This window comes from Diadema antillarum, unplaced genomic scaffold (assembly GCF_040938485.1).
Source record: "Diadema antillarum isolate AM-2024a unplaced genomic scaffold, OU_Dant_1.0 seq00000723_RagTag, whole genome shotgun sequence".
Lineage (NCBI taxonomy): Eukaryota > Metazoa > Echinodermata > Echinoidea > Diadematoida > Diadematidae > Diadema > Diadema antillarum.
Window position 1 is genome coordinate 542,492 of NW_027271626.1, and position 136,535 is coordinate 679,026.

General features: G+C 38.9%; 2 protein-coding genes and 1 pseudogene across 2 annotated transcripts; 1 reads left to right on the top strand and 2 right to left on the bottom strand.

Annotated features, from left to right (window-relative positions):
• Positions 1–6,111: 6,111 nt before the first annotated feature.
• LOC139738126 (uncharacterized) lies at positions 6,112–64,377 on the bottom strand (annotated as a pseudogene).
• A 205-nt stretch (positions 64,378–64,582) lies between these two features.
• Positions 64,583–72,790, top strand: LOC139738135 (vitamin K epoxide reductase complex subunit 1-like). The gene is made up of 3 exons (XM_071648795.1): positions 64,583–64,776; positions 68,603–68,712; positions 70,824–72,790. Exons 1-3 carry the CDS (start codon positions 64,601–64,603, stop codon positions 71,048–71,050), a joined length of 513 nt encoding a protein of 170 aa, XP_071504896.1. The 5' UTR covers positions 64,583–64,600; the 3' UTR covers positions 71,051–72,790.
• Positions 72,791–86,288: 13,498 nt separating this feature from the next.
• On the bottom strand, positions 86,289–95,142 carry LOC139738136 (cytospin-A-like). Its single transcript, XM_071648796.1, has 5 exons — positions 92,632–95,142; positions 91,957–92,068; positions 90,406–90,522; positions 88,202–88,261; positions 86,289–86,598 (listed from the first exon to the last, which is right to left on the bottom strand). The coding sequence occupies exons 1-5, from the start codon at positions 94,998–95,000 to the stop codon at positions 86,509–86,511; spliced, it is 2,748 nt and encodes a 915-aa protein (XP_071504897.1). The 5' UTR covers positions 95,001–95,142; the 3' UTR covers positions 86,289–86,508.
• Positions 95,143–136,535: the final 41,393 nt, after the last annotated feature.

A 136,535-nucleotide genomic window follows, 5' to 3' on the forward strand; every position in this document is an offset into this window, starting at 1 on the left:
CTGTAGAGACCACTGGAGAGGCAATAGAGGTCAGGGGTCAGAGTGGGGCCAGTCCTCCCTCCTCAAAAAGCAACAACAAACATAACTACTCACAGATTGCAGTGCAAAGTAGAGAAAAAGTAGATGATGGAAAAAAGACAATGTGAGTTATGTAGATAGAGTTAGAGAGATAGATATATCTGTTTGCTCTGGTGGCCTACTATGGGCACTGAAATCTTTGAATTTGAAACTTTGGTGGCCCATAAAAGGAATGCAGTTGCCCGAAATAAAATGAAATGTAAAGATTCATTCAATTATTTTAGCCGCTCAATCGGGCCACCAAAAGAAAGCCTTTTTGGAAGTTTGGTGGTCAAACATGAATTTTTAGTGGCCCTGGGCCACAGCTTATTTGGAGTCCTATATGGATGGATATATATATATATATATATATATATATATATATATATATAAAAGGAGAGAGAAAGAGAAAAGGAAAGATAGATAGATACATATGGAAAGAGACAAACATGACTGAGATATATACATATAGAGAGAGAAGAGATGAGAAAAGAGAGTAGACGAAGAGGAAACAGGATGTGGTTAGGTGAATTATCAGACCCAATGTGGAAATGGCTTTTTTATCACAATCATAAACAGCTGCCCAACTAAGGACAAGACTTAGCACTTTGTGGGAAAACATCATTCACACTCTGAAATTACACAGGTATATATGACAAGACTCCATCTTAGCTTCCCATGGAAGACGTACCGATTCCAACATGGTACCATATGACAAGCTAATATCAGTATCATGCATGAAAGAAAGAAACAAAGTTTGAAGCCAACATTTTTATTTTTATTTTTGTGGGGAAATCTGGCCTTTAAAGATATTACAATGCTTCACGATATTATGCAGTGATCGCTGCACAGACACCACACGGCTATGCACTGGATAGGCCTACTATAAGAAAAATTCTGGTTCATGTACAGATCATGTGCTGACATGTACAAATTGTTTCAAGACTCGAATCTACAGTGGATATTGTTAAAAAAACAACAACAACATAATCTAATCTGTAATACCAGTAAAATGTGTTGTACACATTTGCATATCTACATTAGCAGCTATCAGACAGCAATGTCTTCAACCACTTTGACAGAGTTAACTTGATGCTTTGTCAAGCCAATCCCACACCAAACGTGGCTCCACTTTTGCAGACAGACAGCTTATCTGCTTTCTCTTCAAAACACACTTTTGCGACCACATCTCCATGCTAGATCCAAATACGAACTCTCATGTCCACACAATGATTACATGTGCATGGCAAACTGATATTAATGGGTGAATTTATGGCCTATGATTGTTTGCTCACATAATGAATCCCCCGGTCATACACGACTACAGCAAATTAGATGTAGCTGAACAGTCTCAGCACTTGCGAGGTCCATGACATCGATGTTCCATTTGTAATATGGCACTCAGCATCACTGTTTGTTAATACAGATAATAAAACCCAGGTCAGCATTTCACATGAAAAACAGCGGGCTTCCCTTTTCTCCCATTTCAATTGTTTTCTCAACATTTTTGTGTTATTTCTGTTAAACATATTTTCCGGCCTGTTGCTATGATTGAAAACTTACACCAAATTACACAGAGTTTTGACTGATTGTGACTTTGCTAATGATGATAATCACCCACAGTGCTCTGTTTAACTCTGTTACTACCACTGACTGCCAACATTATACAAGGCATTCCCATTACAATGAACTGGGCTATGTCATTTGAATGAAGCAATAATTCAGGTTCAAAAATCATTATCATGAAAGTCTATGGTGCCCAATTCCTATTGATTTTAACAAAATTTTGTTATAACGAAAGAAGAAAGAACTGCCAGTCTTGAGGACATTGTTAAAATGGATGTCACATGTGTGCATACAATTACTATGGTTTTTCGATGAGATCATGCAGACCATTGAGTTAATACCAATTACACACAACGCTACAACTCAACATATCACTGGGCCCTAGCTGGTTTATCAATCACTATCACATTAAAACAAAAATGCCTGACCCCCCCCCCCCCACACACACACACACACATACACACACACAAAAAAAGACCATGTGATTAGTACTTTTAATTTCTATGATAGGGCCATCATATACTTTTAGTTCACATTGCAGGTATTAAAAGATCACTTTACAACCTTATTGCTTTTTTTATATGACATAGTATACTGGGTTATCATTACACTATTAAAGGGAAGTGAAACGACAAGATAACTGGGGAATCCCCAGCCCCTTTAGTGTACCAGTAATTATAAATCACCTCAGAAGGAAATGACCCCAAGTTGGAGAACTTGCTGGCCCTGTAAACCATATGCCATGGGCAAAGATGCAGAAAACATTCTGGGTGTCAAACACATGCTGCTGCATATTTCACACCAGCATTACCAAAGTTAACCCATTCCGCATGGGAACCTGGTGGCCTGCGTATTGAGTCTATGGGCATTTCAGAATTCAGTATGGAATGGATTAATTTTACTTCAAATCACTTTCATGGACATGATTCCCTTTCTTTTTCTGTTCAAAAGGGACAATGCAGAAAAATAAATAATAAAATGAATGGCTAGAGCAATGTCCAAGATATGTTACTTCATAAACAAATCCACATCACAGTCACAGGCAGAAATACAGGTCAACTTTTGGGTATAAACACAAAAAACTTATGGAAGAAAGCAATAAATCTTGAATACATACCCATTGTAACTATACACTCTAGCTATAATTTTTATAGTTTGGCATGATTAGACATTATTTCCATTAAATGTCACAGGATTTACCAAAATATAAAGATAAATCAAGTTAGATTTAGCGCACATGATAACAGTGCATATACAATATGGAATGTTAGCAGGATTGAAAATAAAGATGAAAAGTATGGGTCTAATGATGACACATACAACTAGTCTCAAATGCATCAGATATACGTCAAAAAACCCCAACAAAAACAGTCATAACATTCAAGAGCCAACCATGTATCACCTTTAATCATGTCTGTATCCTGATGTCATTAACACAGTCTGCAGTGAATGTGTTTGTAGACACTCCTATTGTGACTTGCCATTATTCCCACACCACCATCACGAAGTAGCAAAGCTACTACTACAACACTGCTTTCTAAAAGGAAATATTTAAGTGATAAATCATCGTTGCCATAGTATTGGCTTGCCCTACATTTGCAGATAGAGCTGGTGTTGAACACCTACACTCGCATGCTACTGTGTGCTCAAAATTCCATCACAATTGCTCAAAAAAACTATGGAAAGTACTACAGTGTAGTTCACTCTGTACAAAAATTCTATAGCCCCAAATCATAGTTGCCATGGAAACATGTCTTGTTAAGTGAACACAAATGTCTTGCACAACTACACCACACACCATTTGGCCACTATTTGAACCAAAAGTCATCTACAATGTACAGGCTCAAAAACTGTGGGAGAAGCTTGCAAGATTTTACAATACCAAATTGGCCTGACCAAACAATATTAAACTGACCATTTACTGCCTCCTATCAACATCCCATACAATCTTCGTACAGACGAGTATCATAAAAGCGCAACTTTAAAAATCATTTTCACCAAGTGTACACCAGGAGAGAAAAAATTCATTCGACAAAGTATAAATGAAATGTACACCATGGATTCAAAACTGGAATGTTTTCATTGAAACCCTGCTCCTTGAAAATAAAGAGAAGTACTGGTCAAAAAAGAAAAAAAAAATCAGTATGGACTAATTTCCCTTTGATACAAAGCAGACACATTTATTAGCTATCACCATCATGCCACTGCTTGTTATTACAATTTATCAATTGTTGATAGCTTTGAATGAAATTATTTCCTCCAAAGAGAAGAAAACTGTTTTTCAATGAAACAAAGATTAGATCACTGACTTCTCTGATTTATCTCACTTCTGCCACAGACTTTATGTGAAACAACTTTGAGGGTAACTTCTTTTTTTACTGTAGTACAAGTGTCAAATTACATGTCCAGTGTTTTCAATCACAGTCCTCTAGCGCAAGAAATTTTATACAGTTCACTTTTGATCTAAGTCTATCACTGTTTTAGTTCAAAGGGTACATTATAATGATATACTGGTGAAAGTATAAACTAGATGTAACTGTGCAGCAATAATCTGGTAATAATCCAATATACCTCTCACCTACGGCGTAGGAATTTAGTGGCTGCGCAATAGAAAAAAATGGCTGGCACAGCATTAAAAGCTTTCTGGTAGAGTACTCTCACACCGATGAATTTACAAGGGCTGCTAGACCACTCAAATAATTGACACGACAGTCAAGAAAATAAGACTAGCTATCAATCAGATGTGTCATAACCTGCGCTATCAGTGGAAATATCAAAATACTTGAGTATTTTACTATCTGCCAGTTTTAGAAAATGGAACATATTGCTTTTCATAGAGCAGTCTGGAGGACGTCTAAAAAGGAATCTCATATGCGTTTTCTGGTATTTTATAAAGGTTTGTAGAGGTAGTTCACGTATCAAAACTCATGGTCTGAGTTGTCATTTTAGCCTCACAATGGCAAGTCAATATAGAGCACTTGATTTGCACCCAGATTCATGTCATAGAAAGAGAGCACATGGGTGACGCTTTCCTACAATGTTATGACTGAAATCAAGTCTAAAAGAATAGAATCCAGAACAAAGCACACACTCGTCCATTATGGTTAATGAAACACAACACTGAAAACTGCCAGACACCAACCAACACATGGCATACATTTATCGATCGAACTAGATTTAACTTTGAGAACATGGATGACATTTTACAGCGACAGCGGCAAGACCCTAATCTTGCCGCACTTTCATGGACCAGGCTTAATGCACGTTGAGCACATTAAAGGTGTTTCGGCCAATCAGAGGCTGCGAAAGATATTCCTCGTGACATTTTTTTGGACGCATGGACATCTGACTGCGTCAATTGTCTCCAGGAAAACTGCTGGTGAGATTGCGTTCCATTGATCCCTGTTAGGAAGTGAGGTTATCCCGAGACATCTCTCTACTAGCATGCATGCGTTCACATCAATGACAAACTCCAGTTTCAAACAGTCAAGGCATTATAATCATCGCAATGTCGATCTACATTAAAGTGACAGGCACATAATAACAGATAAATATACTCCTTTAAAGCTTGGGTACTGTTTTGGGGAAATTATTAATACAATGTCTGCAACTTGTCACTCTTGACATACAGTGACCTTCAAGAAAACATCATTTCACACAATAATAGAAAGCTTCTGGCAAAAAGGTTTACAGATTAATGGTGACATATAGGAATATACCTTTTGATATACCTCATATATTATACCTTTTGATATACCTCATATATTATACCTTTTCTTTTCGAAGAAAGGAGAAATTTACTGGTGACAGATAGTGGCACGTACTGTTCTTTGTGTACAGCAGCATTGCCTTTCAGAGAGGATTTGTCTCCTACTTATCTACATACATTGCATTTGGTTCATCACATCCCTTGAGATATATGGAAATTAACATCCACTTAATGCCATTATTGAATTTGAACAGATGTTAGGGCATGCTCTCTCTCACTATAATTTTATGTAGCCATAACTTTTACAGGGCCTTAAATTTTATGATAGAACCACTCAATGTGCCACACAGCTTGTTCTGCCGCGGAATGATCGCTGGCATTAAAATCCGAGAAAGGTCAAATGCCATCTCACTGCCGTAAATGTCAGCTGCTCTTTCGGTCGCTATGACTACGTTTCCATACTGAGTCGGCGGATAATATTCTTGGATTAGGGGATTTATGGAGAATGAAAGTGAAGCCTAAAGGGAAGACATCTCCTCCCAAAGTGGTCTGTAATATCATCACAAGAGCAGCGGATAGCAATGATGATGTAATAAAGACCACTTTCCAGTCTATCTAACTTTCCTCTTATGATTCCAAACCCATCTCGTGGTACTAGAGACAGAAAACTTAAATATCCAGCACACTTGAAAATTCCTTGTCATTGCATATTAGTCATTAAAGATATATGCCCACATATGGCCATCTGCTACCAGTGACTTCTTAATTAATTTGCTACACAAGAAGAAGTATATCTTTGGAAATAGATCACCTCAAAAATACCCAACCTCAAGGTTAATGTTAGAAAGATATTGCAAAGGTCTGATTTTTCATCCAAAACTACGAAGACTTTTTGGGAGTTACATGTATAGGGATTAATGTTCATTTAATTCTTAATGAGGATTACACACCACACAGTCATTTTCACCTTTTGTAATGATGAAATGGACTAACAGCAGTGGTTACCTCTGCCATCCACTTTGCGACATCTTATTCAAGATGTAACATAGCAGGAAATCAAAATTTGCATATCTTGTCCAACACAGAGGGAGACATTTATATACAAACCTAATACAGATTTCCCAACAAACTTGAACAGAGAGCTGAAAAAGCCAGCAGCTCAACTCAGACACAACTGCACAGACCCGCTGAAGCAGTGGCGGAGATGTTGTACCAAATGAAAGACTATCTGGATTTCTTGACGTTCTCATTGCTGTCCTTTGCCCCAGGAGCAGGCGTGGTCTTGAGATACCCCAGGGAGCATATCGCCTGGTACTGGTCTGGTATCTCCATGAGGGCGTGTAGGGCGAATGCAGTCTCGGCGTACTTTGCCTTGCTACACACCTGATGAAAGTTAACGAACTGAAAGTTGTCGAACCGCCGGCGCGGGAGATTGTCATCGTAGTACTCCATGTCGTCCCACGGGCCGTCGCCGACACCGATGACGATGATGCTGATGGGATGGTTGGAGGCATCCACGATGGCCTGCGCCGTCCTCTCAGTGTCCTTGATCTGACCGTCTGTGACAATGAGGAGGAGGTGGTAAGACTGCTTGGCACTGGTGATCTCTATCGCTTTGCGTATGATGGGCTCGAAGCTGGTCGGCCCCCGAGGCGTACCGTCCTTGCGACCTTATGGTATTTCTCAAGCACGTCTATAAATCCTACACATGGGAGACCCGAGTCTTTGAATGGAAAAACGGCCTCGTCTTGTGTCAATTTGTCACCAAAACCATACACAGGGATCATGTGATCAGAGTCAAATTGCTCCAGGGTTGATCCCATGATGGACAGCACTCGCTGATAGGGATTAAAGGTCTTGCTATTTGAGACGTCATGCAGGCAGTGGCAGCCAAATATCTTCCTCCCTTGCCACTCGTTGCTAGCGCTGAAGTCCACGCCGATGATCATGTCACTCCGCGAGATCCCCGCCAGCTTGATCGCCCGGGCCACCTCCTCGTAGGACGAGAAGCGATCCAGGAATGCGCGGAAGGTGTTGCACTGGTCGAGCGAGAGCCCCAGCACGTCAAATAGTCGGGTCCTCTTGTAGCGGGAGTCTGCCCGCTTGATGGACCGGGGCTTGTCTTTCTTCTCCTCTTCCTTCTTGGGCTGGTAGACGACGTAGAGTACCATGTAGGCGAACACAGCCATCACAAATAGTACCAGCTCCATGTTACTGTGTTGATTCAACAGAGACTGTTCCTTCAGTATAACACTCTGGAGGTCATCGACCACCATCATATCCTCCTTTGGTCCCCACATGTCCCCTCAGGTCTCTAGAAGTTGTCAGTAGGTACCGGTGCACACAGTCCCACACCTTAGCATTCCTGTATAGGGTGACACAGAATGAAATATGACCACTATAAAGTTAGACTATCCCCATCACTTTCACATATAGATATGTAGATGCAAAGAACGAAAGCAAAAATGTGAACAATAGGTGTATGCGAAATAACGTAATATTTTGTGTAGTACTTTGCCATGATATGCATACAAAAACACTTGCGAAATACATCACAAAATATTGTGGTCTTTAGGGGGGTAATAAAAACTTCGCTCAAAATATGCATGCAAGATTAGAGTATGAATAGAGTAACAAATACCAATGTGGTACATTTCTCAAGTGACCTAGCTAGGACATGCTTTGTGTCTTTTTTTGTTGCAGATACAAGCTTGCACAATGCTTACCAGAAATACAGTATTCATCGCATAATCGGGCGTCTGATAATCGGGATCCTCGCTTAAATGATATACGCTTCCCAGAAACATTTCCAACGCACGTTATTTTCACTGGATAATCGGGCGGGGACCTCTGATAAACGGGACAATTTTTCTTCAAGCGATCTTTGATTTTGTTAATATTTTACACAAAAAATCTACCAAAATACCACAACAATATTTCAAAGATTCCGTATCAGTTGTCGTTTACAACAAACTTACAAAGCAAGCTTCGGATTGGTGTGTTTTGACCTCCGTCCATCCAGTACATGTACATGCATAGCCACGAAAGCGCCGTGTATAAGTATCCATGTCATTGCAAAGCACATGCCTTCGCAAACATTCTTCTCCCCTACATAAGCAAAGCCATGTGCTCGCTTGCAATTCATACTTGACTCGCATCCAATAAAAAACATGCCTCGCTCATACAGCCCCAGGCTGTGTGCGTTGTTTAATCTCAGTCATACATGTACACTCTGCGTGAGGGCAAAGTCCATTGTTATCGCGCGCCTTCGTATCTTGTTATCTACTGTCTTTGGTTTCAACTTTCAATACAGCTGTACACTGTGATCTGTGTGTACGTCACAATCTTCCTCAGTTGTGACTGGGCAAAAGTTACGTGATTGAAATGAGGGCTATGAACAGTTACGTATTCAGTGAAATGGGGTAGAGAGTGGGAGGGAGAGCGTGAAAGATGAGAAGGGTTCAATGTATGTGCGAATACGTAACGTTTTATGAATCTAGACTATGAGCTGACATTGATTACGTGTACACGCGTGTTTGACAGAAGAATCAAACCCGGTTGCGATTACTCTACATCATTGCGAGAATGCAGGGAGAGCTGGAGGGTCGCGCCGAGGGGTAGCGTGTTGTGTATTCATGTACATGTACAGTACGTCAGTATGCATGTGTGTGTGTGTGTGTGTGTGCGTGTGCACTACATGTACATGTCGTATGCCGTTAGTGTATGGTGAGTACTCATCGCGAAATCGGGCACCTCGCTTAAAGGGGCCGTGTTTGCTACTCCCAACCTGTCCCGATTATGCGATGAATACTGTACCACGATAATTCCTGAATGAGAACAGTAAGGACTGAATTACTGCAGTATCTATTACCATGGTAGTTTGTTGACGAGAACAGTTCCAACAAAATGTGAATGCAGCTAATTACAGTAATAAAAACTAAGAAAGAACCACATAGTGGGTGGTCATAGTCCCCATAAAATCAAAGTAAATGGCAGAGATGAAATTTCAACCTGAAACCATTACTCTCATATTGCATTAATACACAGAAACTGAGAACCAACTGCTATTGACTTAGGGCCCGAACATCAGTCGACCAACGAACACAGACTGCAAGAATTTCCTGCGAGACTCTTGTTAGTACAGCTGATGTGACAACCAACACTCTCAGAACTGAAACTGCAACCAGCGAACATAAAATTCTCTGAAAAAAAAAACTACACAAAAGACCTAAACAAACCAAGGATAAATTTTTGCCATCCGAGACTTATGCTATCAAAGCCTCATCACGCAACCAATCACAGGTGGCTTACTTCTAACACCTACATAAAAACATGTCGCTACATATTCTAGACATGTAACAGGAAGAAGGGGTGAGATAAGAAGGGACTACAAAAACAAAACAAAAAAAAAGAGCCTCGTCCTAGTCAAGTGGTATTCCACTTAATAACACACAGGAAACTCAGGAGTGCAGCTCACAGTTACAAATGATCCACAGAGCACACTTCCTGTAGATAAAGTTACATCCTTCTCTCCCACAAAAATCGCGTTGTACTGACCATTGCTGTGTTCATGTTTGTAAACATATTGTATGTTCTCTTGAGACCGGATTACTGTAGTGGGATTCCATGAGAAGAGAAAAATATCTTGGTATATACACGGACAAGTATGATGCAATAATTTCCTGAGAATATGGACACCGGTCTAAAATGACAGTTTTCAAGTCATGCTTATTGGTTGTGTGGACTTACTCCAAAATACTGCAAAGTCATATGACTTTTGTAACATAATGGTGAAGTAGATTGCTGTGTTGTAACTTCATTTACTGAACAAGAAGTGATGGGTGTATATTAACACTACACATTTATGCATACCAGTTAGTTAAAGCTTGCTTCTGTGACTTGGTACTTTATCTTGACACAATTTGTCTGTGTGTGTGTGTGTGTGTGTGTGTGTGTGTTTCATGAAGTAGAGTAAATACTTCTCTTTTTCATGTTGGGAGTTCCTTGTTGTTAATTTGTAATCATGTTCCAGGTGCAGAATATTCAAAAGCCTCCCAATCGCTAAATCAACAATGACACAACTGGTTCCTGAATTGGCAACAACTTTTGATTAAGAAATTTTAATTCTTGTTTCTCTCTCATTTTGCATTTTTCTATTTCCTGCTGATTCTTGTGCAAAGTAAAAAAAGAAACCAATTTTGTGTAATGATCATCTCCCTTCATTAAAGCTTTAATCTTTAAAATTCTAACAGAGGAGCCAATCTAATGACAAAAAGAATGTTTGTCTTTTTTTTTCTTTCTGCAGAATTGCACATTTTCCAAAAACTTAAAGAGATGATCAAACTAGAGATTAAAAGAAAAGGAAGAGTTTATTCATGCATTTGAGCAAAGTTCATTGCGTCACTGCCATAAACTGGCTTCAGCTCAGATGGTAGCACTGGAGCACAGTAACCAGTAGGTCATGGGTTCAAATCCCCGACTAGTTCCTTCTTCTCATATGGCTTATTATGATGAAGATCAAACGTGCGATCTTACTCGCAGAGATTGACAAAAAACAATAAAAAATAATATTATATCATCACAATTGTGCAACAGTGCAATATCATACCAAATGATCACATACAATGTTGTCCATCTCTTCCACAACCCAGATTAACTCACATTCACCCTGTGTTTTGTGTCACATATTGCCCCCCCCCCCCCCCACCTCGCACATCATCCACACACATACCCTCATACCACCTCCAGCATCACAAATCTTCCATATCTCAGAAGTAATCCGCATCCCGATCAAATAAGACGCCATCCCGGCTTCTGGCTTATCAACTCAGTGTGACTTCATGAAATGAAGTCAAATCCCACGCTGTGAAATCTAGAAGATGGCAAAGGTCTAGAGGACTGAAAAAAAAAAGGAAAGAGAGAAAAAAAAGGAGAAAAAGCAATATATATACACATCATCTAGTGGCACTTAAGCTGGATGCCCTCACATCTCCTCAATTTCGTTCTCTTTTTTTCTTCTCTACGTGCCATCAAATTACACCCAAATACGGAGTGCGTTTTTGATGAAGAGCTCACTTGCACAACGTTCTAGCAAGATGTGCCTTTATTTCATCTCGAGCGTATACTGAGCATATCAGAAAGACAAACAAACAGAAGTTACATCACTTTCCTATCACATTCTATTTTTTTTTTCATTATTACTATCATCATCATCATCATCATCACCATCATCATCATCATCATCATCATTTTTTATGGTAAATTTTTCCTTCAAAGAGAAATGGTTGTGTGTCAATTGGATTTAACTTTATTTCATCATTCTCCCTTGGAGATGCAAGAAATTCGTAAGAATACAGTCACAAAAGAAGGATGAATTAAAATCACATCATGTAGTGGGTAAAATGTTACGCACTAAACTATACATCCCGTTCATTCAATAGGTAATGTAATGAATGTTTCTACATGATTCTATGAACTTCAAATTACAGTTGCTTCAGGCCTTCAGCAATGGAGGATAATGCAAGCAAACAATACTAAATTGACATAAAATTTCGATTAACGGAGAGCATGTACATTTTGTTGTTGAACCAAAGACAGCTATTCATCCATCCTGCCCATCATACATCATACAAGCTCAGTTCAAGGAGAGATTAACAGTACATTGGCATTTTCACAGTTAAAGGGTACATTTCAGGAATGTCTCTTTATTTTCTGTGTCCAATGTGCATTACTCCTCAATACAATGCCATATTTCAGACAAAAATACAAACATTTTTGTCTGTCCATGTTGCAAACGTGACACACTAAGTCTAGAAATGGTATAAAACACAATGTTCAATAGAATTTTAGAGCTGTTATTATCTTTTCTAATTATTTGGCCATTCAGTTGAAAAAACAACAGAGTTTCAATGAGAATTCATTATTTGACCTTCATAAGTTAAAACGTGTCTGTCCTGCCTTGCATATGTTACCCCAAATTTTTTACTTCGGCAAAAATTCTAAAGCAAACTTCGGGCAAATTTATCTCTCACTGAAAAGTATTCTAAAAGATGGTATTGTATGGGGGAGGGGTAATGAATATTGGAAGTGACAACCCTGAGATGTATCTTTTTACTGTGGAAATGCCCACATATGATACGACAGCAGCATGGCTGCAAGGGCAAATACGCATGAGAAATTAGACATGACTGATACCCAACCCTTACAGGCTGGTATGGGCAGAAGTCCAAGAAAAGCCTTCTCCAGAGGTGTAGGTAACAGTTTATAACTGAAGGAAACACTATACGCTCTATTGAAAGTTACAAGCTGAGCCTTGCAAATTTGCATCTCCTGTCATTGAACTAATTTCGCCATCTCTGATCACCTCATCTAAGATGATCACCCTCTTCTATCCCATGGCTGTCCTTCTCTTTTCCTGAAGTTATTCGTAACTTCTGTCATTTTTTTTTTTCAAAGATAAGACCTCTGTGAAGAAAGGAACAAAAAAAAAAAAAGATAGAAGGAGAGAAAGATTCAAGAAAGAAAGAGAGAGGATGCCCGCATACTCCTGACCTTTGAGAGCCGTAACGCATTCAATCAGCGAGCGTCTGAATCCGTATTAGAGTGCAAATTGTATCCATGTGTCATCCCAACATCTTACTGGATTTGCCAAGAAATGCATCGTCGCACTGCGCGAAGCGAGGCGGATCGGGTCTAATTTCCCTTGATGGTGAAAGGTGAGTTGCACAATTGTGGCGCCCTCGTGCCTGAAAGCGAAAGCGCATCGCGGGAGAGCATCGTCAGGCCAGTAGAGCAGGCCAAGTAGAGCAAACCACACTGACACAATGAAACAAGAGAGATAGTTCCATTCACTATTCGCAGAATACATGTATATTGTGCAGTATGTACATCAGCATACAGATACTTCGGGGCAGAAACAGATTTTAAGCTAGCAAATACCGGGAGAAAAATTACAACAAGAACATTTTTATAAAATTTTCTTGCTGTTGTGTGTGTTAAACTTTTACAGTACTCTAACATCTACTGAATTTTTAATACACAGATTGCCAACCCTACACATTTGTACTTGCTGTTCCCTACTTAGTATGGTCATCCTAACATTGAGTGAGTGTGAAGTATATTTCTATACAATGATTTGCAGTGTACTTAACACCTAGATTTGACAGCCCAGAACTTCTACTGAACATCCTTACATGGATGAGACTTCAAAGAATTTATTTTGGAAATACAATCTGTAAGCAAATAAAAAATCATACATATAGATTACCAATGTACTAACAATTGAGTTATGAGCACACTCTTACAAAACCAACACACACACTTTCTTTCACAAATAAACACATATCATTTACTCTATCATGAAAAAAGGTTGGTTAACTTGCAGGTTAAAAGTATTTGCATTACTTTAATTTACTCAGCCATGCAAAGGCAGCCTCCTCACTTGGGAATATATTCAAACAGTCATTTTTTCCCCCAATATTGCCGATGTCAAGAAACTTAAGAATGAAAAATACAGATTTCTAGATTAGCATCCAAAATAAAGTAATTTTAGCATTGAATAAATGATAGCTGACTGCTGCAGGAAACAAATACTGTCAATTATTGACAATAAAAAGTGAAACATTGACCCATAAATTTCCAGCAAAGGAGATTATGCAAGTCTTCATTTTTATCAAAATCATCTGAAATAAGACGATTTGGCCAAATTCAAATATCCTACCTGATCATATTGACTGTTTAAACATCAATTTATCATCACTCCGGTTTAATTGACTGTTGTTTTTCATGCTAACCATGCTATATGGAATTGGGGAAAGTGAATGAGTAGTCATTTATATTTGATCCTTAATTTGTAGATTGCATGCTATTTGCATATACTACTGAAATTGTAGTACACAGCGCAGAATAAGTGATATGTTTCCTGAAGAGAATCAAGTCATTACGCACATGGGCAGGTGGCTGCGCCGTGTCCGATCCGCTTCAGTAAGGATTGTATGTGTGAGCTGACAGACTCCGACCAGCGAGCTTGTCACACACGTCTACACGCACTCACGGCACTCACATGCTGACTGATGCCTTTAAAGGGGCTCTTCAACCTTGTCATGTTATGTGGGCTTCAGTGAGACACACTGGCCCTGTGGAAGATGAACCTGGCCACAAGATGGCGTGGCAAGTGCATGGTTCTGACTGCCAGAGGAATTGTGGCATGTACCGTGCCAATTCATGCAGGGGGTGTGAGGATCATGCCTGCCACTCTGCAGAGAAGCAAAATACTTTCTTCACAAGATAAAGCGTTCAAGGTCTCACTTGTAGGAGAGCTATAACTCATGCTTGCTCTTTTTTTCTCATGTTTGCTTGAATTAATGAAATTTGAAATATATCACTACTTTCTTCATACTGTAAAACGAGGAAAGTTCGCGTGCATTCTAATTTCGTGAATTTCGCGAAATTAAAATGCATGTGAAAGTTCTTGTCTACACGATATGCATTGAATGTCAGAGGCAACTCGCGAAAATTACATGCTGCGATAAAGGCCATTGGCTCAAATTTGCGAAAATTTCATGCCGCGAAAATATTGTGTTTTACAGTATGTTTTCTGTGTCTATCAAGCAACCAGAATGACTCCTGTGTGATTGTTTTCCTGTCCATAGACAGCATTACCTTGTAATGATTAATTTTTCAACTGAAATTGTTATTATCATTTTTTAGCAGATACAATTGCATTTGATATTTGATTTGATATTTATTCATTTCTACAATTTCATGACAAATGTAATTTCATACAATCGTACAAATACATTTTTCTTTTGCATGAATTAGAGGATTTTGAAGAAGAATTGAAAAACTCAATGAAAACAAAATACTGACAATTGTTCTAACCAAATTACACTGTACATTAACGATAAAGAAATATATTTTAAGGTACAATCTACGGGCGGGGAGCAATTGCAGAAAAAGGCTGTATCCTATAAGCTTATGCTTGAGAGTGGAAACAGCCCAGTTGACAAATATAGATATGTACAAATGTACATACAGTGTAGATCAAGATTTTTTGTTTCTAGAGTGGAAGCACAAGTCAATGCTGTGAGTTGTGATGGTAGGAGTTTAAAGGACAAGTCCACCTGCATATACATGTGGATTGATTGAATGCAACATTATTAGAACACATCAGTGAAAGTTTCGGGAAAATCAGACAATCCGTTTAAAAGTTATGAATTTTTAAAGTATCTGCACAGTCACTGCTGGATCAGAAGACTACTACAGTGTATGATGTCATGTGCTTGCAACGACATAAAGAAAATTAAAAGAGAATTTCACAAAACTTCACTTTTTGAATAAAGTACGCATTTCTTCAACTTGTTACTGACATGTTAAGGGTAATATTATTCCCCCTGCCTTCTGAAAGAGAGAAGTTAAGTGTTCTTTTGTTATGCTAGAAAAGTGAAAATATGTTGAATTTTCTTTATTCTTTCTTTATATCGTTGTACGCATTGTGACATCACAAGCAATAGTAGACTTCTCATCCAGCCTTGAGTGAGCAGAAACTTCAAAAATGCATAACGTTTGAACAGATTGTCCGATTTTCCTCAAACTCTCACTGATGTGTTCTACTAATATTGCTGCATTCATTCAGCCCACATGTTTATGAAGGTGAACTTGTCCTTTAATTTATATTCTGAAATGCACATGATCACTGTAAAGCAAGATATTTTCGTGGTATGAAATTATCATGAATTGGAACCGAATGCCTTTTTTGCGGCAAGAAATTTTCGCAAATTGCCACTGGCATTCAATGCAAATAGTGCAGACAAGAACTTTTGTCAAATTAAAATGCATGCGAACATTACTGGTTTTACAGCACCAGATTACCATGCTCTACATTTATCTAGGCCCAATTCACAGGCCATCATATGTACATCACTGCATAGAAGTTACGGTATCAAAAGTCCCTCATTGTATAGGATGATCAATCTGATGAAGATATGAACATACAGGGTAGTAGTCTTAAGCAGTGCATGGCAAACTACAATGTATACAGGCTGGAAACTACTGGTGAGATTATGTTACAGATTGGAAAATTAGGGAAACTATTACAAAGAGATTTATCAATTCTCAATGATTGCACATGAGCAGACCACACACATGCACCGTACCATACAGACACACACAAATACATTGTATGCATACAGGGGTACACTTGAGGCGCAGTCAGACTGGCAAAGATTGCAATCTTTAAGATCTCGAAGTTTTGCCTGTGTGACCGCAAACTTCTCACAAAACTTTCCACTCCAACTAGGGATATTTCCCTCACCCCTGTCAAACTTCTGGATCTCTTTGCGGGCAGTGTCTCCGAGGCGCGAGGCCATTGTCATGTACAGATGTGCGATGTTACATGTACGTCACAATCACTGGCCATCGAACGGCGCACTCTTTCTTCTTTCTTGCGCGCGGGTACCAATGAACCAAACTTCGTGATCTTAATCTTCTCAATCTTTTGCCAGTCTGACCGCGCCTTTGTTTGAGAGAACACAAAGCACGCACAAGGATTGGAATTACATACCGATAGACAATGAAGAAGTTATGCAGATACTGAGAGACACATGATTACTGCATACAGATTAAATAAATCCAATTATTAACACTACCTTATACCTGCATCTCTGGGAACAATCCACACAGGTGGATTTCAATAACTAATTGTCAAGACTGGTGTATGATGCTGTATTACAGATTTGAAGTTTTCATCCATGAATGCACATGTATACATAATGTGTACATAAGCGTAGACAATCACAAAAAGGGTTACACGCCTCTGCCCAGTAAAATTTCCTTGAAAATGAAGTTGGATAAAGTTTAATATTTTGCTCACAGAAAGAAGTCTCTTGAAAGAAATATTGAATCTTCAAAACCTCTATCACAACCCTATTTTGTAGATATTTTCCATACTTACCTCTCCCCCCCCCCCCCACATTATTGGTGGTGATGGTAGCAGCAGGTACGGTAGGAGGGGGCTTCTGTAGACTTCATATACATGTTGATACAATTTATGTGGCAATATTATACAGCACAGCCCTTTATGTGTCTTAACACCTGCTACTGTTTGACAAGTATATTATTCCCTTGATAGCCAAGCCTTGTAATGCCCACTGATAACCCCCCCCCCCCATTCTCAAATTTAGATTTAATTGGATCATATATCTGAAAACTAATTTCAAGTGTGTGGTCAATCTCCGCTGAGCATTTAATAAACACTCCGTCTAGATTCGTCTAGATTCAATGGCAGCATATTTATACAACATTGTGGTTGGAAGCCGCAGTCCCCCTTTCTTTTTTTCTTTTTTCCGGGGGGGGGGGGGGGGGGGGGGGGGGGGTATTCTTAATCATCATTTCCTTTTTGATAGAACGATACTACTAGAATTGCATGTGGATTGGTCTGATTTTATAGAATGGGCTGCCAGAACTCCTAGGCCCCATTTCATAAACAGTTGATTTGATAGCAACTCTTGCTGGAATGGAAACTGTCATGGTAACGACAAGAATCCAGCTTCCTGATTGGCTGTTGCTATTGGAAGTTGCCATTCCAGCAAGAGTTGCTATCCTAACATCTTTGATGAAATGGGACCCATGGCCCATTTTTCTTACCTAGAGTGATGTCGAAATAAGTAGGATCATCTGGGAGGGGGAGGGGGGAGGAGACTCTAAAATAAATTTTATCTATAAAGATGACACAGACAAATAATGCTTATTTTTACCATTTTAAAACATGCTTAATTGAAGAAATAATTAGGATCAACCTTTGTCATGTTTTTTGTTTGAACAAAATGTATGTGCAAGCACATACATTTTCTGCCTACTTCAGATACTGTAAATCCAGAAATTTTTAGGTGCATGAAATTTTTCACCAATTTCACAAATATAAAACGCATGCAAGTTTTTGCCAATTTTGTAAAAATAAAATGCATACAAAAGTTTTTGCCAATTTTGTGAAAATGAAATGCGTGCAAAAGTTTTTGTCTACGCAAAGCATTGAATGAGAGTAAAAAATTCATGAAAATTTCATGTCGTGAAAAAGACCATCTGCTAAAATTTGCAAAAGTTTCACGCTGCAAATGTTTTTGGTTATACAGTACACGTACATATTATGCAGCCATAAATATGCTTTTGAAAACTACACATAAATGTACTTAAATTATTTGTATGATAAAGGTAAACTAATCATTAAACAAAAACAAAACCCACCTGACCCCACTCACTCTAGGACAACATGACAAAACAACCAGTCTTCTCTTGCAATTTCTGAGATAATCCAGAGCTCTCACCCCATCCTAAACATCCCCTAGGAGTCTTAACACAAATCTAGATCTGTATGCCCTGGTGTCATAAAGATTTCTTTTTTCTTTGCTGGGCTGATGGCAGACCGGGGGAAGAAGTAGGACTCTGATCATCTCAGCCAATATCCTGCTTTCCCCTGAATACGCTCAAAGCCAGAGGTGGGGGGGGGGGGGGGGGGGAGAGCGCTCTTCACACAGCAATGCAATGTTAATACCAGGTAATTCAGGGTTGAACTTCATGCCACATAAATTTTCTGACCATGAATCTACTTCTCCGGAAAATGTTGTAATAACACACTCCCCTGGCATATTGGGAGGGGGGGGGGGGGAGAGAAGTGGCAGTAATAGTAGGGAAGTGATGTGGATTAGGAGGCACTAAATTAAGATTTTGTTGTTGTTGTTGTTGCTGCTGCTGTTGCCCACTTTGATTCAAACAGAGACACACACATGCTTTAATACATTAATACTCCACTACTTACAATGACCATAATGAGTGAGTCTATTGTTCCTTGCCCCAGGGCTTCTCAGAGAACACTGAAGTCAGTGATTAAAGTGGTGACCACAACTTCGATGTACCTTGGACTACAGTGATCATGGGACCTGTCTTCATACAATGTACTGTTAGATGCCCTTAACACAGCCACTCAAGCTATGAAGCCTTGCATCCCCTCTCACACAAACAGACAGACAGACAGACACTACATGTGCCTACATCCAAAAAACTTCTCTCACAAATGAGAAGCTCTAACTACTCTTTTAGAGAAAGAGGGTTCCATAATGTTCTTTGACCAACACTGGTTACCTATATTTACAGAAATATGAAGTCTCACGCCGTGAGTCTCACTCCCTAGTATACCTGTCTCACACTTACACACCCAGCAATCATTTTCTCATGCCTCCGAGAAAGAAAGAAAGAAAAAAAAAAAGAAAAAGGCAAGTAGATCAATAATAAATATTGGATTAGTATGTTAGCTGTAGACAATACCAATATAGGCCCTACACATGCACTGTATCTTCAATAACAGCTACACTTCCTTCTAAATAGATAATCCAAGGAGGTCTTAAAAATGAAATTCTGCCATCCACTATAAAAGTCATGTCAGTCATATTCTTGACTAATTGATCCTTAGATCAAATTTGGGCAAGAAATATAGATATCTTACTGGACCATCTTCAATATCGAAAAGATGAGAATTATGCAAGTAAAAAGTACAACGCCAAATCACACAATTTCAAATTCCAAAATGAAACAGCTCAAAATGGGGGTGGGGGTCATCTGCTCCATCCTCAACCTTTTTCAGTTGCTTTGCTAAATCACAGTTTCTCACTCCTAGCCAGTTGAGAAACTTGGTATCCCTGTGTTTAGTTAGCATTACACACCTGACACAACTGCTTCTTAAGAGCCTGTGTTTGGGGGGGGGGGGGGGAGATGGGAATGGTTGTCGAGGGGAGAAAGAAGTCAATGATATTAGGAAGATGGAGGCACACAGGATACAGCGCTCAGCTGAGCAAACCCGTCTCACGTGGCGGTGATCATAATGACAAGCCCGGGAGCCTAAATCTAATTTATACCCAACTCGCAGATTGGAAGTAATTCTACATCGCCAACTCCTAACCCAGCACCGGCTTTATCATGGGGGGTACGTTTTCAGCATTACTTCGGCAAAGCTGTGGAGCGCGTCTTCCCACATGTATGAAGTATGTCATATCAACGTCTCATTGCTCTTGTAAATACGACCCATTTCGCGATCCCTAGAATGCAAAATCAAGTCTCCATGCACTGTGCCATCCCGCGTATCAACCATACTATCTACTTGAGGTACTTGCATTAAGATGACTTGCGGGCAATGTCCACAATGTTCACCTTGGACTCGCACTTTTGGGGGCTTTCATGGATGATCTGAATATCTGATGATGATGATTACTAGTTCATCATGGATGATGACGACAATGTTCAGCCACTGAAAATTTGATGATGAGATGTGGAACTCCAATGATTATATGATATCAAGTGAAGCACATGACCTGAAGATGTGGAAGTGGCGTGTTCTGAATAGATGAGTGATTCTTCACAATAGATGTACCCTGCGCTACAGAAATTTGTGCATTACTCATGTTGAAAACTTCTAATTAACCCGTTAAGGACACTTTGATTTTGCTACAACATGCATTTCCCACAGACACTTGTCCGAGTATACTCGGGATTCGTCCTCAACGGGTTAAGCGAAACAATAGTTGACAGCAACAGCAATCTATTCATCAATCCTGAGAAAATGATCTCATTTTATTCTTCTTGGAATGTGTACTGCATATATTTTGTTCTCCTGTGCAAAAAGTAATTCTTCACTTGATATGCACCTTTGATGTGTTGCCACAAAATGTTGGTTCAATACAGAACATAAAAATAAGCAGCTGTTTTTGTAAACCATCATTCAACATCACCATGAAACCAAGATTATCTCTCATATGACCTAGTGGGGGTGTCAAAAGTTCTATTCTAATCAAATAAAATCAATCAATAAACTTTGTAATGCATAATGACACTGATAAAATGAAACAACCATCATATAAACTATTACTTCCATCACTGCAACATCACTATAAAACCAACCTCTTGTACAGATCAGATCCCGTCTCCCACACCCCACCACCTGCCAATCCCTACCAATATGTTGTAAATGAGGCTCTTATCATCATCCTGGAAGAGATACGCTTCTGGCATGGCAAACGCTGACAAAATAATGCGGGAGAAAACTTAAACCTGGGGCAGCAACATGGAGATGAGGCCATGATGGGCTGGCAAACAGGAGCGTCACGTATTGGAACAGAGGGCACGGAAGCTCCGATAATTTGGTGCCCCATACGCACTGCCAGTGCACAGGTGACATACTCAATATGTGGTTGATTGCCTCAATAGTATGGATTGAGGCTGCGCTGTATTAACTCTACCCTCTATCCACTTCCAATCAATCTCAGTACATTATCTGAGAGAACAAGATGCCACATTTTTTCTCTCTTTTCTTCTTCTCTCTCCTCTTTCTTGGTCTTCCCTGTTCTTCCTCCTACCCCCATCCACCCCTGCCTCTGATCATGGGGTCCATCTTTACCAGGCACATTCACACACAGCAGTTATAGGCTTTTGCATCGTGGTGCCTACTTCAATTTTATTTTCTATCGATCATGTTCATGCCCAGAAATAAAAACAAAAATCACTTGGCTGCAGATAAAGTGGCTTTAATCTCCAGACTGCGCCTGCCTAGACAAATGACCAGAGCATGATCCATGACACCCAAGTGAGCAAACCTAGTATGACAAGTTGCATTATGTGATGGTTCCTTCAGGGCAAATTATCTCAAGAGTTTTAAAAAAAGAAAAAAAAGAAGGGGGGGGGGGGGAATCAAGCAGGACAAATTTTCTCATTGCTACGTGTACAGATATCACTCAAGTCAATTTGTGTGTGTGTGTGTGTGTGTGTGTGTGTGTGTGTTCACATAAAGGAATTCATATCGCGTTGTAAACTTGATTTTCAGAAACCACCAATTTTGCATGTGTGTGAATGGGCCGCAAACTCTCCATCACTGGCTATCTAGAAGTTGTTCTGAAATGTGTTGCACAGTTTATTTGTAGATCCAACCCAAAAAACTTCCCAATCAGCTGATAAAGATCAGCCCCCCTGAGAAGCTCTGGGGACCGTTTCATGAAACTTTTTGTCAGTGATTTACACTGACAACTGTTAAAAGTTACTGAAATCCTTGCGTCTGATTGGCTGATAGCAAATTTGTCGGTGAAAACCTCCAACGAACTCGTTGATGAAACGCCCCCCTGGAGTGTATTTTCTATTCTTCAAAGCTGCAACCTGATGACATGGACTCCCAGATGAACCAGATTCCTCTTTCAACTTCTAGATTCTCTGAGGCTCCCTCATCGTGAGCGATAGGATTCATACCATCTTTTCTACTCTCTAATAGTCTATATTTCATAAGGAAGGATCATACATGCTGTACCTCTTGCTAAGTACCGATACTCAGTTTGGATTATCTTTCATTTATACTTGCAGGAAGGTCTAAATTTAAGGAAATATTCAAACAAATCAATACCCGTACATAGTAATAATGATGCAGAAAAATCAGTCTCACTATTTAATACTGAGTAGTGCTGGGTTCAGAAAAGGTCTTATCACCTATCATGTTCACAGTGTATATCAATAAAAATGCATATGTGGGACTATGCTGTGTGCGACAAGCATGCCCAAATATTAAACCAATAGTATTTTTATTGCACTATGGCTTCGGGCGCCAGGCTCGATGCTACGGCTGATTGACTAGATATGCATGATTGCTATACAGTGACTCGCAGGAAAGTCCTGAACTCTATAACACACACACACACACACACACACACACACACACACACACACACACACACACACACATCAATTCCTTCATAGGGACTTTGATATCATAGGGCACATATCATGGGCTCCCTCGTATGCATATAAAAATATCATATTCTTGTCTTTTAAAGCCAACGCATGACTTGGAAGTACCACACACTTTGTAAGGCTCCTACTACAGAAAGGAAAGATATCATTTTCCTTTCACTTTCTACAGACAGTCCACCTGTAATAAAGCAGTTTTCATCATGTCTGCCGGCCTTCCATGCCTTATAAACCCTTAGTATGATTTGAGTGTTGTTTGGCACAGAAAACCCCATAGCGTTGTGCACACTGTCCAAAGTCCCTGGCACAGACAGGGCTAAAACCTTCAGCAGTGTCAACCTGTACTCACTGTAGAGTAGAAGAAAATGACATTTTGTCTGGATGTTAGAAAACTGATGCCATTTTCAGAGCAGAGTGAGATGGAAGACAGTAGATATGAACAAACTCAGAATAAGTTGGTTTTTTTTAGGCACAATGTGTAAAAAGGAGTTCTTTGATCACAATGAATTCAGTGCCAACATGCATTTTGGGATATCCTTCTGGTTAGCTGTCTAGAAGCAGACCTTATAATGTTTAAAACAAAACAAACAAAACAAGGCACAATGTTTACTGTAAACCTTAGATGAGGGTAGCTTTCCTTTAAATTATGGATTTTTTTTTTTTGCATAGAGGCTAGTGCAAAAAAAATCATCCCCCACCAAAAAAAGAAAAGAAAAAGGAAAACAAAAACCAGAAATAAACACATTAAAAAATCATGTGAAAGAAGATTTGGTCTGTGAACATTTAGCACCACTTTTTCCTTTTTAATTTGTTTACAGCGATAGAGTTGACAGATGTTCTACACAAAAGACTCGTTCATGCGAACAATGTAATCTGCAGCAGTACAACTGGGACTGAATAATTGCATGACAGTGTCTGTTAGTTTGCATGAAGGTTTTGAATAGGGGTCCAGCATGTATCAACTCATGTTTGTTATTGTTGTTGTTTATTTTTATTTTTTTAATTCTTTAACCTTCTGTTTGTCATTGATGTTGAAATGCGCCAGTCTACTAACTATAAATAAAATTGATCAGCCCAGTTACTTTGTTGTATCAAAGATATTGATTTAAATGTGGGGAAAAATTCTAAAGAATAAACCTTACCAGTTTGGTAAAAGAACTAGAGGTGTGACTGATTGGGATGAATCCCTTTACAAATAACACCTTATTTAGAGGCTGGACACCTTAACCCATCCCCGTCACCTCCCACAAAAAACGTGGTTTTTATTATTTATGACCAAAAGAGGGCGTCCTAGGACCTCAGGCTTGGCCAGGAGCTGTAGAATAATTTTAGCCAATCACAGAGATCCTTACTGGGACTCAGAAAAATAATTTATGCAAAGAAACATATTTTAGAATGTCTCTTATTGGCCAAAACACCTGCCAGGGGTTCGAGCCTGCTGAGAAACTAATCAATATTCATGTTTACAGCGCGCATGTATCTTTGTTGCCCCAGCAACTGCAGTGATTTCTTACGCGCGGTATCGTGATATCGATCTCCTCATAGAGTGCTTGACGATATCTCCTTGTGTGTGTACGTGTACTGCTATGCTATGCTTATGCTGGGGCGGGCACGGGGGTGTGTGTGTCGAATTCCATTTACGTTAGTGAGTGTGGGTAACTTCTCTAGGTTTCCCGTCCATTTCTCTCTCTCTTTTCTCTCTTTTGCTTTCGTATCATTCTATATCTTTCATTCTCAGAGAACAATCGTACTTCTGAGAGTGTTTTGTTCATTTTTTCTAAGTGATTATCTCGTTTGCAACAATTTAGAGGTGAGTTTTTGTCCTAGTGTTTGTTGAGTTTTTTGATTGAACACGATGTAGCTTATCTACGTATGTGCGCATAACATCGTAGCTTGTGTGGTACCCACTCGTTTGTTTTCCGTGTAAGCATTTTTGCCGTAGTGTCTTCATCGTTCGTCTTCCAAGCATCGTGTTTTCACCCTAGTTTTTCTCATCGTAGTTTTTTACCTCGATTTTTTTTTGGGTGCAAGATGTTCTGTGTATTTTTTTCTACGGTAATATGCCATCGTTGATGATCTTCGTGTATTCATTACTAGTTTTTCACCTCCGTTTCATTTTTGTGTACAACTAATGTCTGACGTGGCGTAGTTACAACTATGTTTAGAGCTAGTAGTTAGCTAGGTCTGCGATGTCTGTATCGTTTGCTGATATGTTTTGTGAGCTGAGAGTGACTATGATGGGAGTGATATTCAGGGTTTTGCTGTGGTTGAGGTGATGGCAAGATGTAATTTATTTTGTGTAACCATGTATGACATTGATGATGGCGAGTAAAACTACGACACGAGTAACCTAGCCTAGGCCAATGCAAATGACGAGAGCTAGAGTGACACTGAAGAAACGGGGGCTGATGCTCGCTCGTGCACGGGAGTGGTCTAGAAACCTGCATTACAGTTGTGTATTTATTTTTTTTCCTTTTTCTTATTCACTCGGGTATTGTGCTACCAAAATTCGTGTCTCTGAAGAAACTCAACCAAAAGCTTGACAACAAGTTTGCATCAGGTCTATTCTGTAGTACTAGCACTAGGTTCTAGATCTAAATCATAATGGCGATGCTAATTTAGTTTTCATTTAGAACTCGATGAAATCCATTTTCTTTGCTCATTTTTCAACTGATAAATTATTTAGAACTGTACTTAAATTCTGATGTACTGCATTCACCATTGTAATAAAAAAGAGCCTGCTGATCAGGTGTTTCATTGTATCCTTTTCATTTCCTCCCTATCCTTTTGGTTTCCTTCCTGTCACTTTCTTCTTTGACCCTGGATGGAAAAAAAAAAATCCCATCTTGCCATGTAAAGACAGAATACATAACCATCATGAAATATCATGACATTGAAGTAATAATAAGAAATATTCAAGTGACCAAAATACTTGTTTGTGAAAATAAATAACAAATGAAAGGTGATTTCTTATGGAGCAGTTCTTTCAAATGTCAAACAGCTTCGATAATGAAGCAAGTGAAATCTGAAAACTATCCTGGCAACAAGTTGAAATTGATAGGGAATTCTGACAAAAACTGTCACCATTTGATGTTTGAATTTGTCTTTTTATTGGATGAGGTTATAAAACTAAGTGCCGCCGATAAAATAACAATCCTCTCAATTTGAACAAGAGCAGTAGGGTGGTACACTAGTACGACTCAGTAAACAGCTGATTATTTATGCATCGTATCCATGGGCAACTGCGGGGTAACTGCAAGAAGGCGCAGGAAATTAGACTTGAGTCAAGAACGACTATTTATTATTATTTTTTTATTCAAACTATTTTTTTCTTGGACTAAAAAAAACCCCCAAAATATTTCATATTACGCTTCTAAAATATAAAATGAATATATGAAGTCTTTTTATCGTGATTTTATGAAGAATTAGAATTATTAAAAAAATATAGATACTAGACGGGCTGAACAAGGAAGTCTAATTTCACCCCAAGAATTTGCAACACACCGCATCTCGGGTGCATTCTTAAGGGCCGTTCACATTGGAGCGGTTTTGCGGCAGCGGCAGCGGCGGCGGTTTGCCGCTAAACTCTGCCGCAGCGGCACGCTGTGCACACTGGAGCGGTTTGCCGCGCGTAATATGCAAATTAGATTGTTGCCCTTGGGCACCTGCAGTTTACTAGTAATCAATTACATAATTATTATGCACATTTATACCGTGAATACATTCCCCATAGATCTGAGAATTTACAAAATCACTTTTCCAAAACGAAACAAACAATCAAGGAAATCAAGGATGCGTAACATGCAAGAAGACTATTGGACAATCAGTACTGGAATCTCAACTTTTCAACTTTTTGCTTTAAATAAAAAACCCACTTTCAACACAGACTGTTCAATGAAACTGCAAAATATCCCTTGTGTTACTGATATTGGTATCACGCAGAAATTGTTGCATCGGACCACTGCCATATACATGTATACTGAAAAGGCGGTACATAAAATGTGTACATCCAACACATCAATATCTCAAATATGATCTGCGAATGTCACATTTTCCTTGTTTTTGTTTGTTTGTTGTTTGTTGTTTTGTTTTTTACAAAATTAGTTAGCATCTAAAGTAATGATATCTTATCTTGTTTCGTGTTAATTGAAAAATGACTAGTATTCTTTTTTTCTGGTGTCGGCAAAGTAGTCAACTTTATGAAAGATGAGCTCTTAAAAAAAAAAAACCACCAACATACTTCTTTACTTGTCATTCCAATCTTTTACCATAGAATAGTATACCGGTATTATGATATATATATATATATATATATATATTTTTTTTTAATCATCATGATTGTGTCATTCATTTTCATGTGCATGTTTGTGTAATGATTTTTGTACTTCATAACTCACTTTTCCTACTGCGCCTTGAGCACGTTAGTCATGTGGAATTGGCACATTAAATGTATACTGTATTATTACTATCATTATTACCGATGAACTCTACACGGATGAAATGTTAATGTTTGATTTGATTTCTGGCACAGTTCATGCTCTTTCTGGAATTGTAGTTACAAAGGTGAGGGGATGTTTTGGGTAATATGCCTACCATTCACTCTCCTACTCAAATCTACTAGATCTATACGTATGTAGAGTATAATGTAATCAATCCACAAACGGCCCATAATACAGTCACCCACATACTGTACTCCCAGCTATGGAAAAACATGAGTAGCATTTTTACTCTCCACAGCATGTGTTTTATATCATGCATGAGGAAGAAATTAATGGCAGTTTTGCATCCTCTTAGAAAAAACAAACAAACAAACAAAAACCAAAACTACACACACACACACACACACACACACGATCTCAGTTTGGATTTCAAATTCATACATCTGTATTACACCATCAAATCTACGCTTTCAGAAATCTGGATAGCATTTAAACAGACAGTCGATTTCCAAGTGAACCACACAACTGTTGGGTAAAGTGATTACCAAAAGCCAACTGAGGTCGGTTTTATCTTAAGCAAGTTTTGTGGAATTGCACTAAATCTTTTCTTCGATTAATTTAACCACCGAATGAAAACATTAGTTAACAGGAATCTTAACCAACTTACGTCCGTAAATGACAAACATCACTCGAAATACACATCAAACAATGCACATGCACTAATACAAACCACACATGTCAAATTTAGCACTTGAGACACTAATTCAGGACAATTGTTGCAACATACAATCTCATTTGATGTGATCTAATATGGCAGTCTGTTGCAGAAATGAAGTACAGTGTATACATATACTGTTAACATTTGCGAAGGGAAGTAATATAGCACATTCACATGTAAAATGAAAATTCACAAGATCTGACACTGTATGAGCAACTTTGTAAATCTGAATGGATACACATGAGTTGTCAAAACAATACAGTAATGGTAGTATGGTACTGGATTTTATGAATGATTGAAGTACATGTATGATAATTAACACCGATGTAATTTGTTTCTTGGACCAATTTTCTATACGCATATCATTCTCATCTCCTACATCTGAAAAAAAAAAAAGAATTAATTCAGTGCAAATTCCGAGCAGAACTGCATACTTTACAACATAAAACAAATCAGTTGTTTACATTTCACCTTTCAAACCTCATAAGGACCAATCTTTCTAAGTAATAAGAAACAAAAAGTACTTGTATTACATGTACATGGGTCTAGGGCAATTACCCCTTGGGCAATTACCCCGGACCCTTCCCCTGGCCCTAATCCTAATCCTGAACCTAATCCTAACCCTAACCCAAACTCCTAAGCCTTGACCTAATCCTAACCCTAATCTTTACTCTTACCTTACCACTAACCAGTATTTAGCCAGGGAGTAATTGCCCTCTGGGGCAATTGCTCGGATACGCATGTACATACATGTAGGACAGGGAAAATATAGGAGAGAATAGGATTGAGAGAAAAGAGCAGTACAGGGTTCATCAAATGAAATGAGCAAGAAAGAGCGGATACATAGGGGTGGATGAGGCTTGAGATTTGCAATGATATGGACATGTATTGAAGTTACAAACACAAACACAAGAAAATCAGGATAAGCAAAGGAATACAACAAAAATGGGCACCTACATTGTAGGTGCTTACATGGTTCAATTTAGCTAGTCAGATAACAAAATCAAGTAGCAAACAGAATAGCAACATATTACGCATATAATGCAATGACCCGTTATGAGTTATCTGACATCAAATACTAATTCAATGCAAGGAAAGTACAAACTGAGTGTTCAAGATTATACAAGTAATGAAAATAATATTTGATGCCATGTCAACATTTATAGATTTGGGTTTCAAGATAAACTTGAAGCTTTCAAAAATCTGTAGTAACATGCTTCAGGTACACTATAAAGTGCTTGCGTTACTGCTAATCATTTTACTCATTGCCATGCAGCATTATACAATATTGCATCCATACTCCAAAGTCAAATACACACATGAGACAGGTACTATGCAGGTACATAGTGAAAAGGTGGAATTTCATCACATTTTTGAATAGTATGTTGGCTACTGGCCTACCTGGGAGCAATGCAAAGAATTCTTGTGTTGTGGACCTGTACATGTATTATGCAATCACATTTCTCCTGAGTCGAGTTCTAACTGCGAAGTGATACACAATAGCCTGCCTTGTATGATAATCATGAAGAACTTGATCACTTCTTATGAACATAGATGAAATTGCGTGGGGTACATCTTCACTACTCAAGTGATACATGAAGGATGCCAGTTGAAGACAATTATATCTTGTGTTTTCAAATTACCATTCACATTATAAAGACTGAAAGTAGTTTGATCCACAATATCTTGGATAAATTTTCTATAGATTTTTTTTCATTACCATGGCAACACATTAATTACATACCACATTTACCTGTAATAGTGGCCACGTATGCCAAGTTCTAGGTCAACTCCTGAAAAAGCAAGAGAGTTGTTGTAACTTGGGTTGGAACCTGGTGCAAGCATGGTTAGCAACAATACTGTTGACAGATATTTAGGCCAGGTGAGGTCATTTAGAACTCGTCTCCATGGCAATGTCACAGTTTGGTGCTCTATACATCCCTTGTCAACTTGTACACACTATGTGTGGGCGTGGTGTGTAATAATGGAATTAGCAGCTTTTCACATATTCGATACTTGTCTACATTATCATAAGTAAAACTAACTCCTTGAAAAGTGAATACATGTACATGTTTCAAAGAAGCATTAACTACTAATAGTATCAATATAAAGGTACCTTATCATTCATACATGGTACAGGTGTATAGTCAAAATACAACAATATCGAAATGGCAAATGGCTTGTGAAATAACATGGTCACTGTCATGAGGAGATCACAATTAATGGGTCAGTGCCTATTTCCCTATAACATTGTATGTACTTCTCAAGCAAATGCTGTTTTATTATGCAGACTTGATACGGGAAGGGTGGAGATGATAAATAAATGGTTGCATTATGGTTGACTCGGCAAATTTAGAAAATAAGGGATGGATGCCAAAGTTTCAAATCCTCCTTGTTTGTACAGGAGTCCCTTTTAAAATGGTCTCACCGCCATGCAATGTGGCCAGTAGTTGCGATTTAGAACGAAGATCAACTTGAAGACAAGATCAGCTGCACCCACAATGCCTTGAGGACTGTGCCCTGTGCTCCACAACTGCAGATACATGTACCTGAAGAGGGTATATATTTAATTTGCTTTCTCCAATAAGAAGGATGAAGGGCTGTGACTGCGGATGTTCTGTATCGACCACATATGAGTAGTTAAAACAGTCCTTCCTGGAAGAACGAAAAAGGCAGGCATATATGGAAACAGTGTAAAAATTTTTAAGACATATTGATGTGCACTATTTTCTTATGCCTTTATACACATGGTATTTCCAGTAATTTTGTATCATATATTTACGAGCAACTCCAGCAAACTAGGAGCAAGAGTGACCAAGATCAGAAGGTCATTCTTTAAAGCTGAAGATCTACTATGCACATGCAGGAGTGAGTCAAACATGATATCTGGAAACAGGGGACAAAATTGTTTCAGAAGGGAATGGGGAGGTAGTATAGGCCTGTAAGAAAGCTACAGATCACAACAGAACAATTCACACAATTATGGCCTTCATGGTGCTATTTGTTTGTATGTCTGTCTGTTTTTTCCCATGTCTAGCTTAATTACAAACCAGAACTATCTTTGCAAAGAAGTGTAACTTTGTCTTAAGTCAATTTTTTTTGGACCACCCCCCCCCCCCCAATAAGAAAATAAAATAAAATAAAATAAAAGTGACAGACAATTTTACATTTAAAGTTATATTTGACATGCATTTTCATGTCCTCTGAAACTGATTAAATTGGTATGGGCCAATTACTAGACCTAGACACCTTTGGTACACTATAATATACACTATTAAAATGATTGATTGGTCCATGCTGCATATTGTCATACCTGTCAAATGTATGGGATGTTGCCATATCATACATTATAAAGAAAGAGAAGAATCTACATACATGTACATTTCCTTGAATGAAGGGGCAGGGTAAAGATTAAAAGATGTACCTTCACAGAAATTTCACTCTTAATTTAAGTTCACTCTTTAGTTCCAGGTGACATACAAAATAATGTACCTGTGTTGTCATTAGAATTATCAGGTACGGTACAATACATGTACCATCACTTCCAAAATAAAGTTGTTGTTTTTTCCTCCCACAGGAGTAGGGTCAAGTTCTGAACAATGGTTATGGTATAAATGTACCTAGAATGTCAATCTTTTGAATAATGCACTTTCTGTTAATCCTGAAAGCTGAAACTCACAGCTTTCCAGTCAATGAGTGAGCTTGCATCAAAGCCTGGTCAGGGATACAGCCTCCTTTGCATGGTCTTTCCGCATTCACTGAATAGGAGGGAAGCAGATTCAATCACTGTTTACCTGAGGGTAAATAATATTCATACAAGGGAGGTGTTATACAAATGATGTGTTATACATGTACAATGCATTATGACGTTATTTCCTTACATGAATGGGGGAACTTTTTACTCAGCACAAAGTAAATGTAATATAAAAAGGTATCTTTTAAAAAGCACCTTAGTCCTTCACTCCCATAACCAACACCACATGCAGGAATTGATTGCCTGAACTTTTGATATCTGATTTTTCTCTTAAATTGCTCATTTTGCAGTACAGTGTAAGTGCTACTAAAATGCCAAGTGCTTATATCAATGAAACTATTCATGAAAATATACATTTGGTATAACACACTGAATTACCTGCAGAACACAATACAGAGGGTCATCTTTCCTACCGAGGAACACAAAGGACTGGCTCAGCCTCCCAGAAGAAGTAATGGCTGCTTCAACCCTTGATACAATATGTCAAGGGTCAGCAATTAACCAACCACTGCATCACTGGCATTTAAATTGTATGAATGAGGGTACCACCTATCGGCACCCTATGAATTGCAGCTCATTTATTCCAAAAGTATAAAACAAATTCACCAAAGTTTTTCCTCAAATAAGCTGTAAATACTGCAGTTTCAAATCTTGTGACTGTTCTGTTGATTCCAAATCTCTGTTGTAAAATTATGCAATTTTAGTGCGTGCAATGCATTTTCTTCGCGTGGCTGAAAAAGGGTACCTCACGATCTGCACCCCTTCCCTCCATAGGTAATACATGTGAATTTCATATTCATGCGTTGTTACTGTGTGGATGTGTAATTGAAACGTGTTTAGTTTGTTTTGTTGGCTTGATTTTCGTTTCTTTGTTACTGTTTTCATAGCTATAAAATGGCACTTAATCCCATGCGTACCTTTTTGTTCTATACGCAAACAGCCATGATACGCAGAGTGTCGATGTAACCTGCCGATAGCTGGTACCCTTACCATACATTGAAGAAACCTTCCAAGTCTATTGATTGTGGGAAATGTGGGCATCTTTGGAAAGGCAAGACAAGATAAGCACACGTATGCTTACCAGCTACAGTAGAGTTACAGTTAAAGTGATTTTAAAACATTACCCTTAACTTGGTCAGACTCAGCCTGAGACTCATGAGAGGATTTGATTCACTTTCTAACAAGACAAATCAGTCCTACTTCACTGCCTGTCTGATGATGCGAGACTGAACGCAAGTAAAAATTCATGTAGATTGTCTTTGTCATGCCAATGCCAATGGACAAAGTTGTGGTTATGTGTATGCATTTATACCAGTGCGGTGGCAGTATGGCAGCACAAAAACACCTACGTAGTACGTGACCTAGATCTAGGCCTGTATAAAGGCAGAGTCAATACCCAGAACATACCTAAAGCCCCAAAGGGCCTAATGCACATTAGGTCTAGAAACTTTAGACTAGAGTCTAGAACTATGTCTAACGTTAACAATAACAGTATCAGGCCTAGAGGCTAGGTGTTTCTGTTGTTGTTTTTATTTAAATTTATTTGCCGTTTATTGACCATTTTTTCCCCGTATTAGCTCTAATTAATGCCAAATTTTTACTTATGAATTACTTTCTAATTAAAAAAAAAAATTCCCTCTAGGCAGGGACTACATTATTTAATTTTATTAGAAATAATTCAAAAATACTCTATGATATCAAATATATCTCACGTTAGAGTGTCTAGTCTACTAAGAAGCATATTGTAACGTTGAATATGTTGTATATGCCTGCCTACGTAACCTTTTTTTTTAATGAGGTCATTGAGGATGTTAGTTAGGGCCAGGCCCCACCGCCTGCCTACCAATACCAGTATACAATCGACCATATTGTGGTCCATTTATCATATGAGAAGCCCTTCCTATCTATGGACCCCATACATTGCTGGTCATTTAGTAGGTGTAGGACTAACTGCGACCAGCAGCCCCAACGTACAACCCGCCGCAGAGCGGCGGGTCTCCGGGGCTAGTGTAGGACTAGTCGGATAGTAAGAGTGCTCCTACTGGACCTAGTAGTTCTAGATCTACTCTAGACTTCAAGGCTTCAGTACCATGTTGGCAGAATACTATATCAGACATAGATATGCGTAGATGGGACTGTGATATTGATAGACTGCTTTCTTTCGCTGGCGAGTCTGCGTCTATGGCAAAATACGTGGAAAGTTACAATCTGCAATATAGCCTCTGCAAGAGAGTGACCGCTGTCAAGGGTCGAAACAAATGGCAAAACCTTGAGAAAATCAAATGAGCAACTTACCATTTAGCCCGATTTCATCACCATGGTCTCCAATTCGATATTTTCCTCAGGAGTGTTTTTGTGAACATAATTGAGTTTATTGTACAAAAGTTGTCTTTTCGGGACGTCTTCGTTCTGCTCTTCGACCGACGTGTTGCACCTTCGCGAGACTCTTTTTCAAGCTAAAGTTTATGACCCCACCCACATAATAACGTCACGAACTGTACTCTATTATGATTGGTCAATAGCAACCTCGCCGCAGCGGCAGACTAGAAAAATCGCTCAGCGGAGCGATTCGAGAAAACCGCTTGCGGTTGCCGCTCTGAAAAGTCACCGCTACCGCTCCAGTGTGAACGGTTGTACATGAGCAACACGCGAGGGATTTTTGCGGCACGCCGCTGCCGCTGCCGCTGCCGCAAAACCGCTCCAGTGTGAACGGCCCTTTAGCGTTCTTGCCGCACTCTCACGATCACCTAGCTAGGCCATGTGCACAAGCCAGTCACATGTTCACAGTACACACGTTGTTAGCCAGTTCACCGATCTCATTCCTGATCTCGTGCGTGTAGAAAATTCTCTCAAAACTAAGCCAGACATGATTTTGGAACATACATTACAATGTCAAGACCTTTTCAGTGGACTTTGAATTCGCTATTTGTCTGTTTTAGCTCTTGAATGTACGACTTCGAACGTCCGATTTGTTTTTCACTACACCACGTGGAGTCCCGGGTTTTCTCAGCCCCATGCTTCTCCACACATGCACGTCACACTAGCACTGTGTACCTGTGTACACACACAAGCCATCGCGATCGAAGTTTGAGCGATAGCGATAACATGTGCGGAGCAGACATGCGGATTTCAGCACAGGGTAAATGAGTAGTTGAACGTATCACGATTGTAAAACAAATCTTTTTGTATGTCTCTGCAAATTTGAATTAGGCTATCTCAGCATAGATAGATTATGATACATTACAAAATAGATTAGCCATAGCAAGAACTTGCTTACATGAGAGTTATTAGATAACGTTGCAAAATAAAAACCCCGTCATTGAATGGAATGTTCCAGAGCTATCTCGGGGGCGGGGGGTGGGGCTCGAGGACATTATGGACACGTCGATTCGCAAGTGGGTAAGATGTGATTACAGATGGCTTGAAATGAAGAGGATTTATCAATGAAATACACAGAAACAATATTTTTTCATAATTCCTGCACAATTTATTATTTCTTTTCATAAAATTCACATAAACTAGTGCTGTATTGAGTCAACTAAGTGCATATTAGCACGAGTGTACACGCATCATCCCTCCTGCCTAGTGGGAATGACACAGGCAGTTTTTTCCATGACGTATGAATGCTCTTCGCGTGTAGATCGCGCCGTAGGGAAGATCGCGCCCAAGTTCATGGCCAACTTACTAGGCAGGCACGATATTACAGATTACACAGAGGCCCGTACGTGGATGGGTTAACTTGCAAGTGTTTAAAGTTAGAAGGACTAGGCCTACATCTGTTTCAGCATAGATTAAAAAAAAACTCACACAAACAAACAAGTGCAATCCTGAGGTGGTAATTCTGAAGTCTTCCTCGAAGGAAGTCTGAGCAAAATTGAGCGGAAGTATGAAACCCTAGCAAACTGGAACAAAAAACAAATTGGTTTATTTAGATACAATGAAACAGGAATGACATTCAATCTTGTATGAATCTTACAGAATTTTCTTTCATCTTTTACTTTTTAGAATGAGTCTCTGTAGAGAAGTACCGAGAGGTTTGAGACCCTTGAGGGTTTACTGCAACCTTGTGATCAGTTTTTGTTTGTCACAGACACTGGGCAAGATTGCCTGAAGAGTGATAGAGGCCAGACATCTTTTTATTTGGCGGTAAATGCAGACTGCAGATTACATGGAGGGACGGTGACAATGACTATTGTGCAGGGCAAACTCGTTACGGGACTGCACATCTGGTAAAGATTTCATCAAAATACACGCCTTCATGATCTACTGTGGCTGAGAATGACAGCTCATGTAAAGGGTTTTATCCAAGGTTTATCCAAGGAGAAGTCAATTGTTCATGACCTTGTTGTACACAATTAAGCACTACCATGATTACATACACTGTACATACACATCATAACAAATGAACCATTTCATTGAAGGCCAGTGCATTAAAACTTCACAAATGTATATGCCGGTAAAACATTGAACAGTCATTTACATATTACATGTAATATATCTTTTACTACCCCCCCCCCCCCCCAACAATTATTTATGTATATTTTATACATGTATGTACAAGTAGGTAGTATGCATGTACGTTGTACAAGTATAACATATGTGCATGTACTTCTATGGATGTTTTGCATTGTGTTCAATGTGTATGAATAAATAAACTATTGGAATTGAATTGAAAGTGAATGTGCACATATGTATAATGTAAGTACAGTGGAAACTCGATATAACGAGATGGTCGGGACCGAGTCAATTTCCTCGTTATAGCCGATATCTCGTTATATCAGTAGGCATAAAAGAAAGCATAACATAAAGACATTAATTTGCATATGTGGGACTACCCATCATCTTTCAATCAATACTGATAACTTGATAATGTATGTGAGGGAATTACTCACCTTTATGGGTGAGAAGCTGTTTTTCGCCAATGAAATCCAATATCAAGAATGTGTTTCTTATTAATTGTAGATGTTTGAATCTGTAAATTATATAGCTTGCGATTGTGTCAAGATCGTCTGTGGATTAGTATGTGGTTATGGTATGGGTGTGTGGAATATATATGGTCTGCACAATGCTGTGTGTGTATGTGACACATTCTGTATGTACATTATGACTGCGTGTGTGTGAAGATGGGGAATTCCCTACGTAGAAAGCCAATCACAGCATGAGATTGCCTCACACCTGCTAAACGTCATGATAATGTCATGTATACATATGGCCGTCCCACCACATTTTCTGCATGTATCAGTGTGCGCGCACACACACACATATACTCGTACAACATGCGGTGCTAACTGGAGTGCACTGAAGAAAATATGTGTGTATACAAGACAGTTTTTGGCGCATCGAACTTTACAATCTCGGAAGGTGATAGCGATAGCATAGGCGAAGTAAAGCTTTACCCGAGGACATTTTGCTTTACCTCGCTATAACAGGTTTGATTGGCTATGTTTTTCTTTGTTTGGAAGTCACAAAATTTATCTCGTTATAGCAGTTATTTCGTTATAGCCGATCTCGCTATAAGAGTAGCATTTTACATAGACTTGTGTGGAAGGAAATTTGGGACCGGGAAAATTTCCTCGTATTAACCGATATCTCGTTATAGCAGTGTTCGTTATACCGAGTTTCCCCTGTACAATGGTATGTATGTGTATATGTATGTATGTATCCATATATGTATGTATATGTGTGTGCATGTTGTAAATATGTATAGATGTACAAATGTACAACCTGCTTTATATAACGTACCACAACCATACCGGTATTATTAACATTTCAGGTGTGAAGCTGCTGTGTAACAAACTAACATGGCAGACATGACACGCACAGTTTTTTTCTTCCGTGGTGGAGAGGATGATGTAATGGAAGGTGACAAGAGGGTAAAGAGCAATGAGGGACCTTCTTCCACTCATCCATGGCGATGATGAGATCTGCTCGGTGGCAATCAACGGTCCACCGCTCTGCCTTGATGGACAAGGCCCTTGCCTGATGGATTTGAGGTGGCAATCTCCACACAGTGTGCAAAGGGGAAATGATGGGCTCGCCGATAAAGCCCGATTACGAAGGGGGCCCAGGATCTTGGAAAGTGACACTTCAATGGATGCCTTCCGCCAGTAATCTATCATTAAGGCAGCAGGTGCTAATACGCAACCAGTGGCCATTAACTTCACACATTGGGCCAATTCTAGTGTACTTCATTTGATTTCTGATTAGCTGATTAAAGTATTTAGGTAAATATTTCAAGATCTCCCTACCCTATTTTTGTGTTGGTGCTACAGCCAAAATTCGTGAAAATCTATGCACTGTGAAATATTTCACATGCACAGTACATATTAATATAAATCATGTGTCATATCATATGTTCCAGAAGTTGATGTCTTGATTCCGCAGAATTAAAAACGAGCGAAACTCATCTTACCCGGCCTAGCGCGAAAAGTTGCTCGCATGAAAACATCCACTTTTACAGTACTTTCTGAAGGTGACTATGCCTCACGCTTTGTCCCAGCCCAGCCAGGCCCATTGGTCCTTCCCCTTCACAGTATGAAGCATAAAGCACAAATCATACATATATTCTACATGGGGAGAACAAATATCTAATCTGTTAGAGTAGACAAATTTTGCAATATTCAGCTCCCCCACCCCCTTGGGGAACATTTTGGGAAAAATGAGGTCCCAACCATGCCCCACCGATCTCCATATTTATTGGATTACGAATGCCGCGTCCCAAAGGTAGCCAAGAGTTTGATCTGTCATAACTGCAACACACACTCTGGAAACTACTTTCCATCATGTACGTAATCTCATGACAGCATAGGATCTTATGAACTTATAAGAAGATGGTCTTGATAATTTTCGTTTAACGCTATGCTCTTTGCCTGAAAGTATAATAACTTGCACATGATATGACTTCATTTGAAGACCTCAATTAAAACAAAGTCCCAATGAGACATATGCAGGTACATGTACACATGTACATGGCTTGAAGTCTGCCTCATTTCAAAAGGAAAGAGTACGATCTTAATCATTCATTGCCATCGTTTCCTTTTTTTTCACAAGTAATTACCTAAAATGTGGTTGAATCCAAAATGTACGCACCCACTACAATGTTCATAAAAAGTAATCTAGGTCACAGAGCTCTCCATGCATGGCTGGTAATTCAGTATGATCTAGACAAGGCGCTGTTAGTTTTGCAGATAAGACATGGTATAACAAAGATATATTCTTCCACATGCACAAACACGTATGGCATGCAAATGTGTAAAATGTACACTGTAAACACTTAAACAGATTGTATGTCCACTACACACACACACACCAAAACACATACACACACACAAACTGACACACAAAGTGACACACTGTTAGGTGTGCAATGTACCAGTAATCATGCCTCTGAATTGACAGCTGAGGACAATGGCAATACCTTCAGAGGGAAGTGGTTCCACAGTGCATTCCCTATGCTATCTTCAATCAACAAGCAATGTCAACTCAAGCATGAATGCTCTATAAAACAAACACAAAAACAAGACAAAGAAACTACACAAATGAAACACATCAATAAAACAGCACACAATGGCTATTAAAGCATAACACTTTAAAGGGAATGCACAGTTCTTATGGAGGACAAAATCATTTCCACAAGGTAGCCAGTAGAAGCCATTAGCTATTTTCATCCCAGCAACTGTGCCAACAATCACATGGTCAACAGAACTGATTGATGCCAGCCAAGCAAACGTCTATAACCCACCAAGCCCCAAGGGGGAATCTTGCTCACTATTTCTTCATCCAGTTGAACATCATTTCATACCACACAGTGAGCTCAGTGTCTTGAATGTTGCTGTCTGTGTTCATTAATCCTTTTAGTGCCAATCAGTAAAATGTGCACAAATTTCATACACATCCCAATGAACAGGTAGGGGAGATTTAATAAATTGCATGGGAGCAAGATACTGTAAAACTAGGAATGTTTGCATAAATTTCAATTTCATGAATTTTGCGAGAGCCAAGATTCATGAAATTAAAATGCATGTTAAACTTCTTGTCTACACTATATAATAATTGAATGTTAGAGGCAACTCGCGAAAATTTCATGCCGAGAAAAAGGCCGTCGGCTCCAACTCGCGGAAATTTCATGCTGCGAAAATACCGTGTTCCACAGTAGACAGGAGCAAAATATAGACATGAAACAGAAACAAGAACCAAAAAGTCATTACTCTAAATACACTGACCGCTTTTCATTCTCATGCCTAGAGCTCTAATGGATGGAGAAATTTGAGACAAGACTGCTTTGTCACCAAAATGACACATTTTCAAGAAACAGGACTCCTCTGTTTCAAGGTCTCTCTTCTTACAAGTCTGACAGACTTGTTGTCATGTAAAACTACACTCACTGTAGCTTCGTTGAATAAACACTACAATAAATTTATGCAACATTGTATACTTTGTCCAAGGTCTTTTTAGAATGGACAGAGTCTGCACAAGGCAAGTCACAAGAATTTTAATTCACACTTTTTTAACAGTATATCATGTTGCATGCAGAGCACTGTCCTCAAATATAGATTTGTAGATTTATGATGAATTTCACATTTTTACTGTTGCCAACCTATGGGAAGGGTAAGGAGGCAGCATTTTGTTTTCCTTTAGTCATTTGATCGATATATTGAATTTTGCCAAAATTCTAAACCACACTGTGGTACTAATACAATGAATTTAACCAGTATCTGAGAATACTGACAATTTTTCCTTTTGCATTCAAGAGCAAAAATCTGCCATGAAGACTTCATGTAGTGAGATTTAAGGAAACTTCCAGGCATCTGGTGTAAGTTCATTGATGCCATTAATTCAACAAATATTTCAAATAGTTTTCATTAACTACAAAGTTAAACTTTTGCAAGGTTAATTTTTCACACTGGGCCAAGTACATAATTCATTTGCCTATGATTTCTCAGAACAAGAGATATCTGTTTTTGAATATGATATTTCAACATTAAAAAAAAAATGACATTCAGAACTTTGTTCTTACTTTTGCACTTGCTCGGCAGAGTGCAAAATTCACAAAATGTCCACATCAGTTTTCAATGCACTGCAGTCAGTGGGACCTGAGACTACTCACAAGATCTTAGTGCAATTAATGAATTTATATTGTTGTACATATTTTGATATCCCCCCATTCAATATTGATACATTATTACTTTCAACTCAGTTTGGCAGACAGCAAAATTCATGAAAATTTCAGTACTGTGAATGTCTCATACACTAAACTTAACTCATCGCTTTCCATGCCCTCCACTTCTGAAGAAAAACATTCTTTTCACAGAACTCGAGGATTGATAAAATTAGTGATAATGGAGTGAATTACAAAATGTGGTCATTGGAATATAAAGATACTCATACTTCCTACAATGTGCCTTTATTCTTTATATTCTAGGTATGCTATATCATAAAGCTAGTTCATATTCAACACAAATGTACCACCCCAAGAATAAAGATTTACAATAGTCATCCATTTTTGTTAAAGGTTTATACAGTTTACCATTGTGAGAAGTGATTTCAAAAAATGTTCAAGATATCACATTTGTATGTCATTTGTATCACAAAACATCCTACCATGTAAAAAATTTTGCAATAAAGCTGCATAAAACCATAACTGCAGATGGTTTAGTCTACAGCATGTAGAAACACTTTTATTAGAACTATTGTCCACATTTTGTGTATTTAACAATATATACTTAGCATTAATTATACTGATTCAAATTTTTACACTGATTGTTTCTATCCCTAACTCACATTTTAGAACTATTTTGAAGCACTACAGCTGGATTTTTGTTTCATCTGCAAATGGTTAATAAATGCCTCTAATGCCTATCAGCATTGCCTATGCTCAATAACCCCTGGGAGTCTGGGGGACTGACCCAACGTGACTGAGGTGTCAATAAAGCAGCATCGCCATTATTCCAAGCTCAGTGGAAATATGCAATTAAGAGCCGATGAGGGTGGGGGTGGGTGGGGACGATTGATAAAAATAACTGCATCCGCACAACCTCATGGCAAAGATGGATCAATATTGCTGTTTGCCACTGTTAACACTTTCATGCACACTCCACACAATATATGCGGCACAGATTTACTCAAATTTCTTCATTGTCAGTTAGGCCTAATCTATGCCAATATCTAAATATTTTCCCACATGTTGATAAATAGAGCAGTGCGTATTTGGTCTTCATCATCCACTTACCAGCTATGAGCCCTGTCACTATGTTTCATTCACAGTACTGTAAAAGTGGAAATTTTCGCGGTGTTCAAATTTTCGCGCATTTCGCGCAACCAGAAACTAGCGCGAAAATAAAAGCACGCGAATATTTTTGCTTGCCATATGTGCCTGTGCATGATGTCTTGATTCCGCGGAATTAAAAACACGCGAAACTCTTCCAACCCGGCCAATCGCGAAAAATTAGTCACGCGAAAATATCTACTTTTACAGTAGTTGATATCTATCTGATGTTCACATGCAGACTTTACACTGTGCAGGAATCAAAGTCATGTGAGTAAACATTTCTTGCACACAAAGTCAAAGTAAAGAGTCACAGTAAATTATAAATTGTGTGCATTCATAACTGTTAGAGTAGACCCTTTCAAAGAATTACAAATAATATATCTATACATGTGTATTTTACATTTTGCTAGGCAAATTTCAGTAAATTCATTCATTCATAATTTTGCAGATGAGACTATGATGCATGTCTGTACAGATTGTAATATCTCCCAGAATATGTATTGCCTTCCGTAGAGTGAGAAAGTCATCAATAGTTTCAAATATTCTACTTTTAACCTCAAACATCACACATGTCTCATGTTGCTTAAAACATAGAAGCTCAATCCCCAATTCTTCTTCTAGTACGTTCTAATTTATTCAAGCATGGCTGTAATTTGGCAATCCTGTAAAGGTACAGTACAGGCACATAGTCATTGCAGTGCAAATCTGCTACTGCAGGAGCTGAGACCGGAATAGGTGGGGGGGGGGGGGGGGGTGCATGCAGATTGACAGATAAGGTATAAAAAAGGGGGAAGAAAGAAGATTAAGCAGGCTTGAGACCCAATTTAAGGTTGGAAATGTCAGCTTTAATCCTCCTTCGCATCAAACCACTGAGTCTACGTGGGAAATGTCATCTTCAGAAGATATTAACTCTTTATGTGCCATGGTACAAAAAAAAAAAACAAACTATGTGCCATGGTACAACAAATTCCCTATGTGCAATGGTACAACAAAGCCCCTGTGTGCCATATCATCCTGAGACAGCAATGTCGTATGAATACATGTAGAAGTCATGCTTTGGGAAATCATTCTATTTTTCAATATGATGTGTGTATCTTTTACATCAAACTTTTTATTACCCTGGACAGGTAATAAGCAAAGTTGTAGAGAAAATGTGAACCTTTGCTTTGATGTGAATTGTATGTCAAATCTATGATTTTTTTTTTCTTTTAAATGACCCGTAGAACATTATTGCAGAAGCATGACTCTGCACATCAAATATTGACAGAAATTAAGAATTTACTCTCAAATCCAGTAAGAAGCACTGCTTGATAGTCAATCACTATATGAAATGCAAGCTACATGCGACAGGGATAGAAATGAGAGAAATGCTTTCATTTGCACTGTGGCATTGCCGATTAATCTATTGGTTTGGGTGGGTTTGAGCAGAACATGCAAACATGGCTCGCTGTTGAATGAGTCAAGCATGTGAACGAGGCACATAAAGAGTTAAATAGCACAGCACAGCACAGCACATTCTCTCCCATCTAACCATTTTCACTCCTTTTTGTTAATCTCTTTTGTCTCTCAAGTTTTCAAATGCTCAAAGGTATCAATGGATCAGCAGCTAGAGAGAGAGAGAGAGGGAGTGAGAGAGAGAGAGCAATTTAACATAACGTCGCTGGGGTGACAAGACCTCTTATCTACAAAATGTCAATGTTCAGGAGAGCCAAAAAACATGGCGGCCAAAGCACTGTGGTGAATGGGATATCCTTTCCTTTGACATGCCGTGGTGGCTTCATCTTTGGAGTAAGACAGTTGGGATTTGGGTAGGACATCACTTAACCAATTATTTGACCATTAATAAAAAAAAAGTCATTTTCACCAAAATTGTAGATACAAGGTCTTGTCACCCCAGCGACGATAAAGAACATACTTCTACGGGACGGGGGGGGGGTGGTGGGCGGGGGGAATAGAAGAGAAGGACAATTGATAGAGAACACTGCCCTTGCTTTACAAGTGTTTAATGCATGGGGGCAGAGCCCTTATATGGGAGCATACATAATTTATGTCTCTATCTCCCTCGCAGCAATTAGCACTAATTGGAGAACAAGGTGAGTGCTTAGGAGCTAATGAGAACGGTACATTATACCCCCTGCACAAAAATGTCATGATAAGCAGCTAGAGCCAGCAAAGAGTGAGGGACATGTATCTCTCACATTTTAATGCTTTGAAATGCTTTCCCAATGCTTTCACATGGAACTTTTAGATAATTATAGATACATGTATATTGGAATGAGGTAAAGTTTATTGACTAAAGATAGCGAAGACCGTGTCTTAGAGAGCATTTGTAGAAGAAAAGAGATGATCACTTGGTGATATATTATGAGAATGTCATATGTATACACATCTTGTTACAAATTATTTTCCCATTCAAAGTGATTTCCAATGTGACATCCATATGACCAAAAAATGAATATGTGGTGATATTGCTTAGGCGCAGGTTTGACATTTATTTCCACTGCTTATTGATGAAGTCTTGTAGTTTAAATGTAAAAATGCTGTCCTGTGCAACCATCAGGTTTTGAATTAAATCAAGACAGTCACTAAAATCTTTCCAAAATTCATATACAGTGAAATTGATGTCAAAGGTTTGCTAAACTCAACAGCCTAATTTTAACAGTTCCTTGGATCAGTAATTGCTGAACTCAAATATAAAAACTTGCTGTTGATTACGATGGCACGATAAGAAACACTTAAACAGGATGATACCAATTCCAACTGCCTTAGTCACAGGAGCCATTTCCATGCCACTCGGTAAAACCTGCGCGTCAAGTGTCACCTTGTACGTGGAATCAGGACCTCCCATTTCATTTGCTGTAATCCCACTTCAATAACAGATCAATGGGGCGGTCTACAAACAGCATGCCTGGAATAGATCTGTGCTATATCTTTCTCATGTGACTACATCACATTCCACCCACATTCTCTCCGTCCCTCTCCCTCCAAATACAAATGCATAGCCACTTCCTGCACTCCCTTTAAATCAATACTGCCTTCAGCTGGCTGTGTGCAAATGGATAAAAAAAGAGTCTCCCCATTCAGGGTTAATACTGTATGTCCCCCCCCCCCCCCCAAAAAAAAAAAAAAAAAATTACAGCGGGACCCTCTGCAATGATAACTTTAAAAATAGTGTATCAATCCAAATACAATTTCAGGGTATGAAACTATAACTCATTGCCCACATCTTGCAGAAAACCCCATTCGATTTGCTTCAGTGGTCAAAGAGAAATGAGGAATTTTATAGAGCATGCCAGGAATCTCTTCCCTCCAAGTTCTGTCTATTGTGCTTACATATTAATTTGCAGTTCCAAGAGCATCCAAGTGCTAAACTTGGAAGAATCAGACTCATGACATGCTATTCAACAATCCACATTTCTCTGTGACTGCTTAACCAAATTGAATGGGGTTTTCTGCACAATAGAGCTAGGATGTTACAAATTCTAAGACCCTGAAGTAGCATTTGAACAGTTTAATCATATTGGGTGTTATCAATGTGAAAATCCAAAATTGGATTACAATTTTGTAATTTTAAGGGGGGCATACTGTATATATGCTCCCCAATGTAAGAATGCAAAAGCTTTCCTCTTGGTCTAACTATGATGTGAAACGATACCAAAAATATTGGCAACAGTTCTATGACTCTGTCAAACATGAAACCAGATAAAAGCCTTCACTGGAAAGTCAACAATTCTGTTAGCATGTTTCCTTAATCAGTGGTGGGTATTCGTGACACCCAGAATACAGCTTGAAGAATAACCGAGACTCGTATTTACAAAATTTGTAGCAACCACTATGCAGGTGAATTCCATTCAACCAAGTGAAATTAGGAATAAATGGAAGGCAAGGCACAAAGGTAGAAGGAAGCACAAGTCATTCTGACCACAAATACTTTGGACTAGTTTAGATTCAAATATAATTCAATCTAATTTGTACCTGAATGCAAATTATGCATTCTTCAGTGGCACCATCAAATGCTGTTCCACGTTCAATGTACTACATATGGATCTAGATGTGCAGTTATATGTCCTTGATGTAATCAAAAAGAAGAATTCAGATTTCCTACTATGCTTTTCATCGGTATCAAAAACTCTGCCCTGCATCGCACCCTGTAGTATATAAAAATCTGGACATGAAAGCTGACTTCAAATCTAACTGAGATATGTTTTGAGATTGTCATCAAAAAGCCTTGGGGATAAATCACTGCAACAGCTGGGCTTTACCTAATGGCCCGAATTCACAAAGGTAGTACAATTATAACCATGGTTTAAACCATGGACAATTTGTTACGAAATTTTCGTTACGACATCAGTCATTTTGTTGATGAAATGTTCATTTTGTTACAGATTTTATTAAATCCCTTGATTTTTTGAAGAATAAATTCTGAATATATCACATCACACATTTAAGACACAAGTGACAGCAACGACAATACAACAACATTCTTGATGTGTCAAAAATAAACAACAATGTCAAAATTACTCTTTTTCACGTGAAGAGGAATTAAAAACATAAAAATATCAAAATAATTTTGCTGTAATCTGTGCGTTTTATCGAGTAGTTAACTAAATAAAATGAACAAAAGTTTCTCAAAACAATCACACACTATAATATGATTGAGTAAGGATAAACAGAAGAAGTCAAAGTCAATATAGAATTTATTCTTCCTCAAGTGCCATAGGTCATCTTTAAAAACAGATTGAAAAAAAGAAACAATTGCATCTGATTGAAAAACTGCCCTTTATCGATGTAAAATAAGCACTACCGGTAATTGTTTTGAACAACAGCCATGTTACACATAGGTATACAGACATTTATACTTGAGTATCATCAATTTGAATACAAACTATCACTCTGAATGATTAACAAACAAAAAACAAAGATTGCTTTAAATACAGGGGGTATCTTTCCCATGCCCAATTACCATGCTGTCAGAGTTGCCAATTTCAGGTGAACTACACCTATTTATTGCCATGGTAACTGTTCCAAATGCAAAATGAGGCAGACAATATTACCAATTAAAGCTCCCCAAGGGCTGCTTCCATCACATCCAATCCTAACAAGGGACAATCTCAGATTCTGCAGAGAAAAGCAAAAAAATCCTGATTGGTTTCCAAGCAGGCAGCCATTTGTCTACAATGATTGCAGTGAGCATCTGTCATTACAATGAAATCATCTCACAGCAAGCAGAGGCAACTTTTGGTTGATTGGAGCAACATCTGTGACATCTGCACTGTGAATGAAGCATAATGCGGGCTCTATACAGACCGCATTATTCATTTGCGAAACAGAGTGGGAGGGTCTTTTGCAAAATCTACTTGTTACGATTGTGAGGGGGGGGGGGGAGGGAAGTAAAGGCTTAACACTTGTCCAGACCAATTACACCTGACAAATTTCCGTGCATTCAACACTGATTAATAGCTTGTAGGAAGGCGTAATAAAATGCAGGCAGATGTTTACACTGGTTGCTATGACGTCCATTTCTAAACTCCTTGTGGCCGCTTGCAATCACGCTTCTAAACGCAGCACCTCCAGCAAATAATATCAGGTTTTACTGACCAGGATAAACGATACCAAGGAATGCATTGTACATAAAGATGAGATACACGTACCAGAACAGAGTATTACAGGCTGTAAGTGGTCCCTTGAATAGACTTAAATGTGTTTGTGACTCTGCATGCTAAAATACCATGTTCACCCTGACAAGTAGTCATTTAAATCAAAGTGGGTATTTTTGTTGTCATGGCATTGGACCATCACATATTTGTGAAAAACAGAGAAGTTTGTGAAAATAACTCATAAGTAAACTGCAGCAATATGAGGTACCGGTCTTCTCCTGACAGCTTACAGCACGTATCACTGAAAGTTGTATTTGTCGATGCATTCTAATAATCTGATCATAATTGATCTTCCACCATTCAATCACGACAGTGAGGTGAAATTCTCTTTTAAAGAATACTTGAGCTTGGTGATGAGAGTTATCCCTACGGAATACTGTTTTTACTCAGGATCTTGTGAGGAGACTGCATTCCACGCGTGAAAAGTCTGTAACTCCTTGAGTGTTCACAAACGTGTTGATCCCTCAAGCAGGTTTTTTCATGGTAAAGCGTGAAACACCTCAGTGACTTGTAAACAAGAGCCAGCAACTTTCAGGCACAAAGGTTTTCTGTTTACAGAAAGTGATATTGGCTGAACTATCCCTCTGCTAATCTGTAAATGAAAGCCTTTCATGAAGGACAATAGATGTTTTTGCAAGGAATTTGATACTCAGGCTCCAAAATAATGTGTTGGTCTTCAGTTGAACATGATAGTCGGTATCTTGTATCAGCAACAGAGGGCAGTGTACACCAGCTATTAGTCCCAGAAGCAACGCTTATCTTCTATTTGCTTATCGTCATTGTTGTTGTTGTTGTTATGTGCTAGTTGGGTCTCCTTCTTCTTTCTGGGTTGGTGTGATCTACATAGCCAGCCAATTGTCTCATGAACATGCAGCAAACACTTACTCATTGCTCCAGAAAAATTTGGCCAAAGGCTTGGATCTGAATTCTAACAAATCTAAATATATAGTTATACAGTACTTTCTCTCCAATCTGCTCGATAAAGTCTAATCACCAACCCAGCTGGGTCTAATGGTACACTTAAAGGTCCTGTTTACCTTGGGAGCAGTGATTTTAAAAATGTTCAAGATATCACTTTTGATGCATATGTGTAGGTAAGTTGTATTAAAAAAAAAAATCCTACCATATAAATTTCATTGCAATAAAGCCTATGCTTTTCTCATTAAACCATAGCTGAATATGGTTTAGTCTGGAAACATTTTTATAATAACTATTATTCACATTTTGTATGTTTAACAATACTTAACATCAATTATACTGGTCCAACTAGTTGTTTCTATTCCTAACTCACATTTTAGAACTATTTTGAAGAACTAATGCTTGGTTTCTGTTTCATCTGCAAAAATAATGCCTTTAAGCCCTGTTCATACTGTGTTCATCCCGTATTCCTCCAAGAAAATTGCTGAGCTGGAGTACAAGATGCAGTACATTCCTTTTCAAAAACATGGAATAAGGTGTGATGTACTGTTGATGCACATTGTAGGTAGGCCTATAATACATGAACCTTCATGTCCACGTGTGATACACATCCTTTATATCGACAAAATCTCATTTATTACCATGTATGTCATTATGGCCATTGGGATGCCAGTCTCTTTTTTCTTCTTTTTTTGATTTCACAAAGGATACCATACTTAGAGTGTAGAAATTTTAATGATTTTCAGTTGAAGAAACCATGGAGATTTTAAGGAGAAACAGCAAAAGATGACATGAATTTGACTGTCAATATATCTGAATGTCACATAATGAATTTTTAATCCACAAAATGTAATTCATATAAAAGTTACACCAATGCAAATCAACTCTGTTTATAATTTACAATAAGGCCCGGCAGTGGAATACATCTATGGTACATGTCGAGTTGGGAGTGCACTCATCAGTGAAACTTTTAAAATAATTTCTTTGCTGCAAGCATTTCATACTGACAGTAACTTGGCACAGCATCTGCATGTTCTCCTGTGTTCATGCTAGAGGGTCTAGCATGATCTTCAACCCGTTTTTATACTTTGCTTTATCAAAATATCCCTTGATTGTGCTTTGTGTCTTATATTACTGTAGTTTATAATATTAAACAAAGGATGGTAGACACTGCACAACTTTTGGATGTGACTGTAAAACCAGAATTGTTCACATGCATTTTTCATATTCCAATGCAAATTTTGTGAGGGCCAAGATTCACAAAATTAAAATGAATGCAAAAGTTCTTGTCTACACTATGCATTAAATGTCAGTGGCAATTCACAAAAATTTCATGCTGTGAAAAAGGCTGCTGGCTTCAATTCCTGAGAATTTATCTTGCTTTACAGTACCTCATCTTTGCAATGTGTTTTTGCTCAGCATACAAGGGGTAGTATACTGCATCAACCCTCGTAGCTCTTGCAGTTCCTTATGAGTCTTTGCTATATAATGGTGCTTCAGCCAAGTATGTACTTATTTTCACAAAATTAGAACCTCCTGGGTTCTCACTTAGTACTCAAGATGGCAGGAATGCCAAGTTCAAAAAAAATTTATGAGTGAGATATTCATGACTCAGCATCTCGGCATGTGAATATGCACGCGAGCAAGGGTGTGGGAGGGGTTTTCCCCCCTGTGGCCCGAGTCCCAGGGAGCTTTTTCAATTTCATCAGCTAGGTGCATACTTTAATATATAAGTGACTATTTTTTACTTATTTTGAAAGACAAAAGGGAAATATATCAATAATTTGCAACTATCATTTTAATCGTTTGAGCTATACTCATTATTATAGGCCCAAGTTGCAGACTTGGCCCGATGCTTGAGAAAAATGGGTGCCATGCGTGAGATCGTGAGATTGCCCCTAAATGCTTGAGTCTCACGCAGAATGCATGAGACTTGGTAGCTCTGAGATGGGTGTGGACCGAGACAACTCTTGCCTGGAACATGCTAAATGGGGCATAAGCAGGAATCATGTGGAAACGAATGACGCAATGCTCAACGTCCCTCGTGGTGATACATGTTCCGGAAAAAAATTTCATAAGAAATAATGCCTTCTATCCGGAGGTGATTGAAATCAGACCAGCATTCAAACAATGGAGGTGAAATTGCAGGAATATCATGAATCAGTTCTCCAGGTAGACAAAATTTGGGGCAGTTTGATAAAAAATGATGCCACACCATTCTACTGTAAGATATCATACATACGGACAAAGTTTTTGTCAGTAAACTGAGCTGGCATATCAATCAAAACTTAGGTTGCTAAAAGCCTAGGTACAGATGAAATTTCACTGCAAAATTTAGGGCCAGGGCCAGACAGGATACCTATGATCTTCAATTAAGTTCTTCTGCCCTTCCAGCGCCTACAAATGCATTACCGGTATTGTCTTCTAATTGAGGCATCTTGGTTTGTGAAGGCCAGATAGGTTGCAAAACAGGCTTCCTTAGTACCAAACGCTTTCTTAATGAAATACTACTCTACAGCATTAGGAATACCAAACTGACATAAAAACTAGTTTACCATTACTCGCCTTAAAGGTAAACTTACCAAACCAATTCCCATTGAGGTCTCATAATGGCAAGTTGATTTCCTAGGTCTGTTCAAAAACTGGGGTCCTTCAGAAGTGAGGTTCAACAAGAATTTCTGGTCTAAATTACTGATGGAGAGAACGTCTCTGAAAGAAAACGTGCTATGCTTCGGTGACTGTAGCTCTATTGTGCAGTGGTGTTTATCGGTCCTCTGTTTTGGCTCCTTATCTCTTCACCAAGTCTTGTCTGCATCGTGCCGCGCAGTTAATCATTAAACTCATCACTGCTCAAAGTGTAGTCTACATGCTTACGTCATGTCAGGAGATAAGCCAGAAGCTTCAATGCGTTCTTCAGCTGGGGAAATTGATGCATTGGCTCTCATATTCTTCATACTAAGTGTGCAAAATCAAAGATGGGTGAATACAAGGCAAAATAACAAAGCTGTGTATTATCTGATGAATACATCTCAAGCTAATTTTACCAGCTGAGTAGCAGCATTGCCCAAAGAGCTGTCTGCCTTTAAAACCCACAGAGTAATACTACCTGAGCATACAAACACTTGCAGTAATTGCTATATTGAGACGAAATTTAATGATTCTGATCGTCTGTTACAAAGTTAAATTGCATTTCAATAAGCACTTAGCAATTGTCAAGATAGCCTAGATTACGTTCTGCATCAGTTACTTTCAAGTAGATCACGGACATTTCATCAAACCCTTTGGGGCCCATATACTTCGTAAAAGGCTGCGATGATTGCAGCATGCAATTAGTGCAATTCAGTGTTTGTTTCATAAAATGTTCATCTGAGAATACTACTGAATAGCCCATATTCATCTATACTATTTGGTCTTCCATGGGGTATAGTTGGATGTGAGGTGGACAACTTCACTGACCCTGCTCTTTGTGTCGAATGAATAATAAAGTAAGATCTTTAATGTATGTGAGTTGGCAATATGGCAGCAACTTCAACAGTTACAGTTGAATGTTTGTGCCCAGTTTCAACCATGGTGACTGAGCTGAGTTGTAATTTTTATAAAGTGTGTGATCTGAACATCTGTTGATCCTGTAATCCCTTGGCAGATTGGCACTAAAGACCCAGGGCTAACTGTCAATGAAAAGGAATGAGATAATCCACTTAATTCCTCTGCATACCAATGGCTTTGTAGTGGGACTATGGACTTGTTACACCTCACTGGGTTTGTGCGTACAGATATCCCATGACCACGTTTCAGAACAAATCAGTTGGAAGCCCATGAAGTGATCTGGGAATATCAAAGTTAAGACACATGGCTAGCTAATATTGATGTTTAACTTATACTCAGAATAATTCACAATCATGGAAAGTCTACACATCCATTCAATGTTATCAACTGCTAACTACTGACACTATATATAAAATACCTTTTATTTTATCAACAGAATATGGCTAAATGTACAAGAGAGTAAAAATGATGGATGGCTCAGTTTTCTCATTCATGTGTCTGTGTGTTTAGACTTATTACCTCCACCAAGGAAAGAGGAGGTTAAGTGATCATCGCCGTTGGTTTGTCTGTTTGCAAAATACCTCAAACGATTGTGTACGGATTAAAACTAAACATGCATAAAATGTCAATATTGACAAAAGGAACACCTCATTCAATTTTGGTAGTGATCTGAGAAATCTTATAAATTTCTGAAGGATTTTTTTCATCTTTTGGCATATAAGGTTAACAAACTTGGGGTTCAAGCTGAGCGCTCTAGAGGTTTACGTGCATACGCGCACTAAAGCTCGTGCTCTGCTCGGGTAAGGTGCCATGCAGTGACGTAAACAAAAGGCTTCTATTTTGGGAAATTGCATGTGTGTATTCCAGTAAGAGTGGAAACAGAGTTGCTGGCTTTGTGGAGGTCTGTGCTCTCCGAGTGCTTTTCTAGTTTAGGTGGCAACTGATAGAGCACTCAAACACTGAACAAGCCACCTAAAAACCAACAGCTTTAAACTTAAAAGTCCCCTCCTAAGGGAGCAATAAGAAAGTGGCTTGCCCAAAGGCACAACAGCACACTAGGGACATCTTGAATGAAAGTCTGCAGTCCTATCCACTCAATCACAATGGTCATTCAAGTCACATCCACCACCCCTACCCTGGGAAAAATCTACTTTAAATATTTCTGGTTTGAAAAGTAATATTTTGTGACTCCCTATTAAAATACTTGCTGCATTATTCCTTACAATATGATTGACAGGTGACTGCTACAGTGGGCTTGACTACATAAATCTTTCTTAAATGACAAGAAGAAACACTGACAAAGGGACAGACAAACTGACCACAGACAAAATCCCCCTGTGAACCTTTATGGCTTTGGCAGGAATACCTATTCTTTCAACAATCTCTAGTTTGGACTATTACCATGCATGCTGTGATCTTCTTGCTGTTTCCCAATGAACAACCAAATCATAAAATGTGTTCATGCACTGCCAGGCTTGCTCTGGGAGACAACGTGCTGCCAACTAGGTCCCAATGAACGCAGTAAACAGCAGACACAGGATGGCGCACTGCCCAACCCAGCCCAAGAGATGGCGTGCCGACAACGGCATCCGCATACGTGCTATAACCTGCGTGCGTGTGCACGCACCAACGTGCCTCATTGTACCTGATGAAGCTCTGCAATAGTGACCAAAACATTGCACACCTTTCTACAATTTCTTCGCGAGACAAAAGATTAATTTGTTCCCCTATCATCATATCAGGGGGGTGTTTCATCAACGCTTGTCAGCGCTGACAACTGTCGGTGCTGACCAATTTCAGCAAAATCCTTGGTTTTGATTGGCTGAGATGCTCTGGTCACTGACTGTTACTATGGTGACTCAAGTTGTCAGCGCTGACAAACGTTGATGAAACACCCCCCTGGATATAATTTTAAAAGATGTTAACTATCCAGTGCGTGTTAGCAGTCATTAATGTAGAAATCCTAGAACTGACCTGCTGCAATTTGCTGTGTTATTTTGAAAACCTGTGAACTTTCCATCAGTCGCCTCACTTTTATCCCTCTCTCCTAAAGCCACGACCGTCAGATCCTGACAGGCGAATATTGACATCCTGCAGTCTCCAAATTTGCTTGTGCGATGGGTGAAATGGGAGTCAATATATGTCCAGCCACCATTTGGGAAGGATCATGTTACTAACAACGGGCTCCATGTTTGACACCGCTCTTTGCAGCACAAACTTGTGAAAGTGGAAAGAAACTTAGAAAAAAAAAAAACACCTCGGCAAAGCTTGTAAAATATTTAGAGAAGCTTTAATACAGACACACAATCATGCATCATAGACAGCATGGAATAAAGATGTGCAAGAAAATCTTGAAGGTGGAAAACACAAATCCACTATCAAATAATTATTCACCTTTAACACAAACATACATGTTACATACTCTGAAAAATGAGAATAAATTATGACAATAAACATGACAATAAATTGCTATTCCTAATTACATGAATCTAGTCCAGCAACCCAAAATTGAGCTGGTGATTTTTTAGAGTTAGTGTTGTTTTGGGGATATGTCATTACTGTGAAGTCCACATTATCCCAAATAAATATGACTTTGCCTATAAATCATTCACATAAGTGTTACTTGTATTTGTTGAGTACTCTCAATGTCAAATTATACAATACTGTATACGCCGAATATTTCGCGAGGTTTTTATTTTCGCGAATTTCATGAGTCAGGTGCTAGTCGCGAAATTAAAGAAATGCAAAAATGTTGACTTTGATCCCGATGTGAATGTGACGTACGCATATTTCTCTGTTTAGTACAGGACTCCACGATCATGAATTTAACTACTCACGAAATCGTCAGGAATTCCCGATTCGCGAAAATTTAGACTGCGAAATACATTTATATGGCGGATACAGTAAACATCTGCCAGTAAACTTTGATGGTGAAAATCTTTGAGAGGGCTGTAAAAAAAGCAAAGAGCAAAGTTTATTGAAATGACAAGTAGTAGGTCTAATATAAGATTTTTATCATATTTCATCATGGATTTTGTATGCCACTGCTTATTGATCCTTGCAATATTTCCCTTTAAATCTTAGTATGATGGAATAATATGCTATGAAGGTATACACTGTGTGTCATGGTGATTCTATAGATATTATATGTAAACAGCAAGACAACTGATTTGCAATATACAGTATGTATGTGGGTAATTCCATGAAGTTGGGGCACAAAGTGTTACATTTTAGCATAACTCAATACTAATTATGCTATACATATATTGTTTATAGGCTGTACATTTGTATTGAGACCATACATTTTCCTGGAAATTTTGTGCCATTCAGACTCAATTTTGATGAAGTAATTTTTAAAAAAATGTAACGGTGTCCTGTAGCATCGTGACGTGTCCATGTAGCATCGTGATAGTTAAAATCTGGTCCTAAAAGACAAATTAATGCAATATGCTTGACCAAAATTTGATATAATATGCATAATTACTCGATTAGTCAGATAGCTGAATATCTTTACTCTCCTTTCCACAGTCTTACTTTTACAAGAAAATTACAAAATGTGTCACTATGCTACGCGGTGTCCACCAAATGTAACAAAAAAGGACACCGCGTAGCATCGTGATACATTTTGTAATTTTCTTTTAAAATGAAAACTGTGTACAGGAAATTTGAGATATTTAGCTATCTGACTAATCTAGTAAATATGCATATTGCATCAAATTTTAGTCAAGCTAATTGCCATAATTTGTCTCTTAAGACCAAATTTCAAAATATCACGATGCTACATGGACACGTCACGATGCTACAGGACACCGTTACATATTGTTTAATAACTTCATCAAAATTGAGTCTGAATGGCACAAAGTTTCCAAGAGAATGTGTGGCCTCAATGCAAATGTAAAGCCTACAAACAATAAATGTATAGCATAATTAATATTGAGTTATGCTGAAATGTATTTTTCAAATATCACGATGCTACATGGACACTGCCCCAACTTCATGGAATTACCCATGTAATAATCTCACAAAGATATTGCCTCCCACTAGTCAAAGTGGTGTATCATATCTACGGTGGGAAATCACTAACTTTTCCCCTGAAAAAGTAGTATTATACTGTAATTATTTGTCATTCCATCATTGCGATTCGTAATTGCTAATTCAAGCACTTGCAAAAATTGTCTTACAAATTCTATTATGCAAAATATGTGCTGTATACAGTATCATCTTCAGATGAAGGGGTCATTCCTGTAAAACATCCTTGACAGTGTGTGTTTGTTTTTAATGTGGATGTACCACCAACTTTCCCGTACTGACTAGCATCGTAAATGAGAAAACCCACATACAGTACTATTACAGTGTAGCTAAGAAACTGAAAGTAGTAACTCCCAAGACTTGACACAACATAAACATTCTAACGGTTCTATGAAATAGTGCTGGTAAATAGAGTTATTGTAAGGGGCATGAAGACACAATTGCAGAAATCATTTGAAGTATTGTTAATTTGCAGAATTATTACCTAGCTATATGCTCAATATTTGATATTTGTAATTTAAGAAATACCAAAACGAAGATAAAAATATAATTTAACTATATAACCAACACACACACACCAAAAAAAAAATATATATTTTCATCAATTGTGAAATAAAAAAATATTCAAAACTGAATGAAAAATACAGAGAAATGCAACATTTGGTATCTTTAGTCATTTAGTGACCTTAAATGTAAATGGGTACAGGTACACCGTTTGTACCTTTAAAATGGCACTCAGTGTGACAGACAGACAAACAGCTGTGGGCCTGAACTCTGAAAAGTGGTGAGAAATTTCACAGGAAGAGAGAGGGCTATGCTCTCTCTCCATCGTTGAAGAGGTGAGGAGGTGGGGATGGGGGAGGAACTCAACAACCGGCTGGAGTCAAGTGTAGGCATCCACTGGGAGCTGGGTGGGGAGTGTCGCCAGAGCCTCACAAATATTGACTGGCAAAGAACTGCCCTGGGGGATAATGATTTCTTTGCAAAATCCAGCTCAGAGTTGAGCTCTATGGAAGAATAAAGATATTACCGGGCTGAGAGGTTCAGGCTTGCGGGGGTGGGGGGGGGGGGATGCAAATTTCATATTGAGTGACTTCAGCTGTTTGTGGCGGTGTAGATTTTGACTGAAATCAATTTGCCTAGGTGTGATGAAGACTCACGATGAAGGAAATTAATGTGAGCGAAGAGTTACTGCTCACGATAGAAGCACATAGATTTATAGCGTGAATTGTTGATGATGGAAATTAGGGTTCTGCTGAATTGGAACCATCTGAGTGTAAAGAAGATTCAGGAATGAAATCTGAAAAGACTGATCTTTTTATTGAAAGTATGTTATTCATCTCTGGTAGATGTGAATATGTCATCTAGAGCTTCAATGCCATCTAAGGTACACTCAACACTTTTCCACATCTAATAGTATGAATCGTGATTCATATTGTATTCTACAGAATATGTTCTTTAGACCTACATAAATGAAAAAATCAAAGGTTCTTTTTGAAATCAAAACCATCCAAAAAAAAAAAATCATAGAAAAGACATTCTGTAGCGCAAGAATTATAATACCGTATGTCCCCCCCAAAAAATTACAACGGGAGCTCCGCAATAATGGTTTTGAAAATAGTGAATCAATCTACATACAAATTCAGGGTATGAAACTATAACTCATTGCCCACATCTGACAGAAAACCCCATTCGATTTGCTTCAGTGGTCAAAGAGAAATGAGGAATTTTGTAGAGGATGTCAGGAATCTCTTCCATCCAAGTTTTGTCTATTGTATTCACACAAAAGAGCATCGAAGTGCTAAACTTGGACAGACTCATGATATGCTTCAAATACAACAATCTACATTTCTCTGTGACCGCTTAACCAAATTGACTGAGGTTTTCTGCAAAATAGAGCTACACTTTGTAAGATGTTATATTTTAAGACCTTGAAGTAGCATTTAGACAGTTTACTCATATTGGGTATTGGGCAAGTCCAAGATAAGGTCCCCTCAGAAGGTAAAATTTCATCTTTGCTCAATATTGACATGTTTGGTATCATTTTGAAGCTTATGAGTTGAAGTTTTGATTTCCGTGGAGGAAAAAATGATATTATGTAAATTTATGCAAATTTCAAGGGCTTCATTTGCATAAAATGAAACACAGCGTTACGTATGGGACATTTTTAAAAATTCATATTAATTCAAAGGAAAGCAAATAATATTTTATTAATATGTGGACATAAGAAGTTCATCACATAGTTTAACTTGGTATAAAAATTTAGGGATTATGCAAATGATTATGCAAATTAGCTCGTGTCCTATCATGAGATGTCCCATACGTAACAAAATGAGGTCATTTTTTTAGGTTTTTTCTGAAATTGCTAAGGTTATTTTAATGCCCTTTTGGAAAGTTCTAATTTATTGTTTAGAGAAATTAAATACCAGAGAAAAAAGAAAAAAAAGTAAAAGAAATATTTTTTATTAGGCATTGAAATAATGTTACGTATGGGACAAATGCGTTACGTATGGGACATCCTCATACATATTGCATGTGAATGCATGTAGCTAGCTGGGAAGGTCTCTCAGTACACAAATGGTCAATCATCCTGAAGAAAGCATCCCAACATTGTAGCTACTTTTTGAGTTATAGACACTTGAAACAATACATGAACTTGACTGAACAATTTTCAGAAAGGGGGAGGGGAAAATGGCAAAATACACAATGAAAAAATCAGCATTAAAGGGATGGTATAGTTGTTTTTTTTTTAGAAATGGGGATTCAGTTTTCAACATTTAAAGAGATGATTGGAAACCATTTATATGAATAAGTTAAGAGCATAAAATCCTAAGACTAGAGGAATTCAAAGTTTATGTGATGGAGATCCAATTTGAAATGGTTGTGATATACACGTATATGGAAAAAAACAAGTAAAATGATTTTTTTTTTATTGCAAGTGATACACAAATTGTCCTTATTCAGTTTTCAGTAGTAGCCACAACAAAATTCATGGGTATACATACTGAGTTGTGACTCTAATCAATGACCTGACTGCTAGACAGACATCATAATATCTCAATCACTGGGGTTCCACGCAGCAGGTATTGCTTATTTATTAAACTTAATATTTCTTGTGTCAAGTTGTTTTTTATTGAAACTAAATGGCAAACTGCCCTTCATCAATGCAAGTAAACACTTTAAACTATTCAATTTTTCAGTAGTAACTATCCTGATAAAAATAGGGCATATAATATACTCAGGTTGGTCATAAAAAATATAGAATATGATTGGAGGTGGTTATGATGGTAAATATCTGGGGAATATTGTTCCCTTGTCAATCAGGATCAGTATTTGAGTTATTTCAACTGATTCCACCTCAATGATTATGCAAAAATTTGTTTAAATGGGCATTTTGCAAAATTATTTTGCAAAATACCCATAAACATGGTTCTCCACACACTAAACGAATGGGGGACAAAGGGCATGCATACCCAGGTTGGTCATAAAAATATAAAAATATGATTGAATATGATTATGATGGTGAATATTTGGGGAATATTGTTTCCTTGACAATCTGGATCAGTATTTGAGTAGTTTCAACTGATTTTACTTCAATAATTATGCAAAATACCCATAAACATGGTTCTTCACACACTAAATGAATGGGGGACAAACTGTCCCATACGTAACTGTCCCATACGTAACACGTCATGTCTGTCTTTAATTAGATCCTGTAATTAGAGCTTTTTGCCTAATGACATGAAACTTACCTGTGATAATCTTGAGTGTTGTGACTTTCATCACAGTGAGTTACAAGTTGTAGAATGATATACTTTCAGAGAGTTTTGAGGTTGAAAAAAATGTTCAAAAAACCAAAATTTTTCTGGTCCCATACGTAACGGCACATATTTTCTCTTCTAGAATAGAATTGTCTAGGTAATTTTTCTCAATTTTTTACATGATTATACTTCTTCTAGATATCAATCACCATGATGAAGTTCAATATGATCAAAGGCCATTAACACTATTTTTCAGGTCATAAAAGTCTCTGAATGTCCCATACGTAACGTGCGCATTATCTTGGACTTGCCCTATTATCAATGCGAAAATCTGATTGTAATTTTTTAGGGGACATACTGTACATTGCACACTGTAATATTCAGCCAGTATGCTCACTAAATTCAGCAAAAATGCAAAAATTAATTTAATAAATCCTTACTCATAAAACATGACCTTGTCAAGTCATGATAATTGACACCAATAAAGGGACATGCTCTACTCAACCAATGCAAAGAAGAAAAAAAAACCCTGAAATTAAGAACATTTAAAAAAAATACAAACATGTACAGTGTACTCAGGGCCTACACTTGTACATAACTCTCAAAACTTACAATATCTTTCAATGTAAGGGTTTGCAAAGTTTTGTGTATACATGATACATCCATGCTTTTGCTACAATACTACTGGCCTGATGGATTATGTATGTACATTTGTATAACATAGACATTCAAGGATGAAAACAACAACAACAAAACCACATGATCAAGAGAGTGGCAGGCAATGCATCAATAGCAAAATGGCATTTAGTAAACAAAACAAGCAGTTTTTCCTTGAGGATGGATCAAATTGGAGCAAACCACCTTCAATCCACTGCATCAAAAATGCCTGAGGACTGTGTCCATCCACACAATATGAACTCTGACCCATATTCACCTTCACTGCAAACTCCGCTCAGTAAATTGCCACAAATCCGAGGACGAAAAGTAAACATTTTCAAGCTTGGGGTCACTCTCTAAGCATGATGAACTGTGACACGATTTTAATACTTTTTTTTCCCCCTATTAATCCTATTTTATTTGAAGTCTACCTTTAAATGAAGAAGAAAAGAATCATCATCATATGTGTGATCAATACAGGGAAAGAGTGCTTCAGGAAGAAGGCCTTTGAAACTGAATGTCTAAATCTGTGCACTGAAGCAACACCATTCTACACTAAAAAACCTGTTTGCAGACCATTATGACATCACTAAAGGTAAACACTACGGCATGTTGATTTTTCGACGATCCTCACACCAATCTTAACAATGCACACTGTGTACCAGACAAGGAGCTAGTGATCGTCTCAATTCATAGGGCTTGTATCGGTACAGTGAGATGAATGGAACAGCACATTCACACTCATGATGACAAATTTTTACACCAAAGATAATTTATTAAGAATGTTAACAGAGCCTACAAAGGTCATAGCCATGTATTCTAAAAAAATGGATGGAAAAGGTTTCTTGCTATTTATTTGATATATCATTCAAATTACCGTTGCAAGCTTAACACAAGGGAAGCAAATTATACACCAGTACCACCACAAGAATTTATGTTTTAATCTGCTCTAATTCATTAAAATACAAACATTTGATTGTTACTTTATTTCTACATTTCAAAGCTTGTAATTGATCAACAAAATGACATAAATTACATGCCATCAATCATGCTATCTTCTGAAATATTGTTATAATGCATAAATTCAGCTTTTGGAGTCGGCATTGCATGGAAGATCAGAATTAAAAGCTACAATCTGTATACAGGGAAACAAAAAAAATGACATTCCCCGCCAGGATTCCTTGCAACCTTAAAAAAGTTTGAAGACTGGTCTACATGATCTCATCTCCACAGGTCACTTGGTACACATGAATTTTGTGGCTGCACTATGGCAAATTCAGGGGCAGTGCATTTAATCATCTTCCTACGGCCTAGACTGTTACCAATCATGCAGAAGGAAACATTTTGATTTAAAGGGATGGTATATAGTAAATTGGTTGAGGTGAAATTCGGCTTTTAATTTTTTGACAGACACTTAGAAACAACTTCATGAAATGTTGAAAAGCATACAATTCTAAGAATAATTCAAACTTTATTTGAAGAAAATCTGTTTTGAAGTGGCTGAGATATCAAAAAAAAAACAAAAACCACCAAACAAACAAACATCTTAAAACAAAGCGATTCTAGTAAAAGATGTGTCCCACCTTTGCTTTGTTTGGATATCTCAGCCATTTCAAAACCAATTTTCATCAAATAAACTTTGAATTCATCTTTAATAGAAATGCTCTTTCATATTTCATATGAGGTTTCTCTTTATCTCAAAAAATCATCGAAAAATGTTAGAAACCTGAAGTCCCCTCTCAACCGAAACTGTACCAACCCTTTAATGTACAAATTCAAGTCCACAGCAAGTTCACTTTCAAAGCATGATGAAAAAAAAGTATGAAAACAACCACAATGCTATGCTTCTATCAAAATCAGAAATGACATAGAAATAGTTCCCTTCAAATTCCACAGCAGGTCACCTCTCAAGGCATATTAGAGGAATTAAAAAAACAAAACAACAAAAACCCAACTTGCTTGAATGCTACAGTCTAGTTCTATCGATACCGGAAATGAAGTTGGAAAGTTTGGAATGTTGAGCTGCTTTTCCATAAAATCGTGGTATCAGGAGCAAGTTATAAAAAGTACATAATCTGTAAACTGGAGAGTGATGACATCAAGCGAAAAGTTCTGTTTTCACAAACACACACTTTTTTTTTTACACCCACCCACACGAAGAGCATACAACACAGAGATGCCAAGATCGGAGGAGCACTATTAAAGTACGAGATTTGCAGTGTGAAGTGACCCCATGGGGGGAGGGGGGTTGTTGGAAGGGGGATGTGATGTCCCCCTCCCATGTTAAGGAACTTTAAAGTTTAATATTCTTAAAATGGTTATTGTGCAATCTTGTGCATACCTGATAATAAATATATTTCAATTCATTCTGATAAAAAAGTGATTACTCTGGTGATTGGAAATCCATTCTTTCTTTCTTCTTCGTCTTCTTTTTTTTTTTTTTTTTTTTTTGGGGGGGGGGGGGTTCACTCTATTTTAGAGTGCCATGAGAAAAAGCTTAAAGGACTGTAAAAGGAGTGTGAGAAAGACCCTTGATGCCTGAGAGTGGCTGAGGCATGAGTCTCATGGTTGTCAGACTTGGTAGGTCTGACAACAAATAATCCAAAAACAAAACAAAACAAAACAAAGGGGCTAAGACTATCACAGTCTTCCTACAATGTCTTCCTACAGAACTTATTTGTCCCAACCGTATAACAGCAGACACATAGCGCGCATAAAAATGATAGTAAAAAGTTATAATTTTTATTGATTTATTATATGTAAAATAATTATATTATAAAGATAAAGGCGTAAATATTCATATTTGAATGACGCGCCTCAAATACAAAAACAACAACAACAACAATGTAATATTTTTATAATCTAATGACACTATGCTGTGCATCCCTGTACCTGTTGCAGTAATTTGGAGCATACCACCCACTATATCTGGACCAGCCTTCACTTATTGGAGACGATATTTAGGGATAGGTAGAGATAGCAACAAAGACAGGACGATTTGAAATGAATATCGTAGCTCTTTGGTTTGCAGCAACTGTGCTGAACATACTGAAATCACTCACAACTGCTGGTCTACAGCACATACTCATCGCTCCAAACACTAAGCAGTACACTTCAAAGAAGCAAGAAACTCACCCAACAAAACAATGTTAAAATCTCGCAAAAAGCGTTTCGCAACTAATCCACAGATTACAGATCATACCACACTGGACTCGGTAACTAACCAAATTCCTGTAAACCAGTCAGCATACTGCCCAATCGCCGTCGGCGCGCCGGCCAGGCGCAGGCTCAGCTCAGCCGGTCGCTCTCCCTCACTTCCCCAGCAGCTGCCGCAGGGTGCTTTAGTCTAGACAGACATCTAAGTATTGTTTCACAGCGGTGATATTCCTGGCCACTTAATAGGCTAAACCATGATTCAATGAATGGCAAAACAGAAGTGACGTACTCTAAACTAAAAGACGTTTGTTGAGCTCACGATTACAGCGACAGCTTCACATATGTGCATGCTGAGGATGTGGATGTGTGTTTACTTCAAGCTATTCGCCTCCTGTACCGTACCCACCTCCGCTCGGCGGCGGCGTCTATCTAGGACTGAAGTTACGGCTCCGAGCCAACGCCAGCCCGGTGAGTTGGTGCGGCACGCACACGACTACATGGTCACAAATGAATGGGAAAGCTCCTTTTGCGATTACGTGTACATAAGATAGCGCCATATCTGTGACACAGCAGCAGCAGCAGCCGTCTTCCAGCACCATGGTTACTCTAGTTCGCACAGATTTCCCCACCTTGAGGGTGATTATTTGTATGGCAGGAATAGTGCTATCATTTTATGCTCTTTACGTCGAGGTTAGCAAGGAACACAACCCAGACTTCAAAGCTATGTGCGATTTGAGTGGAAGCGTCAGTTGTTCAAAGGTCTTCACCTCGAAGTAAGAAAATCATTGTACAGTCCCACATATTGATATAGGAGTTTGCCATTGCAGTTTGCCACATCGCACGGCGGCCGCGCCGGTTTCATGCCGTAAATTACATGGGCTGGCATGGCCATGGCCAATGGGGAATGCAGTGGGCCATGTCCATGGTATAGCCCATAGACCTAAATGCACAATAAGGTCAATAGTGTACCAGTGGTAGAGAGCTTAGTTGGATTAGAGAACACACACGTAGAAGTAAGTAACAGTAGTATCAGTTCGGGAAACCCACTCACAAGGGGGGCCCCTCCTTATAAGTAACCCGTCCCCCTTATAAGTAACCCCGTCCCCCTTATAAGTAACCCCCGGGGCACCCCTTATAAGGAGTCTCCACGCTTTTTTGCAATGCAACGCGAAAATGAAAGGACTGCGGCAATTCGCTTGATTATGTCCATAAAGCTTCACAAGTTTCCTAGTTACTCACGAAATTTGAGCAAAATCGGTTTGAGGCATCATATCTAAAATCATGGATTTAAATGCGATGTCAAACGACCCATGCGAATGCTGAAATGCGAGCGATTACTGGCGTGAGTGTCGCCAGGCGCGGCGGCGCGGCAATGCTTGAGTGCAGACGTGGCGATTGAGTACGAAAGTCTCCGTACTCAGTCGCCACGTCTGCACTCAAGCATTGCCGCGCCGCCGCGCCTGGCGACACTCACGCCAGTAATCGCTCGCATTTCAGCATTCGCATGGGTCGTTTGACATCGCATTTAAATCCATGATTTTAGATATGATGCCTCAAACCGATTTTGCTCAAATTTCGTGAGTAACTAGGAAACTTGTGAAGCTTTATGGACATAATCAAGCGAATTGCCGCAGTCCTTTCATTTTCGCGTTGCATTGCAAAAAAGCGTGGAGACTCCTTATAAGGGGTGCCCCGGGGGTTACTTATAAGGGGGATGGGGTTACTTATAAGGGGGACGGGTTACTTATAAGGAGGGGCCCCCCTTGTGAGTGGGTTTCCCGAACTGGTATAGCCAGGTGCCCGCACCTCGTCAGGGGCCCGAATACCGTCACCCCGCTTAAAATCGTTTTGAGCGCACTGAACAAAAATGTATGCCCGGGACTGTGTTCTGTACGCTTGAAACTTGGCAGGACTACCACAACCAAGCAAATTGTGGTGAAAACCGAACAGTTTTTCGCGAAAATCTGAAATTTTAATAGGGCTATAGGAATACGTGTTATATGTCACCCGCACGCATCTTTTACGTGTATGTCTATGGGAACATCACGGTCACCCGCACATGTCTTTTACGTGCTAAGTCTATGGGAGAGCGGGGTGACGAGTTGCGGGCCCCTTCCTTAGCGCGCAACTTTTTCGCATCGTTCGCCTTTGACGACGATAGCTGCAAATTTTCAATATCGATCAGTGAACTTGTGATTCCATTGGAATTTTCAGCATTTTTCCTGTATGTGAGTTGGATTTCAAAGAATTTCAGTGGCGAAATGTGATTCAATCATGGGCAAACATTAACTATGACGAGGTGCGGGTCACCCAAGTATACAAACGTAGTTTCTACAGATCATGATCATACCCCACTGTCACTGGCACTGGCACTGCATCCTGGTAGCTGGGCACAGGCAACACTGATTGAAGGTCTTTTTCCACAGCTTGCCTTTTAGATAAGTTTTACTCTTAGTCTGATTTAGTTCAGATTTATGTGAGTGATTGGAAATACGCTACCAGGTATTATCAATATTTATTCTGTGATTTTGATGTACAAGTTGTATTTTGGGTTTACAAAAATTGGAGATATCTAACGTATACATGGATACGATCGAAAGTACGTATTAGTGTTGCGTTTACTGATTACCTAACATAGGTGAATCTACCATGTGTCAAGAGGTAGAAGATCAATGGGTGTATCGATAGCCTAGAAATGTACATGTAGTGACTCTGGGTGCGTTCGAGCGCTCGAAAGCGAACCAGAGTGAACTGAACCAAAGCGTACTGTACTGAACTGTGCCAGATTTGAAGCGTTCGAGGGCACTACTGTAGAGAAAGCGTACCTCACGAGTTGTTTTTAGAAAAGGTCACACATTTTTGTAGTAAGAATGTCATCCACCTGGCACTTGAACTCCTTACAGCTGTCCCAAACAAATAGAACGATGTCTTTGCATTGTGACGTATGCGCATGATGCGCACACGCTTTACAGCGAACTTTCGGTACACTTTTGGTACGCCTTTGGAGCACATCGGGAAGTGGTCCACTTTTGGCTTGGTACTGTATGGTACGGTACACTTTAGGAGCATTCGAGCGCTCCTCTGGCGCGGGTACGGTACGGTAGAGTTCGCTTTAGGAGAGCGCTTGAATGCACCCTCTGAGAATAGCGTAAATGAAATTTTGTAAAAGAGTGTTTGCTAGTGTTTGCTGATTTATTTCAATAAAATTTAAGCATAGAATTCTAGAGCAAAAGCCCCAATTTTCAGCCGGCCTCCAAAATCCGGACACTTGTCATGTATCACAAGCCAGCAAATTCTACTGTCACATCGTTTCACATACTGGCACACTCGTTTACCACAGGAAAGTGCCTGAGTCACCTCCAAAAATCCATCTAAAATCCCCAATACTGTCATCAAAAATGCAGAATCGGTGCAACTTTTCTAAAGCGCGAGCGAATTAGGTCTCGTGTAAAGAATCGGGGTCGCCGAAATAGCACTCAAAATAGAAAAATTATGCCATTCTGTTGCGAGATTTTTTGCTTATCGCAAGCTTAGAGTGTGATGGTATCCTCAAAAATGCAAACGAAAAACAAAATCTCCATACGTGCCAATGCAGTGAATAAATGCACAGGGGCAGAATGCAAACTGTGCAGAGTCACCAAAATCGGACACGAACAGGCGCCGGAACGTCCCCTATGCAACCTTGCGCCAACAAGGTATGGCGTGCGCTCATTTATTCAGAGCCCTTGTATGCATATTCTTCTTCATCTTCTTCTTCTGGTAGTCCTGCGTCCTTCATACTTGAAGATTATTACAGGCGTGATATTATTGACACTGTGCACGTGTCCGAATTTTGGAGAGGCTGTCCGAATTTTTAGGAATTGACAAGGTGATAATATTGGGGGATTCTGTGAAATTTTATGATGTATTTAACAAAATCAATATTGGGAAAAAGTAGGTTGATATATTTAACATACATAATTATAGATGTAATTTTGTAGAGTATTATTTGAGTTGAACAAATATTGCAAAAAAGCTTAGATGTCCAAAAATTGGGGGGTTTGCTCTAGACCTCTGCCATTTTAAATATATCAGAAACCAAGAAAGCTGAGTTATGATGAATGATTCAGCATATATGTACATTGTCGCTACCTACAGCTGTAGCTATGGCAAGGTTTGACCTCCCAAGCAAATATTCGACCGCATGCAAAAAGAATGTGTTTCCATATCATGTAGCTGGCGGTCATATTTTGGACAGTGTTATGGTCAAATTTTGGGCAGCTTATGTTATATTATATCATTAATGGTGTCCTTGCTTCATTCTTGGGATACCTCAAAGCAGGTATCTTGGTCAACTGTGTGAATTCTTTTTTATTCATCTCATTGTTGCCATTTCTTGGCCACAAACATGTAAAAAATAAGGAGTGTTGGTTGTATCTTTTCTGTGTCTGCAACACATCCTTGAAGAAACCAGTGCTTTCAGGTCTTAAAGAAATATTGCATTTCTTGCTGAATGTGGTCTTATGTAGTCATCCTAAATCGCTGACATTGAAACAAGTTTTGTTGATGAATAGTATCGAGGATGACACATGTTTCTAATTCATCTATTCTCCTTCTTAGGTGGGGCAGAGGCTTTGGCTTGATAGGCAGTGTTTTGGGGGAAGACAGTCCCCTGAACCAACCAAACTCTATCTACGGTGTTCTCTTCTACTGCCTTCAAATCGCTCTAGGTAAGTGCAGTCAATTAGTTGCACTAGAAGAGCTGTTGTGGCATAGTGGATAATACAGCAGACTCCCCAATCAAAGGTTTGTGTTCAACTCCCCTGGCTGTGCAGCTGTGGTGGTTGTGTCCCAAGGCAAGGCACTCTATACTCATTAGCCATTTTTTTTTTTTCAGAGGACCTAAAGCCTCTTGTCATCTGAATGCATGGGTACGAGCATTCTTTGCTTCCTTAGCAGCCATGTGAAACAAATCTATCCAAATGATAATCGAAATCAAAATTACCAAGCTGGTCAAAGCTATCCAATAACTCACAGAAAATATCAATTCATAAGTTTAAACTTTCCAAATTGCTTTACCAATGCAAATATGCATAATTTTATGTTTAGTTATCTATTGTGATGAAAATTGAAAGGATCTTTACATATGATTTGTCTCTGGGTCAATATTGGTCCCATTTCCATTCCGGCACAAGACCATGAATGTATTCTCTATGCCTCCGACAGTAAAATTAGTACAAAAGAACATAGGTGAGTACATTTTCAACACCAGTAGTCAACTTCCAGTGAAATATGAATGAATGCAACAAGGTCACATTTTGCTGCATTCGCAATGTCTTAACTAGCACAAAGCTGATAATGATGACAGTTCTACTCTCATGTGCAAGGAGGAGGCTTGTCAAGAAGATTGAAGAATTTCTGTGAGTCTTGGTCCCTCAAACCAGACGTTCTGTGAGGAGAGAGCCTGCAGTACAGAGTCCTTCTGACATTCCTTTTCAGCATATCATAGTTTTACAAGTCTAATTGAATTCTGTGTGGATAGATGACAATACATGAGCGATAGCTTTTTGTTGTTTCATTTCAGAGATGAAAATCTTATGGAAGGATAGATCATTCTGTTAAAGTTGACAGAAAGTTATCAGTGATGTTTGTGATGACTGTCTGTCATACTATGAATAGGAGCATTGTTTTAGATGAATAATTTATGTAAAGTTAAGCTTTAGCCAAGAATATACATTATTTACATCTTTAACCTCTTAATAGATGTAGGACACATCCTCAGTGCAATACAATTATAAACAATTGACATTCCTCAGGTTGACAGGAATGGGGGGGGGGCATGGCTGTTTAGAATCAAAAGGTAAACGAGATCTTCAGTGATGCATGTCGCACAAAAAGTTTCCTCAATGCACATATTCCAATTAACAGTTTTGGCATTGTTCAACAATTGCAAAGTGTGAAGTGGGTATGATGAGAACCAGACTTTGGCAAGCAAAGCATCACAAAAGATATTTGGCTCAATTGTGCGAATGGGCAGTTTGGGTGAGAGCATTTATACTTTTACCAGGGGAGTAACCATTCATTTCACGTGCCTGAAATCTGATGTGAGATGCATGTAATCTTGGTAAGTGGGAGGGGGAATGTGTCATGATTTTAGAACAGTTTCATTTCTATGAAGAGTTGTTAGCATTTTGTTACAGTAGAGAGCTGTTCGTTGCTGATGACAAGAAGACTTCGTCATTATCATGTTATAAAAAAGAAGTAAGTGCTCAGCGCACTTTATGTGCCATAACTTTCATTTTGTGGCAACTACCTGGTAATAGGTATATATCAATAAGACATTTAGTACACTTTTCCTACAAATTTCCATGCTTGTTCATTCACAATGTAATGGAAACGAAGGCAACACTGAGCATTTTGAAAGGGAATTTAATGCTGTACAATGTCATAATGGAGATTCATATTAACTTTTAACTTCTATGAAGATTTTGTGTCCTTGGCCCAGATTGCCTTTCTTTTTTTTCTAAAACCAAAACGACCTTCTTTACCCAGATGTGAAAATAGGTGCTTGGCGCTGTAGGGGTATTATGATGCCAGAGTCCTCCTGAACAGCGTTGCTAACACTACAGAGGCCACCCCTGCATAAATAGGTCAATGCCTTTATTATTTGAGAACCACCATTCTCAACCAGTTGAAGACTAGTCCCGAGCATACCAGGGCAGGTGTCCATGGGAAATGCGTGTTGTAGCAAAATCAGTCCATCCTCAATGGGTTAGTGATTTAATGACTGTCATTTCATATCAAGAGTCCTCCAATCTCAAATGCATTGCATCCATTGCAGGTATGGTATTTAGCTACTGGGCGTCCATCCTCCTACTTCTAACATCCTTGGTGTCCATCGCTGGATGTTGCTACCTTGCCTACATCCTCATGTTCGTCCTGGAGGATGCCTGCCTAGTGTGCATATCGACGTACATCGTCAACGCCGCCCTCTTTTTCATCAACCTCATCCGGTGGAACTCGGAGAGGAGGGAACGCAAGTACACCCAGAGATCCAAAGCCGACTGATGATGGGCAGAGTGGAGCGAGATGTGAATGGTCACGTCACGCCAAAGGTGAAGGTCAACTGCAGTATGAACATTTGGCAGGATGGTATGCGCAGATCCATATGTACTGGTAATTTGTGTCTCATTTTGAATCTGCAAACGTATGTGTCATACCTGGTTTTTTTTCTGTTACTAAAACACTGCGCCCCATGTAAACTCGAGGAAACTATAGCTTGCCTTTTAAAACTTGGAAACAGGAAATGATTATATGCAATAAGATGTGTGATTAGTTTATTTCTCAACCATAAAGTGAAGTGTGCCCAGAATTTTCCATCCATTCTCCTGTCTCTGCTAATCTTGTTTCAAGCCTTCGATTATGCTCTCATGTTTCACAGTAACCTCCGTTGTACTTGTAATGACACTCAAATGTCCTGCAGATTCCCGGAGGAGATCAATCGATTTTCCTCCATGTGTGAATGAGATGCACCATGCCTTGTGCAGCTCATGGAGCAGAATTAGATGGAGCATTTCGCATGTCATGATCACTGGAATGTGAATGGAGCACTGCATACTGGGGAAATAGAACAGACATGGATAGACATGACGATAATCTGGTAATGTCTTTTGGAGGAGGTATGAGCATGTGTATTTTCTCAATGTGTGTAAAATATGTATGTCACTGATAGAGCACCTTATGAAATATAGTAACACAGATTTTCAAAATGATTCATTTCAAATTTGAATGTAAAGTGCATTGACCTTGACCAGACATTGTTGCTAACAGGTTACAGGGGCAGTGAGATTATTTTATGTGCACAGTAAATGTAAAGTTTGTACATGTTCCCTGGTATTCATCAGTTCACCTAGGCAGGATATAGTACATACATGTACATACAGCATTTTTTCCCTTTTTTTATTTTAATTTTTTTTTTTTTTGCACGCAGAAAAGATGCAAAAAGTTATTTGCAAGGTTCTGGTGTGCCGATGCATAAATGGATGTGTGTAAAGTTTTGGATACAGGAAATAATTACACAGTTTTTACCAATGACATTTGTCAAGTGGCTGTTGAAGGGAAACAGCTCCATTGGCATGTCCTTGCCATAAACACAGCAGTAGAACCATATTATTACTCAGTAGCATCATGTCAGCACAGATCCCAAAGCCATGACTTTTTGCTCTGTGCATGAGCAATTTAGCGTATACATGAAAGGTTGTGGGCGTCGGCTAGGAGACACTGTCAGAATAGTCTCTTGTAGAAATGGGCTTCGTACATTGTATATCAGTAAATGGGTGATTCGCCTTAGTAATTAGATATGACACCATTCAGATTATCATCTGAGGTGACTTGCAGGTAAAGACCAAAGTATTTGTATATTTGCACAAGTGGAAATAGCCTTGAGCATTTGGAACAGGAACAAAGGTCAGGAAATTACGCTGAAAGGGACAAGAATGTTTAATACAGAAATATCTTCATCTCATGCATTCTCAATTGTGGAGGACGTTTAATGGAAGATTTTGTGTGTGTGCTCAAATGTTTGAATGTCACTTTCCAGTGAGCAGGTCAAAGTCTATTGTGGTCGTCGTAGCGGTTTTATGCCAGACGGTGGCCGAGGGCGATGACCTTCAGAGCATTATGGGATACACGGTGGAGTCACATGTGTGGCCATGCATGCAGAGAATTGCTGTATAGCAGAATAGGAGTGTATCCTTCCTATTATACAGTATGAGTCTACATTATCTTGTGATTGAGAGGATGATTGGAGGGGACTGGGGTAGGGTGTGGGTTATTCAGAGGGGGCATCGAGTGAAAAGACAATAAGTCCTGTTCTGAGCTCCAGATCAAATTCCATGCACTTTAGAATATCATTGATGGTTGCGGTAGAAACTTTTGGGTGTGATAATTTCATTTTCACTTTGACAGAACCCGTAATTACAGTAAAGTCAACATACACAGGACTAGCAAAGAATCTGTCCACTTACACACAATTTTACACGGAATTGATATTAGTTTAAAGTCACCTTTAATTGTTTTGAACCTGTGATATTAGTGCAGGGAAAGGGAATTTCACGTTTTGACCTTTCAGAGTTTGATGATCACTGAATTTTTGAAACTTAACTTTAAGATAATTGCAGAAACCTGGTGAAAATAGTGAAAAGTAAGTTAACTAACATAATATCTTATAGTGGTGAATTAATGCATTAATGGACCTGCCTATGTAATCAGTGACTATGTTATTCTTTCCTTACATCATTTCGACATTGGCAATTTGTTGACTCTTGAATGTTGGTTTAAGCGAAGAATTTCAGGACTTTTTTTTTTTATTGCGTTGACCTGTGCAATGTCGACTGTAATGAGGTTTACTGTATTCTGCAAGCAAATTTCAGATTGAAATACCCAAATTTGAGGCAAAGACTGGTGATTTTGTGTAAAATTTTCACTGCTGCTGATCCTGTTATGGCTATTAAAACTTTCACAGTTTTACACAAAATACAAATTTCACAGTAACACTGAATTTAACCTGTTGAGGACGGGCTGATTTTGCTACACCATTACCCAAGTACAATATGTATACTTGAGACTCATCCTATGTAGCAATGTGTGTTGCTTGTATTGGTAGTAAAGAACATTTGTTCATTCTCCAAACATCAAAAATTCCATCATTGTTTTGATGTATAGAGTGATGATACAAAGTATCTGTGGGAAGTGGTTTCTGTGAGAAATATCCTTACATTCCATGCATTGATGTTGTACAGTGACATTAAATGTTCTGTGTTATGGAGAGAGTCTTGTCAGAATGCAGTCAGGAAAAAAAAAAAAAAATAGAGGTGTAGATGTGTTGCATGATTGCTGTATGTCACAATTTGTCCGATTCCTGCAGATTGAAAATGAACTGTTTGCTTTCAAAAGCTACTATCTATTCATGTTTTTTTTTTAATTTTTTTTTTAGATAAATTATTTTGTAAATGGTACAGTGTAGGAGGTACAAGAAAGGGGTACATATTGTGCAAAACTACTGGCTCATTTAAGAAAAAAAATCCTTATTTTCTTTAGATATTTGGCAGGTGTGAGAGAAGCATGCAGTAAAAAATACCCTCTCTTTTTCTTATGTATTTTCATCTTAGTTTATTGAAAGAATGGTGTCAGTGTACACAATTGTGGATAATTAACTCTTGAATAGTTATCTACAGTGTGTTTAAGAAGGGTATGAAAAGTGAGCACAAGATTTTTTTTTTCATGTTCTTTTCTGGCTTGATATTAACAGGGAGGTGGGAATGCCACCTCCCTAATATTAAGAAGGTACATGATACGAATGTTTGTATAATTATTCTCTCTGTATGTTTCTTAACATGTGCTTGTTTATATTCTTTGTGTACTGTGCAATCACATCTTATGGAATTTATTTTTAGCAAGCTATCTTTTTTCTCTCTCTAATAGATACAGTGTATTTTTTTATTATGTTAGATAGAATGGGAATTTAGCAAGGTAGTTGCGCTCCTTTCCAATGCCCTTCAAATATTTCCTGTATATTTCCATGTGTATGAGGAGAAGAGATGTTTGTACTTTGATGTGCCTGTAAGATTTTGCTTCTCAAAAAATAGATGATTAAAGAACAAATTCACATCATTCCCTAATATTTCTTTCCCTGTCACTAAATGCTCCAACTTTTGCCTTTAGAGCTGTGTTATCCTTTTAATGGAATGATTAAATGATAGAGTTATCATAAGCTACCATGCTATAACTAACACACCTCCTTGGTAGTACCAAGTGTAGTTCAGATGACAAAGAATTCGTCTTGAAGGGACATGGCCTAGAAATTGTTTGGAAAGATTGAATACGGGGGGCCTCCATGCTTTCTGGATCATTTTGGGAAGTAAAAACCAATTTGATGAAACCGAAACTTTCCATGGACCAAGAGCAATGCAACAGCAAAGATATTATGGCACTGGGTAACATGTTTTTAATCCTGAACATTTGAGTCAGTAACAATAAGTATTATGACGAGTTTAGCATCGAAATAGATTTATTGTACATGCCAATATGTATCAATGTACCCTTGTCACAGACATGCTGACACAGATTTTTTTTTTCTTCACTTTCTCGAATGTACTCGGGAGTAGCGAACCAGAGTGACTTAATCATCTCTGAAGTAAAGAGCCTCCATGTAAGTGAGAGATTTACGAGGTTAATCACAGTAATCTCTGGCAGTCCAAGACCCCCCCCCCCCCCCCCCTTCCCCCCCCCCCCTCCCCGCCCCATGTGCACAGAGCTGTAATTTGTGCAAGCAATGTTTAGAACGATTTCATACCTCTCCATCCTTTGACAGGCAGATGCATTTACAAAATGATGTAATCTTGAAAGGGGGAAGAAGTGTTGTGTAATGTTGCCAAAATTAAAGTTGTGAATTTACCTGTCATCATCATCATGCCTGCACTTCAAGTTTTGCAAGGAGCATTATATAGTACAGTATCCCCAATAGCCATGCGGAACCAGCAGTAAATCTTTCTTATATTGTATGCATATTACTATTAGATGGAAGTTATTCAATGGTAACAGTATGAAGCTACGGGTACACCCTTGTAGGATCAGAGCTGTACTCCTCCTCTCCCCACCCCCACCCACCAGTTTAGTTTGTGTATTTAATTCACATATATACTGTGTATGTGATATATTTCCTGGTGTGTGTACTTTTTTTTTTTTTTTTTGGTGAGTTTCACGAGTCAACTGAAATTTAGAAATGGTCTTACAGTAAAAGTCCTAATTTTCAAATATACTCAAAGAATGCTATCAGGTAAGAATGTGGAGTAGATTATCATATGTATAGGCATACATGTATATATGTATGTCACATAGATTTATTTGTGGTACTGGTGGCTATTTCCATGGAGTAACAGTAGTCTGTTCACCAAGTCTTGCTATTCCTAAGAGGTATTAATCTTAGATGTAATCACTAAATCTGAAATTTGTTGCAATCTTTATCAATATTTGGATTTTGGTTGAGTAGTTTGTTATACAGGTGGTTTTTCTTCTTGTGAATGCATGCTAAATTGCCTCTTGCCAGTAGGAATTCTTTGTTCACATTATGTCTTACTCTACTGAGGTTGTAATTGGATTCAAAATAGTAACTAGAGGTATGTGTAGTATTTTACTCAAATTGCAATGCCAAATGAATTGAGGGAACAATTGGAAATCAGGTTTTCTTTCTGTTATGCTGGAAATGTTGAAATGGGAACCATATTTTGAGAAGTTTCTTGTTGGCATATGTAGGTAGGCTGTAGGCAGTGCATGTTGGACTTTATTATGTTGAAAAGAAGTCAAAATCCATTGTCTCCCAGAAACAAAGTGAAAAGAATTTGTAATAAATGTACTTAAAAAAAACAAACAAACAAACAAAGAACCCGAGAGTTGTCTGCTTTCAAACTGATTCTGATTCTGATTTTATTTCTGAATTTCTTTTTCATACATAAATGAAGTACAAAGTCAATTGAACTTCTGATTTTGTGCTGGTTTCAAAGTATACACAACACATGAAAATTTCAACACTGAAAATCTCCACTTTTACAGTAGATGTGTATCAGTGATTATGGATGTGATTTGTGTTTGTGTGTTTGCTTGTGTGGCTTGATGCAAAACTGTGTGTGAGTGAATGCAAATGGTGATGTATGTGAGAAGAAGCAGAGAAAAAAGCAAGAGGACATAAAGGCACGATATTTCTATTTCAAGGTGCTTTGTGGAAAATAAAGATGTTACTATCCTAGTCAAAGCATGGGATTCACAGATTGTTATTTTTTTTTAATACAGTAACGATGCACCTCACATGGGGAAAGCGATGAACAGAAATGAACATTTTCCTCCAGACTTGCCATGTAATGTTGGCACTAACATGTTTGCCACAATGTGTTCCACAATGTGTGCCGTGATGATAAAAATGTTGCTTTTTGTCCAAGGCATGTTCTTGGTAGTCATATTTCATATTTGGCAATTACCTGTACACCTCAATATGATGGCAAAGGTGAACAGAAATACTCTTCAAATCCTGATCATATAGTTCCAATCTTGTCCTTTGTACTGGCCTCATACCTAGATATCTTTGTATGGAACATAAAAGAAAAAGAAGTAGTTTTGTTAATAGTTTCGATGTTGATATCAGATCAATGTAAACAAAGGGGAATCAAAGATGGTGCTTGAAACGGTTCACACATATGTATCGTCAATTGTCGCCTTCATGGGTGCATTGATTTTGACAAAGATTGCCTTCCCACCTTTGTCCCCATTTTCAGTGGAGTGCTTGAATAGAGCTGGAGGCCTTAAAGGGACTGTACAGTACTGGTTGAGGTGAGAATTTGGGTTTATAACATTTTTTTTTTTTTTTTTGTGAGATAATGAGAAACCTCTTGTGAAATATGAAAAAGCACGTAATTTCAAGAATGGCCGAGATATAAAAAAAAAAAAAAATCCTAGTAAAATTGACAGGCCACAACTTTTATTAGGACCTCTTTGTTTTTCCTTGTTTTTAGATATCTCTGTCGTTTCAAAACCGATCTTAATCAAATAAACTTTTTAGTCCCCTTAGAACTGTATGCTCTTAAACATTTCAGAGTGGTTTCTGAATACATGTATCTTGCAAAATGTGAATCTGAATCCTCGCCTCAACCAGTACTGTACAGTCCCTTCGAAGGTCCCCTGACTTTCAATTTTAGTCCTGTATCCATGTTGACTCATACTAATGTGAATATGTGTTCAGTTCACAACTTCAGAAGTTGTTTGCTTGAAATGTTATGTATGATAGGTGTTACATAATAGTTAGTAGTGCAACACATACAGTTGCACATACAGTTATAATTATTTGTGTATGCTTATGCACTGTGTTCAGTGTTAACCCGTAGAGGACGGGCTGATTTTGCTACAACACACATTTCCCATAGACACTTGCCCGAGTATACTCGGGACTCGTCCTCAACGGGTTAATTGATATAAGAAGGTACAAAGTGTACTACCTGTAACAGGAAAAATGGCTTGGTTCGTCCGGCTGGAGTTCCTCTTGTGAAAAAACTAATGTATACGCCTAATATTTTGTGAGGATTATATTTTTGTGAATTTCGCGAGTCCGGTGCTATTCACAAACATTAAACAACCTGCAAAAATATCACCTCTGTTCCTGATATAAATGTGACGTGCTCGCATACATTGTACTTTTCTCTCCAGTACTGTATTCCACAATTAGGGATTTAACCCCTCACGAAATTGTCGAGAAGTCCCCATTCGCGGAAAATTAGACTCACTATATGGTGTATACAGTACATTGGGCCTTGGCTCTCTCCCTCCCCCTCTCTTTCTCTTATTTTCTCTCTCATCCCTCAGCTTGCTTGTGATGTTTTATCTCTTATCAATACCTATACGAGGTAGTTTTGAGAGGCAATTGCAGTTGGTATTTTGCAGGGTCGTGGAGGTGCATCTATATCATAGTGTATAGCTGTATTCACATATTTTCCTAATTTACCTGGGGGATAGGTAATAATTATGATATTGACTGGCCTTGAGGGAGATACCAGATAAATATTGCCCGCACTGAAAGAATATTGCCCTCATCTTCGACTTGGGCAATATTCTTTCAGTTTGGGCAATATTTTCTGGTATCTCCCTCGAGGCAAGTCAATATCATTTAAATATATACACACACATCTTTTCACAGCAAATAGAAAACAAACCAGACCACACTGAAGCATTTCTCTTCCATTTTTGCATGATATATTTCAATGGGTTGGTTTTCTCCCGACAGATATTCTATTTGTTTTTGAATTTGTCACAAACAGCATATACACACTACAACCACACAATTTACAGTACATTCTCTTTTAATTCTGCTGAATTCCATAGTATAATAGAATCATCTCTTATTTGAAGGGCACACACTTATTAAGTATATGGTTCGTTGTCTTCATGCAAGTTCTGCAATGGTCTTGTCGTTAAAACCCCAGCAGAGCTTAGTTGTCTGTTTACTGCATACACCATGTCTTCGCACTGGCTTCACTTTAGCATATTTTCATGAATCAAATGGTGTATGCAAAATCTAATGACATACACAAAACATTGCCTCCCATAATGATGAATGCAATGTATACCTGTAAATTGTAACCAAGGTGGAAATGGTCCACTGTGCTTCTCGGAAAAGGATGATACACTACTTATTTCTCATCCTATCAATGTGGATGCCAAGAATATGACCACTTGAGAGACTGACCGACAAGTCCCAAATCATGACATACAATGTATTAAGCTTGCAAAATGTGTGGTGTATGCAGCAATATGTCTTTAACTACACATATGTTGGACAGAGAAACATGGTATGCACCAGCAGTACATTGTAAGAGTATGCCTTGTGTTCATTCACAACATCACAGCAAACAAGCATTATCATACATAATGACCTCATGTGGAGGGCACTTTTATGAGTTGGGAAGGTTTTACAGAAATACAATATTGTACTAGGGCATTATCATTCTGCCCAAATCATAGATTACATTTATTGATGTATTGTAAACACATTCAGCCCTTTATGAAATATGACGCATTTAACTCAAGTGGGTGAATTTTTGACATCCAGCTTAAAATGAAAATCTACGGTTATCTGACATGTGCCATTTCATGTTGTCTATTGCATTTAACATTCTGCCCCAAAATGACCAGAAGCATCACCACCTTCAGTGTATTCAGCCCTTTGAAATTCAACGGATTAAACATTAATTCATTAATACAGAGTTGACACAGCTCACGAGAGGGGGTTAACTCTCTGCCTGCCACATTAAATGCCTCTCCATAGGTATGAGTGTGTGAAATTAGTGCAAATTTGACTCACTGACACAGAGAGTGTTAATGTGTTTTCATGATGGAAGGACTTTGCCCCCTTCTTTCGCTATTTTTGGTGCTTACATCTTTCTTCCATCCAAGCTGAACAAACACAGTATACCCAGTCTTCTCGAAAAGTTATAGAAAAATGGTTACGAAATGACCCACAGTACGTATTCCTCCAATTTGTCTTGGCTTTTAAGTGCATAATATGCAGAATAGTAGAATAGACAGACAAGGGAGAAGAGTTAAGTACAAAGGACAATCACACAAAATCTTTTATAACTCCTCAGAGAACGCAGTTTAGTGTACAGATTCAACGGTTGTGTTGTTTTGATGCAACACTAATCATTGAACTACATCGTACCAGGGTATGTCTTGTTTGATGATAGTATCTTACTCTGTGTTCCTGGTAGTAAAATCATTTTTTTTTTCCTACTCAGCCATCAAAGTGCAAGAATGGATCTACAATCTGCATATTGATAATCTTAAGAATTAGCTATTGTACTTATGAATTCCATATTCTTAACTTTGTGAAGTTTCATTGAATATGATAATATTGATAAATAAGAGCATGCTTTATGGCAGTCCATGGAAAAGAAATGTCTTTTAGCAATAAACCATTATTGTCAAAGATATTAATTTAACTAACATATTTTAATATCTTAATATTTGACATTCATGGCACATTTTTACAAGATATATTGTAAGTCTTTGGATGATAAATAGATAAAACAGCATTAAATGAATTGTCATGAATCTTTGTTGTACAATATGCGATCGTTAACTAAATGGAAAGACATGTGACATGTTATCATCAATAAAAGCAAGTTAACCATAGGTGGTCTGGAAATATGCAATGTTAATAATTGGTGAAAATAAAAATGGAAGTGATATACCTACTGCATTGCTGACATTAAGTCATAACAGCAATAATGATTCATGCCTTGTACCACAGCAATAATTTTCTCAGGCAACATTGGTCATTCATTGTTACACTCACAGAAGTCTATAAACTTAGCTGATCAGTTACTGTATCTAATATTGTGCACACTGGTCTTCCTTACTTCGTGTGGCAATCAGATATGTTAATTTGCATTCTAAATTAGCCTTTTGATAGAACAAAATTAACATTCTCTCCCTTAACTTAGTTTAGTTGTTATAGTCATATTTAGTCCTCATCAATATTTCTGGTGAAATGGTTGAGAAAGAAAAAAGAGAAATTTATTGACACTAATTCCACCCATCTCACTAATTCTGTATGATTCAATAAGTCATGTCATCTTCCATGTGGGCAGTAACATGACTTCCACATTCACACACATGTAAGAGAAATTGTGTGAATTTTTTTTTCTTTATTGAATAATGGAAAATAAGTATTAGAAGGTCTCGCTCTTTTTTTTTGTCATGGAATTCTTTTTTGTTTTGATTTGCTAGAATGCAAGCAATCATTGCAACCATTGCATTCATGTCTCCGCAACCTTCAAGGCAGTTTTGCTGCCAGTGAAGAATACATTCAGTTCTCTGTTTATACTTGCAAAGCATCAATCATGTGGGACTACTTGTGGTAAGACGGAAAGAAAACAGCTGAAGGAAAACAACACACAAACATTCATATTTGTCGTCTTGGCTGAGTGTGCACAACTTCAAAAATGTTCCTCTAGAAACATACAAGGCAACATTATTGCTCAGATAGAGACGAACATTCACGACACTGCAGGTTGCTTTTCACATACATGTACCTCTATATACTTGTAATCAACAAGTGTGAAAAGATATTTGCATACACAAACACACACAAGGGATTAATCAGTTACTCAATACTCGTTTGTTTACTCCGAAAAAGAAATCATATGTCTTCAAAATGTAAAACTCCAGACAAGGAATGCATATTCAGTATCAAACAAAATATCTAGCTCTACCTACATGTAGTTTACTCACTGACCTGTTATTTTCACTGATCATTCAGCGATTAGTACGTTACGTATGATAAGCTGGGAAAAATGACACTATGGAATACAGAGTCCATGTTGCATAGCCACTGGAAGAAAATGTACATACATCAACTTTGAATAACAAGTTTCTTTCTCGTCGCATCGATTGTCACTTTCTAGAACTTGGTATCTCTACTTCCCTTGTGGACGGATCCAGGGACTGATGCGTGCTGCATAAATTAATGTGGCAAAAAATGTTTGCAAACATCTGAAAATCTGTACTCGCTGTTTAATGCGCTTAACATATAAATTTGTATGTACAAAAGACAGTGCACATGAACTAAAATGTGAAAACAATCTTGATAATACTTAAGTAAAACTAAGAGGAGGGGGGTATACAATGATCCTTTTTTATTAAATACAAATAGGTCATAGAAAGCAAACGTGACTGATCTCTATAGAGACAAGTGAACACATGCATGCCCCTTGGAATAGACTATGGATCTACTGTAGGTTAGACCACGAAGCAAAGGGATGTAAAACTCCAGTTCCTGGTCCTGCCAAACAACGTCAAAAGATGATAACTGCTCGGGATTGAAGTGGAATGCTTATTTTGATGGTCACAGTGTAGCAGAAGTTGAAATAGTTGGGTATACGGCCCCTTGATCAACAATTGCTTGAAATAGTTGGGTATATGGCCCCTTGATCAATTGCTTGAACAATCAACTTTATAATATTAAAAAGTAGATATATCTTGAAATGGAGAGTTTGTATTGGAATGTAGCAGTGGTCAACAGAATGTCTATTACCTTTGGTCCTGTCATCGAACTTTGAATGCATGTAGGAGACCACTTCATACAAATTATCTGCAAACTATTGATATTTGTAGGTTTATATATGAAGAGACACAATTTTGAAGATGATGTAAAGATATACAACAATAATAGGAGTTCATGTGACATTGAGAACTGTTGGAAAGTCAAGAAACAAAATGTTACATAATGATAACTACTTGGAATCTTTTCTCAAACTCTCTCCTTCATTGCAAATGAAAGAAAAAATTGTCAGCTCTGCACCAACAAACTAACAAAGCAAGATGACAAGAATGTAAGAGACGGGAATTCAGTTGAGAATGCTTCATGGATTTTGGAATGGAGAGTCATGTGGAAGATTGTACAAGTTTAATTTAGCACAGAGAAGAAGAGAAAAACAAAATCCCAGATGCACATTAGGCTGCGTTCACATAGAAGTATACGGTATTCGCTATTCGCTATTTGGGCACCGAGTACACCATCACCCGCACCGTCAACTCACCATCCCATGCAGTGAGGATTTCTTCCTCCTACATGTACATCCCAGCAAATCTTATTAACAATTTCTAAACTGCATCAGAATGTCAGTCTACATGCTTATTTTTGCTAAAGGGCAAATCCAGACCAAAATTGTCATTATTTCATAAACGAGAGATGGTATACACTGCAAGAAAATCGAACAAGCTCGATTCCCACTTTGCTATACTATTTGCAGCTATTCGATACTTTCGAATAGTGCCCTCTTATGTGAACCGGTGTGAGGAAATCCTATCGTTCGATTCAAGCTATTCGCGTGCCCTTGAAAACGAGCCCCGAATACCCGAATAGTATACTTCTATGGGAACGCAGCCTAATTGTCACTGGGGTGACAAGGCCTTGCATCTCAAATTTCAGGGAAAATCACTTTTTTTTTGGATTAATTGTCTGATAATCAGTTCAGTGATGTCCTGTCTGAATCCCAGCTGTCTTAATCCAAAAATGAAGCCATCATGGCATGTCAAAGGAAAGGCAATCCCAGTTTTTGCCTGCCATGTTTTTTTTCTTCTCTCTCTCCTGAACATTCTATATTTTTGAGATACATGGTTTTGCCACCACAACAGCTGATATGGTTCAGTGAATCTGTAATATGGCAACTCATGGTTTCCGGGAGACTTGGATGTACACAATGGAAATAGAATTACACGTGAGTACAAACTTCCTATTCTAATGGCTGTATGATTACATTGTAGTTCTAGGGATTGGGTAATTTCATATCTAACTCTCTTCCTTTGCAGCAAATAAAAATATATACATATACAACTTCTAAAATATCTGCAATAAGTGTGACGCCTATGATCGAGTGGGACATAATACTTTGAGGCTACCAAACTCAATCTACATGAATTTTGAATACAGTTCAGCTTCGGTCATTGGCTATGGAAGTCTCTCCAAAATATACACATATAGAAACATAGTATATATATGAACACAAGTGCAATGCTAATTACATTCATTTCAAATAATGGCTTATGTGTTTTATAATATGGTATTATTTCATACACAAGCAATAAGCAGAACAAATGATCACATGTGGTAGAACCACTGATATATCAATAACTTATATTTGTTCTCAGCCGCAATTGCTACAATATCTATACACATCAAATTTACATCTTCTACTCTGTTCTTACAGGCCAAATTTCCAATGTCAGTAAATAAATGGGAATTTCAGTGCAGTTATGCTATCAACTAGTTACTAGCATCACACCATGTCCAGAAAGATGAAAAGTAAACACATAATGACACATGTTAATGAGAGCATTTCAAATCAACGATTTCTGTTGAAGTCTGTGGTATACAAAGACACCTGTATACACTAAAAAACAAACAAACAAACAAGGTAGTCACTTTTCTTCACAACAAGCAATACAATACAGTATTAAACTATAATATGTCTCCTTATGAATTTAACTCATAAAGCAGTGAGTTTATGAATGGAGAGTCCATTCCATCGATTCATGAAAGGCATGAAATGTAGCATGGGCCTGCGACCATAAAGGCAATACATGTGCTTTACAGCCTTCCCCCTCTCCCCCTGGCTCTGAAATTTCAGAATTACTCTCCATTATCCTACAACCCCCCCCCCCAAAAAAAAAAAAGAGGAAAAAGAAAAGAGACAGTCATTACTTTGCATCAGAAAGAAAAAGAGTGGAGATGAAGAATATGTAGCGTTTATTGATCATTTGCAAAGAATGTATCTCAGTAAGAGAAAGAGATTGCTTATATTTCATTGTTTTCTTGATGAACCCAGGATTTTCTTTCGAATAATTACTTGCTGTACTTGGCGTAGCACGAGTACAGCAATTTCATTCTGGCAGTCTTCTTACAGAAACACCCTTTAAATGCAAAAATCTCAAGATATATCATCCATGAAAATCACATCTTTTTGCTGATGCTAGGGAACAGCTATTTCTCCAAATGACAGTACAGTGGAAAGGCTGTAAACCATGCTGCGAGCTGTCAGCTAAATCGTATGACCAATAACACTAAGAAAAGAACTTGGATTGATGGCGATTCCATTCCACCAAGTTACAATCATGATTCTGATGTTACAAGTGTACAGAAGGCACACACGTTGAAAACATCGCAAGAAAGTCATGCTGGTATCAAGCATAATATAGGTAAGGCTTTCAGTGTGCACGGATGTCTGCATGGGGTTCATTAAGGCACAACTCATGAGTGGCAAATTGGTTGTAACATCTTTGTCAAATGGGGGCGCTGTGCCCAAAGGCAAGTGTCAGGTGGTAGCCACTGCTGCACTGAATCATGTGACAGTCATGAATGTCAGCCCCCAAAATACTTCATATGCATGTCTAAGATATGCTTCAATTGTGTTTGGGGTAAACCTATGTTAATTGTACACAAATAAACATAAGAAACACATAAAATACACCTCCCCTCTTTGACTATAGAGAATGAAAATAATGATGCCTCCTTTTGAAACAACAGATAACTCCTACCCATCTTTATCTTGTACAAGCCCAATAATCTGCAAGCTCATTGATAAACAGAAAGAAACTTGCAGTATATGTAGTTATTGCAGGGTGCCTATGGATGAAACACCTAATTCATTGAATGTAGCAACATATTTACTTTGGCTTTGGAGACTTCCAATTTCCTGCAATTACAGTAGCTCATTTTACCAATTATTCTCAAGTAGGCTGGTGCAGATGTAGCTACATCAGGCACTTTTCAACAAGTAGGTCATCTGAAAGTGTCAATTAACCCTCATAAAGCTGCCATCTCACTTTGCATATCAACAGGTTGCCTCCAATAATGACAGAGTTAACATCCACAACAAGTACATTAGCCTTATTGGTTGAATACAGGAAGATAAGTTTTGTAATTCACACAGGAATTCTGCAAAATACAGGACACCATGAATGCTGTGCTTGGCAGGGAGTTGTTCCCTTCACACGCATACATCATTTGTACACACACAGTACATCATGTCTCCACATCATGTCTCCACATCATGCCATTCATCTATACATTTGTTTTAAAACACACAAACAGGAATCTACCTCTTGTGCAGAATAGAATACTACATGCAAAATGTAATGCATAGGATTGGATGACTAGTCAGGAAATCGCTTTCACTCGATGGACAGCATTGAATCACTGGGGTAAAGGGTCAGCATGACTCCGGCGGGGGGCGACGCAGTCATATCAGGTCTTGCATGGCATCCACCAATGTTTGCTGTCTGCTGCCCTCTCTTGACGAAAACAGGAAGCAGTCCTTCACCTATGAAGCTGGGCGGATTTCACCACATTAAACCTCTGTGACAGGGCAACTTCACCACCTTTAAGGCAGTGCAGATGTCAGCGGAGTGGTGACCCTGTCTCAGGTCTACGTCTCAAAGTGCTTGTATATGGCAGTGACATAAGTCATGACAGATTTCCAGTCTGGTCTCTCCATCTTCACCATGTCATCAATATCCTGTGCATGACAGGGGCAGAAACAGAGGTGAATGATAAGATTACAGTGTAGACTAGAACTGTAAAAAGCATTGAAATGAACAGCACCCTCTCTTGCCCACAAACGGTACAATGACATTCCCTTTCGCTGTATCTTGTGGATGGGAAACAGAGCAACTAAATATTCACAGAATAAGTTAACTGTGGTGCTGAAATTGTCAAATTGGTGAGTCACAAGTCTAACTTTCAGCAGATCTCCCTCTGTGTTTTGAGTATTTTTGCATTTGGTAGGTCATAAAAATTCTGCTTTATATTTCAGCACACTTTATCACACCCTCACAAGAGATCGCCTTGGAGGGACTTCAAAACTTTTGATGATGCTAACACTGTACCACTCTAATGGGGGGGGGGGGGGGGGGAGAGTCGGGCTGCATGCTAGCAGGTCAAGAAGCTCTCATCCAACACTGAAAACTTTTGCTATTTCTCTCATATTATTGCTGCTGGGTTTTGGGGTCTGCTTGTTAGCTGGCTACTGTATATGCTGTTATTCTCGCGTAAAGATTATTTTCGCTTATAACGAGGTCACACACATTTTTGCGAGATGTTGTTTTTGCCAATCGATGCTGATGCTTACGTTAATGCTCTATTAACAAAGTGCATGGAGACATTTTCATGTGTTGTTAAATTCGCAATCCAACTGTGATTTACGTAATTCGCGAAAATTAAACCCTCGCGAAAATAACAGCTTATACAGTAAGTGGTGAGAAGGTACGGCAACCCTGATTTGTTTGTTTATATGTTTGGCTGCAGTCACTTGATATTACCTATTTAAACTCACGGTCAATGTACAGCTTTGTATAAACAATCTTAATAGTCAGAGGTCAACCAAATTTTCAAATATGACCTGTCATTACCAAAGCCTCATAAAGTTGCTGAAAATCAATTTCCTGACATTTGAATTTTTGAATTCTACCATTTCAAACTCTTGTGTGATATATGTGATTTGTCCCACCTTATATCCAAAGGACCTCACACAGTTAGGATGAGAAAGGTGGCCAAGAAATAAACACAGTTTTGAGAAAAGTGGCTCAGAAGTTTGCAAGCCATCAACCTTACAGGAGATTAGGTATTTAAACTGTACCAGGGCAATTACTCCCTCCCCCGACCCCCAACCCCCAAGAGCAATTACCCCACGGCTAAATGCTGGTTAGTGGTAAGGTTAGAGTAAAGATTAGGGTTAGGGTTAGGGTTAGGTTTATGGTTAGGAATTTTGGTTAGGGTTAGGATTTGGATTACGGCCATGGGAAAGGTCTGGGGTAATTGCCCAGGAGGTAATTGCCCTAGACCCAATTGAACAAACTAGGCCCACTGCAAATCATCCTTGTAACATTCTTCAAAAAATCAATAAAGTTGAACTGAAATCCTATCCAGGAGCCAGCTAAGATATGAAACTCACCATTTCTAAAAACAAACATTGACTTATTATATTTTACACAAATTGCCTCACTCTGCTGTTTTCTCATGCGTATCATCTACAAATTCATAACAGTGATGAAATGAATGTAGTGTAACCCGCTTTACATTGTTCAGCAGCCTCTTTCTGGCCAGGGGGGAACAATACTCACCAGGATGGATGAGATGCCGATGGACTCGCCGGCCTTGAAGGCTTCTGTGAAGTTCCGCTTCTGCAATGGCAAAACCCAAGGAAGAATTTTTGTAAGTTCTGCTCTACTTTTTGGTCACATGGCACATACACTGCCCTCCTTTTAAGTCATCTACAGCATTTGAGTAGCTTCAGCATTCATGGCATGTCATTTCTACCTTCCACATTTTGGTAGAGATCTTTCACTCACAAAATCCATTTAAACCATTCATCACCACTGTCTGCTGTATACTGTAAAACATGATATATTCGCGGCACGAAATTTTCGCGAACTGCCTCTTGCGTTCAATGCATATAATGTAGATAAGAAATTTCGCGTGCATTTTAATTTCGCGAATCTTGGCGCTCGCGAAATTCGCGAAATTAAAATGCACGCGAACATTTCTCGTTTTACAGTAGTTTGCAATGTTTTTAGTTTCACAAAATTGACTGATATTTCCGAAATTAACAACTTTTGATAATGTTGCCTAATATACTGAAGTCAAATGTGTTCTAAAATATCATATTTGAGGTAGGTAATGGCTTACTATCCTATTAATCAATGTCGCTCTCGATCATGAATTCTTCCATGTGGAAAATTGTCTCTAAAGTCCCAATTTGCAAAATACTATCCTTGCAAAATACATGGCATACATGTATATTGTAAATTTTAGCAACATCTAGGAATCAAAGTTCTGATATATATGCAGATTAAAACATACAGTACCTCGCACATTCTTGGTATTTCTCTTACATATTTAGGGCTGTTTCAAGTAGTCTAAAAGAGTATCTACAAGGTTGCTGTGGTACATGTATGGCAGTGTACAGATGACACTCTGTTTTATTAACCCCAAAAAGGCCGGGGGGGGGGGGGGGTGTGAATCAATCCCCCCTCGACATTTTTCGCAACTACTCCGCCGCGCGAAATTTTTTGACCGCGCCGTTCGCCGACTTTTTACTTTGAAGTCTCGCGCATCTTTTGACACCATTTTCGCAAAAATCACGCATACCGTTACCACGCTTTATAACGTTTTATACATGCCTGCCAGACCGAAAATGGCTAAAAACGTGATTTTGTGTATAAAGTCTATGCAAACGGAGTTTTCTCTTCTTATTCATAAAGATATGATTATTTTCACTTTCATATCCTGAAACTAATTAATTTTAGCATAATTATGCTTGAAATAGATTCTGTCATAAATTTGGCAGAAAAAAAATGTTAAAACAAAAGGTCGAAAAAACAGAGAAATACATAAGAAATTCATAAAACAATAAAATACATAAGAAATTGATTTTGATACCAATTTTTTTTTCAAGTACATTGTTAGGAATGCTACAAAGAATGTTTCCACCAAAAAATAGGATTCTAGGAGCTTTAATTTCTGATTTAGAGCAAAATGTATGATTTTATGCATATATTAGCATAATTAAATATCATGACGAAAATTTCCATTTCTTTTTGTATAGCTTGGTAGATTACGCCACAGGTAATGCACCTGCCAAATTTCATGGCGATTGCGCGATTGACGGCCCGAGATCTCGGGGGGGCTGAATCAACCCCTCCCTGGCCACAGAACACCCAAAAAAGCCCGGCCTGGTTAGGGTTAAGCCTCTCAAAACCACCAGCTCAAAATGCATTTTATACGATGCACAAAAAGCTTGCAAATGATACTGATAGAACTAATTAAACATACACCTTGTACAACGTGAATTTCTTAGTTTGTCTGAACTACTATGGGGTAGGGAGGGGGGTGAGAAGGTCACTGTACACCACCAACATGTTCCCATTTTTTGTCTTGCTCTGCTCTACTTGTCCTGGGTGCTACAAAAAACAAAACAAAACAAAACAAAACACTTGCTCACTTGGCAAGGGAACTGAGGATGAATGGTTACTTGCATGGATACTTGCCTCTTCAGAGAATAGGGCCCTTGCCCAAGCGGCCATTTGGATGAGTGGGAGAAATATGTTATGTAATGACCTGTTTATATCCCTTATTACTGAGATGTGAACTTTTAGACTGTGAAGGTGAACTACTAAATGTCACGGACATTCCTGCTCTACTGAATATACGCACAAGATAACAACACATGAAATTATCAACAAGTGGCGAGGTTCACTGAAAATGGCTTGGCTCAATAATATTATCAATAATAATGCCAAAGTTTCCACTTTTACTAGAAGCTCACCTTGTCTTGATTGTTGAGTTCCCTCCATGGTATTGTGTCAGGGATGTAGCTATGGATGAGGGCACAGAATGCCAGACCATCATTCCAACTGCTGCTGAAGTTGGTCACCTCAACACCCTTTAAAAAAGAAAAAAAAAAGATAAATAAAATGGAGAGAAAGAAGAGAGATTATAATATCTTAGACAGACAATTACATCCCTGATCATCACTGACTGGTCTAGGTCATAAATGACACTGTTAAACAATGTCTTTAGTACACAAATGTATAAATTGAGTTTCACAGTCCCACATGCTACCCATGATATTGTTTACAAACGAATCTATGAAAAAAATATTATTGTAAATGAAAGCTATATACTTGAAAGTAGTGAGCATCAGTGAGTGATGGGAAACACTACACTTTGTTGTTGTTGTTTTGGTTTTTTTTTTTTTTTAATTGAGCCATCATGACATCATAAAATGCCTTCCCTTCACATAAATGCTCCAATGTAATTGATAATGGCTTTAACAATTAAACTCTTGGCCAGTGTTCAGGTTACACTTGAGGAATGCAACAATGAAGCAAAAACATTTCCTTAAAGGGATGTTTGTAATAAAGCTAAGCAAAAAATAAAACATAACAAAACAAAGCCAACAATAACAAACAAACAAACAACAAACAAAAAAGAAACTGACCCAGCCACTTACAGAACCTGTTTGAAGTTGAAATCATTCCCCCACACAACCATGACTTACACTGGACATAATTCTTGTGATTTAGACAGTGTGAGTGCACTTACTATGAAAACCTCAAGCATATACTTGGGAAAATCCCTTTGCAGATTCTCTTTGACTACAGGAAAGCATTAAGTACCCATGAAAGGCAACCTTCTGATATTTAACCTTCACAGAAGAGGGAATTCCCATGACAGAAATGAACATTCCAATGTACATCACCATTGTTTTCTATAAAAGATTCTATGAAAGTCAAAAGGGATTAAGGCATCATGCTAGAAATCATGCCGCAGCACCACATTTTGAATATTGTCCAACACGATTACTAAGAGTAATGCCAAAATTACTCCTCTGTGCATAAATGAAACCACTGGCAGAACCTGGCACGATGGTTGAGCCACAATGTAGAGAGATTCGCAGTGAGCTCTACAATGTCAGATATCTGCATCCTTTTGGGACCAAGATCACTAATGTACAAAGTTGGCTGAGCTCAAGAATGAAGCAATACGTATTACTGCACTTGGCTGCCTCCATGATGACTTACCTTTAAACACAGAGATACAGTGTAGCAAAATACTATGGCTGCCAACATTTGCACATGAAAGCCAAGGAGGTTCTAAAGAGGAGTTTAAAGAGAGATGATTGCATGTTCGTGGATCTCAGTGGGCAAAAATAATCCCTGAATCAGAAAGGCTTTTACACTCATTCGTTGGGACATAAAGCAGAGTCTAGAAATCTTAGGGAAACTCCTGCAGCTTCAAGCAGACGTGGCAACTCTGTACATACACCTGTGCAGGTGTGTTTCACAATCACACTCGATATCAGCATATAGCATACCTTGTAGCCCTGGGTCCGAGTCTGACACCACTTCAGTAGGGCATTCCTCTTGGAGCCACCTCCTTCACACTTCACCAGAACCGACAGCGGGTCCTTCTTGTCCGTTGCCTCCCTGCCATATTATAAACCAGATCAGCAAATTTAAGAGCAAAATGAAATGACAAGAAACAGTAGGGTATGCACGATGTAATATGAATATCATTCTTTTTTTTTCAAGGATGTAAAGATGCTCTTAATCAACTTGAGCGATTTCTTTTGCCAGAAATCTGAGTGGAAATAAAGCATACTTTGATTCAATACAATTCAAATGATCTTTAATTGCATGAATCTCATCAAAACATTATGTACCGCTAATGCTTTGTTCAATCATGAACTGGAAAAATGACTGAGAGTTGGTATCTATAATGAATCTTTTCATGTGCATTCATGAAAACAAAATATGATTGGCAGAATATTCTACCATGTACATTCTAAATATCTGTCTTCAGTACAATGCTAAACATTGTTTCATATTCTTTATCTGTACTCTTCTCAATGCAAGCAAAAGTTCCAAAAATTTGACAGCAAGTCAACAAAAGTATCATTCATCTATAAAAGTTATTGTATGATGCACTGCTCAAACAGAAAAGCTATAGCTCAAGAGTGGATTTGACAGGAAAACCAGGTCATGCTCACCCTGCCTTCCTGGCGGTTGGAGACTGGTTTCCAACAGCCTCTCTTGGAGTTGGTGAATCGCAGTCCCTCATCGATGACGATGATGTTCTCCTCCCTGTTGGGATCGGATCACAGTTTAGGGACTTCGTCCTCCGTGATGTTGGGGATTCGTTGGAGTCACGGCTCGCTGTGCTCGACCTTCTGGTGGAGAAATCCCTGCTGCGGGTGAGAGCATCTGTGATTGTTTGTCGGGCCTCTGTGCGCGTCGTGGGCTGTGCCCTGGTGCGCCCGATCATGCTGTCGTCGTGTGCCCGGCTGGAGCTACTCATGGCCAGCTTCTGGGACTCGGGGGATGTGATGATAGTTGTTGTGGCTCGCCTGGAGTATTGAGGTTTCGTGTTCATAGTCTTTGTTATTGCTATTGTGGTATTTCGTCTCTCCATGGGGGGCCGGCTGCCATAGGTCAGAGAAACGGGGCTGGTGGTGCTGACCGGACTACTTGGAACCTTTGGCGTGTCATTGCCTGCATTACTCTCTATGGTTTTTATGAGGGACTTCACTGACAGGGCATGATGATTTCCATTGGTGAAGGTTTTGCGAGAGTTGCTCCCTCGAACGATGTCCTTCTCAGATGACTTCATTATGGCCTGCATTCGCTGACGGATCTCATTCTCTGAAGGAGTACTACGAGCTTGGCTCTGTGGTGGTGTGGAGGGTTTGTGCATTCTCTCAATCTTTCTCAGCCTTTCCACTTCTGCAGACAAACTCTTGATTTGGTTGTGGAGGTCTTGCCTGTCCTTCTCCAGGGTTTTCACCTCATCCTGAGCCTCACTGCGGTAGTCATTGGCAATGACCACTGCTTTCTGCAGGTCTCGCTGGAACTGGAACCACTCCTCTGAGTTGCGGGCGCTGGTGCGTTTGAGGTCAGTCAGCTCCCGAGACATGTGCTGCTTCTCTTCCCTCAAGGTCTGGACAGCCTGGTTGAGATCTGCTATGGTGCTGAGATGCTGCTGCTTGTCATACTCCTGTCTCTCCACTGTTTCCTCCAGTTCTATGACAGTCTCCTTCAGATTGATCACTTCTGTCTCCAGTTCCTGCTTCTCATTGTCCAGTTCACGCAGCATTGCCTGATATCGCTCCACCTGCTCCTCAAAGTGATTCTTGCTGGACATGAACTCATCTTCGATCCTCTCCAACTCCTCCTGGAGCTTCTCAGCATGGTTGTTGCTTTCCTCCAAGGCTTGGCCAAGTTCAAAGCACCTGGACTCGGCTGAGTCCTTCTCTTGCCTGGCATCCTCCAGGAGCTGAGCCAGATTCAGAGAGCCCTCTGGGTCCTGGTACTGGAAGACTTGAGTTAGTTTGTCCTTCTCAGCTCTTAGAAGAGCCTCTCCTTTTTCTCTCTCCACCTCAGTGCTGGAGAGCTTGCCTTTTAGCACAGTTATCTCCTGCTCCAAGGACTGCCTGGCTGCCAGAGCACTTCTCAGCATCCCCTCCATCTCCACAAGTTGGTCCTTCAATTTATCCACTTCCGACTGAATTTCTGAGTTGTGTTCCCTCAGGAGAGCAGTCAACTTCTCTTGCTCCTCCTCATTTCTTGAGAGTTCTATGACCTGACTTGACATCGACAAAGAAGTCCTTGAAGTGCTCAATTGATCTGCAAACTCTTTCATGTCATATTCCAACTTGTGCTGATCACAGATGTTCCTCAAGTGATCTGTGAATGCTTTTAATTTGTCCATTTTGTCCATTTGCCTATAGAGGGCCTCAATGACCATTGTCTTTTCCTCACTAAGTTTATCATTATCTGTTGTCAAGTCTGTGATGTTGTCCTGAAGGTCCTTGAGCTCCTGGAGTGTTGCCTGAAGTTCCTCATTAACTGAGTAATGATTCTCCTCCATTTGCAGGATCCTGTCTTGCAAGTTTGCCATGGAACCTTCCCCATCGCTGCTCAGTATGTCCCAATTGCCATCAGACAGGTTGGATGGCTCATCCGGCAGGACGACTGAGCCATCCGATGATGATGATGGAAATCCAGGCAAGATCTGCTCCCCGGCCTGATCAGCGATGATGTACGAGGAGTCTCTGGTGGAGGTGTCATCTGAGGCCTCAGCTGCTCCCTGCAATCGGTCCTCCACCACCGGAGCAGCACCCTCTAACCGCAGCAGGAGGGCCTTCTCGCTGTCGGTGCGGGATGCCTGCGTCTGAGAGTCAATCGTCTTCAGACGGTCCTTCAGGATACGGTTCTCCTGGCGCATGACTTCCATCTGCTGCCGCATGAAGGTGTTCTCCTGCTGCGTCTGCTGCAGCAGCTCCTGGATCTCATTCCAGCCCTGCTGGTTGGCGTCGTTCTTGAGCGGCGCCTGGGTCATGACGGCTGGTGTGTTTTGCATTGGGGCAGATGAGAGAAGAGTCCCCTGAGAAAGGATGTGCTGTTTCCACCAACAATCCACCAGAGCAGTGTTTGTATCCCTCAGTGTTGCCTTAAGCAAACCGTCATTCAGCAAAGGTAGTCGACATCATTTGTCACTGATGATACCTGTACAAGGAAAAATATACAGAATGCAAAAATAAAGCATGTATCATTATCAAGAAGTACATGTATATCATCATCAAGAAGTACATGTATATCATCATCAAGAAATAGATCATCATAGTGCATTGTACATAGACATTATTGAACCCTCATGAAAGAGCCATCACTTCACAACAACTTTTTTTAATGCTCGTGGATGCCATCCTTGGCCATTTTCCATTGCACAGCATGTTCACACTCTGGCACATTTTGAAGCAATTTTCTTTTCTTTTGTGCACAAACATGAACAGACGAATTTCATAAGAGAATGACACGGCATGCTCTTATCTCCAAGTCCACCAAAGGCTTCCCCCTTCTACGTGTTCCACTTAAGAGATTAATCACTGCCCCAATCAATTAACAGCTCCCCTGAAAACCAGAGGGCCATCCTGGCATACCATGATTCAATCAGGAAGTGCCTGCATTCCTGGATGCAATCAAAAATGCCTGGCTTGGATTCAGATGGGGTTCCTCACTGTCAAACCTGGCTGGGGGGATCTGAAGGGGGCCTTTACCCTCAGTGAATGAAACAAAGCAGGTTTTTTTTTCTTGATATCCACTGCTCCCCATCATTTGTTAAGAGATTTTGTTCTTTCTTTTTTCAAGATTATTACATACAAATAATTCTGACGTTCAACTGCAATCAAAACTAATAAGACTGCCCTAACTGAGCTCTTCAAAATTTCTACTCCCTGAATTTCACCACCTCAATAATATGTATGTATAATGAAATGGATGGAAAATAGCTAATTTTGGTACATGTTCAATATGGGTGCACATGTGTGGTATGCTTGCTCTTACTTCCGCATTTAACAATTCATTGATGGAAACCAGAATGAAATGTGAACAAAAAAATGAAAAATCAACTAGCCAACATATATCGACAAAAAAAGTATAGAATATGCTTTGAGTCTCAGCATTTATCATAACAAAGGGAGCTATGTTCTGCTACATTACTATGTAAGAAAAACAATTGCAATTTATTACATTGTTGTAGCACTCATCAGAGCTGACATTCGATTATTCAAGACAGATCTATTGCATCTGACATAAAATATTCCTTCAAAGGCCAGCTCTTTCTAGTATTCTATTGCCAGGCATTGTTACTGAACATTGTACTGTTCTGGCAGCAGATTGTTCAATCCATTCCATATTTGCAGCTGGCATATCTTTACCCTGTGAGACAAGGTGAGAAATAATCAGCAACACCTTCGTCTATCATCGTGATATGGACAGAAATAAATATCTAGAGATGATTCACTGTCCCTGCTGAGCAGGAAAAAGAGTGGAGACTCTAATGGTTCTCCAGGGATGAAAGCATTTGTGGTATTTACAGTGGAATTCTTTGGGGATGCCCCTGTAGACGGAGTAAATGGGGAAGGATTTGGCAATGATGGGAAAGGGGGCAGGCATTGAAGAAATGAGTATGTACGTGGAGAATTACAATGCAGATAGGAAGTTTGCACAAAGAAAAGACGAAAAAAAAAAAAAAGGAATGAAGGAAGGATCAAACCATTTAGTCATGAGTTGAGAGCTCTCTTGAGGGACAATCTTTGATTCAATTTGCCTCTGCCAAAATTAGACGTCTTTTCTCTGCAGCCACTTTCAGTTTGAAAGTAATAAAAAGTTCCGGTAATAACGTCCCCTTAACTCTCGGCTGAAACTGCAGGCACATAACTTTTAGAGAAGCACATATTTATAGGCAAGACCTTTATGGAAGGGAAATCACCTGCAGACAAAGAGATACTAAATATGTTTTCCTCCTTGTAAATTCAATTGAAATACTGTAGGCATATGCACTTGACATTGGTGACTGTCAATAGAAGAGTTCAACTTAATGACCTATGCACTCAGGGTAATGTTCTCAATACAGACTTTCAAGTTTCCTGATTAAATACAATAACATGATGCACAATCTTAGTGGATACCCTCAAGATGGGCTTTGAAGATCCTAAGTCAATCCACATCGGCACAAATATACATTTTTCTTGAACAAGATTTTTAACCATCTTTTTTAAAGCTTTGTTTTCATTTGCGTAGCTTGTATAAACTGAACATTACAGGAATGACAGAATTCCTACAGAAAATACCAAATGGGCATTCCTAAAATATCATGAATTAAAAACAACTTTCTATTATTACATCAGAATGCACTTAAACATCAAACAGTTGTGAATGCTGATGGTAGGTAGGGCCCTTACAGGCCTACCTGTTACTCTACTGCCAAATATGTACAGAGGTCTATCCTTCTTACAACGATAAGTGAAAACATGGGATCCATGCAAAGTTAGTTCTATGTTCAAGTTGACTTGACAAAAAGAGTGATAAAAAATGAGGCAGTGAAAACTTCATTAAAAGGTTGGGGGGGGGGTTATAATGTTTTCATGTAATATCAACGTCAGTCACGATCACTGATGTAAATGAGATGAGCTGATATTGTCGTCATGTCAAAAGCCTTTATATTGAACAGCACACAAATCTTCCCTGTTTCAAAATAATGAACAGCTGCTGCATCAAGAGCTGCAGTGACTCTGCAATCATTACTCTTCTGAGGGATGGTTTGCTAAATCATTAACAAAATAATGTCCAAACCATCTTAATGTATAACCCAACAGCAGACTTTACTCTCTTAATCAAGGTCAAGTTGAAGTGAAGGAGAGTTCTCCCTTCAAAGGACTGGTTTAGTTTTGGTTGAGATAAGGGATACCGATTTTGATTTTTACAAGATAATCAGAAACCACTTATGAGATATTACAGAACACCTTATTTGACAAAAATTGGTTTTGAAATGGTGGAGATATTCAAAAACAAAGCAATACAAAGTGGTCCCAATAAGAAGTGGGTCCCATCTTTCATTTGGACCTCTTTGATTTTGGATATCTCAATTATCATCAAATAAACTGTGAATTCCCCTTAGAATTATACATGCTCTTTCATACTTCATGAGAGGATTCTCGTTACCACAAAGGCAGCATTTATCATCTTTCCCCTGTTTGAAACGGCTTTCAAAAGCCGTTTCCAAAGCCCTTTAGAAACAGCTTCCAAAATAGTTGCGTTTATCAACTCATCATGAACACGAAAACTGGCCTTGTCACTGCGCAGCTGCATTGCACATTTTGACCCAAGGAGAAGGCATGGTTCGTAACCGCAGTACAAAGCTGCTTTGCATTTATCTCGCTTCGAAGGACTTCTGGAAACCTGTTTCTGGAAACCTGTTTCAGAAACCTGTTTCAGAAAGCACAAATTTGCAATTTTCAAAAAGGCTTTCCGAACCCCATAATCAAAACAGCTTTGCATTTATCATCTCGTAAAAATTCCCTGAAAGCCGTTTGGAAAACCTGTTTCTGCCGAGAAAAAGAGTCGATAAACGCACCCATAGAAAGCTAAAAACCTGAATCCCCATCTCAACTACAGCTATACCATCCCTTTAACCCATCGAGGACGGGCTGATTTTGCTACAACACGCATTTCCCATAGACACCTGCCCGAGTATACTCAGGACTCATCTTCAACGTGTTAAGACAATGGGAGTGATGAACCTTTGGAACCTATCCCTCCCATGGACCCATCCCTTAGGTTGGTAGATGGAATGAGTGCTTCATGGGCAGCTACAGACTACCAGCACAGTCAGTCCTGTCAGCCTCCATCCATTTCACCAGGGATTGAAGGATGAGAGATGCTGGCCATATACATGTACAGGGATGATCACCTGTTTAGCCTAGTAGACACTCACATCCTGGGATTCTGCCACATTCAGGCTTTCAAAGTGCCCTTTACTCACTAACTCACTAGAGCGTGTGAGGAAGACGAGTCAGAAATAGAACTGGCAATGAAGAGGATGACAGTCAATTGAAATGCTGTGATCCACATGAGGTCATCTTTACTCTCAAGAGAGACTTGTTCTAACTTATCCTCCCCCTTTGTTTCTGCACCAAACCCCAGATCAAATGACACATAATTAATATGGCCATAACCGTGGCATGTTCTTCATCACTGATAACCACAAATTCGTCCCTTTCCAATTTCTCTGGTAATGTAAATTTCTTTTTAAAAAAGGACACCCAAGTACTCTAGCTGCAAATCAATGCATATACCTGCAATTTTTCTTCATCACCTGGATCTTTCTTACACTTGATTGGATGATAGCCACAGATAAACAGTGAGTCGAGTTGAGCTCTGGGGAAAATGTGTAGGGTGCTACATCACACTACACTATCACAACTGTTCATGAATGTAAAACTGCACGTGTGCCAGAGCAACCCTCATTGGAATTTACAAAGTTGCATGCAATGCATATCTTATCAACAAGGAGAGACTGTGTGATAATGTGTGACTGTGCAATAATCTGCAGTGTGCATGTTATTATAACTACAATGTACATTAAAAAAGTATCCTTCAAACAGTTCACAGGAAATGCTTTGACAATGTGTAATAAACAGTGTAGTATCTTATCAGGAAGGTAATGTCAACATTTCACCCTGAAGAAAAAAAAATCCAACGTGCACACTACTCTTGATCATAAAATACATTTACATATCTGTTGATTTATTTACGTTGGCCCACCAATAGCACACATCAACTTCCCAGAAAACGTCACTTGCCATATCCTATCATGCATCCTTGCGGAACAAGGCATAATGCTTCCTTTTGTCTACAAGTTTACACACAGTAGGCCACAACACAAAACGCCCTGCAATATTTTGTGAGGAAGAGCTTTATTTACCTAAGTTGTGGTCGCTGCCACTGAAATCATGACGTAATAAAATTGATTATAAATGACAAGAAGCATATTAGTCAGGATAGGCATGAGTGATGTCTGTTTACTCACGTCTACAAAAATATGTCAAAGGACACAGGAAACATTTCATATATTGTCAGGCAGACTGGTACGACACTTAACTTAACACATAAAAGCATACATGGTAATAGAACGTAACAATCTCTCTCTCTCTATCACTGTTTGTTTCAAGCAATCCTCATGAATGATTTCACTATGGCTGCGTTCATGCGAAACTAGAATTGCGTTTCTAAACACGTTTAGTCACTAAACGTGTTTAGTTGCGTTGCGTTCATGCGATTTTTCCATTTAAACGTGTTTCAAAACGCCGATCTGAAACGTGGAAAAAAGGGCGTTTTGAATCATGATTCTGCCAGAATCACGATCGCAGAAACCGCATGAACGAAACCGTGATTTCAATCATGATTCTATGACGTCATTGTGCGCTGTGCGCATGCGTGTCTCGTAGGGTATCCCACAGCTTCTTGCTCTGTTCGCAAGCTTTTGTACGTCTTATGAGTCGTGTGTTTCGGTACCATACTTGCACTTGTTTGTTTACATCAACGCCATACACCGATTCTATGCTAATATCTAACGTTAGCTGTTTAATATGATAATACATGTAATTACTCTCCGATTGAGTTGATAAAAATAATGGCTGCAGGGCTGTGTTTACCAAGGGAAACAATTGGAGAGACAAAGAATTAGGAATATTCCTCGATCTGTGGGTAGAGCCTGAATGCCACACCTTACTGGAAAGTATTCACCGAAATAAAAACGAAAAGGCCTATAATAAACTGACTGATCAGTTGGCATAAGGTGGTCTGGCTCGAGTTGCGGAGACATGGTCAAACTGCGCAGTGCGCTACGCAATGGCTAAGGATGAGCAGAGCCAGAATCAGCATTGCGAAAGCCAGCATGAACGCTCTTCCGCCGAGACCGTGATTTGAAACGCCGTTTTGAATCATGATTCATGTTTGTGATTCTGGATACGAAATTCGCATGAACGCGGCCTATATCATTACAATACTTAAATGACTGTACTGCCTTATTGCCATTATGGCTTTCAAGCTTCTGTTTACCCAATCTATGTCAAATTGGATGAAAACAAAAAAGTGTAGAGAGCTGGTATAGATATCCCCTGTAAATATACATGTACTGGATCGACATTCATTTTGTACAAGGGAATCAATGGCTATAAAAGAGAAAAGCTACAGAAAATCTTATATTACTCAAGGCAATCACCACATTTGGCTTCATGGATATTGGTATGTGGTCATTAAATTTTTTTTTTTAGTTTTTTTATTTTTAAATAAAAAGCACGTAGAGATGCACTTTACAATTATCAATAATGTATGAAAATACATGTATCTCAGATGGATGCAGCAGTTTTCATTTCCTCTTCTTTTTTTTCTTTTTTTTTTCTTTTTTTTTTTTTTTTTGGGGGGGGGGGAGGTGGGCACTCACAAAGATTCCTTTGCCCTTTGACAGGCACGTAGGTTTAAGGGGGAGGGGGTGATTTTGTCCTGTACATTTAAGGGGCACATCAAAAATTTGCACATTTTAAAGCACACTTGCTCTCTGCGACCTTTTAAACACAAACCTGCTCTTTACTTCACTCATAAAACAACAAAAACAACAAACAAGAACAAAGAGAAACAAACACAAAAGTGCAAGTGCATCATACATAATCGCTCACCACAGCCACGACCCAAGCTGCCCTGCTAATCTCCGGATGCAATGCCCGCAAAAGATGATTCATCAATGCGAAGCCAACACTACCCACCACCGATATGATATTAGTCCCGGGATGATTGCCCAGGTGACACACTCGAGTAAACACAGACGTCAACGCAAACAACAGAGAAACAGGCCCGCGAGGAGTTGTTCCCGCCCACCTTGCAGAAACTTGCATCTTCTTCATAGATCATCTGCCATTACACAAGAATCTGGCTTTCCAACAGACACCAGACTACATTACATTGTACTTCGATGGGGGTCAATGTGCAAAATGAGCCTGTGCCATTGCCAACGTGTAGAAAATAGTTGCAATAAACAACACAACACAGTAACTCAACCTGTGAATTCAATGGTTTAATCAATTCAACCACAGCGATGATATTCCTTTCTGCTGTTTTCAAGAAGATTTGAATTCACTAAGTTTTCTTTAACGCATCGAAGACGAATCCCGAGTATACTCGGGCCTGTGCCTAAGGGAAATACGTGTTGTAGCGATCAAACTGTCCTCAATAGGTTTAAGGTTAGAGAGGTTCTGATAGTCACTAATTGTATGTAATCATTTAATACGCATGCTTCTGTGATCATAAGATCACGGTAAAATGACAATTTTATGGGCTATCTAAAATTTCAATCAAAGTTAGAGCACACGTATCCCAGTGTTTCTTTGGCAATTTCCCCTGTGCAGCTAATATTTATTTTTTCGGCTTAACTTTATAAACAATCAATTCTAGTATCCACTTCAATGTTTGCTCGCCTGATAATCTAATTTCAATGTCCTCTTTGACTTTGATACCCCTTTGTCCTTCATATGCAGAAGTATGTGAAAAGAGTTCATGCAGTGATTATGGACAAATATGAACATGTACATGTACTATTATTTGTGAAACGAGGAATGTTCGTGTGTATCTTAAAGTTTGCAAATTATGCGAGAGCCCAGATTCGTGAAATTAAAATGCTCCCAAAAGTTCTTGTCCACACTATATGCGTTGAATGGCAGTGACAAATTGTGAAAATTTCATGCCACAAAAAAGGCGACAAAAAACAACAGAAGTTTATTAATCCCATTATGCAACATGGCGTGAAGTGAGGGTGTCTGGGTCATGCACTAATCTGCACAATTTGAAGATGTAAATTGTTTTGCTTGTAGTTGATTTTTTTTTCTTTTCTTTTGTTTTTTCTTTTGCTATGTGTGAACAGCGGTAAATAAAATTGAATTTTGCATGATTCAAAAAAAATTATGGTGTGAATGGGTCTAGCATCTCACTAAAGACATCAGCTGCCTGTGCAATAGTAACAACCAACGTTTGAGGGTCAACTGCAATGTGATGGGTTCGAGGGGGTCAGATGTACTGAACTTTGTACCATGGAGAGCTGTGGACTGGTACATATTACACTATGACTTGCAATTGTTAAACAAGGATCATATCTTGAACAATGCAAGTATTGACCATTCACAGACAATAAAATTTCTTTGTGGATTGTTTCACTTTTAGAGAGAAATGCACTTGTTTGATAGCAGAATATAGGGATGCTGCTTTGAAGTTTGTATGCCCCTTTTGCAATCCTGAATATCAGATTCCTTTCATAGGTTGATATATTATAGGGGTAGGTCATTCAAATTCTATCATCTGCATGATAAAACTAAAAACTCCTTTATTATAGAGGGGGAAACAATGTGTCTGCAAATTTTCAATGAATTCTAACCATTACTCTCAGTACAAAAGCAAAGCATCTTCTTGAAAGACATGGAGTTAGTTTTTCATTCCTTTTTTTTAAAACTCTGAATTGTATTACTGCAAGATTTAACCGATGTTGGGAGACATTAACAAATTCTTCAACCATGCAAATTTTGTGACGTTTGCAAAAGGATACCAGCTTTATGAGGTTCCAGAAAAAGTAGGCCTATCATATTCAATTTTTCATGTCTGAAATCAGTTGCATTTTAAACCTCCTGCACACCAAAAGAGGTGCAGTCATGTTACATGAAAAATTCAATGACACAGAGCACAAGGGCATACAATCGTGAAATTCATACACAGTCAGATTATCACAAATTACATATCTTGTGTAGGAACATGCCAGAATTCAGTGCCTCCCCTGTTTGTAATTCATAACAAAGGTTTGGTCATTTTTGTCAAAACAACGATCTTTTTTTTCTGTTTTCAATTTCTACAGTGGGTACTTCATACCCACAATATCAGCTGTCACATGAATTCACAGTGCTTCTATTTGCTTAAAACTACCCATGACAGTGTTAAAGCATAAAGATATTTTGCTCTTGTTGTTGTCATTCAATGAACAATAACTACAGCATCCATTGCCACTTTGAATAACACCGACATTGTTGCTCTTTAATCACAAAGGACAACATACTATGGAGCAGTAATCACACAAATCCTGCTGTGGTATTACTTGTACTTTGTTTCCTATACTATGTATATTAAAAATGTTGTATTTTGTAATCGTATGGTTTTTAAACTACACGGACTCACAGAAGAACAGCCATTGGCTGAAGTGAGTGACCCGTGGTGAAATAAAATAAACTCAAACTCAACTCATGTTTACAAGCCACACATACACACACACACACACACACACACATAAACAAACATATATATATTGCATAGTAGGCCCTATATAAGGCAAAGTAAAAAGAGAAAAGAAAAAAAAAGAGTAGTTTCTCGTCTGGATTCTTAGAGAGGTGATGTGGGAGGTCCTTACTATTTGATATCTTAGTAATCTTTTATCTGATGCTGCTACACAGCGCAAGACACTATAGCATAATATTGCACCGCCTCGTACAATAGCAGCTGGATTGTAGGATTCTTGGCTAGCGGTTCGACAGTGAATACGCACTACTACAGATTCTAATGCAATGCTTGCATGACATGACAATCAGGATCAGCATCAGTAGGTGAAATTCCGATGTGTTTTTGGCTGCCCGAAAGTAGAAAATATCAAAAAAGATGCAAATGGGGACATGACACATAAATTTTTTACATTTTCATCAGCATTTTGAAAAATAGTACATAGTAAAAAAAAAAAAAAATTGACGTGGCATATTAAAAATCAGACGCGCGGGAGGATGAGAACTTCTTTTGTTTTTTTTATTTGGCCTAAAACAAAGATGCACACACATCACTACACATAAACACACACACACCGACACACACACACACAGACACGCACACTGACACACACACACACACACACACACACTGAGGTTATCCTAAAGTACTAATCCAATCTATATGAAAGTCGTTTCTATTCCCTCTCTCTCTATTCTGTGGAATTCTCATTCTCCCTCGTGGCTTTTCTATGAACAACCCACCCTCCATCAGCAGACTATGCTCGGAATGCATTGAATTTACAACACCGCAATCCTCTCTCCCTGCTCTTGGATTTTAATAGAGAAAAGTGAGAGAGAAACTTACTGTCCCCTAATCTGATTTGCCCAGATTTACCCATCAACTCATTCTCTGTCTCTCTCCATCTCTCCCTCTTTCCCTCTCTCAGGGCCGAGCCGTATTTAGCTGGCACATGGCGGTCGTGTGATGGAAAGCGATCCCATTTATGGGTCCTTGCTATCTTCTAATCAGACTTCTTCGACTTATGTGGCCATCCTTGCAAAGAATTATCTCATCTAGCCTACCATGAGATAGTGCCAGTAGTTTAAAGGAGGTAGTCCACTTGGTTTGACGAAACTGCCTATTAAAATTGTCACCAAATCCTACCTAAAGAGGACCCTAATACTGCATTCATGATGCCATATGAAACTGTACCTGTATTGCACCAAGATTAATGCCTAGGTATAACACCGCGACAGTCCTGAAACAAACATCTTCACACTGTTCTTGCTGTCTTGGAACAACTCCAGTGCAGTCCAGTGATAGCACATTCATATCGCAGGAAGAGCATCCAGCAAAAATATTCGTTTGTGTTTATACATGAATCTTGCCCAATGAGAAAAAAACAATACATATTTCAACACTCTCATATCTTGCACATTCTTACTGTCAAACTTCTTGAGTAGAGCATAAAATTTACAGAAATTGCCCACACTGCAAAATATTCCACATTTACAGTAGATGCAATCATTAACATACATTGCTAATAAACTGGACAACATGACAATGGCACACTGAGATTACACCGTGTGCTTGTCTTTGCATGAAAGCTACATCACACAGCTAATGATCACTCCCTAAATCAAAGCGTTATGACTCAAATCCTGCCAACAGAGGAAAGTACAATGCTTGAAACACCCTCAAAACCTACCATTTCTGCTGTTGCTGGAGGAATCGGCACACAATGCATCATATCCTTCACACAGGAGCTGTACGAGACACGGAGGAGCAGGCAAGTCCCAGTGTGTTGGGTAATCGTAATCCACTTTCTAATGCCTCCCTGAGACCTGCCCTTCAGCTTACAAGAGAGGAGGACGTATTACTAAATTGGAGCGCAGTTGGAAAGAGTTACCTGCTAGTCTTTGTGCAAGCCTTCAGGATATCTGTTTCCATGCTCCTCAAGACACCCTATTACAGCAATGTGTACACAGGTACAATCGTACCTGTACTCATCAAGCGCGGAGTGCCAGATCACTGCAAATTGCCCCAACACATGGAACTTGCATTCAGGGGCAGTGCTTGCAATATAGTATTGAACACTTCCTTTTGTGACTGACTTCTGTGCACTCTTTGGCCCCACATGCAGTGTTTTGCATGGCTGGCTTCTGAACGTCACCAACCTCTGTCAGTATGTGGGCAAATCAACATTGCTGATGGCTGAAGGTTACTAAATATTTCTTTCAGGGCATGCTGGCTCATTAAATCAGCACAATACGCACCAATGACAATGAAATACAAACTGTTCCCATTTCACCACCACAGTGACGAGATCATCACTAATATTTTGTAAACGCACAAGTCCTGTTGATAGACTAGCTAGGCAAGGGTTAGTCATCCATGGGGACTCCCTGCACCTCAAGCCAGCACAAATTTCTCCTCCTGAATAGGGGTAAAAAGACTGACCTGGAACTGACCCACAGCGCTCTTCACTCCTGAGTCAAGAATCAGTAGATTGAGAGGGAGAGAGAGGAAAGGGGGGGGGGGGGGTAGGGAGGACCAGCTGTGGACTCTGCACTGAAATGGATGGGGAGCTTGTCAAGAACGATTCCTTTCTCTGCCCCTCCTCCTTTCTTCTCTACCTCCTTTTTTTTTTCTTATCCTCACTCTCATTTCCCTCTTCTCTCTATCTCTCTTCTTCGGGTGCATATATATCAACTTCCTTCTTGTACAGAATTAAGTTTTCCAAACAACTTCCAAAGCGGGTTTGATTATGGGGTTAGAAACGCATATCTGAAATGCTGAAAATAAGTGCTATCACAAACGCGTTTGAGCCTGAAACATGTTTCTGTAGAGTTGATAAACGCAAAATCGTTAGGAAATGCCTTTACTTTAATTTATGGCTTGGACCTGCCCATGCTAACCGCTGCCACTGCCCATGCTAACCGCTGCCAACAACACAACTCGGGTCAAACTACACAATGGAGCTGCGCAGTGACAAGGCCTTCCAATCCACTCAATGACAAAGTTGATAAATGCAACAACTGGAGAAATAGGATCTGAAAGGCGTTTGCATATATGGGTTTTTGTAGTGGGTGTCGAAACACGTTACGAACACGAGAAAGTTGATAAACGCAGCCTTCCTCTCTCTATCCCCATCCATTCAGTACCACAGTCTGCTAGCCAGGTTTACGTTCTTTCTGTCTCTGTTGCAGTCTGCTTGGCTTTCCATTTGATTCTGTCTGTCTGGTTGGTTGTCTGTTTAGAACTCTAACTCCATCTCTACCTTCTATCAACCTATTTTGCTCAATCCATCTTTCTGATCTTTGTCTCTACTCCTGTTCATCAGCCTGCCTGTGTGTCTGTAGATCTGTATGTACATGCATGGTCACTCCATGTGTCTGTTTTTCTCCCTCTCTGACAAGAGGACTGTGCAGTCTCCCTCAGCATAATATTTGAAGATTGTGTATCTCTCCCTCTCTTCTCTCATCGAGCAAATCTGTCAGGCTGATATGCCTGGCTGATAGTAATGATACTGTTTGGCGATAATCATTTACTGCAACAATTTGACGCTCACAGTGACATTATCAGAGCAGAAATCACTGGTTGATCAAGTCATTCAGTTGTATTTGTTCAAGGATTATAACATTTTTAAGCAAGCTGTACTTTTGACGTTATAGCTATATAAACTGTGATACTGTGATATTCCAGTACACACTTGTCTATTGTTGTTAAAGTCACTTAGAAAGTTTTTCAGCAATTGCATTCTCACTGTATAGATATGATGTACCTTTAAGTAAACATAACACTTATTAACAGTGCAATTAAACTATAGCCATATAAAAGAAACTACAGAGGACAGGATGGAAGACAGACAGACAGAGACAGACAGACAGACAGACAGACAGACAGACAGACAGACAGACAGAGAAAAATACAAAAAGGACCACACAGACAGGACATTATCAAAATTGACTTTGTGCATTGGACCCATCATCAGTTGTGTATCCTGCATATATATTTCTATGCTTTAAAAAAATATGCAATCAGTTGACTTCAATGACGTTCGGATAGGGATAAGGATAGTTCGGATCATGTCATACGTACTATGTAGGGCCTAAACTATTCCTTACGAAGACTTAATTTGCAGGGAAAACAACTTTAAAAATATACAGCAATTCTTCATATCTTTTTGACTGTAACTATTAAAGGAGAAAGAGATCAGAAAGAAGGAAACATTGAGAGAGGAAGAGAGAGAGAGTCATGAACAGACAGACAGACAGATGGACAGACAGACCGAAAAAAGAGTGGGCTGGTGAATTGGATGTTTGTCCCTCCTGTCAGTAACATTCTGGATGCTGACTGCTGTTGGGTGGAGTAGCACAAGTTCACAGGGACTCAGGGACTAGCAGGAAATGGGGATAGATTGACAACCAGCTGAGATGGAGATTAAACGCCATCAACCCATTTCAAGTACTGTGAGTACTGGGCAAGGCAACAGTAACTTGATAATGAATCACCAACATTCCAGCTTTAATATGCTGCTTAGTTTTTCTGGAGGACCTACACATTATGCACAAATTGCTCTCAAACTGGCCTTACAGTATATCATCTTACGCACTCAAGGAAAGCATACTCATAAAGAATGTATTTTTGTTGTTGTGTCGTTTATTTTTCTCAGTCTGAGGCGAGTGCCAAGAGTCCGCTACAGTGATGTTGTTGACAACAATCCTTTTCAAAAGCACTCAAAAGAAGAAGAAAAAAAAAAGCCCTAATTAATCAATTAGTGGTGTTCATATTCAATCAACATGCTCCAAAGCCTTAGCCTCCAACCATGGTATTTGTTTAAATGAAAGTCATGATCTCGCACATGTCGACCTGTACACAGTGGTCATTCAAACTACTGTAAAAATCAATGTATGTTATGACACATAACAAAAAAAAAATACTGCATGAACATCATTCATTAAAAAACAAAACAAAACAAACACTACAATACAAAATACAATTCTGTTTCTTCGTAATTGGATGTAGGTCAGAAAGAATAACCAATCTTGAGCTATTCTGACCTAATTAGCCAGCTCTGATACAAGACTGTATGAAAATACAATTAAAGTATTTTCTGAGATCTTTCTCCAATATCATCAATAGACATAATACACACACACACACACACACACACACACACACACACACACACACGTGTTACAAACTGAATAGTCATCTCAATTGTATTTAAAAGTGTGCAGACACAATGATGCATTTCAAATGAAATCTAGACTTTATATAGAATTTCATAAAAGGCATTTTAAACCCATAGTACTGTAGTGGAAATGTTAGCACGAGTAATATTTTGCACTGGGCCAGGTAGATGAATTTTGCATGTTTTGAATTCTGTGGAATCAAAATAAAAAACAGAAATACATGACAAGCAAAAAAAACCACCAACAACAACATGTGCTTTTATTTCTGCTCTAGTTTCACGACAAACAAAAAGGTGCACAAATTTTCATGGTTCAAAGTTCCGCTTTTGCAGAAATCACTCCTGTATATTAAAGATCTCACATGAGACTGGTATCCCTCTATGGACCAGTACCTCAAGACGTCACTGACATTGCACACAAGCAGGTCACCAATGTCTAACAACAGGGTTACACTGTTACATCCACCTCACCACAGAAAGGATATAGGCCTACTCATTCTTCTACGACGTAGTGAAGATATCCATGATCTACCAGCAATACAGGATGGTGCAATATGAATGTTACTGAGAATTTGTTAAGATTTATGAGCACAATATTTACTTCTCATCTCAAATATTAAAAAAATGGGGAGGGGAGAGGTAGGGAAAGGATTCCCTTTAATATACTGTAACTTTACCCTACCAATACTTGGCCTTTGTCATAGCACAAAGTCCATTCCTTGCATGTAACATTATCAACCGGACATCACTTCACTTCAGAACACTTTTCTCTGTGAAATTGACAAACTGGAGCCCTTCAAAGCCTTTTATACTGAAGACTCATATTTCACCAGGAATTAAATTGCTTAAACTCTCCTGGAGGAATCTGTGCCTATGAATGTTTCTACAATACAAATGCTGTGGATCATCATCATCACCATCACTTGGAAATTTATGGGTACATGATGGCAGTCTCTACTTTATGCTATTAAAGCAGACATGTGTAAGTTCATGATTGACATAACATTTAGTGTATCTTTGCCCAAAGAATTATTTTTGATATGTGAGAGAGACACATTTCAGTAGTCCATTGCACCAACTTTCAGAGAAAAGGGGTCATTAATTAGTGAAATAATGCATCTGAAAGTTTCTAAACACAATAGGTCTGGGAGGCAAGACTACAGCAAACCTTATTGTTTGCAGTGGGTTACAGAACCACAGCGGTTCCTGAATCTCCTAGATACAGTGTGTTTGGAAACTTTGAGATGCATTATTTCACTATTAAATTAATGACCCATTTTCTCTGAAGGATGGTGCAATGGATTACTGAAATGTGTCTCTTTCACATATCCAAAATAATTTTTTGGCCAAAGATATACTTTAAACACAGAATGACAAAGTACACCACTTAGCCTTTTTGCATGAAGGAATGCAATAGCTTGGTCTAGTCTTCAAAAATGGTCACTTTCTGTAATTCTGTACATACATACGTACTTCTAGCTACAGCTCATGAACCTGGCTTTGCTTATCTACAATTGCATATAATCCCAAAAGAGAACCACTGACTACATTTTGCTCTATAGAAACTCTACTTTGAAGAAGCTATGTAAGCCTACAGTGAAAGTGCAAATTTTAAAGCATTTCGCGCAACATGAAATGCAAAATTACGAACACACAAATTTCTGCTTGCTATAGGTAAAACTATTGCTTGCTTTGTTTCCACAAAATTAAAAACAAGTGAAATTCATCTTACCCTGCTCAGCATGAAAAATTACTCATTTGAAGAAGTCCCCTTTTCTTATGAAAGTCGTTTGTTGGGGAATGAGGAGATTTTGTGTGAAAGCACCATAAATGGTGCATGGCCACTGAGCAAAGTTCCCCACTTCACTTTCTTGTGCAAAGCGGTGATTAGTACATGTAAATTGTACGTAGGTTTCATTACCAAATGACCATGGCAGAGCCTATACCGTGGCACCACTGTGTGCCACAGTATTAAATTGCTGAGCTGACACACAAAACACTGGCTCACACATTTCTCATTCTTTGTCTCAGCTTGTCAAAACTTGCATTGGTCTTTCACTTTCATTTCACTGATCATTTCAGGATGGTACTGTCCAACTGTCATTCAGGGATAGATTCTCATCATCCTAGTGATACTCTACTCAGACGTGACATTGGATAGTGGGGGAAAACTATGATCAAAGTCCTATTTAGTGTTTGCATGACAAAAATCAAGTGACAAGCTCTGTAACAATAATAATAAAAAAAAAAAAATGACTGGCAGACTAAGATACGTGGCCAGGACAATGAGGCGAGTATTGTATGATCAGACGGATAATACGACGAGACCCACTTCACAGTGCTCGCAAGTACTCTGGTTGCCAGCCTCCTTCTTTTCTAGTCCTATTTACTCTGCACACATGGCCTATCCTCCCTGCCCGCCCCCTGGATGTTGGTCCAGCATACATTAGGGAACCATCTTTGCTAACAGACTAGAATCTCCTTGCCTTTGTCTGGCACCATCCCTGGAATAAAGATTTCAGCTGGTTCGGGAACCAATGACTCAATAGAAAAAAAAAAAGACCGAACAGGGCAAAACAAAACAAAATGTGCAAGTCACTGCAAAGCGATTCTTTTAACATGAAAGTAAGAGAAGGCATCTGATGTTGGCAATACCAGTCTTCACATTACACTTCCATAAAAAACAGGACTAAGTTGGCAATGTTTGGGCCATTGTGAACTATGCACTAAATGTCCTGTTCATCTTCCTAAAAAAGAAAAAAATTGACAGCCATTCTCAAAACATGAACTGTCAATATCTGTGTCTTGCCCATTGGAATGTGGAATGCAGGCTACACTGTTAGTATTTGATTCATCTCTTGAGAATAAGTGCTAATATTGTTCAAGATCTGTAATTGTCCTCAATTTACCTGACTGCCATAAACCTATAGGTACTTTATCAAAGGTAATACTGGTAGATGTCATTCATCAGTTCTTTCCCTGAAGCAGTATGATTTCAGTTTCCAGGAATCATTCCGCTGGGGAATGCAGACATCATCTGATAAATCGATTAAGAGGAGAAATAGAAAATGTAAAAGAAAACAAAACTGGGACAGAGATTATGTGGTGTTTACGTCTCTTTTTAAAGGGATGGTATAGTTTTGGTTGTGGTCCTTATAAACAGTGGGACCCATCTTTTATTAGGACAACTTTGTTTTGGATATCTCAGCCATTTCAAGACAGATTTTCATCAAATGAACTCTGAATTCCTCTTAGAATTGTATGCTTTTTCATATTTCACAAGAAGTTTCTCATTGTCTCTCCAAAAAAAAAAAAACCAAAAAAAAAATCTAAAGCCCCATCTCAACCAAAGCTATACACTGTACCATCCCTTTGAGAGTATTTCCTATCAATCTCTAGGAAAGGGAAGTATTGCTGTCACCACCCCCCTGTCTGCACCATACCAGCACTAGTCAGTCTGGGCCGGAAGGGTGAGGGCCACTATCTGAGTGGACACTGACCCTAAACTGACCGGTCATTCAGGAGGTCCTGGCTATGATTACTTTAAAAAAAAATATATATACAACAAAAAAAAAAATGACGAATTCAAGTGTGCTTCATATGGTCTGTATTAAACTGGAATTAGACTTGATTTTACAGCTGACCTTCTTTACTTAAGTCAGGAGTGCACCATCTGGACTGATTACTGCCTGGTTTTATACTAAGAACTAACAAAATGCATGATGCTTAGAAACATTACGGGCAGTCACTGTTACATGACCACCAGGCACTGCAAAAGTTCCTGCTGCCTTGTAAAGTGCATTATCATATGATGTTGTACACGGTATAACATGACATATTCTTTAAGTTCTGTTAATTCGTGAGTGACTTTGTATCATCAGTAGTGGGGGTTTGTGTATTGTATAGCAAGAAATATTTGCAGCATTGAATTTCTGCGAATTGGAGCTTAATCGCGGTACGAAATTTTCGTGAATTGCCTCTTGCACCAAAGGCCTTGAAGTGTACAGAAGAACCCTTGAGATATGATTGTGATTCAACTGCGTGTTACTGAGACATAATACTTCAAGTTTATAGTGATTGGAAGAAACTCTGAAAAGTGTCATCTCTGTTCAGAACTCTTAATTTTGAATTTTAAAGTACAAATAGGGATAGCAGTAGAAGTAGTTGAAGCAGTAGGAAGAGCGAAATTTTCATGTCCCTGATGAAACATACAAGAACAAGAAACTATTGTTGTTGTGACTATCCTATCTTCAAGCTAGCATCCTCATCTCTCTCTTTCTCTCAAGAAATGTTGTCTCCCTCTCTCTCTCACTTTATCTATGACCGCATCATTCTCTTTCCTTCTTTTCCCTTCTCCTTGCTTTTTTTTTCTTTTTGCTTCATAACCTGCTATTAAAGTACAACTGAGTTGACTCTTTGACTTGGTGAACTAGAGCAAATGACGCATGCAGGGATGCCAAGTTCAAACAAATTTTATGAGTGAGATTTTCATGACTCGGCATCTCGGCATGCAAATATGCGCGCGAGCGAGGGTGTGGGAGGGGTTTTTCCCTCCTGTGGCCCGAGTCCCACGGTAGGGAGCTTTTTCAATTTTTAGCTCTTTGGTGCCATCAGGTGCATACTTAAGTGACTATAAGACAAAAGGGAAATATACAATGTACCTTCATTTGCAACTATCACTTTAATCTTTTGAGCTATGCTCATTATTATAGGCCCAAGTTGCAGACATCGCCTGATGCGTGAGATCGTGAGATGGCCCCTAAATGCTTGAGTCTCACGCAGAAAGCGTGAGACTTGGTAGCTCTGCACATGATATAACCCTGAGGTGAATATATCAATATAGATGATGGTAAAAAGGTGGGGGGGGGGGGGGAAGGGTGGAGAGGGGAGAAGGTGATTGCCAAAAACATAGTCACTGGTCTGGTTTGAAAAGTACCTGAAATAATCTTGTAGACAGCACTCTACTGGGAGAGAAGAGGAATTCAAGAGGAGAATGAGGAGAAGGAGGAGGGGAAGATGCACTGTAAGAGTGAGGCTACTTTTATCAACTTTCCCATGTTTGAAACACCTTTCAATACACACTATCTATAAAACCCACAATTTGAAAATGCCTTTCAGATCGTGTTTCTCAAGTTGTTGCCGTTTATCATCTCTATCGTGAGTCAATTGGGAGGCCTTGTCACTGTGCAGCTTCATTGCACAGTTTGACCTGAAGAGCAGAGATGTGTACTTGGTGTGGGCAGGTAGGTCTGAGCTATACCATATGCATTTCAAAACAACTTTGCTTTTATCAACTCTACAGAAACGCGTTTCTGGTTTACACACATTTGTGATCATACTTTTTTTGTGTCTTTCAGAAACGAGTTTCCGAAACTACCTGAAAGTTATTTGGAAACCTTACACTGCAATTCTGCACAAGAAGTGAATTGATAAATGCACCCTGACAAGCACACAACTACTTTTATGTTTAACCTCATGATTCAAGTGTGGTTTAGCATTACAGCCTATATTATAAAGTGGTATATTAAAATGTAAAAGATGCATTTGTATAAAGGCTCTCTGCTTAAAAAGAACAAAACTTTTAAGAGACAATGCATTACAATTGACGTCAGATGATTTGAATTTCCTATCTTATCCCAACAATGTACAACTGTCCAGTAACGGCTCATTTTGGAAGAAAGTTACCAGCAACTGACTAGTGGCACATAAAAATCTGAACACATAATGGCATGCACATATTCACATGCCACAAAATTGCAATCCATTTGTGTTTGCAGAAAATAATGTACTAGGGTGCCGGTGGTGTTGTTAGCTTTAAGTGGTAAAGAGTGGTAAGGAGGAATTTGTGTACAAAAACAGCTTGCCAAGGACAATATCCTGTGAGTAAAAAAAATTACCAGAAAAATGCTAGCTAATACATCACCAAAAATACCGTGAAAATATTATGCTGAATAATGAACAATCTACACTTTATACAGCAAAAGCTACCATAGATCTATGATTCTTAAAATCTTTGAGGAGGACAAATTAGCAAACTGAATCCTAAAAACTTCTTTGCTTGTGACTAAACCAATGTAGTTTGTATCAACCATGTAAAAGCGAAACATTTCACCATGGTCTTAATATTCTCATTCTCAAATATCTGTGAAACTTGGAACATTTTGCTTGTTTGTTTGTTTGAATCAACTTCATTATCGAAGCTGTCAAGAGTATACATGTATGATGGGTGCTGCACTTCAAGAGCTACTGAGTACAACATCACCAGTTGAATTCTCAACTGGAATAATCATCTCTGCCAAACAGAATTCATGGAGTGTTTCCTCTATCTAAACTGCCTTCAAATCACGTACTACAATATTTTCTCAATGTCATGACTCTTAATAGGCATGGTGTGCAATTGCAATATCACAATGACAAAATTCTAGTTTGGCCAGAAAGTTCCCATGACTGAAAGCCTTGAAATGTGCCATATCCAACAAAGGTTCCTACATACCTTCACAACTCCAAAATTTGAATGGCTGCCAAAATCTGGAGTTTAGAAATTTGTCAAAGGCTATTAAAGAGAGAGAAAAAAAGTTTCAACCTAAAATTTCAATAAGAATACTTTTTTTTCTCCTCTCGGGTTTGCATTCCTTGTTATGACGCAAAACCTCAATTCTTGGACTTGAAAACAAAGCGAAAACAAAATACTTTGATCATTTTGAACTTGATTGATTTCACAATGAGTGAAACACAGCACGTGCTACAAATGAATATACCAAGTAAAAAATTCATAATTTGACACAAAATATTGTTGGATTAGAATATAATCACATTTAAAATGATTACAGAATAATCATACCTTAATTGAATAGGAGAGGCTGGTATTCAGCCATGGCGACGTTCTGATTTCCTTGGTATATTTCCAACTGACACACCTGACTTCCCATGATCTCTCCCAATTCATTTTGAGGAATGACTTTTCACAGCATTTTTTTATAGTTGACCTGCAATAACATCACTTCCACTCGCCCTCATCCTGACTTGTGCAATGACAAGCGTAACGCCCTCCGGCAAAGCAAAGCACAGGAGACTAGTGATATTAAAGATGCACCCCTAAAGAAGATGGGCATGACGTGAGGAAACACATTACTAGGATCTTCAACACAGCAAGCCTCACTTAATTAGGCAGCATGTGGGCATAGCTTCTCTCTCTCCATGCTCCAGAAACATTGATATGCTTTTTTCACCCTTCCCTAACCCCCCCCCCCCCCTTCGACAAGAAAGTACTGGGGAAAAGACATATTATTACTCCACCAAGGGAGGAGTTTATGTTTTCGTTACCATTGGTTTGTTTGTTTGTTAGTTTGTTTGTTTGTCCGTGTGCAAAATAACTCAGATTAAGATGAAACTTACAGGAAAGGTTGAGAATGACACAAGTACCAAATGATTAAATTTTGGTAGTGATCCGAGAATTTTTTTGGAAATTTATGAAGGATTTTTGATATTTTGGCAGGAAGGGTCATTGAATTTGGGAGTTCAAGCTGCGCATTTTTGAGGTTTTCAAACGCGCATTAAAGTGCGCGCTCTAGTTTCTGCTACGGCGAGGTGTGCCGCGCAGCTGAGGGTTTATGACGTAACAAAGGCTTCTATATTGGGAAATCGGGCGATTTTTCAGCATGTATACCTATGGGTGGATATCACTGATCTCTATGGAAGAGCCCAAAGAGCTTTTCCCCAGTGGTGGAGAGGAGAAAAAAGAGCAAGATCATCACTGGAAAGTAGCTGCTTGGCGGAGGTCTGCGCTCTCAAGGGCTTTTTACACTTGAGTTTCTTAACCCCGGACTTTCTCTGACCCAGGACTATCGTTAGTCCCGTACCAATTTTTTCAGCTTTTTACACTCGCCAATTAGTCCCGTACTATCTCTTGTCCGGGGCTAAGGAGAAAACTGACCTTTTTACACTCGTATTTCTTAGCCCCGGACTTTCCAAACCACATGAATATTCATAATTACGCTGTGTAATGTACACGTACACGCACGCACCGGCAGCACTTGATTACCTCGTTTCTGATTGGTCAGTGAGGGTCGGACTTCGTCTCCGTCGCTTAGCCCAGGATTATTTTTTCGTTCTGTTTACACTCACTTGCTTGGCACCGCAATTGCGGTGCTAGCACCGCAATTGCGGTGCTAACCCCTGCTATTTTGCAGGGCCAGATAGTACCGTACTATCGGTGGGGCTAGCCCACTTTGGCAAAAACGAGTGTAAACAGAAAGTGGGCTAAGGATAGTCCCGTACCAACGGTGGGGCTAAGGCCCCCCCTTAGCCCCACCGTTGGTCCGGGGCTAAGCAAAAATTTACAAGTGTAAAAAGCCCTTCAGAGTGCTTTTCTGGTTTAATATGCATTGACAGATGATCTATGTATATTCTCTTTAATATTTCATAGCATTTTTCTAATGCATGATAAACTGTACCATTTATTACAAGAAAATCATGGTACTGTTGGTGTTTCTGTCTGTACAAATGTATTTAATGGTCCAGGCCTACTGCAGAGTTTTCTTTTGCATCTTTCTTCTGGGAATAGATCTGCAACATCTTTTAATACAATACCCATTCTTGTGACCAAGCACAATAGTAAAAGATTTACCAATCTTCTTCCCTCACTGAGGCTTACAGTACACTGCAGTTGGCTGCCTTTCATAGAGTCTGGGGAGGCATCAAATTAGCAGCTTTCCTTCAGGATTTGCTATCAAAAGTCGAAAAAAAAAACCACCCCCAGATCCATATATAGATGGCTGTGAGAGGGGGATATCTACAGCATAACACACTCAAACATGTAGGCCTACATCTAGCATTATGCATCTGCACTGTACTGTCTGTAAACCTGTTCAAGCATGAAAGTGAGCATGACGTCATTTCGAATCCCGCTCTGTTTGGCACGTGTACATCAATGGGGAGCAATAAACTTCATGATCTTCCATCCAACAACAAGGACAACAGAAAAAAAAAACAGAGACAACAAAGGATGCTAGAAAATTCACAGCATCTGTTCAGTCCTAAATATGCAAAACATAATTTATAGGCCTACCCTCTATGTTGAGTACATTGAAAGACAAAAACATCAAAATGCCAGGTTTTTCTTTTTAATTGGTAACAGCAAAAAACTAATCGACATTCACAAAGTAAAGTTTGATGTCATTATTTGCTTCATTCTTTCAGCATACAGTTTCTTTTCTTATATTTGTTCATTTAGTTTACATTTGACTGAGACCCTAGTGAATCTGTTATCAAATGTCTACAACATACATGTAGTACAGTACATGTACTATGTTTCTGTTCTCTCTTTTATTTTAATGTCATCAGGGTCATGAGCAGCAATGCAATGAATTCCTTCATTAAAATTACTTCCAACATTCAGCCAAACATATAGGCCTACGACCTACAGTGTCAGTACCAGAATCACCTGATTTGGATGAGGTAAATTGGATGAGACAAAACAAATATGACGACAACATGTCTTCATTGTTAATTCTCCATTTCAAATGCTGTCACAGGCATCCACCTAGGAGAACGAGATATCTGATTATTCAAGAGAAGTTTCCTAACCGTGAGGTTTTAAACAAGAGGATAAAGAAGAGACGTACACTACTGTAGATGCTTTGTTGCAAAATCAGGGCTCTGTCCTGAATTCAGCCTAAACACTTGTAAGTATATAGTCTTTGAACTCATTTCCCCTTCTGCCCTTTTCTTCTAAAATTTCACACATTATCCCCTGTTTTGCTCCAATTTCCTCCTCCTCCAAGCCGCAAACCAAATGGGCATTGTGGCCGGGGCAGACCCCTGGAATCTAATACCCCTATTATCCATGTCAAAGCTGCACAAAAACCCTGACACTGTCTGCGAGTTGCCCACTCTATTGTCAACGCAGCACAGAGGGGCACTTGAGGGTTTCAGTTTTCAGGCTGTCAGCAGCAACTAGGAAAACTCCACATAACAGACTGCAAAACATGCACATTCAGAAGCAAGATCCATTCCCCCCAAATCGTTGGTATGCGGTCATGTATTTCTGCAAGCTCTGTATGTGACCCCGAGGTGGGCACCAACATAGCCTGTCCGGATCCTATGGTGTACACCAGGGAGATGACAATTACCCTCCCTGGATGTGTATTAAAACCCCTCTGATACTGGGGACCTATTGCAAAACTGCACAATGTCATATTGCCGATATGACCCAGACAATAATGATGTCGGTAGTTTTTTTTTAAATACCCGGTACACGAAGAGAAGGTATAGTCATTATCATCCTTTCTTCAAGGACATATGTTTGCAAACTTCCATTAGAAAGCATCTGAGAAGACAGATGTAATATTTTGTTGGTTTTTTTTTTTTTTTTTTTTTTTGGGGGGGGGGGGGGGGGACACAAAAGATAGTCATTATCATTCCTCCTTCAAGGTCATACATGTAATCCTAAACTTTCATTAGAAATCATCCGAGAATACTGTAAGGCAGAAATTTTTGCAGTATGATATTTTCATGACTTGGAGCAGATGGTCTTTTTCACGAATTGCCACTGGCATATTCATTGAATGCAGTGTAGACAAGAACTTTTGCATGCCTTTTAATTTCACGGATCTCGGCTCTCGCGAAATTTGTGACATTAAAATGCACACAAAAATGTATGGTTTAACAGTAACCTGGTCCATACCCTTACCATCCCACTCTGCTCCCCTCCCCCCCCCCCCCCCCAATGCTTTGTGTCCTACTCTCTAAAAAAAAATCGAGTGGAAATATTCACTCTTAAAGGAGTGAATACAAAAAAGAGTGAATTTAGAGTGAAATTGGAGTGAATTCAGAGTGAAAATGTTCATTTTCACTCATTTTGGAGTGACCTCAAGGATCACTCGAAGATATTGGAGTGATCCCTGAGGTCACTCCAAAACGAGTTAAAATGAACATTTTCACTCAAAATTCACTCCAATTTCACTCTAAATTAACTCTTATTTGTATTCACTCCTTTAAGAGTGAATATTTCCACTCGATTTTTTTTAGAGAGTAACACGACTGATACAGGACCTACTTGACTATTAAATACAGGATCTGTTTGACTTGTGTGAAGATGACAAAGACTGAAGTAAAAAACAAACAAACAAAAACACCTACCTCTTCCCCTGTTTACAGATGTACACTATGCATCTTAGCATATCTCCCTCCTGTCCCACGATGCTGAACAGTCATTAGAAATGCCACGAAATGCAACAATCTGGAACACCTCATTAACTGGCAAAAGATGCAACGATAGTTCTCAAGGCAGCGTTAAAAAACGAAAAAGAAAGAGATCCAGTGGTCTTCCACTAGCCATTGGTCATCCTGTCTATTTGTTATGATATTACACACTGATATCCTTGGGCTTTTGTGTACAGTGTGTGTCCTGCCTAACTCCCTAGAGAACCTCTACAATATTTTTCTTTCTTCCCTCCAGCAGCCTTTGCATGATGTTGATTTTTGCTACTATTGATCTTTCAGTTCTATTTATAGTCCCCAACAAACACACACGTATACACGCGGACAGTCCCCCTTTTATTTTTTTTTTATCGGGCAAGGGTGGAGGGATGTGAGCAGATGACTGTGCCTTTCAACAGTCCGGGCAGAGGACTGCTTGACTCACGAGCTGGGATGGAATAAATGGAAGCTTTTTTCAGGGCATTCTAAACTTGGTCACCACTACAGAGATTTGCCTCACATTCTTCCTTCTCTCTCTCCCTCTACTTTTCTTTCCTTTCCTTTCTTTTCTTTCCTTTCCTTTCTTCCATTTCATTCGTCTCCATTTTTCCCTCTCTCCCTTCCTTTTCCTCTACATTCCTCAATCCCTCTCGCTCTCTTTTTCTCTAATTTTTTTTTTACATACTATGACAGTGCTGACAGCAGTGTACATATTTCACACCATGCACACATACGCTGAACAAATTTAAGAGGTACGAACACTCCGGCGGATGTCAATATTACCCTTCACAATGTGAACTCTTCACATCAATACAGGTGATGGGGACTCGGCAAGAGTGGACAAGAGTCATTTCAAATATCAACCTAACTAGATTTTCAGCACTTTGAGCACGACAAAAAGCCCTTTACATACTGGTACACACACACACATACATACAAACATACAAACACATAGAATGCATATAGAAATGCTTGGTAACCTATGTGTATGAGGACAAATTCCTGATAGGACCCCTGCCCCTTTACATTTGTATACCCATGTTCTGAACAGCACATCAGAAATCTAGTTTTTAATCTAGATACAAAATGTTTTGTATAACTTTGCTGTCCCTCACCTATGAATAGAGGTCTATGCAATACTATTTAACCTCTTTTCTACAATACAAGACCTGAAAATAACATGGATAATAGATTTAGATTAACTTGAGATAGGAACTTTGACATTGTAGACATTCAGCTGTCAGAGTACTGATAAATGGAAGACATGATTTATGAAACTGAATGCAACACTGTAATAATCAATTCTACTACTAGGTAAAGAATATCAAAGATGCATGATAATGCTCTTTGCCTTGTAACACAAAGGCCTGTCATCACAATCAGCATTGGAAATAATGTGAGAGAAATATTACAAGCACACGAGTTCATTGCCTCCTATTACCTGATACCTATTGTACAGTATGTCCCAAAAAAAATTACAATCAGATTTTTGCATTGATAACACCCAATATGATTAAACTGTCTAAATGCTACTTCAGGGTCTTAAAATATAACATCTTAGCTCTATTTTGCAGAAAACCCCATTCAATTTGGATTGTTGTCATAAGTCTTATTCTTCTAAGTTTAGCACTTCGATGTTCTTGTGTGTGAATACAATAGACAGAACTTGGAGGGAAGAGAGTCCAGATATCCTCTACAAAATTCCTCATTTCTCTTTGACCACTGAAGCAAATCGAATGGGGTTTTCTGTAAGATGTGGGAAATGAGTTATAGTTTCATACCCTGAATTTGTATTTAGATTGATTCACTATTTTTAAAGATATCATTGCGGAGGGTCCCGTTGTAATTTTTTTGGGGGACATACGGTACAATGCCTGTGAGGATTTCAGAACCTTGTACTGAACAACTAAATTAAAAGAGAGAGAGAAAAAAAATGATGTACATACCTCTTTTGTAATATACTGTGCACTGAAGAAGCCGATTTCTGTATGCAACATCTGCCATGTAAATGAAAACAAGAGAGCAATATGCTGATAAAAGTTTACATTATACAAATGTTTTTCTTTTTGAATTATCTAAACATGCAAATTACACATTCTTTTCTTTGATTCTAGAATTTCACAAGTAATGGTAACAAAATTTCATTTATATAACAGGATAAAAGAAAAGACTTATATACAAGAATGTTAGCTCAAGCTGACCTCTTAAATCCTATTGAGTTTAAATCAGGGCTCAACACTAACTTTTTTTCTATGGTGGCCCACTTGCAACACTCAAATCTTTGAAATTTTGGTGGCAAGAAAAAGAAAAATAGTGGCCAAAAATAATAGGAAATATAAAATTTCATTTTCAATTTCAGTAGCCCAACTGGGCCACCAAAAGAAAAATTTGGTGGCCCGACATCAATTATTGAGTGGCCCCTGGCCATTGGATATGACACCTAGACAGAGAGTGTTTCTTTTTCTTTTCTTTTTTTTATGCATAAGGGTCAGGTTAGTTGGCATCTGCATAACAGCAGGTTGTGTGTCTGGGGTTGTACAATGTAGTTCAGGTCTGCATGTCATGTGTATTTGATAAAATTCCATACAGGCGAGGCAAATGAACAATAATTGAATTCGAAGAAATGACACTGTTTTTATAATTTTTATAACTCTTTGTGTATGAATGGGCCGGTTGTGATACAATCATCCTGACCATGTGTTCTGTGAGCCAGTAAATGTGATGCCAACAGCAATACTGCTAGCTACAAAACCAAACCTTGGGGGAAAAATCAAAGAATTCAACACGTTGAAGACTAGTCCCGAGAATACTCAGGCAAGTGTCTATAGGAAATGTGTTTTATACCAAAATCAGCTGGCCCTCAACAGGTTAAGTAACTGCTCTTCTTGGCACAAGCATATGCCACAAGTGGAGGGAGACCTTGCAAATGTGTGAGACATGATGATGAAGATGACGCAATGATTACGTAATTTGTCAGGTGCACACTCGGGGCCAATTTTACCAACTCATTTAATACACGTGTGCGCTATTAAAGCACTTTTGGTCAACCTGGTTTGAGGCCACATACTGGTCAGTGACAGAATGGAATCAGCAGCACAAACACTCCTTTTTGTTGCTATTGTTTATGTTTCTATTCATGTTTTGATTTGTTTATGTTTGTTTGGTTTTTTTTTTCTGACACTTTGAGTAGTATATTAAGTCAGCAGAAACTTTGTACTTTACTCTTTAATACATCCTGGCAAAAGACCCATCCTTCGAAAGGAGTGAAAGGGTGGTTGTCCAGTTTGTCAAACTTTTATAGGAATCACAGACACAGAAATGAAAATCTCCATGATAATGTGACATGCATACACTGTAGGTGCCATTACATTGCCTAAATAGCACTTTTTATGAGTTTGTTGACTGGATCAATACACCTCCAAATCGGTGCAAATGCTGAAAAATTAGGTACCAGTATCTTCAATGCCCTTTTTTTTTTCTTCAATCAAATCTTTGTATTTGGTCTCAGCCCCATCTCCTCCTTTCATAGCCATGTATAGTGATCCTCTTACTTGTCGGTCTCTTCCTGAGCTGTTCAACTAATGGATTGGAGGAAGCAAGCCTTCATTATCATGCATACTCATAATCAATCATGTTATTTGATCTCTGTTAGGGGGTATGGAAGCTAAATGAAAAAAAGGGGGGAAAAAATCTCTCATTCCCGATCTTTATTTACTTCTTTGTCTGGGAGATGCTGGGCAATTCCCTGTACACTTCACGAGCAACCCATAGTGAAATCCATCTCCAAAGTGCATTTTCATTATTATTATAATATTTCACTATTTTTAAGCTTTTTTTTTCTTCTTTTTTTCTTTTGCCAATATATCTGTTAGTATATAGAAATTCTAGCTTTTGATCACATCATTCTCCTAACCCTGGTGCATGCAAACATGAGGGAATGGTTACTACATTTACATCCTGTGTCTGCTTCAAAATTCCACACTTACCACAGAGCAGAGAAATGCCTAGCATTTACACCACTTTCCAAAACCCTGAAATTACAGTGGCTAGCAAAACCTGAGGGGCTTGTGTGTTTTTTGTGTTTATCTATGTTATACAACATTTATTTTTCCCCCCTTGGTAAACAATGAACCTAAAAGTTCAGGTCTGTTTCGAATTGGATTTTGTCCAGCTGTATAAACGGGCCTTCAAGTTATAAGTCTTTGATCCATATTGCAGTCAACTCAGCTAAAGGCCAGGGCACAATTCTGCTGCCGCTGTGCTGACTAATGCCAGCCAAGCCTACAAATGCTTCCTGTTCTGTGCATCTCCTGTCGAATGAACCCAATCCATTCTCTCACATGTCAGCTCACTGTACAGCTTTTCTCAGTCTTTCTCAGCTTTACGAAGTCAACCGATAATAGTGAAGTACATTTGTACTCACGCAACTTTATAGATAAAGACAGCATAATGTACTATAGAATGTATGCTATGAAATGGCTTTGTTTTGCAACATAGCAGATTCTGCAGATTAAAGAACTACAACTGCAGGGCCTGAAAAATTGACGGCAATACCCTGCAGTTTTCTTACATTCTGGACTTAAGTCAGAAGTTGCAAGGCAACTACCCGAAAATCCAACTGAATGCTTGCTCATTTCTTGCCAGCTAATGTACAAGTTCTGGTCATACTATAGGGGCCTATGTCTTTCCCCATTTTGGGTACATACAATCATTTAGGGTTTTTGCAACTGGTTTGTTCCATTTATGTCCTGCACCTGTTTGGGGATTCTGCATGCCTCGTCAGATCCAGAAGGTGCCGTGCATGTGCACTACTTTCATTATCCCGAAAACACATTTTCACACACATGCATCATCTTGCGACCTACAACCTGTGACGTGGTGTCGTAAGGATGCCTGGTTCGACCTGCCAAATCAGAGAGCGGAAGTCGCGCTCTGAAGGCTGATGCAGGGAGCGCAGGTCCTTGCCTTGGGTGGGCTGACAACAAATCGCCCAGATTAGGCCTGGCTTCACGAACAGGTCCGTAACAGGATAATTAATTTCCTTTGAAAACACTGCATTACAGGTCTGTGTTTTTACAAACAATCTCTCTATAGCTACGTATCTACCAGGGTGTGTGAACAATGCCACATTCCCTTTGTGTGTGTGTGTGTGTGTGTGTGTGTGTGTGTGTGTGTGTGTGTGTGTGTGTTACTGTATATCTAACAATGGTAATTTTCTATCTATTCTAAGCAGTGGTATCATTTACCGTTTTCCCCATTCACTATGTCCAACTGCTACACTACAAGTTGCAGAGGATGACATTTACTGTATCTAATACTACATGGTACATTAGACCAATGTTTCCTGCATTGTGGTTTACCAGAATGCTTCCCCAGTGCATACAAATCTAAAGCCATTATTCATGCAATCATGCATGAAGGATTGCATTTGAAATGCTTCATGAACTATCAAGAATACAGAGACTCCAACTCTCCCGTTTTCGACGGGAGATCTCCCGCCGAAAGCCCATTTTTGCAAAATCTCCCGTTCTCCCGTTTGAGATTTGATTTCTCCCGCCCTGGCTCTGTGTCTCCCGGTGGAAAGGATTTCTTACTTATTGCTATCGTATGTTGAAAAAAAATAAGCCTTAGATAGCACCAGAGAACATCTAGAACCCTAGGAACTTCGCGTTTCGCACACATCAACTTGGAGTCTCCCGTTTGCTAGGGGTTTCGGGCGGGAGAATCTCCAGTTCAGGAGGTGCTTGGGGTTGGAGTCTCTGAGAATACAAATGATCTAACAAACAAATCACCAGAATGATACTCAGACATATATTTGCTAGAGGCTGGGTCCTATATGCTGTCAAACGAGGAATGCTTGTGTGCATTTAATTTTGCAAATTTTGTTAGAGCCAAGATTCCTGAAATGAAAATGCATGAGAAAGTTCTTGGCTACTACATGCATTGAATGCCAGAGGCAATTCATGAAAATTTCATGACGCGAAAATATCTTGCTCTACAGTAGTATAAACACGCCAATCCTCAGTTTATCCTCTTGTTCAGTTGTACTAGTTACATAAAGTAACATCAGATGCAAACATGTTTGTACATGAATAAACAAAATGAGAAGGCATGATTTTTTTTTTTTTTAGGCTCTACCCTCGGTTTTTGAAAAGAAACTGTGAGGCAGTGGGAATCTCCGGAGATATAGTTCCCACTAAAACAAGGAAAAGTAGAAATTACGCGGTGCGTAATATATGTCCCCGCCGGAAGCAGCATTTAGTAGCAAAATGTACAATATAGGTAAAAAATCAAGGTCAAAGGTCAAAGAAGTCAAAGGTCAAAATTCTGTGTAGAAGTTTTGAAGCTCTCACCTAGTGCCATCACATAAAGGAAACAGAATCGAAATCGGGTTAGAAATGGCGAAGGAGTAGCATTTTGTAGCCAATGTACACTATAGGTCAAAAATCAAGGTCAAAGGTCAAAGAAGTCAAAGGTCAAAATTCTGTGTAGAAGTTTTGAAGCCCTCACCTAGTGCCATCATATAAAGCAAACGGAATCGAAATCGGGTTAGAAATGGCAAAGGAGTAGCATTTTGTAGCCAAATGTACAATACAGGTCAAAAATTAAGGTCAAAGGTCAAAGAAGTCAAAGGTCAAAATTCTGTGTAGAAGTTTTGAAGCCCTCACCTAGTGCCATCACATAAAGCAAACAGAATTGAAATCGGGTTAGAAATGGCGAAGGAGTAGCATTTTGTAGCAAAATGTACAATATAGGTCAAAGGTCAAGGTCAAAGGTCACCACTGAAATTCTGTGTAGAAGTTTCAAAGCTCCCATGTAGTGCTATCATATAAAGCAAACAGAATCAAAATTGACTCATAAATGACAGAGAAGTAGCAAATTGAAGATTTTGATCACACACGGACGCACACACGGACACACGGACGGACGGACGGACGGACGGACGGACACACACACGTACGGAGCCCGTTTCATAGTCCCCTGCTCGAACTCGTTCGGCGGGGACAATAATCATTTATTGATATTAACCGTGGTGTAAGAGACACAAACCTCTCATTTCCCTAATATGCAATAACAAATATTTCAGGTATTTGCTTGTGAATGCAATGTAAGCGAGCCATATATAATGCAATGTGCATTTAGCTTTAATAACTGCCATTGCACAGGGGTGAGTCACCATCATTCCAGCTTTCATATTTTGTAACTTTTTTGTATTTGTGTACCATTGCTGGAATGTTTTAGAGCAACACCAAACCCTGCCATTGACAACGAGGGCACAACAGCCGGGGCAAGACAACAAAGCTTTGAGTGCATCAGAGCGAGTCTCTGCCACTGAAAGCATGAAAACTTAAAGAGAACCAATTTGACAATTTATGGAAACACTAGGACTAACCCAGGGCTCGACACTAATGGTGGCCCGGTGGCCCAGGGCCACCAAAAATGCACGTCGCGCCACCAAAATTTCAGAAATGAAGAATTTGGTGGACTGATCGGGCCACCAAAAAAGGTCGGATGTTTGCTTTTGGGCCACAAAAAATATAAGTTAGTGTGGAGCCCTGACTAACCAATGATTTGCTGATACAAGTGTATTTGAGTTTTTCATAAATTTTGTGTATTGTTTAGATTGATATGATGGAATAAAACAAAACAAGGAAAAGTAGAAATTACGCGGTGCGTAATATATGTCCCCGCCGGAAGTAGCATTTTGTAGCAAAATGTGCAATATAGGTAAAAAATCAAGGTCAAAGGTCAAAGAAGTCAAAGGTCAAAATTCTGTGTAAAAGTTTTGAAGCCCTCACCTAGTGCCATCACATAAAGCAAACGGAATCGAAATCGGGTTAGAAATGGCGAAGGAGTAGCATTTTATAGCCAATGCACAATACAGGTCAAAAATCAAGGTCAAAGGTCAAAGAAGTCAAAGGTCAAAATTCTGTGTAGAAGTTTTGAAGCCCTCCCCTAGTGCCATCACATAAAGCAAACGGAATCGAAATCGGGTTAGAAATGGCGAAGGAGTAGCATTTTGTAGCAAAATGTACAATATAGGTCAAAAATCAAGGTCAAAGGTCAAAGAAGTCAAAGGTCAAAATTCTGTGTAGAAGTTTTGAAGCCCTCACCTAGTGACATCACATAAAGCAAACGGAAGTGAAATCGGGTTAGAAATGGCGAAGGAGTAGCATTTTGTAGCAAAATGAACAATACAGGTCAAAAATCAAGGTCAAAGGTCAAAGAAGTCAAAGGTCAAAATTCTGTGTAGAAGTTTTGAAGCCCTCACCTAGTGCCATCATATAAAGCAAACGGAATCGAAATCGGGTTAGAAATGGCAAAGGAGTAGCATTTTGTAGCCAAATGTACAATACAGGTCAAAAATTAAGGTCAAAGGTCAAAGAAGTCAAAGGTCAAAATTCTGTGTAGAAGTTTTGAAGCCCTCACCTAGTGCCATCACATAAAGCAAACAGAATTGAAATCGGGTTAGAAATGGCGAAGGAGTAGCATTTTGTAGCAAAATGTACAATATAGGTCAAAGGTCAAGGTCAAAGGTCACCACTGAAATTCTGTGTAGAAGTTTCAAAGCTCCCATGTAGTGCTATCATATAAAGCAAACAGAATCAAAATTGACTCATAAATGACAGAGAAGTAGCAAATTGAAGATTTTGATCACACACGGACGCACACACGGACACACGGACGGACGGACGGACGGACGGACGGACACACACACGTACGGAGCCCGTTTCATAGTCCCCTGCTCGAACTCGTTCGGCGGGGACAATAATCATTTATTGATATTAACCGTGGTGTAAGAGACACAAACCTCTCATTTCCCTAATATGCAATAACAAATATTTCAGGTATTTGCTTGTGAATGCAATGTAAGCGAGCCATATATAATGCAATGTGCATTTAGCTTTAATAACTGCCATTGCACAGGGGTGAGTCACCATCATTCCAGCTTTCATATTTTGTAACTTTTTTGTATTTGTGTACCATTGCTGGAATGTTTTAGAGCAACACCAAACCCTGCCATTGACAACGAGGGCACAACAGCCGGGGCAAGACAACAAAGCTTTGAGTGCATCAGAGCGAGTCTCTGCCACTGAAAGCATGAAAACTTAAAGAGAACCAATTTGACAATTTATGGAAACACTAGGACTAACCCAGGGCTCGACACTAATGGTGGCCCGGTGGCCCAGGGCCACCAAAAATGCATGTCGCGCCACCAAAATTTCAGAAATGAAGAATTTGGTGGACTGATCGGGCCACCAAAAAAGGTCGGATGTTTGCTTTTGGGCCACAAAAAATATAAGTTAGTGTGGAGCCCTGACTAACCAATGATTTGCTGATACAAGTGTATTTGAGTTTTTCATAAATTTTGTGTATTGTTTAGATTGATATGATGGAATAAAACAAAACAAGGAAAAGTAGAAATTACGCGGTGCGTAATATATGTCCCCGCCGGAAGTAGCATTTTGTAGCAAAATGTGCAATATAGGTAAAAAATCAAGGTCAAAGGTCAAAGAAGTCAAAGGTCAAAATTCTGTGTAAAAGTTTTGAAGCCCTCACCTAGTGCCATCACATAAAGCAAACGGAATCGAAATCGGGTTAGAAATGGCGAAGGAGTAGCATTTTATAGCCAATGCACAATACAGGTCAAAAATCAAGGTCAAAGGTCAAAGAAGTCAAAGGTCAAAATTCTGTGTAGAAGTTTTGAAGCCCTCACCTAGTGCCATCACATAAAGCAAACGGAATCGAAATCGGGTTAGAAATGGCGAAGGAGTAGCATTTTGTAGCAAAATGTACAATATAGGTCAAAAATCAAGGTCAAAGGTCAAAGAAGGCAAAGGTCAAAATTCTGTGTAGAAGTTTTGAAGCCCTCACCTAGTGCCATCACATTAAGCAAACGGAATCGAAATCGGGTTAGAAATGGTGAAGGAGTAGCATTTTGTAGCAAAATGTACAATATAGGTCAAAAATCAAGGTCAAAGGTCAAAGAAGGCAAAGGTCAAAATTCTGTGTAGAAGTTTTGAAGCCCTCACCTGGTGCCATCACATAAAGCAAACGGAATCGAAATTGGGTTAGAAATGGCGAAGGAGTAGCATTTTGTAGCAAAATGTACAATATAGGTCAAAAATCAAGGTCAAAGGTCAAAGAAGTCAAAGGTCAAAATTCTGTGTAGAAGTTTTGAAGCCCTCACCTAGTGCCATCATATAAAGCAAACGGAATCGAAATCGGGTTAGAAATGGCGAAGGAGTAGCATTTTGTAGCAAAATGTACAATATAGGTCAAAGGTCAAGGTCAAAGGTCACGACTGAAATACTGTGTAGAAGTTTCAAAGCTCCCATGTAGTGCTATCATATAAAGCAAACAGAATCAAAATTGGCTCATAAATGACAGAGAAGTAGCAAATTGAAGATTTTGATCACACACGGACGCACACACGGACACACGGACGGACGGACGGACGGACACACGGACACACACACGTACGGAGCCCGTTTCATAGTCCCCTGCTCGAACTCGTTCGGCGGGGACAAAAAAATCAGCTGGCAGAAGCTCTCTTTATGAAACAAATGGATTTTTTGTGAATTTATGAATTCTGAATCTCATAGCCAAAATTACATTTCTGGTATTTGATATATTCTGCTCTGTCTGAATGTGTCATTTGTTTTTTGGTTTTTTTTATAGCAGTTTCCTGTTATGGTAAAAGTGTATCCTGAACAAAGTCATTTTTGAAAATGAAATCCTGCATGAAATTTTACATCAAGACTTTATGAGGCAGGTTTGGTAAGAGAATATACTCCAAAGTACTAAATTCCTACAGTGACAGAAACACAGTAAATGACTGAATAATACTTCGGGTACAGTGGACAAATATCAACAAAACTGACATTTAGATATATCCATCAGTTATCCAGCCTGGTATCCCTGAGATCTGTAATAACAGATCTGTTCTAGTCCCATGTATACAGTTGCATAACGTGTGACATATGGCTTTATCAGATCTACACGGTGTACAATCATTTTAAAGATTTCTTAAAGTGTTGTACAGTCAGTGTTGACCAATAATTTTGACATTTGCCCATAAAGGCCACTTCCTTGTGATTCTGCTCAAGACAACATCAAGGACAAGTTTATCGTAATGCATAGTTAGATGACAGAGGAAGAGTCATATTTCTTATGGAGTTTCAGGAAAGTTCAATTTCTTGTATCTCTGTAAACACACACACACACACACACACACACACGACACAAAAGAATAATAGTAATACTCAAGGAATGTCATAATCACCTGATCATGACAGTAACTGCTAAGAATCTAGAGAGATAAGATAAGATAAGAATCAAGTTTTTCATTTTTAGTAACTTAAGTTTTACACTTTCTTTTTTTTTTTTTTTTTTTTTTTGGGGGGGGGGAGGGGTCTTTACCTTCTAGTTCTAGTGACTTAAATTTACCTACAGGTATGCAAGCCTTTAAAGGCAATATGCAGTCACTCATTTCATGAGAGAATTCAGGGAAGGACAAAGGAGTCATTTACACAGCCCTCTGTATGTACAGTATGTGTGCGTGTGTGTACTGCGGCTGGGGGGGGGGGGGGGGTAGCAGCAATGAGAAGGGAAATCACCTCTGTCACTACCGCCTGGCGACTTGACTGTGTAAGGTGTCAAGAGCAATTTGAAGATGTGGTCCTGCAACACTAGCCGCATTTACACTTATTAATATCGCGATTTTAAAAATCGCGATATTTTGGTTCCACCGTTTACACTTGCGCAAAAGCACGCGAAGTTTGAGCTTCACGAAACATCGCGATTTTTTGGTCGGTAGTGCGCATGCGTAATTTACCTGTTTTCAACACGGTAGCCGAGTGGAAGCGCGCGCTATTCTGTTCGTTTTCACTGCAGTGCAGTATATTTTTATCACAACGTTGAGCCAGGGCTTTTTATCAGTACAATGCACACATAAATTTGTGCTTCTCGAGACTGTTTACTTACGGTAAAACTATATAGCTTGCTATATTACATACGTAGTAGGTGTGTAAAACTTCATCTACAGCAGCATTCAGGAGGATCATGAAATTTCGCCGATATGACGAAAGTGGGAAGTATATAAGACTTGGAAGTTAGGACTGGTATCTTAACAGGCGACAGCAAGAACTTACACTTGTTACGTACTCCTGAGTCCTGTATTCCACAAACAACGTATATATGTCGAGAGCAGTACGGCACTCCCACAATCTGAATCAACGCATTTCTGGGAGAACATTATTTTGTTAAGTTGTCATGGGGTGATGATACGTGGTTGGAGAACTTCAGGTTTGCTACCAGTAGTAGTTTTCACGTACAGTGTACTAGTTTCATCAGGGAGGGTGAGGTGAGAGACCACGAGCCGACCGAGGATCGGCCGTTCAGACCTGTGGATGTACACAGCTGTCTATACCGTGTACTAGTACTCTGGCCAGTGACCGACGTGCTCTCTACACGTTCCAAAGAGAGATCGGGAGCGCGCGTAAACTCCCGGTGCAATCCGATACCGAGAGTCACGTGATGAAAAATCGCGATATTTCTGCAGCTTGGGTTTACACTCGCTAACTTCGCCTCAAACTTCGCGATGTTTCAAAAAATCGCACTCCGGCTGGCGATTTTTCTGGCGATGTTTCGAGGGCGTTTGGGTGTAGTTGCTTAGCAACTTACACCCAAATGTCGCGATTTTAGAAAAATCGCGATTTTTCCAAGCAAGTGTAAATGGGCCTACTGAATACTTGATCTTCCATCTGAATGCATTACCAATTGATGTGTTTACCATAGACCATTTTGGCAAAAATAAAGAAATGCTGACAGAAATGTTTCAAAATTGTACAAGCCACACAAAGTTTGATTTGATTCCATGTAAAAAGACATCTAAAAAACAAAGTGTTTTCTTCATTTCTTTATTCTTTGTTTTGTTGTTGTTGTTTTATCCTGCAGTTGTTATATTATTTTTTAACAAATTTTTTTTATCTCCTCAAAATTGATTTGGACAAGGGATATAGGCAGCCATATCAAAACAACTCAAAGAATGACTTGTTTGAAATAATTCTTTTTTATTCTATTTCTATATTTTTACAGCAGGCCTACTGTAAATGACAGCCATGCAGCCAAGTTGAAAAAAAAAAAGCCAGCTAATTGCCTCATTTCACTGGATTATAATGGATTGCTATGATCCACTGAGATAAGTGGGTGCGGTGAATGAGAGAATGAATCGACAATTTCCCGTACAGGAAAAAGTACTGGAACAAAGCCATGAAAATGGGTGTTTCCATGAAAAAAAAGAAAGAAACATAACAGCCCTCAATAATCAGAAAGACATAACACAGTACATTAAGAACATACTGCCAGCAATTTTAATATCATAATGTCGTCTGGGACACAGGTATGATAGTGACATTCTACTTCATGTTTATACGTTGGGATATGAAGGGAACATACTACCCATCAATTACCTGATATTACATCAGAAAGTGAAAGCCTAGGTTGCAGTCATAAAGTCACCTGAGAAACTCTATGAGACTGAGACTAGACAGCCCTGGCCAGATATTCAGGGGTTACTCCCAGTAATGCAAAGGTGAAAGAGGTCCCTGGGATGAAAGGGGGGGGGGGGGGATTAGTCACCAATAAGAGTGAGTAAGAAGAGTTATGACAGCTGAGCAGTATGCAGATATTCAAACTTCAAATACACAAACTAAGACTGTGTACAATGTACACATTTAGGGTAATCTCAACTGATGGGTTCTCCTGCTTGTTAATGTTTTCACTGACTTTATGGACTGCAACTACTCATTGCAGATATTTCTTCAATTCCATGATGCAAACATTTGTTTTGTTCTGGTAAGAAAATGGTACACATGAATGATGGACATGGCCTGAAAAAAACAACAAAGTGTGGAAATTGCATCCTGACCACATACATGTCTACCATGGCACTTTGAAATACATGTAAAATAGGCCTACATGTGTAGCTGTTAAAATAATGAAAAGCCTTCATTCTTTAAAAGAAAAAAGGAAGGAAAGACCCACTTCTTGAATTCAAACAAACCTGGCAAAACTTTTCTACAAAATATGTGTGAGTGCCTTTAATATGGTAGTATGCATGTTAAGCTATAGATTTGTATGTTAATAGACACAATGTCTACAGTCTTCTCATAAATGGGCCAAAATTTTAAAAAGGGAAGACATAAAAGCTACATAATGTAAAAGCAGAAAGCACCTAGCCACGGCAGATTTTGACTTTGACATCAGGTTTGGCACAGGGTCGGCATGGTTGAACTCAAAGGATATCACACAACAATGGCTGCAAAATTCCACTGCTGACAATTCATCTGAATTGAATTTTTCAAAAAGCAGGCTATTAGCCATGAAATGAGCTGCATCTGACTGCCTTCAGAGAACAGAAACTCTGCAGAGGGTACAGCTCTGGAATGCCTTGGCTTTGTGTCTCAACAACAGACACAAAGAATGACAATAACTGGTCTGTACTCCCAGTTTATTATTCGCTGGTTTCCTTTTTTATTTGCTATTTTATGAAGACCATCCATTCTCTCTTCTGCAATGTTCATCCATAGCAATCAGACTGTTTTCAAACTTTTTTATTTGAGGCACAAATCTTGTTGATCACAAGTGCTTGTTGAGAAAGTAAAATGCCCATAACAACAATCCCCATGACTGTTAATAATTCTTATTACTTGGTACAGGTATTTCTGAAAGGCTCCCACTGAAGTTTAAAATGCACTCAAAAGACATCTTTCATTCAAATTGATAAGAATACCAGATTATCAAGCAAATAAAATCAGCAATCACTGATCGGGTCAGATCCTGATCTCACAGATCTTTCCTAAAATACAATTCTTTGGTTTTTCTCATTCATCTGTGTCATGGATTTATAATCTTCCGTTAGCCCTTGTTACATTTCCCCTGCAAAGGCAGAGAAAGTTCAGTAACAAATTCTCCCTGTATGGATGATAAGAAAGTGTTGACATTGCAAGCCTGAAAAAATTTATGTTTTTCAGGTGTTCACACTGTCAGCAACCAAACATGTTTGTGAGCACAAATGTGATATATTGGTCACGCAAGATGTGTTTTCCACCAGCCTATGGGTGCAGTAAATTTGGGTCAAATGCAAACTGCAAGGATGTTGTTAGGTCATCACAAACACACTACCGGCATCATATGACACTTTCTAGTATGCCTTCATCATTAGGGCAATAAAACTGTTGCAGTGATGCCAAGTTCTGATGAAAAGAGAGAGAAAATTTGTCACATGACTCAAATCAGGCAAATACATTGTAAATTTGTATATATGGGGCCATCAAAATTGGCACTGTGGAACATGGGCAGTGTCAAAGTGGCACATTTTCCTGCAGCTGAACAGAAATGGAATGATAATGACGACAAAACAAGCTGCATTATAATGAAACCATGTTTAGCATGGTTTGTGTAGTGGTACAACAGTACAACATGTACAATGTACAGTACACACATATTTTTCTTTTCAAGGGTTGTATAGTGTCTGTTGCTTCAAGGTTTATATTGTAGAAGTCTCCTGTTAAAGGACAGTTTTAAATTTTTACTATCAAACCCTTATAAACTCACTAAACATATCAAAATAATGTAATGTTAACCCATTGAGGACAGGCTGATTTGGCTACAACACACATTTCCCATAGACACCTGCCCGAGTATACTCGAGACTCATCCTCAACGGGTTAAACTGTCAGATTTGAAAGTGGTCCGTGAGTCTTTACATTATATGCTGTACTTATGTGTATGTCAGTGAACTGAAATACACGTCAGTCAACCTTTGACAGCACACATTATTGGCCAACCTCCAATCTACTGAAA

Excerpts from the sequence above, each read along its gene's own strand:
- LOC139738135 (XM_071648795.1), top strand. The coding sequence starts at position 64,601 with ATGGTTACTCTAGTTCGCACAGATTTCCCCACCTTGAGGGTGATTATT. Across the intron at positions 64,777-68,602 it reads TCAAAGGTCTTCACCTCGAA|GTGGGGCAGAGGCTTTGGCT; the intron begins GTAAGAAAATCA and ends TCTCCTTCTTAG. Across the intron at positions 68,713-70,823 it reads CTGCCTTCAAATCGCTCTAG|GTATGGTATTTAGCTACTGG; the intron begins GTAAGTGCAGTC and ends CATCCATTGCAG.
- LOC139738136 (XM_071648796.1), bottom strand. The coding sequence starts at position 95,000 with ATGCAAAACACACCAGCCGTCATGACCCAGGCGCCGCTCAAGAACGAC. Across the intron at positions 88,262-90,405 it reads AACTCAACAATCAAGACAAG|AAGCGGAACTTCACAGAAGC; the intron begins GTGAGCTTCTAG and ends TTGCCATTGCAG. Across the intron at positions 86,599-88,201 it reads TCGGCATCTCATCCATCCTG|GATATTGATGACATGGTGAA; the intron begins GTGAGTATTGTT and ends TGTCATGCACAG.